Source organism: Triticum aestivum, chromosome 4D (genome assembly GCF_018294505.1).
Source record: "Triticum aestivum cultivar Chinese Spring chromosome 4D, IWGSC CS RefSeq v2.1, whole genome shotgun sequence".
Taxonomy (NCBI): domain Eukaryota; kingdom Viridiplantae; phylum Streptophyta; class Magnoliopsida; order Poales; family Poaceae; genus Triticum; species Triticum aestivum.
In genome coordinates, this window is record NC_057805.1 from 32361219 (window position 1) to 32493577 (window position 132359).

Here is a 132359-nt window from a genome sequence, read left to right on the forward strand (position 1 = left end):
GTCATAGGAACATGTATAAGTCATGAAGAAAGCAATAGCAACATACTAAACGATCGAGTGCTAAGCTAACGGAATGGGTCAAGTCAATCACATCATTCTCCTAATGATGTGATCCCGTTAATCAAATGACAACTCTTTGTCTATGGCTAGGAAACATAACCATCTTTGATCAACGAGCTAGTCAACTAGAGGTACTAGTGATACTCTGTTTGTCTATGTATTCACACATGTATCATGTTTCCGGTTAATACAATTCTAGCATGAATAATAAACATTTATCATGATATAAGGAAATAAATAATAACTTTATTATTGCCTCTAGGGCATATTTCCTTCAGTCTCCCACTTGCACTAGAGTCAATAATCTAGATTACACAGTAATGATTCTTACACCCATGGAGTCTTGGTGCTGATCATGTTTTGCTCGTGGAAGAGGCTTAGTCAACGGGTCTGCAACATTCAGATCCGTATGTATCTTGCAAATTTCTATGTCTCCCACCTGGACTAAATCCCGGATGGAATTGAAGCGTCTTTTGATGTGCTTGGTTCTTTTGTGAAATCTGGATTCCTTTGCTAAGGCAATTGCACCAGTATTGTCACAAAAGATTTTCATTGGACCCGATGCACTAGGTATGACACCTAGATCGGAAATGAACTCCTTCATCCAGACTCCTTCGTTTGCTACTTCCGAAGCAGCTATGTACTCCGCTTCACATGTAGATCCCGCTACGACGCTTTTGTTTAGAACTGCACCAACTGACAGCTCCGTCGTTCAATAAAAATACGTATCCGGTTTGCGATTTAGAATCGTCCGGATCAGTGTCAATGCTTGCATCGACGTAACCATTTACGACGAGCTCTTTGTCACCTCCATAAACGAGAAACATATCCTTAGTCCTTTTCAGGTATTTTAGGATGTTCTTGACCGATGTGCAGTGATCCACTCCTGGATTACTTTGGTACCTCCCTGCTAAACTAATAGCAAGGCACACATCATGTCTGGTACACAGCATTGCATACATGATAGAGCCTATAGCTGAAGCATAGGGAACATCTTTCATTTTCTCTCTATCTTCTGCAGTGGTCGGGCATTGAGTCTTACTCGACTTCACACCTTGTAACACAGGCAAGAACCCTTTCTTTGCTTGATCCATTTTGAACTTCTTCAAAACTTTGTCAAGGTATGTGCTTTGTGAAAGTCCAATTAAGCGTCTTGATCTATCTCTATAGATCTTGATGCCCAATATATAAGCAGCTTCACCGAGGTCCTTCATTGAAAAACTCTTACTCAAATATCCCTTTATGCTATCCAGAAATTCTATATCATTTCCGATCAACAATATGTCATCCACATATAATATCATAAATGCTACAAAGCTCCCACTCACTTTCTTGTAAATACAGGCTTCTCCAAAAGTCTGTATAAAGCCATATGCTTTGATCACACTATGAAAACGTTTATTCCAACTCCGAGAGGCTTGCACAAGTCCATAAATGGACCGCTGGAGCTTGCACACTTTGTTAGCTCCCTTTGGATCAATAAAACCTTCCGGTTGCATCATATACAACTCTTCTTCCAGAAATCCGTTCAGGAATGCAGTTTTGACATCCATTTGCCATATTTCATAATGATAAAATGCGGCAATTGCTAACATGATTCGGACAGACTTAAGCATCGCTACGGGTGAGAAAGTCTCATCGTAGTCAACCCTTAGAACTTGTCGAAAACCTTTTGCAACAAGTCGAGCTTTATAGACAGTAACATTACCATCAGCATGAGTCTTCTTCTTGAAGATCCATTTATTCTCGATGGCCCGCCGATCATCGGGAAAGTCAACCAAAGTCCACACTGAAGGAAATATGCCCTAGAGGCAATAATAAAGTTATTATTTATTTCCTTATATCATGATAACTGTTTATTATTCATGCTAGAATTGTATTAACTGGAAACATGATACATGTGTGAATACATAGACAAACAGAGTGTCACTAGTATGCCTCTACTTGACTAGCTCGTTGATCAAAGATGGTTATGTTTCCTAGCCATAGACATGAGTTGTCATTTGATTAACGGGATCACATCATTAGGAGAATGATGTGATTGACTTGACCCATTCCGTTAGCTTAGCACACGATCGTTTAGTGTTCTGCTATTGCTTTCTTCATGACTTATACATGTTCCTATGACTATGAGATTATGCAACTCCCGTTTACCGGAGGAACACTTTGTGTGCTACCAAACGTCACAACGTAACTGGGTGATTATAAAGGTGCTTTACAGGTGTCTCCGAAAGTACTTGTTGGGTTGGTGTATTTCGAGATTAGGATTTGTCACTCCGATTGTCGGAGAGGTATCTCTGGGCCCACTCGGTAATGCACATCACTATAATCCTTGCAAGCATTGCAACTAATGAGTTAGTTGTGGAATGATGTATTACAGAATGAGTAAAGAGACTTGCCGGTAACGAGATTGAACTAGGTATTGAGATACCGACGATCGAATCTCGGGCAAGTAACATACCGATGACAAAGGGAACAACGTATGTTGTTATGCGGTCTGACCAATAAAGATCTTCGTAGAATATGTGGGAGCCAATATGAGCATCCAGGTTCCGCTATTGGTTATTGACCGGAGACGTGTCTCGGTCATGTCTACATAGTTCTCGAACCCGTAGGGTCCGCACGCTTAACGTTCGATGACAGTTATATTATGAGTTTATATGTTTTGATGTACCGAAGGTTGTTCGGAGTCCCGGATGTGATCACGGACATGACGAGGAGTCTCGAAATGGTCGAGACATGAAGATTGATATATTGGAAGCCTATATTTGGATATCGGAAGTGTTCCGGGTGAAATCGGGATTTTACCGGAGTACCGAGAGGTTACCGGAACCCCCCGGGGGCTTAATGGGCCATAGTGGGCCTTTGTGGAGAAGAGGAGAGGCGGCCAGGGCAGGGCCGCGCGCCCCTCCCCCCCCTAGTCCGAATAGGACAAGGAGAGGGGGGGCGCCCCCCCCCCCCCTTTCCTTCCTCTCTCCCTCCTCTTTCCCCCTCCACTCCTAATCCAACTAGGAAAAGGGAGGGAGTCCTACTCCCGGTGGGAGTAGGACTCCACCTGGCGCGCCCCTCCTGGCCAGCCGCACCTCCTCCCTTGCTCCTTTATATACGGGGGCAAGGGGGCACCCTAGAGACACACAATTGATCGTTTGATCTTTTAGCCGTGTGCGGTGCCCCCCTCCACCATAGTCCACCTCGATAATACTGTAGCGGTGCTTAGGCGAAGCCCTGCGTCGGTAGAACATCATCATCGTCACCACGCCGTCGTGCTGACGAAACTCTCCCTCAACACTCGGCTGGATCGGAGTTCGAGGGACGTCATCGGGCTGAACGTGTGCTGAACTCAGAGGTGCCGTGCGTTCGGTACTTGATCGGTCGGATCGTGAAGACGTACGACTACATCAACCGCGTTGTGCTAACGCTTCCGCTTTCGGTCTACGAGGGTACGTGGACATACTCTCCCCTCTCATTGCTATGCATCACCATGATCTTGCGTGTGCGTAGGAATTTTTTTGAAATTACTACGTTCCCCAATAGTGGCATCCGAGCCAGGTTTTATGCGTTGATGTTATATGCACGAGTAGAACACAAGTGAGTTGTGGGCGATATAAGTCATACTGCTTACCAGCATGTCATACTTTGGTTCGGCGGTATTGTTGGATGAAGCGGCCCGGACCGACATTACGCGGACGCTTACGCGAAACTGGTTTTACCGCCGTGCTTTGCACACAGGTGACTAGCGAGTGTCAGTTTCTCCAACTTTAGTTGAACCGAGTGTGGCTACGCCCGGTCCTTGTGAAGGTTAAAACAGCACTAACTTGACGAACTATCGTTGTGGTTTTGATGCGTAGGTAAGAACGGTTCTTGCTCAGCCCGTAGCAGCCACGTAAAACTTGCAACAACAAAGTAGAGGACGTCTAACTTGTTTTTGCAGGGCATGTTTTGATGTGATATGGTCAAGACGTGATGTGATATAAGTTGTTGTATAAGATGATCATGTTTTGTTGAAGTTATCGGCAACTGGCAGAAGCCTTATGGTTGTCTCTTTATTGCATAAGATGCAAGCGCCAAATAATTGCTTTACTTTATCGCTATGCGATAGCAATAGTTTCAAGAGCAATAGTTGGCGAGACGACCATGTGACAACACATTGATATAGATCAAGATGATGGAGATCATGGTGTCATGCCGGTGACGATGGAAATCATGACGATGCTTTGAAGATGGAGATCAAAGGCACAAGATGATGATGGCCATATCATGTCACATATTTTGATTGCATGTGATGTTTATCTTTTATACATCTTATTTTGCTTAGTTCGACGGTAGCTTTATAAGATGATCTCTCACTAATTATCAAGGTATAAGTGTTCTCCCTGAGTATGCATCGTTGCGAAAGTTCTCCGTGCTGAGACACCACATGATGATCGGGTGTGATAGGCTCTACGTTCAAATACAACGGGTGCAAAACAGTTGCACATGTGGAATACTCAGGTTAAACTTGACGAGCCTAGCATATAACAAATATGGCCTCGGAACACTGAGACCGAAAGGTCGAGCGTGAATCATATAGTAGATATGATCAACATAAATGATGTTCACCATTGAAACTACTCCATCTCACGTGATGATCGGACATGGTTTAGTTGATATGGATCACGTGATCACTTAGAGGATTAGAGGGATGTCTATCTAAGTGGGAGTTCTTAAGTAATATGATTAATTGAACTTAAATTTATCATGAACTTAGTCCTGGTAGTATCAGCATATCTATGTTGTAGATCAATAGCTCACGTTTAGCTCCCCTGTTTTATTTTTGATATGTTCCTAGAGAAAACTAAGTTGAAAGATGTTAGTAGCAATGATGTGGATTGGATCCGTGATCTGAGGTTTATCCTCATTGCTGCACAGAAGAATTGTGTCCTTGATGCACCGCTAGGTGACAAACCTATTGCAGGAGCAGATACAGATGTTATGAACGTTTGGCTAGCTCAATATGATGACTACTTGATAGTTTAGTGCACCATGCTTAAACGGCTTAGAATCGGGACTTCAAAGACGTTTTGAACGTCATGGACCATATGAGATGTTCCAGGAGTTGAAGTTAATATTTCAAGCAAATACCCGAGTTGAGAGATATGAAGTCTCCAACAAGTTCTATAGCTAAAAGATGGAGGAGAATAGCTCAAGCAGTGAGCATGTGCTCAGATTGTCTGGGTACTACAATCGCTTGAATCAAGTGGGAGTTAATCTTCCAGATAAAATAGTGATTGATAGAATTCTCTAGTCACCATCACCAAGTTAGTAGAACTTCATGATGAACTATAATATGCAAGGGATGACGAAAGTAATTCCCGAGCTCTTCGCGATGCTGAGATCGGCGAAGGTAGAAATCAAGAAAAGAGCATCAAGTGTTGATGGTTAACAAGACCACTAGTTTCAAGAAAAGGGCAAAGGGAAGAAGGGGAACTTCAAGAAGAACGGCAAGCAAGTTGCTGCTCAAGTGAAGAAGCCCAAGTCTAGACCTAAGCCTGAGACTGAGTGCTTCTACTGCAAAGGAACTGGTCACTGGAGCGGAACTACCCCAAGTATTTGGCGGATAAGAAGGATGGCAAAGTGAACGAAGGTATATTTGATATACAGATTATTGATGTGTATTTTACTAGTGTTTATAGCAACCCCTCGGTACTTGATACTGGTTCAGTTGCTAAAGAGTAGTAACTCGAAACGGGAGTTGCATAATGAACAGAAACTAGTTAAGGATGAAGTGACGATGTGTATTGGAAGTGGTTCCAAGATTGATATGATCATCATCGCACACTCCCTATACTTTCAGGATTAGTGTTGAAACTAAATAAGTGTTATTTGGTGTTTGCATTGAGTATGAATATGATTTGATCATGTTTATTGCAATACGGTTATTCATTTAAGTTAGAGAATAATTGTTGTTCTGTTTACATGAATAAAACCTTATATGGTTACACACCCAATGAAAATGGTTCGTTGGATCTCGATTGTAGTGATACACATATTCATAATATTGAAGCCAAAAGATGCAAAGTTAATAATGATAGTGCAACTTATTTGTGGCACTGACGTTTAGGTCATATTGGTGTAAAGCGCATGAAGAAACTTCATGCTGATGGGCTTTTGGAATCACTTGATTATGAATCACTTGATGCTTGCGAACCATGCCTTATGGGCAAGATGACTAAGACTCCGTTCTCCGGAACAATGGAGCGAGCAACTGACTTATTGGAAATAATACATACTGATGTATGCGATCCGATGCTGTTGAGGCTCGCGGCGGGTATCGTTATTTTCTGACCTTCACAGATGATTTGAACAGATATGGGTATATCTACTTGATGAAACATAAGTCTGAAACATTTGTAAAGTTCAAAGAATTTCAGATTGAAGTGGAAAATCATCGTGACAAGAAAATAAGGTTTCTACGATCTGATCGCGGAGACGAATATTTGAGTTACGAGTTTGGTCTTCAATTAAAACAATGTGGAACAGTTTCACAAATTCGTACCACCTGGAACACCACAGCATAATGGTGTGTCCGAACATCATAACCGTACTTTATTGGATATAGTGCAATCTATGATGTCTCTTACCGATTTACCACTATCGTTTTGGGGTTATGCATTAGAGACAGTTGCATTCACGTTAAAAAGGGCACCATCTAAATCTGTTGAGAGGACACCGTATGAACTGTGGTTTGGCAAGAAACCAAAGTTGTCGTTTCTTAAAGTTTGGGGTTGCGATGCTTATGTGAAAAAGTTTCATCCTGATAAGCTCAAACACAAATCATAGAAATGTGTCTTCATAGGATACCCAAAGGAAATAGTTGGGTACACCTTCTATCACAGATCCGAAGGCAAGACATTCGTTGCTAAGAATGGATCCTTTCTAGAGAAGGAGTTTCTCTCGAAAGAAGTGAGTGGGAGGAAAGTAGAACTTGATGAGGTAACTGTACCAGCTCCCTTATTGGAAAGTAGTTTATCACAGAAGTCTGTTCTTGTGACTCCTACACCAATTAGTAAGGAAGCTAATGATGATGATCATGAAACTTCAGATCAAGTTACTACCAAATCTCGTAGGTAAACCAGAGTAAGATCCGCACCAGAGTGGTACGGTAATCCCGTTCTGGAGTTCATGTTACTTGACCATGACGAACCTACGAACTATGAGGAAGCGATGATGAGCCCAGATTCCGCAAAATGGTTTAAGGCCATGAAATCTGAGATGGGATCCATGTATAAGAACAAGTATGGACTTTGATTGACTTGCCCGATGATTGGTGAGCCATTGAGATTAAATGGATCTTTAAGAGGAAGAGGGACGTTGATAGTAGTGTTACTATCTACAAAGCTAGAATTGTCGCAAAAGGTTTTCGACAAGTTCAAGGTGTTGACTACGATGAGAGTTTCTCATTCGTATCTATGCTTAAGTCTGTCCGAATCATGTTGGCAATTGCCGCATTTTATGAAATCTGGCAAATGGATAAACAAAACTACATTCCTTAATGGATTTATTAAAGAAGAGTTGTATATGATGCAACCAGAAGATTTTGTCAATCCTAAAGGTGCTAACAAAATATGCAAGCTCCAGCGATCCTTCTATGGACTGGTGCAAGCATCTCAGAGTTGGAATATACGCTTTGATGAGTTGATCAAAGCATATAGTTTTATACAGACTTACGGTGAAGCCTGTATTTACAAGAAAGTGAGTGGGAGCACTACATCATTTCTGATAAGTATATGTGAATGACATATTGTTGATCGGAAATAATGTAGAATTATTCTGCAAAGCATAAAGGAGTATTTGAAAGGAGTTTTTCAAAGAAAGACCTCGGTGAAGCTGCTTACATATTGAGCATAAAGATCTATAGAGATAGATCAAGACGCTTGATAAGTTTTTTCAATGAGTACATACCTTGACAAGATTTTGAAGTAGTTCAAAATAGAACAGTCAAAGAAAGAGTTCTTGCCTGTGTTACAAGGTGTGAAATTGAGTAAGACTCAAAGCCCGACCACGGCAGAAGATAGAAAGAGAATGAAAGTCATTCCCTATGCCTCAGCCATAGGTTCTATAAAGTATGCCATGTTGTGTACCAGATCTATTGTATACCCTACACTGTGTTTTGCAAGGGAGTACAATAGTGATCTACGAGTAGATCACTGGACAGCGGTCAAAATTATCCTTAGTGGAATAAGGATATGTTTCTCAATTATGGAGGTGACAAAAAGGTTCGTCGTAAAGGGTTATGTCGATGCAAGTTTTGACACTGATCCAGATGACTATAAGTCTCAATCTGGATACACATTGAAAGTGGGAGCAATTAGCTAAAGTAGCTCCGTGCAGAGCATTGTAGACATAGAAATTTGCAAAATACATACGGATCTGAATATGGCAGACCCGTTGACTAAAATTCTCTCACAAGCAAAACATGATCACACCTTAGTACTCTTTGGGTGTTAATCACATAGCGATGTGAACTAGATTATTGACTCTAGTAAACCCTTTGGGTGTTGGTCACATGACGATGTGAACTATGGGTGTTAATCACATGGTGATGTGAACTATTGATGTTAAATCACATGGCGATGTGCTCTAGATTATTGACTCTAGTGCAAGTGGGAGACTGAAGGAAATATGCCCTAGAGGCAATAATAAAGTTATTGTTTATTTCCTTATATCATGATAAATGTTTATTATTCATGCTAGAATTGTATTAACTGGAAACATGATACATGTGTGAATACATAGACAAACAGAGTGTCACTAGTATGCCTCTACTTCACTAGCTCGTTGATCAAAGATGGTTATGTTTCCTAGCCATAGACATGGGTTGTCATTTGATTAACGGGATCACATCATTAGGAGAATGATGCGATTGACTTGACCCATTCCGTTAGCTTAGCACACGATCGTTTAGTGTTCTGCTATTGCTTTCTTCATGACTTATACATGTTCCTATGACTATGAGATTATGCAACTCCCGTTTACCGGAGGAACACTTTGTGTGCTACCAAACGTCACAACGTAACTGGGTGATTATAAAGGTGCTCTACAGGTGTCTCCGAAGGTACTTGTTGGGTTGGCGTATTTCGAGATTAGGATTTGTCACTCTGATTGTCAGAGAGGTATCTCTGGGCCCACTCGGTAATGCACATCACTATAAGCCTTGCAAGCATTGCAATACCGACGATCGAATCTCGGGCAAGTAACATACCGATGACAAAGGGAACAACGTATGTTGTTATGCGGTCTGACCAATAAAGATCTTCATAGAATATGTGGGAGCCAATATGAGTATCCAGGTTCCGCTATTGGTTATTGACCGGAGACGTGTCTCGGTCATGTCTACATAGTTCTCGAACCCGTAGGGTCCGCACGCTTAACGTTTCGATGACAGTTATATTATGAGTTTATATGTTTTGATGTACCGAAGGTTGTTCGGAGTCCAGGATGTGATCACGGACATGACGAGGAGTCTCGAAATGGTCGAGACATGAAGATTGATATATTGGAAGCCTATATTTGGATATCGGAAGTGTTCCGGGTGAAATCGGGATTTTACCGGAGTACCGAGGGGTTACCGGAACCCCCCGGGGGCTTAATGGGCCATAGTGGGCCTTTGTGGAGAAGAGGAGATGCGGCCAGGGCAGGGCCGCGCCCCCCTCCCCCCTAGTCCGAATAGGACAAGGAGAAGGGGGCGGCGCCCCCCTTTCCTTCCTCTCTCCCTCCTCTTTCCCTCTCCACTCCTAATCCAACTAGGAAAAGGGAGGGAGTCCTACTCCCGGTGGGAGTAGGACTCCACCTGGCGCGCCCCTCCTGGCCGGCCGCATCTCCCCCCTTGCTCCTTTATATACGGGGGCAAGGGGGCACCCTAGAGACACAACAATTGATCGTTTGATCTTTCAGCCGTGTGCGGTGCCCCCCTCCACCATAGTCCACCTCGATAATACTGTAGCGGTGCTTAGGCGAAGCCCTGCGTCAGTAGAACATCATCATCATCACCACGCCGTCGTGCTGACGAAACTCTCCCTCAACACTCGGCTGGATGGGAGTTCGAGGGACGTCATCGGGCTGAACGTGTGCTGAACTAGGAGGTGCCGTGCGTTCGGTAGTTGATCGGTCGCATCGTGAAGACGTACGACTACATCAACCACGTTGTGCTAACGCTTCCGCTTTCGGTTTACGAGGGACATACTCTCCCCTCTCGTTGCTATGCATCACCATGATCTTGCGTGTGCGTAGGAATTTTTTTGAAATTACTACGTTCCCCAACACACACTTTGTTCTCATACATGGATCCCATCTCAGATTTCATGGCCTCAAGCCATTTTGCGGAATCTGGGCTCACCATCGCTTCTTCATAGTTCGTAGGTTCGTCATGGTCTAGTAACATAATCTCCAGAACAGGATTACCGTACCACTCTGGTGCAGATCTTACTCTAGTTGATCTACGAGGTTCAGTAACAACTTGATCTGAAGTTTCATGATCATCATCATTAACTTCCTCACTAATTGGTGTAGGCATCACAGGAACCGGTTTCTGTGATGAACTACTTTCCAATAAGGGAGCAGATACTGTTACCTCATCAAGTTCTACTTTCCTCCCATCACTTCTTTTGAGAGAAAATCCTTCTCTAGAAAGGATCCATTCTTTGCAACGAATGGCTTGCCTTCGGATCTGTGATAGAAGGTGTACCCAACAGTTTCCTTTGGGTATTCTATGAAGACACATTTCTCCGATTTGGGTTCGAGCTTATCAGGTTGAAGCTTTTCACATAAGCATCGCAGCCCCAAACTTTAAGAAATGACAACTTTGGTTTCTTGCCAAACCACAGTTCATAAGGCGTCGTCTCAACGGATTTTGATGGTGCCCTATTTAACGTGAATGCGGCCGTCTCTAAAGCATAACCCCAAAATGATAGCGGTAAATCAGTAAGAGACATCATAGATTGCACCATATCTAGTAAAGTACGATTATGACGTTCAGACACACCATTACGCTGTGGTGTTCCGGGTGGCGTGAGTTGCGAAACTATTTCGCATTGTTTCAAATGCAGACCAAACTCGTAACTCGAATATTCTCCTCCACGATCAGATCGTAGAAACTTTATTTTCTTGTTACGATGATTTTCAACTTCACACTGAAATTCTTCGAACTTTTCAAATGTTTCAGACTTATGTTTCATTAAGTAGATATACCCATATCTGCTTAAATCATCTGTGAAGGTGAGAAAATAATGATACCCGCCGCGAGTCTCAACATTCATTGGACCACATACATCAGTATGTATGATCTCCAATAAATCAGTTGCTCGCTCCATAGTTTCGGAGAACGGTGTTTTAGTCATCTTGCTCATGAAGCATGGTTCGCAAGTACCAAGTGATTCATAATCAAGTGATTCCAAAAGTCCATCAGTATGGAGTTTCTTCATGCGCTTTACACCAATATGACCCAAACGGCAGTGCCACAAATAAGTTGCACTATCATTATCAACTCTGCATCTTTTGGCTTCAACATTATGAATATATGTATCACTACTATTGAGATTCATCAAAAATAGACCACTCTTCAAGGGTGCATGACCATAAAAGATATTACTCATATAAATAGAACAACCATTATTCTCCGATTTAAATGAATAACCGTCTCGCATCAAACAAGATCCAGATATAATGTTCATGCTCAACGCTGGCACCAAATAACAATTATTTAGGTCTAATACTAATCCCGAAGGTAGATGTAGAGGTAGCGTGCCGACGGCGATCACATCGACTTTGGAACCGTTTCCCACGTGCATCGTCACCTCGTCCTTAGCCAGTGTCCGCTTAATCCGTAGTCCCTGTTTCGAGTTGCAAATATTAGCAACAGAACCAGTATCAAATACCCAGGTGCTACTGCGAGCTCTGGTAAGGTACACATCAATAACATGTATATCACATATACCTTTGTTCACCTTGCCATCCTTCTTATCCGCCAAATACTTGGGGCAGTTCCGCTTCTAGTGACCAGTCTGCTTGCAGTAGAAGCACTCAGTCTCAGGCTTAGGTCCAGACTTGGGTTTCTTCTCTTGAGCAGCAACTTGTTTGCCGTTCTTCTTGAAGTTCCCCTTTTTCTTGAAACTGGTGGTCTTATTGACCATCAACACTTGATGCTCCTTCTTGATTTCTACCTCTGCAGCCTTTAGCATTGCGAAGAGCTCGAGAATCGTCTTATCCATCCCTTGCATGTTATAGTTCATCACGAAGCTCTTGTAGCTTGGTGGCAGTGATTGAAGAATTCTGTCAGTGACGCTATCATCCGGAAGATTAACTCCCAGTTGAATCAAGTGATTGTTATACCCAGACATTCTGAGTATATGCTCACTGACAGAACTATTCTCCTCCATCTTGCAGCTGTAGAACTTATTGGAGACTTCATATCTCTCAATCCGGGCATTTGCTTGAAATATTAACTTCAACTCCTGGAACATCTCATTTGCTCCATGACGTTCAAAACGTCGTTGAAGTCCCGGTTCTAAGTCGTAAAGCATGGCACACTGAACTATCGAGTAGTCATCAGTTTTGCTCTGCCAGACGTTCATAACATCTGGAGTTGCTCCTGCAGCAGGTTTGGCACCTAGCGGTGCTTCCAGGACGTAATTCATCTGTGCAGCAATGAGGATAATCCTCAAGTTACGAACCCAGTCCGTGTAATTGCTACCATCATCTTTCAACTTTGCTTTCTCAAGGAACGCATTAAAATTCAACGGAACAACAGCACAAGCCATCTATCTACAACAAACATAGACATGCAAAATACTATCAGGTACTAAGTTCATGATAAATTTAAGTTCAATTAATCATATTACTTAAGAACTCCCACTTAGATAGACATCCCTCTAATCATCTAATTGATCACGTGATCCAAATCAACTAAACCATAACCGATCATCACGTGAAATGGAGTAGTTTCCAATGGTGAACATCACTATGTTGATCATATCTACTATATGATTCACGCTCGACCTTTCGGTCTCAGTGTTCCGAGGCCATATCTGCATATGCTAGGCTCGTCAAGTTAACCTGAGTATTCTGCATGTGCAAAACTGGCTTGCACCCGTTGTAGATGGACGTAGAGCTTATCACACCCGATCATCACGTGGTGTCTGGGTACGACGAACTTTGGCAACGGTGCATACTCAGGGAGAACACTTTTATCTTGAAATTTAGTGAGAGATCATCTTATAATGCTACCGTCAATCAAAGCAAGATAAAATGCATAAAAAGATAAACATCACATGCAATCAATATAAGTGATATGATATGCCCATCATCATCTTGTGCTTGTGATCTCCATCTCCGAAGCACCATCATGATCACCATCGTCACCGGCACGACACCTTGATCTCCATCGTAGCATCGTTGTCGTCTCGCCAACTATTGCTTCTACGACTATCGCTACCACTTAGTGATAAAGTAAAGCAATTACAGGGCGATTGCATTGCATACAATAAAGCGACAACCATATGGCTCCTGCCAGTTGCCGATAACTCGGTTACAAAACATGATCATCTCATACAATAAAATATAGCATCATGCCTTGAACATATCACATCACAACATGCCCTGCAAAAACAAGTTAGACGTCCTCTACTTTGTTGTTGCAAGTTTTACGTGGCTGCTCCGGGCTGAGCAAGAACCGTTCTTACCTACGCATCAAAACCACAACGATAGTTCGTCAAGTTAGTGTTGTTTTAACCTTCTCAAGGACCGGGCGTAGCTACACTCGGTTCAACTAAAGTTGGAGAAACTGACACCCGCCAGCCACCCGTGTGCAAAGCACGTCGGTAGAACCAGTCTCGCGTAAGCGTACGCGTAATGTCGGTCCGAGCCGCTTCATCCAACAATATCGCCGAACCAAAGTGTGACATGCTGGTAAGCAGTATGACTTGTATGCCCACAACTCACTTGTGTTCTACTCGTGCATATAACATCAACGCGTAAAACCAGACTCGGATGCCACTGTTGGGGAACGTAGTAATTTCAAAAAAAATCCTACGCACACACAGGATCATGGTGATGCATAGCAACGAGAGGGGAGAGTGTGTCCACGTACCCTCGTAAACCGAAAGCGGAAGCGTTAGCACAACGTGGTTGATGTAGTCGTACGTCTTCACGATCCGACCGATCAAGTACCGAACGCACGACACCTCCGAGTTCTGCACACGTTCAACTCGATGACGTCCCTCGAACTCCGATCCAGCCGAGCTTTGAGGGAGAGTTCCGTCAGCACGACGGCGTGGTGACGATGATGATGTTCTACCGACGCAGGGCTTCGCCTAAGCACCGCTACGATATTATCGAGGTGGACTATGGTGGAGAGGGGCACCACACACGGCTAAAAGATCCAAGAGATCAATTGTTGTCTATGGGGTGCCCCTCTCCTCCGTATATAAGGGGGATGAGGAGGAGAGGGCCGGCCAAGGGGAGAGGCGCGCCCAAGGGGGGGTAATCCTACTCCAAGTAGGTTTGGCCCCCCTTTCCTATTCCAAGTAGGAGAAGGGGGAAGGAGGAGGTGGAGAGAAGGAAGGAGAAGGGGGGCCGCCGCCCCCTTCCCTTTCCCAATTCGGATTGGGGCAAGGGGGGCCGCGCGCCACCTCCTGGCCTCCCTCTCTCCTTTCCACTAAGGCCCATAAGGCCCAATAGCTTCCCGGGGGGGTGGTTCCGGTAACCCCCGGTACTCCGATAAATGTCCGAAACCTCCCGGAATCATTCCGGTGTCCAAACATAGTCGTCCAATATATCGATCTTTACGTCTCAACCATTTCGAGACTCCTCGTCATGTCCGTGATCACATCCGGGACTCCGAACTACCTTCGGTACATCAAAACACATAAACTCATAACATAACCGTCATCGAACTTTAAGCGTGTGGACCCTACGGGTTCGAGAACTATGTAGACATGACCGAGACACGTCTCCGGTCAATAACCAATAGCGGAACCTGGATGCTCATATTGGCTCCCACATATTCTATGAAGATCTTTATCGGCCAAACCGCATAACAACATACGTTGTTCCCTTTGTCATCGGTATGTTACTTGCCCGAGATTCGATCGTCGGTATCTCAATACCTAGTTCAATCTCGTTACCGGCAAGTCTCTTTACTCGTTCCGTAATACATCATCCCGCAACTAACTCATTAGTTGCAATGCTTGCAAGGCTTAAGTGATGTGCATTACCGAGTGGGCCCAGAGATACCTCTCCGACAATCAGAGTGACAAATCCTAATCTCGAAATACGCCAACCCAACAAGTACCTTCGGAGACACCTGTAGAGCACCTTTATAATCACCCAGTTACGTTGTGAGGTTTGGTAGAACACAAAGTGTTCCTCCGGTAAATGGGAGTTGCATAATCTCATAGTCATAGGAACATGTATAAGTCATGAAGAAAGCAATAGCAACATACTAAACGATCGAGTGCTAAGCTAATGGAATGGGTCAAGTCAATCACATCATTCTCCTAATGATGTGATCCCGTTAATCAAATGACAACTCTTTGTCTATGGCTAGGAAACATAACCATCTTTGATCAACGAGCTAGTCAACTAGAGGTACTAGTGATACTCTGTTTGTCTATGTATTCACACATGTATCATGTTTCCGGTTAATACAATTCTAGCATGAATAATAAACATTTATCATGATATAAGGAAATAAATAATAACTTTATTATTGCCTCTAGGGCATATTTCCTTCAATATGAGCCTCCGCTTTATGCTTGACATTTTTTTGCGAGGATATGCTTTAGTAAAAAAGTAGTTAGAAGGTAGAAAATCTTCTATCTTTTACCAAATCAATATCATTAATTGAATATGCTTTCACATCATATAGATTTTTTTATTGTAAATGTTCATATTTAAAAAAAAACTTGGTCAAATGTAATGAAGTTTGATTTCAGTTAAAATTAAGGGTCTGTTTAGAACACATCTAAATGTGACATAGTTATGTCACATCTAACTTTCATGTCTACTATTTTTGTGGTCTATGTTTTTTTTGTCTTAGTTTTTTTTTTGTTTCTTGTTGTTGTGTATTTGTGAGAGCTTAGATGTGACATCCTTAGAAAACATCTGGATGTGAATTAGGCAAACTGTAAAATTAATATGCGGACAAATAAAAAGGAAGGGAGCACTGGAGAACGTTCCAGGAAAAGTCTCATGCCGCACTCCACTCCACGTTGCCGCGTACACTGGTCAACCGTCAAAAGCACTAAATAAATTAGTACCGATGATCAACCCTTAATCCCCCTTTGTTATAATTATCAAGTTGTAGTACTTCCAACTCTAATCAGCTCGAGGCTTGGATACTTGGAATCCAAGAAAGCAGCAGGATTATTTAACAGCCTCGGATCAGAGCCTCCGCACGGTTCAGAATCCTCAGCTGAGCTCCGCGAGAGAAGAACCAGACATGGCTTCCAGCTCCAACAACTCCCCATCATTCAAGGTATACATATCTCTTACCAACCTACGGTCTCTCTCTGTATTTGCATAACAGTATCCGTCGATTATTGGCCGCGCTTCATCTCCTCTAAGCCACTTGCTTTTTCATGGGATTTCTTCAAGATCATACTCGGGTCGTCGTCCCCGGCGCGCCGCGCGATCCTGTCAGACATGGGATATGAGTTCGCCACCATGGTCGAGTACCCTCCACTTACCAATCAAGCTTCTAGATTCACCTCGTCCTCTTTACCTGCTTGCTGATGGAGTGGGTATTTGGTGTGTGTGTGTGTGTGTGTGTGTGTGTGTGTGTGTGTGCTGCCAGAGCGCTGACATCGACGAGAGGGCCATCAGGAGGGAGAAGCCGGAGGAGCTGGTCAAGGCCTTGGCCGAAGCCAAGGTAGGAGTACCTACCAACCAGCTGCTACAAAACATAACAGAATGACTTGATGCTTCTTGTAGTTTGCTTTGAACTTTGTGATACTCCAATCCCTGACGTTTCTTGGGATGTATAGGCCGACGCCATTAAACTGAATCTGGTCGACGGCTGTGCTGATCGAGACATCAGAGATCCGCCTACCCTTCTGATCACTTCGGACCAGGTATGGACATCAATTCGGCAATTCAGTTTCAGGCATAAACCATAGTTGCACGAGGTTGTCAGTGTGGACATCCGAATGAGTCTGAACACCATTATTCTCTGCTCGGTGAAGGTTGTGGTGAGTAAAGGGGTGATAAGGGAGAGGCCGAGGAGCATGGAAGAAGCCAGGGAATTCATCAAGGGTAACGAACGAGCTTTCTCATCTTCTCCTTGTGTGTATATGCGTGTGATGAAGTGTGATGTGCATATATATGGCTAACAAATTGCTTCGTGCCACGTGGTTGTGACAGCGTACTCGGGTGATCGAGCATTGGCAGTGAACTACGTTCTCCTGACCAACCTGAGCACCGGCGCTACAAAAGGGGGTTGGGATATACCCGAGGTAGCTGCAGCATTTCCCAACTGAACTAGTAGCAGATAGAGCTGCCTCCTTGTAAGGCAAAAGAGACTGAGACGAGTAATCAAGCTTTGGTCTGCAGATCTGTTTCCACCACATACCTGTCGAGTTCATCGAGGAAGTCGTAAGTAAAGCTCTCGATTTATCACAGCCTCTGAAGTCTGAACTAAAAGAAGCATGGAAAACGGCTGGTGAATAAGATTGAATCCTTTTTTTCTTGGATGGCGCGTGTTGCAGGTGAAGGAAGGAGACATGACCTGCGTGGCCGGGGGGCTCAAGCTGACGCATCCATCGGTGCTGCCCTTCATCAAGGAACTGGTGAGCAGATTCATCTATACGGCCCCAGAGCTCCTGCTTTGAAAACAGAGGACAGACAGACTGCAAATCCACTTGACCCTTCTGATTCCATTGCCATTTTGATTTGTTGCGCAGGTCGGTACGGCGGACGGTGTCCGAGGGCTTCCGAGGGAGCTCACGGAGAAGCTCATTAGAGAATCGCTGGAAGTGAATTCCTAGCTGGATTGTATTTTTCGAACAAGCTGTCTCGAGTTTGCTGTAAAAGGACTACTGTTTTATCGTGCACTAGTTATGACGAGCATGATCGAGGTGTAATGTAACTTAAACCCGTTTCTTTTATGTAGTACTACTACTAGCCAACAATCACTCAGACCGAAACCCCAATCCATGACGATGAAAACAAAAGTAGCACAAGAAAATGAATACATTTTCCCCATGAACGCATTCACGCGCGCCCTATCCATACGAGCACCTCTGAGAGACTGAGCCGACACATTATCTTAGATTGATGAAGTCGTAACAGATGCCTTCGTTGTCGACGGAAAAGTCCCCTCCCGCTAAACATACATAGCCGAAAGACCTGGAATAAATCCAAAAAAATGCGAGCATCAGTGTCAAATTTAGAACTTAAACCCTGATGGACTGGGGTTACCACCGTCCTACTGGGAGAATATCAGGTGCTCCAGTAGCATCTCATCTTAGGTGCTTTGATAGCATCCCTGCCAGATCCAATGGGCAACATTCACAGTATGTGGATCCCAGCGTCATTTCGAGAATGTTCTGCAAAACTCGCATTGACCAAATGTTGTCCATTCGATCCTGGAACCAACGACCGAGGTGCACCAGGAGCACCTCATCATCAGGTGCTCTATTCTCCCCTATCCTTCTAACCATCTAACTGTAAATTGGTTCGCGTCTAAAATATACTCCTTCAACACAGGGAAGTACTCCCTCTATCTCATAACATAAGAGTGTTTATAACACTAGATTATGTGATGGAGGGGGTAGTAAAGTTGGTTATACCTGGCAATGGCGATGTTTTGGCGTCGTGACCTTGTTGGAGGCATTGCTCGGATACGGTCAGACCGATTCTTTAAGGTGAAAACCTAGAATCTAGCCTTTGATGGTTGGATCCGATGACGGCGGCGCTTGATCGTCGCTTCCTTCTTGAAGGCGTTGCCGTTGAAGAAACTTGTCGTCCTTGTGGTTTCATGAGAAAGTTGGTACGGAAAAGGTCATTGCCGTAGTTTGTCCATTGCGCATTTGATGCTTTGTTTTTTTTTTTCATGCATAGGCATGGCTTTGACGAAATTATAGTACTCTACTACTCCCTCCGTCAAAACTACCTCTATAATTTAGGAAAAATGTGACGGAGGGATTAGCAAAACAAATTGAAATTATAGTACTTGCCACTACTGCATTCTCTCTTTTTGAGAGATGCCACGACTGCATCTTCAATAAAAAAATAAAAAAATCCTAAAGAAAAACTTGCCACAACTGCAATGGGCCGAAACCTTAAACGCAAATGGTTCCGGCCTAGACCCACCCACAGCGGCGAGCACCACCCAGGCCGCGCACAAGAGCTTCCTAACCCTAGTTCGGCGACGACTCGGCGCGCGGCGGCGGTTGGTTCGGAGCCGACGAGGGCCACTCGGGGCACGCGAAGGGAGCGCGGGCGCCGGCCTCCGCCGTGGGTGCTCGCGGCATCGGCGAGGACGACCTCCTCGAGGGGTTTCGCAGCCCAGGTGCGCCGATTACCACCCCCCCCCCCCCCCCCCCCCCCCCGCGTCCCCCTCCCTGCTCGATCCGCCGGCTCCTCCTACCATTTGTTTAGCCACGCCCATTTTCGCCGGGGATCACCCGCTCTGTGAATTTGTCTGTGACGTTCCTTGACGCGGCACGCCTAGGGCCTAGTGGACAGTGAATCAAGTGTGGATGCTCCGTGTTTTCCGCGCTAGTATAATTCAACAATTACCCGCCTAGGCGTGAACATCGCGAGCTCATGGTCAACCTACAGATTTTCACATCATTTTTGCAGTTAGTTTTGGGCTGTTTCTGAAGGAGGCACGATAGTTTTTTCAGGTTTAGTGCCCAAGTGGCTTTGAACAGTGGTATGTATGTGTATGTCTTTTGGCTTGTCAAAAGCCAAGATTTTCTTATAATGTATGATCAGTTAATCCCATCGGTAGTCTATTTAGGCAGATGCTATCGATACCGCTGTGTTAGCCCGTGTCCAGTGTAGCAATGCGCGTGAGAATTGGCGATTTCACTGCCCTGACACCCCCATCTCTAAATTCCTAGCTGCAATTGCTTGCTTCTGTTTTGCACATTTCCTTGGAAGTAAAATCCTTTGGCATTTACTGTTTATATGGAAGGCGTTGATCAGCTTTGCATCAAAGCTAAATATAGTTATCATTGGAGGGAGACTGGGTTATCATCACTCAGCATCCATGTTGAGCAGCAAAGAAGCGGAATACAACAGGAAACAAACTATGAACATGATTTGACCCAACACCCGCTACTCCTGAATCAACTTCATTGGGCCTTCCAAGCCTACTTGTTGAGTTGACTAATTAGTCCATTCCTCTCCTTTCAATAGCTCTTCCAATGTTGTAAGAAGCAAGCAATTTTATGCATAGCAACAATTTGACATTGATATCAATTTTTTTCAGTAAAATCTTGTTTTGAGTTGTCCGGAGTCCAACTCACAGATGCAAACCTATTTGGAATTCCTAAATCACGCATATAATTTCACAGAAAATTTGGCATCGAGATAAGACCCAAATAGAACATGTGTAGTACCTTCCACTGTTTGACATAGACACAAACTTTGTTCTGTGGTCAGTTCTTTTCAACCAATTGTTCCCTACAAGGGAGTTCACCCTGTAAGACTTGCTACTTTGTGTCTAACCTGACTCAATATATGGCATCGTGAACCCCCATCTTCAATAGTCGAGGAACCGAGTAGGGCTTCAGAGTTTTGAGTCGGTGTTTCATCCTGCGGTTATTTCAGTATAAGAGTTGTTTAATTGTTACAGTTCATCCTTTGCAATAAGAGATTATGTGATGAACTCATATGTATTCTACTGAATCTCTTGCGGTGTTCTGAAAATAATTTATCTAAATACTGTCTTATATAATATCAAATTGTCAGTACTTGCAGCATGATCATACTCCTGTTTGTTTACATGACTGCTCAGTTTTGTGATGTACCTTTTGTCCTTGTTTTGTGAAGGTAAGCCGGAATCAAACAGTTCATCCTCAGACGAACTTCCCTTGTTGCAATGGAATCCAAGTTCTTTCGGTTCCTGAAGCTTGTCGGAGTTGGTTTCAAAGCAAGGACAGAGCAAGGAGGCCGTGAGTTGTTTCTGAAACTTGGCTACAGCCACGAGGTGCAGTTCACCGCTCCACCCGCCGTCCGTGTCTTCTGCTTCAAACCCAACATAATATGCTGCACTGGCATCGACAAGCACAGGGTGCACCATTTCGCGGGAGCCGTCCGAAGCAGTAAACCTCCGGAAGTGTACAAGGGGAAGGGCATACTGTACATCGATGAGGTCATAAAGCTGAAGCCGGGGAAGAAGCAGCAGAAGAAGTAACACATGGGTGAGCTTCCCCATTTGACTTCTAGCCTGTTGTTAAGACGCCGCGCTGCATTTGTGGTTCCGCAGATTTCATGTGGTTTTCTCTGTGCCGGATTTTGGCAGGCCCCGGTACCAGGCTGGACCTAGTAATAATACTCTGTATGCGACGTATGTGAAACGTCTGATGAATTTGTTGTATATGACTTGCATACCGTGGGGTGGATCGGCGGATTCCAACTTTTTTGTTTTGTTTTGAGCTGGCTAGATGTGACGTATCTTCAATAGTTCAATGTGTTTGTTGCTGCCACAACTCCATCTTTTCTCTACACAATATTAATAGCTAGCTACTAGCACCCCTGTTTCGAATTATGATATTTTAGATATTTCAATATGGACTATATATGGTCTGAAATGAGTGAATAAACACACAAAACGTGTCTATGTACATCTGATTTAGAAAAAAGTTAGAACATCTTATAATTCATAACAGAGGGAGTACCTTGCTATGATCTTTGTTCTTCGTGAATAATCCACGGTATGCTTTGTGATAGGGTTTTCGTTGAAGCTGCTGCTTGAGGTTGAATTTTTCTTTTTCAAGTCGGCCTTGGAGGATCTTTGCTTCATTGGAAAAGAGAAGGAGAGCTGCCGAATTAGAGCATCACCAATAGATGAAACAAATCTGGAGCTTTACATCTCTAAAAAATGCATTTTACATCTCTAAAAAGAAGCAACTCCAAGAGATGATGTATATTGAAGATGTAAAAGAGCAACTCCAATAGATGATGCAAAGTGGAGATATAAAACTATACTTCAACGAGTACTTCATTTGAAACATATAATTCAAATGTAGCAAATTCAACTACTACTTCAATTTAAACATAATAATTAAACATTGTTCTAATTGAAAACATAAACTAAACGACTACTTCAACTAATTCAAGCTGCTACATTCATCAAGTTACTACTACTACTACTAGTTCAAACTACTACTTGAACTACACCGAAGATAAAACTACTCATCATCGGAGTTGTGGAACTTCGCCCACAACTCATCTTTGTCCGGGTCGCCGCACCCCTCGTCCTCCTCCTCCGAGTCACCCCAGTCCTCCGACTCAGACTCGACAGGGATCACCGTCGAGGGGTCGGCCTCGTCCCCCTTCTTCTTCTGCTCGGCGTCACGCTTCCAGAAGTACTACTGCTCGGCCTGAACATACTACGGATGCTCCCACGTGAACCTCGCCATCGTCGCCTCGTCGGGACCAACGACAATGGCCGGCCTCTTCTTCATCGGTATCTCCTTCATCCGAATGCCCTCCGGCACGAGGAACTCCGCATCTGCCCGGGTCTTGATCTCTAGGAAGTTGAGTTTCGTCTTCGGCCTTCCAGCACACCATACCGCCACGTCGTAGGCACCTACGGCCTTCTCGGCAGTGGGGTAGATGCCGAGCCAGAAGCGGCGGCCGAAGGCGGAGAACTCGACGCCGAAGTGGCCGGATGGCTTCGCCCGCACGCCGAAGAACCCCGTCTTGCTTTTTGGGAGCTTCTTTCGCGGCATGGCGGCGGCGGGTGGTGGCGGTGGAGCGACGGAAAATACGACTGATTCGCAGGGTCGCGGGCGGAGTGGATGGGCGGGTGCTTGGCGGTCGGATGGTGGCTGTGGTGACGAATCAGGCGGCGGCAATGGAGCAAGGGAAAATACAGCCGATTCACGGGGCGGCTGTGCGGTGGTGGCTGGGTGGGTGTTTAGCGGTCGGGTGGTGGCTGCAGCAAGGACGGCGACGGCTACGAATCGGGCGGCGACAGCGAGGCAGCGGAAAAACGCCGGATTCATGGCGTGCGACGGGCGAAACATGGCGGAACCAGCGACGAGCGTGGTGGAGCGGCCGGATCTGGTGTGGGGCGACCGCGGCATGGTGCGGTGGGGCGGCGGAAGGAAGAATACACGGGTGTGGAAAGAAAGTGAAACGGCGGTTGGCCCGACCAACCGTTTTAGTGCATTCTCCAATATATGATGTAGATGCAAAAGTAACTTATTTTTGCATCACCAAGGCCCAAAAAAACCCCTCCAACATATGATGTAGAATGAAAAAAAAAATCTCTGGGAGGTACAACACCTCGAGATGCAAATTTGCATCTCCACCTACATGATATGTAAAATTGGCGGCTGGGCGCCAACTGCTCAACCGCCTTCATTTCACTTCCGCCCGCCTCCGCCTCCACTGCAGGCGATTTTTGCCCGGAAATGCCGCCCCGCCAATGACCGTGCGGCCGATTCGGAGGTTCGCCGGAGCTCCAGCAGCCATAATGGCCGTAGCAGCTCACGACTGAAGGAAATATGCCCTAGAGGCAATAATAAAGTTGTTATTTATATTTCTTTATATCATGATAAATGTTTATTATTCATGCTAGAATTGTATTAACCGAATACTTGATACATGTGTGAGTACATAGACAAAACACCGTGTCCCTAGTAAGCTTCTACTAGACTAGCTCGTTAATCAAAGATGGTTAAGTTTCCTAACCATAGACAAGTGTTGTCATTTGATGAACGGGATCACATCATTAGGAGAATGATGTGATAGACATGACCCATCCGTTAGCTGATGCGTCTCCAACGTATCTATAATTTTTGATTGTTCCATGCTATTATATTATCTGTTTTGGATGTTTAATGGGCTTTAATATGCTCTTTTATATTATTTTTGGGACTAACCTATTAACCGAACGCCCGGTGCCAGTTTCTGTTTTTTTGCCTATTTCAGTGTTTTGCAGAAAATGAATACCAAACGGAATCCAAACGAAATGAAACCTTCGCGAGGATCTTTCTTGGAACAAACGAAATCCGGAAGACTTGGAGTTGAAGTCTGGAACTCCGCGAGGCGGCCACGAGGCAGGAGGGCGCGCCCGGGGGGGTAGGCGCGCCCCCCACCCTCGTGGGCCCCACGGAGCTCCACCGACATACTTCTTTCGCCTATATATACTCTTATACCCTAAAAACATCAGGGGGAGCCACGAAACCACTTTTCCACCGCCGCAACCTTCTGTACCCATGAGATCCCATCTTGGGGCCTTTTCCTGCGATCTGCCGGAGGGGGAATCGATCACGGAGGCTTCTACATCAACACCATAGCCTCTCCGATGAAGTGTGAGTAGTTTACCACAGACCTTCGGGTCCACAGTTATTAGCTAGATGGCTTCTTCTCTCTCTTCGATTCTCAATACAAAGTTCTCCTCGATGTTCTTGGAGATCTATTCGATGTAATACTTTTTGCGGTGTGTTTGCCGAGATCCGATGAATTGTGGATTTATGATCAAGATTATCTATGAATAATATTTGGTTCTTCTCTGAATTCTTATATGCATGATTTGATATCTTTGCAAGTCTCTTCGAATTATCGGTTTAGTTTGGCCTACTAGATTGATCTTTCTTGCAATGGGAAGAGTGCTTAGCTTTGGGTTCAATCTTGCGGTGTCCTTTCCCAGTGACAGTAGGGGCAGCAAGGCACGTATTGTATTGTTTCCATCGAGGATAAAAAGATGGGGTTTATATCATATTTCTTGAGTTTATCCCTCCACATCATGTCATCTTGCTTAAGCGTTACTCTGTTCTTATGAACTTAATACTCTAGATGTATGTTGGATAGCGGTCGATGTGTGGAGTAATAGTAGTAGATGCAGAATCGTTTCGGTCTACTTGACACGGACGTGATGCCTATATTCATGATCATTGCCTAGATATTCTCATAACTATGTGCTTTTCTATCAATTGCTCGGCAGTAATTTGTTCACCCACCGTAATACATGCTATCATGAGAGAAGCCACTAGTGAAACCTATGGCCCCCGGGTCTATTTTACATCATATAAGTTTCCGATCTATAATTCTAGTTTCCTATTGAATTTATTTTGCAATCTTTACTTTCCAATCTATACAACAAAAATACCAAAAATATTTACTTTACTATCTTTATTAGATCTCACTTTTGCGAGTGACCGTGAAAGGATTGACAACCCCTTTATCGCGTTGGTTGCAAGGTTCTTGATTGTTTGTGCAGGTACTAGGTGACTTGCGTGTAATCTCCTATTGGATTGATACCTTGGTTCTCAAAAACTGAGGGAAATACTTACACTACTTTGCTGCATCACCCTTTCCTCTTCAAGGGAAAACCAACGCATGCTCAAGAGGTAGCAAGAAGGATTTCTAGCGCCGTTGTCGGGGAGATCTACGCTCAAGTCAAGACATACCAAGTACCCATCATAAACTCTTCTCCCTCGCATTACATTATTTGCCATTCACCTCTCGTTTTCCTCTCCCCCACTTCTAAAACGATTTTCAAAAACCTTTGCCTTTTCTTCGCCCTCCTTCCGTTCGATCTTGTGTTACCATGTGCCTTCTTTTTGCTTGTATCTTTGCTTGCTAAAAGTTTATGGATCCTCATCCCCTTGCTAATCTTTTTAAGAGATCCAATTATGATGAACCAATTTCTAGTGATTTGATTGCACTAGATTATCTTTATGAGGTTTTGCTTGAAATTCGTGAATCTGAAAATTGTGATGAAGAAATTTATGAAGATATTCACGATAGCTCCTTGAATAAAAAGCATGATTGCAATGATTTTACTATAAATTCTCTTGATTTCAATTGTGCTAATAATATGCAAAACCCTAAGCTTGGGGATGCTAATTTTGCTATGTCTACTACTTGTTGCAATGATCATGATTGGGGTGATTCTTCTTATGATCTTGAAAATTTATTTAAGCCCCATGATGAAAATGAGATTGATAATAATGTTTGCAATAATATTGAAAGTGGGTTTTGGAAGAGTGTCAACTTTAGATCCCACATATTTGGAGGATTTTCTATCTTATGAAATTTTTGATAAAAGTGGGTTTGGAGAGGTCATGACTTTAGTTAATGTTAATCCCACTATTTCGGAAGAGTGTCAACTTTGCATGCATGTGGATCATGAAGAGAAAATTTTATGTGATAGATACATTGTTGAATTTGAGTATGATCCTACATGTAATTATTATGAGAGAGGAAAATATGGTTGTAGAAATTTTTATCTTACTAAATTACCTCTCGTCATGTTGAGATTGCTATCGTCTCTTTCTTCTTCCTTGCATATGCTAATTTTTGCTTGCTATGATAATTTGTTTGCTTATAAAATTCCTATGCATAGGAAGTATGTTAGACTTAGATGTGTTTATCACGTGTTCTTTGATGCTCTTTTTGTGCTTTAATTCTTGTCTTTGATGTGAGCATCATTAAAATTATCAATGCCTAGCTAGGGGTGTTAAACAATAGCGCTTGTTGGGAGGCAACCCAATTTTATTTTTGCTTTTGCTTTTTAGGTTCTGTTTAGTAATAAATAATACATCTAGCCTCTGTTTAGATGTGTTTTTATGTTTTAATTAGTGTTTGTGCCAAGTAGAACCTTTGGGAAGACTTGGGTGAAGTCTTTGCGATCTTGCTGTAAAAAACAGAAACTTTTGCGCTCACGACATTAGCTGTCATTTTTTACTGGAGAGTGCTTTTAGGTAGACTCTTTTTTAAGATGATTAATAGAAAAATTCCTCACGTCCACCAATTTATTTCAGAATTTTTGGAGTTCCATAAGTATTCGTTTGATACAGATTGCTACAGACTGTTCTGTTTTGACAGATTCTGTTTTTCGTGTGTTGTTTGCTTATTTTGATGAATCTATGAGTAGTATCGGGGGGTATGAACCATAGAGAAGTTGGAATACAGTAGGTTTAACACCAATATAAATAAAGAATGAGTTCATTACAGTAACTTAAAGTGGTGGTTTATTTTCTTATACAAACGAAGCTCATGAGATTTTCTGTTTAAGTTTTGTGTTGTGAAGTTTTCAAGTTTTGAATAAAGATTTGACGGATTTTGGAATAAGGAGTGGCAAGAGCCTAAGCTTGGGGATGACCAAGGCACCCCAAGGTAAAATTCAAGTACAACCAAAAGCCTAAGCTTGGGTATGCCCCGGAAGGCATCTCCTCTTTCGTCTTCGTCTATCGGTAACTTTACTTGAGGCTATATTTTTATTCACCACATGATATGTGTTTTTCTTGGAGCGTCTTGTATGATTTGAGTCTTTTCTTTTTAGTTTACCACAATCATCCTTGCTTTACACACCTTTTGGAGAGACACGAATTTATTAGAATACTCTATGTGCTTCATTATATCTTTTGAGCTAGATAAATTTGCTCTAGTGCTTCACTTATATCTTTTTAGAGCACGGGGGTGGTTTTATTTTATAGAAATTATTGATCTCTCATGCTTCACTTATATTATTTTGAGAGTCTTTTAGAACATCATGGTAATTTGCTTTGGCTATAAAATTAGTCCTAATATGATGAGCATCCAAGATGGGTATAATAAAAACTATCATATAAAGTGCATTGAATACTATGAGAAGTTTGATTCATTATGATTGTTTTGAGATATGAAGATGGTGATATTAGAGTCATGCTAGTTGAGTAGTTGTGAATTTGAGAGATACTTGTGTTAAAGTTTGTGATTCCCGTAGCATGCACGTATGGTGAACCGTTATGTGATGAAGTCGGAGCATGATTTATTTATTGATTATCTTCCTTATGAGTGGCGGTCGGGGACGAGCGATGGTCTTTTCCTACCAATCTATCCCCCTAGGAGCAAGCGCGTAGTACTTCGTTTTGATAACTAATAGATTTTTGTAATAAGTATGTGAGTTCTTTATGACTAATGTTGAGTCCATGGATTATACGCACTCTCACCCTTCCACCATTGCTAGCCTCTTTAATACCGCGCAACTTTCGCCGGTATCATACACCCACCATATACCTTCCTCAAAACAGGCACCATACCTACCTATTATGGCATTTCCATAGCCATTCCGAGATATATTGCCATGCAACTTTCCACCGTTCCGTTTGTTATGACACGCTCCATCATTGTCATACTGCTTTGCATGATCATGTAGTTGACATTGTATTTGTGGCAAAGCCACCGTTCATAATTTTTCATACATGTCACTCTTGAATCATTGCACATCCCGGTACACCACCGGAGGCATTCACATAGAGTCATATTTTGTTCTAAGGATTGAGTTGTAATTCTTGAGTTGTAAGTAAATAAGAGTGTGATGATCTTTATTAGAGCATTGTTGATACGTCTCCATCGTATCTACTTTTCCAAACACTTTTGCCCTTGTTTTGGACTCTAACTTGCATGATTTGAATGGAACTAACCCAGACTGATGCTGTTTTTAGCAGAATTGCCATGGTGTTATTTTTGTGCAGAAATAAAAGTTCTCGGAATGACCTCAAACTTCACGGAGAATATTTTTGGAATTTATAAAAAATACCGGCGAAAGAATCAAGACCAGGGGGCCCACACTCTGTCCACGAGGGTGGGGGCGCGCCTCGTGGGCCCCCTGGTGCTCCACCGACCTCAACTCCAACTCTATATATTCACGTTCGGGGAGAAAAAAATCAGAGAGAAGGATTCATCGCGTTTTACGATACGGAGCCGCCGCCAAGCCCTAATCTCTCTCGGGATGGCTGATCTAGAGTCCGTTCGGGGCTCCGGAGAGGGGAACCCGTCGCCGTCGTCATCATCAACCTTCCTCCATCACCAATTTCATGATGCTCACTGCCGTGCGTGAGTAATTCCATCGTAGGCTTGCTGGACGGTGATGGGTTGGATTAGATTTATCATGTAATCGAGTTAGTTTTGTTAGGGTTTGATCCCTAGTATCCATTATGTTCTGAGATTGATGTTGCTATGACTTTGCTATGCTTAATGCTTGTCACTAGGGCCCGAGTGCCATGAGTTCAGATCTGAACCTATTATGTTTTCATGAATATATGTGAGTTCTTGATCCTATCTTGCAAGTCAATAGTCACCTACTATGTGTTATGATCTGGTAACCCCGAAGTGACAATAATCGGGACCACTCCCGGTGATGATCGTAATTTTAGGAGTTCATGTATTCACTAAGTGTTAATGCTTTGGTCCAGTACTCTATTAAAAGGAGGCCTTAATATCCCTAGTTTCCAAGACCCCGCTGCCACGGGAGGGTAGGACAAAAGATGTCATGCAAGTTCTTTTCCATAAGCACGTATGACTATATTCGGAATACATGCCTACATTACATTGATGAACTGGAGCTAGTTCTGTGTCACCCTATGTTATAACTGTTGCATGAAGAATCGCATCCGACATAATTATCCATCACTGATCCATTGCCTATGAGCTTTTCACATATTGATCCTTGGTTAGTTACTTTTCCGTTGCCACTGCTACAATTACTATAAAACTGCTACTGTTACCTTTCCCACCGTTACCGTTACTTCCATACTACTTTGCTACTAAATACTTTGCTACAGATATTAAGTTATCCAGGTGTGGTTGAATTGACAACTCAACTGCTAATACTTGAGAATATTCGTTGGCTCCCCTTGTGTCGAATCAATAAATTTGGGTTGAATACTCTACCCTCGAAAACTGTTGCGATCCCCTATACTTGTGGGTTATCAAGACTATTTTCTGGCACCGTTGCCGGGGAGCATAGCTCTATTCTTTGAGTCACTTGGGATTATATCGGCTGGTCACTATGAGGAACTTGAAAGACGAGAAAACCAAAATTTATCCCTCAACTACGAGGGAGGTAAGGAACTGCCATCTAGCTCTGCACTTGATTCTCCTTCTGTTTTGAGTAAACTTGCGACACCTAAACCTGCTTCTGCCATTGATTTTGATATGTCGCATGTTATTGATGATGCCACTTCTGCCATGCACGATACTTATGATGAAACTACTTCTATGCTTGATAATACTGTGGCACTAGGTGAATTTCTGGATGAACAACTTGCTAGGGTTAGAGAGAATGAAATTGATAATATTGATGAAAGTGATGATGAAGATTCTCCCCCTAGATATGAATTGCCTGTTGTGCCTGAGGGTTATGTTATGGATGAAGAAACTGCTAGAGACTTTCTTGCTTGCAATGATAGATACGATCTTAAGAAATTATTAGCTAAGCTGAAAGAAAAATCTTTGAATGCTAGAATGAAATATGACCCTGCTTTTGCTACTTCACCTATCTGTATTACTGATAAGGATTTCGATTTCTCTGTCGATCCTGAGATAATTACATTGGTTGAATCTGATCCTTTTTATGGCCATGAATCTGAAACTGTTGTGGCACATCTTATTAAATTAAATGATATAGCAACACTATTCACTAATGATGAGAAAACTCGCTACTACTATATCCTTAAATTATTTCCGTTCTCATTAAAGGGTGATGCTAAAACATGGTTTAATTCTCTTGATCCTGGTTGTGTGCGTAGTCCCCAGGATATGATTTATTACTTCTCTGCTAAATATTTCCCCGCTCACAAGAAACAAGCTGCCTTAAGGGAAATATATAATGTTGTGCAAATTGAAGAAGAGAGTCTCCCACAAGCTTGGGGAGGCTTCTCCAATTACTTAATGCTTTGCCTGATCATCCTCTCAAGAAAAATGAAATACTTGATATCTTTTATAATGGACTAACCAATGCTTCCAGAGACCACCTGGATAGTTGTGCTGGTTGTGTTTTCAGGGAAAGAACTGTTGATCAAGCTGAATTGCTATTGAATAATATGTTGAGTAATGGAAATGATTGGACACTTCCTGAACCAACTCTTAAACCAACCCCGAAGAAGAGGGGTATTCTATTTCTCAGTCCTAAAGATATGCAAGAGGCAAAGAAATCTATGAAAGAAAAGGGTATTAAAGCTGAAGATGTTAAGAATTTACCACCTATTGAAGAAATACATGGTCTTGATAACCCGACACAGGTAGTAAAGGTAAATTCTCTCTATAGATTTGATGAAGGTGATATTCCTTGTTATAAGTCTGCTGGCCAATGCTTAGATGAGTTTGATAATTTTATTGTCAAACAAGAAAACTTCAATGCTTATGTAGGTAGACAATTGAAGCATAATGCTTATATGATTGAACACTTGAGTGATTATATGTCTAGAGTTAAAGGTGAACTTAAACTCAATAGTAAACATGCTTCTATGGTTACCACTCAAGTAGAACAAGTGCTTAAAACTCAAAATGATTTGTTCAATGAATTAAATAATAAGAAAAATGATAATGCTGTTAGAGTTGTGACTAGAGGGGGTAAAATGACTCAGGAACCTTTGTATCCTGAAGGTCACCCTAAGAGAATTGAGCAAGATTCTCAGTCAAATAATGTTGATGCACCTAGTCCTTCAAAAAGGAATAAAAAGAAAAATGATAGGACTTTGCATGCTTCTAGTGAACCTGTTGTTGACACACCTGAGAATCCTAATAATATTTCTATTTCTGATGCTGAAACACAATCCGGTGATGAACATGAACCTAGTGATAGTATTAATGATGATGTTCATGTTGATGCTCAACCTAGCAATAATAATGATGTAGAGATTGAACCTGCTGTTGATCTTGATAACCCACAATGAAAGAATCAACGTTATGATAAGAGAGACTTCGTTGCTAGGAAGCACGGTAAAGAAAGAGAACCATGGGTTCAGAAACCCATGCCTTATCCTCCTAAACCATCCAAGAAAAAGGATGATGAGGATTTTGAGCGCCTTGCTGAAATGATTAGACCTATCTTTTTGCGCATGCGTTTGACTGATATGCTTAAAATGAATCCTTATGCTAAGTATATGAAGGATATTGTTACTAATAAAAGAAAGATACCAGAAGCTAAAATTACCACCATGCTTGCTAATTATACTTTTAAAGGTGGAATTCCTAAGAAACTTGGAGATCCAGGAGCACAACCTATACCATGCTCCATTAAAAGAAACTATGTTAAAACTGCTTTATGTGATCTTGGAGCCGGTGTTAGTGTTATGCCTCTCTCTTTATATCGTAGAGTTGATTTGAATAAGTTGACACCTACTGAAATATCTTTGCAAATGGCCGATAAATCAACCGCTATACCTGTCGGTATTTGTGAGGATGTGCCTGTTGTGGTTGCAAACGTTACTATCTTAACAGACTTTGTTATTCTTGATATTCCCCAGGACGATAGTATGTCGATTATCCTTGGTATACCCTTTTTGAATACTGCAGGGGCTGTTATTGATTGCAACAAAGGCAATGTCACTTTTCATGCTAATAGTAATGAGCATACGGTACACTTTCCGAGGAAATAACCTCAAGTCCACAGTATCAATTCTATTGGAAAAATTCCAACGATTACTATTGGAGGTTTTGAATTTCCTCTTCCTACTGTCAAAAAGAAATATGATATTCTTACTATTGGGGATGTGCATATCCCCGTTGAGGTAACCTAGTGCTATTCAAAAATTCTCCGGTTTCATGAGATTCGGAATGAGTTTGTTAACAAGACTTGATCAACCTTGTTAGTGGATTCCTTTTGATGATCATGAGACGGATGAAGTTAGAAAGCACAACTCTCTGTACCCTCCTTTTACTTTCTGTTATTTAGATTAAATAAAGCAAAAATAGTATTTTCTACCTGTTTTCTGAATTATCCGTGCAATAAAAAATACCCAGAAAATAAAAGTTCTCCAAATGCCCTGAAATTGGAATATGATTTTTTCTAGAATATTTAAGAATATCTGGCACTGAGAACACATCAGGGGGAGCCAGCACCTGGCCACGAGGGTCCAGGGCACGCCCCCTGCCTCGTGGGCCCCTGGTGGCCCCCCTCCACTTATTCCAGCACCCACACACTTCGTCTTCCTCCAGAAAAAATCCACACACAACTCAAACTCGTGTTCTAGCTCGTTTTACTGTGATTTTCGATCTCCTTGCTCAGAGCTCCACTCACAAAACTACTTTGGGGGATTGTTCTTCGGTATGTGACTCCTCCAATGGTCCAATTAGTTTTTGTTCTAGTGCTTTATTCATTGCAAATGTTTGCTGCTAGGGTGACCCTGTCCTTGAGCTTGCATGTCAAATTTATATGGTCCCAAGTAGTTCTAATGCATGATATAGTCTCTAGGCACTTGTGGGAGTAGTTGCTATCAATTTTGTTGAGTTTGGTTCACTTTTATTTTGAGTTACTAAAAATTTCAGAAATTTTTCAGAGGAAGAAATATGTTTAGGAAAATGTACCAAGGTGATTCTTCAAGGAAGCAAGGACCCAGGCCCGCAATACGTGAGCCGGACCATGAACCACCAAGAGAAGCTCAAGTGCGGCCTTGTGAATGGCCGTCGGAAAATTTCATGGTCCAAGCAGGAACTAAGGATGAATTTGACGTGTATGTGCGTAATGCTGAACTCGAGGGCTTCATGTTAGATAAGTGCCCTCAATACTACCACCTTACTGATGCCTTTGTGAGAAGATTTAAATTTACATCATCACGCAATTCTCACACTGTACTATTTGATCTCTATAATAAATCTTATACCATGGACTTAGAAGATTTTAATACTGCTTGTAAACTCCCGCAATGGGGTAGTGCCAGTGAACCTCGCAAATCTGAGTTTAAAGATTTTCTTGCTAGTATCACCGTGGGGGAATCTAGAGAAATAACGATAGGGAGCATTCATTTTCCTGCTATACATTATTTTGCTCTCTTTATAGGTATATGCATAAACGGTAAGGATGAGGCATGCCACATGTGTGTTCCAGATCTTAGTGTTCTCAAGAGTGCTGTGTTAGGAGATAGACAATATAACTTGGGGGCCATTATAACATTGTTGCACGTAGGTTGCATAATAACAGTATTAGTGAAGATTTGTTTGGTGGAATTTATGCAACCCGTGTGGCTAATTATCTTGAGATACCCATACATGAAAATGATATGGAATTGCCTCCTGCTTATTTAGATTATAATGCTTTGGTTCGCCATCAGTTTTTTGAGAGGAATGAACAGTTCCTCTAGTATCGACTAATCTTTGACAGACGTCGCACTATCTATGTTGCTCTCCCTGCTCCTGGTTTCTTTGACTTTCAGGCAAAAAGGAGATATATTATAACCAGGGAGGAGGCGACCGAGTACGAGAGGAGGACGGAGGCAGCTCGCCTCCAAGCTGCAGCTCACGAGGCAATAGCTGCTGCATCTCAGTACGACCCCAGCTACAATTTTGATCCATGGGCATAGACCAACTTAGGCCAAAAGCCTAAGCTTGGAGGGTACGTATTTCTCACCGATATTACATTCATGTTCACACACTCATTCCAGTTATCGGTGCTCATACTTTTTCATTGTACTATCCATGCTAGTTTATTTTCTTTTCTAAGCTTCTTCTTGTATGTTTGAATAACCTTAAGAAAAACCAAAAAATTAGTTGTAGCTTTTAGCTAGTTTACTTTCCATGCCTGTAGTAGTAGTAATTAAAAGAAAACCCAAAAAAATTTCTCATTCTTCTTTTGCTTGTTGGGAGCTTTCCCGTGTAAATAGTTTTATTTCCTTTCTTTTCTTTGGGGGTCGAGAGGAGAAGACCATAATGAAAATGTTGAAGTGGCTCTTATATGCATTATTGTTGATTTAACAAAGAGCCCATATTACCTTGTCTTCTCCTTTGAATTAAATGCTTGCAGATTCCAGCTTAGTCCAAATGCACGTGCACTATTATTATTATCCACACCGTTCGGTCGTGCGAGTGAAAGGCAATAATGACGATATATGATGGACTAATTGAGATGAGAGAAGCTGGTATGAACTCGACCTCTCTTGTTTTTGTAAATACGATTAGTTCATCGTTCCTGATTCAGCCTATTACGAATGGAACATGTTTGCAATGACAGTTAGAGATTATAGTTGCTTATGCCATGCTTAATTAGCTAGGAGTTTATAATGGTTTACCTTGTGTGCCAACATGCTATTAAAATGGTTATGATGTGGTATGATAGGGTGGTATCCTCCTTTGAATGATTCAAGTGGCTTGACTTGGCACATGTTCAAACATGTAGTTGAAACAAATCAACATAGCCTCCACGATATTTATGTTCATGGTGAATTATATCCTACTCATGCTTGCACTCAATGTTTATTACTTTTAATGCATGTTCATGACTGTTGTCGCTCTCTAGTTGGTCGCTTCCCAGTCTCTTTCTAGCCTTCACTTGTACTAAGCGGGAATACTGCTTGTGCATCCACTTCCATAAACCCCAAAGTTATTCCATATGAGTCCACCATACCTTCATATATGCGGTATCTACCTACCGTTCCAAGTAAATTTGTATGTGCCAAACTCTAAACCTTCAAATGAAATTATGTTTTGCATGCTCGAATAGCTCATGTATCAACTAGGGTTGTCTGTATCTTCCATGCTAGGCGGGTTATTCTCAAGAGGAGTGGACTCCGCTCCTCACTCACGAGAAAATGGCTGGTCACCGGGATGCCCAGTCCCATGCTCAAACCAAATCAAAATAATTGTAAACAAAACTCCCCCAGGATTGTTGTTAGTTGGAGGCACCCGTTGTTTCGGGCAAGCCATGGATTGATGCTTGTTGGTGGTGGGGGAGTACAAACTTTACCATTCTGCTTGGGAACCGCTTATAATGTGTGTAGCATGGAAGATATTGATATCTCTCGGTTGTTATGTTGACAATGAAAGTATGCCACTCAAAATATTATTTACCTCTATTTGAAAAATCGAGCTCTGGCACTTCTACAAATCCCTGCTTCCCTCTACGAAGGGCCTATCTATTTAATTTTATATTGAGTCGTCACCCTCTTATTAAAAAGAACCAGTTGGAGAGCACCGCTGTCATTTGCATCCATTACTATTAATTTATATTGAGTATGACTATGACTGGATCTCTTTTACCATGAATTACAATGTTTAGCCAGTCCTTGATCTTCAAAGGTGCTCTGCATTTATGTTTTGCGGTCTTAGAAAGGGCTAGCGAGATACCGTCTTGTTATATCATATTATGATTGTTTTGAGAAAGTGTTGTCATCCGAGATTTATTATTATTGCTCGCTAGTTGATTATGCCATTGATATGAGTAAACATGAGACCAAAGTGTTATTGTGAATATGGCCAGTTCATAATCTTTGCTGAAAACTTGAATGCTGGCTTTACATATTTACAACAACAAGAGCAAACAGAGTTTGTAAAAGTTTTTCTTTATCACTTTCAGTTTGTCAACTGAATTGCTTGAGGACAAGCAAAGGTTTAAGCTTGGCGGAGTTGATACGTCTCCATTGTATCTACTTTTCCAAACACTTTTGCCCTTGTTTTGGACTCTAACTTGCATGATTTGAATGGAACTAACCCGGACTGACGCTGTATTCAGCAGAATTGCCATGATGTTATTTTTGTGCAGAAATAAAAGTTCTCGGAATGACCTGAAACTTCACGGAGAATATTTTTGGAATTTATAAAAAATACCGGTGAAAGAATCAAGACCGGGGGGCCCACACTCTGTCCACGAGGGTGGGGGGCGCGCCCCCTGCCTCGTGGGCCCCCTGGTGCTCCACCCACCTCAACTCCAACTCTATATATTCACGTTCGGGGAGAAAAAAAATCAGAGAGAAGGATTCATCGCGTTTTACGATACGGAGCCGCCGCCAAGCCCTAGTCTCTCTCGGGAGGGCTGATCTGGAGTCTGTTCGGGGCTCCGGAGAGGGGAATCCGTCGCAGTCATCATCATCAACCTTCCTCCATCATCAATTTCATGATGCTCACCGCCGTGCGTGATTAATTCCATCGTAGGCTTGCTGGACGGTGATGGGTTGGATGAGATTTATCATGTAATCGAGTTAGTTTTGTTAGGGTTTGATCCCTAGTATCCATTATTTTCTGAGATTGATGTTGCTATGACTTTGCTATGCTTAAGGCTTGTCACTAGGGCCCGAGTGCCATGAGTTCAGATCTGAACCTATTATGTTTTCATGAATATATGTGAGTTCTTGATCCTATCTTGCAAGTCAATAGTCACCTACTATGTGTTATGATCTGGTAACCCCGAAGTGACAATAATCGGGACCACTCCCGGTGATGACCGTAGTTTGAGGAGTTCATGTATTCACTAAGTGTTAATGCTTTGTTTCGGTACTCTATTAAAAGGAGGCCTTAATATCCCTTAGTTTCCAATAGGACCCCGCTGCCACGGGAGGGTAGGACAAAAGATGTCATGCAAGTTCTTTTCCATAAGCACGTATGACTATATTCGGAATACATACCTACATTACATTGATGAACTGGAGCTAGTTCGGTGTCACCCTATGTTATAACTGCTGCATGAAGAATCGCATCCGACATAATTATCCATCACTGATCCATTGCCTACGAGCTTTTCACATATTGATCCTTGCTTAGTTACTTTTCCGTTGCCACTGTTACAATTACTACAAAACTGCTACTGTTACCTTTCCCACCGTTACCGTTACTTCCATACTAATTTGCTACTAAATACTTTGCTGCAGATATTAAGTTATCCAGGTGTGGTTGAATTGACAACTCAACTGCTTATACTTGAGAATATTCTTTGGCTCCCCTTGTGTCGAATCAATAAATTTGGGTTGAATACTCTACCCTCGAAAACTATTGTGATCCCCTATACTTGTGGGTTATCAATTGTCCCAGTGAGGAAGGATGATGGAGACTATGATTCCCCCACAAGTCGGGATGAGACTCTAGATGAAAAAAAGAGGCCATAAAAAAGAGAAAGGCCCAAACAAAATAAAAAGAATGAGAGAAAAAGAGAGAAGGGGCAATGCTACTATCCTTTTACCACACTTGTGCTTCAAATTAGCACTATGATCTTCATGATAGAGAGTCTCCTATGTTGTCACTTTCATATACTAGTGGAAATTTTTCATTATAGAACTTGGCTTGTATATTCCAATGATGGGCTTCCTCAAATTGCCCTAGGTCTTCGTGAGCAAGCAAGTTGGATGCACACCCACTTAATTTCTTTTGTTGAGCTTTCATACACTTATAGCTCTAGTGCATCCGTTGCATGGCAATCCCTACTCACTCACATTGATATCTATTGATGGGCATCTTCATAGCCCGTTGATACGCCTAGCTGATGTGAATATCTTTTCCTTTTTGTCTTCTCCACAATCACCATTCTATTCCACCTATAGTTGAAAGTGCGTTATATCGACTAGAGGGGGGGTGAATAGGCGATTTTTATGAATTCTTCACTGAGGAATTTGCGGGTGAGGAAATTCCTTAGCGAAGAACTACTTGCAGCGGAATAAGTACTCAAGAGTAAGCATAGCAGAACATAGGCATGGTCTGGTGGGGAACGTAGTAATTTCAACATTTTCCTACGCACACGCAAGATCATGGTGATGCATAGCAATGAGAGGGGAGAGTGTTGTCCACGTACCCTCGTAGACCGACAGCGGAAGCGTTGTCACAACGCGGTTGATGTAGTCGTACGTCTTCATGATCCGACCGATCAAGTACCGAACGTACGGCACCTCCGAGTTCTACACACGTTCAGCTCGATGACGTCCCTCGAACTCCGTTCCAACCGAGTGTGGAGGCTGAGTTTCGTCAGCACGACGGTGTGGTGACGATGATGATGTTCCACCGACGCAGGGCTTCGCCTAAGCTCCGCAATGGTATTATCGAGGTGTAATATGGTGGAGGGGGGCACCGCACACGGCTAAGAGATCTCAAGGATCAATTGTTGTGTCTATGGGGTGCCCCCCTGCCCCCGTATATAAAGGAGCAAGGAGGAGGCAGCCGGCCAAGGTAAGAGGCGCGCCAAAGGGGGGAGTCCTACTCCCACCGGGAGTAGGACTCCTCCTTTCCTTGTGGGAGTAGGAGAAGGGAAGGGGGAAGGAGAAAGAAGGAAGGGTGCGCTGCGCCCCCTTCCCTAGTCCAATTCGGACCAGACCATGGGGAGGGGTGCGGCCACCTTTTGAGGCCTTTCTCTCCTTTCCCATATGGCCCATTAAGGCCCAATACGAATTCCCGTAACTCTCCGGTACTCCGAAAAATACCCGAATCACTCGGAACCTTTCCGAAGTCCAAATATAGTCGTCCAATATATCGATTTTTACGTCTCGACCATTTCGAGACTCCTCGTCATATCCCCGATCTCATCCGGGACTCCGAACTCCTTCGGTACATCAAAACTCAATAAAACTGTCATCGTAACGTTAAGCGTGCGGACCCTACGGGTTCGAGAACTATGTAGACATGACCGAGACACGTCTCCGGTCAATAACCAATAGCGGGACCTGGATGCCCATATTGGCTCCCACATATTCTACGAAGATCTTTATCGGTCACACCGCATAACAACATACGTTGTTCCCTTTGTCATCGGTATGTTACTTGCCCGAGATTTGATCGTCGGTATCTCGATACCTAGTTCAATCTCGTTACCGGCAAGTCTCTTTACTCGTTCCGTAACACATCATCCCGCAACTAACTCATTAGTCACAATGCTTGCAAGGCTTATAGTGATGTGCATTACCGAGTGGGCCCAGAGATACCTCTCCGACAATTGGAGTGACAAATCCTAATCTCGAAATACGCCAACCCAACAAGTACCTTTGGAGACACCTGTAGAGCACCTTTATAATCACCCATTTACGTTGTGCCGTTTGGTAGCACACAAAGTGTTCCTCCGGTAAACGGGAGTTGCATAATCTCATAGTCATAGGAACATGTATAAGTCATGAAGAAAGCAATAGCAACATACTAAACGATCGAGTGCTAAGCTAACGGAATGGGTCAAGTCAATCACGTCATTCTCCTAATGAGGTGATCTCGTTAATCATATGACAACTTATGTCTATGGCTAGGAAACATAACCATCTTTGATTAACGAGCTAGTCAAGTAGAGGCATACTAGTGACACTCTGTTTGTCTATATATTCACACATGTATTATGTTTCCGGTTAATACAATTCTAGCATGAATAATAAACATTTATCATGATATAAGGAAATAAATAATACTTTATTATTGCCTCTAGGGCATATTTCCTTCAGTCTCCCACTTGCACTAGAGCCAATAATCTAGTTCACATCGCCATGTGATTTAACATCAATAATTCACATCACCATGTGATTAACACCCATAGTTCACATCTCTATGTGACCAAAACTCAAAGGGTTTACTAGAGTCAATAATCTAGTTCACATCGCTATGTGATTATCACCCAAAGAGTACTAAGGTGTGATCATGTTTTGATTGTGAGATAATTTTAGTCAATGGGTCTGTCACATTCAGATCCGTAAGTATATTTGCAAATTTCTATGTCTGCAATGCTCTGCACGGAGCTACTCTAGCTAATTGCTCCCACTTTCAATATGTATCTAGACTGAGACTTAGAGTCATCTAGATTTAGTGTCAAAACTTGCATCGACGTAACCCTTTACGACGAACCTTTTGTCACTTCCATAATCGAGAAACATTTCCTTATTCCACTAAGGATAATTTTGACCGCTGTCCAGTGATCTACTCCTAGATCACTATTGTATTCCCTTGCCAAAATCAGTGTAGGGTATACAATAGATTTGGTACACACCATGGCATACTTTATAGAACCTATGGCCAAGGCATAGGGAATGGCTTTCATTCTCTTTCTATCTTCTGCCGTGGTCGGGCTTTGAGTCTTTACTCAATTTCACACCTTGTAACACAGGCAAGAACTCTTTCTTTGACTGTTCTATTTTGAACTATTTCAAAATCTTGTTAAGGTATGTACTCATTGAAAAAACTTATCAAGCGTCTTCATCTATCTCTATAGATCTTGATGCTCAATATGTAAGCAGCTTCACCGAGGTCTTTCTTTGAAAAAATCCTTTAAAACACTCCTTTATGCTTTGCAGAATAATCCTACATTATTTCCGATCAACAATATGTCATTCACATATACTTATCAGAAATGTTGTAGTGCTCCCACTCACTTTCTTGTAAATACAGGCTTCACCGCAAGTCTGTATAAAACTATATCCTTTGATCAACTTATCAAAGCGTATATTCCAACTCCGAGATGCTTGCACCAGTCCACAGATGGATCGCTGGAGCTTGCATATTTTGTTAGCACCTTTAGGATTGACAAAACCTTCTGGTTGCATCATATACAACTCTTCTTTAATAAATCCATTAAGGAATGCAGTTTTATTTATCCATTTGCCATATTTCATAAAATGCGGCAATTGCTAACATGATTCGGGCAGACTTAAGCATAGATACGAGTGAGAAACTCTCATCGTAGTCAACACTTTGAACTTGTCGAAAACCTTTTTGCGACAATTCTAGCTTCTTGATGATCCATTTATTCTCAATTGGTTGCCGATCATCGGGCAAGTCAACCAAAGTCCATACTTTGTTCTCATACATGGATCTCATCTCAGATTTCATGGTCTCAAGCCATTTTGCGGAATCTGGGCTCACCATCGCTTTTTCATAGTTTGTAGGTTTGTCATGGTCTAGTAACATAACCTCCAGAACAGGATTACTGTACCACTCTGGTGCGGATCTTACTCTGGTTGACCTACAAGGTTTGGTAACAACTTGATCTGAAGTTTCATGATCATCATCATTAACTTCCTCACTCATTGGTATAGACGTCACAGGAACCGTTTCTTGTGATGAACTACTTTCCAATAAGGGAGCAGGTACAGTTACCTTATCAAGTTCTACTTTCCTCCCACTCACTTCTTTCGAGAGAAACTCCTTCTCTAGAAAGGATTCATACTAAGCAACGAATGTCTTGCCTCCGGATCTATGATAGAAGGTGTACCCAACTGTCTCCTTTGGGTATCCGATGAAGACACATTTCTCCCATTTGGGTTTGAGCTTATCAGGATGAAACTTTTTCACATAAGCATCGCAACCCCAAACTTTAAGAAATGACAACTTTGGTTTCTTGCCAAACCACAGTTCATAAGGCGTCATCTCAACGGATTTTGATGGTGCCCTATTTAACGTGAATGTAGCTGTCTCTAATGCATAACCCCAAAACGATAGTGGTAGATCGGTAAGAGACATCATATATTGCACCATATCTAATAAAGTATGGTTACGATGTTCGGACACACCATTACACTGTGGTGTTCCAGGTGGCGTGAGTAGTGAAAACTATTTCACATTGTTTTAACTGAAGGCCAAACTCGTAACCAAAATACTCTTCTCCACGATCAAATCGTAGCAACTTTATTTTCTTGTTACGATGATTTTCGCTTCACTCTGAAATTATATGAACTTTTCAAATGTTTCAGACTTCTGTTTCATTAAGTAGACATACCCATATCTGCTCAAATCATCTGTGAAGGTCAGAAAATAATGATACCTGCTACGAGCCTCAATATTCATTGGACCACATACATCTGTATGTATGATTTCCAACAAATCTGTTGCTCTCTCCATAGTTCCGGAGAACAACGTTTTAGTCATCTTGCCAATGAGGCACGGTTCGCAAGCATCAAGTGATTCATAATCAAGTGATTCCAAAATTCCATCAGTATGGAGTTTCTTCATGCGCTTTACACCAATATGACCTAAACGGCAGTGCCACAAATAAGTTGCACTATCATTATTAACTTTGCATCTTTTGGCTTCATTATTATGATTATGTGTATCACTACGATCGAGATCCAACAAACCATTTTCGTTGGTGTGTATGACCATAGAAGGTTTTTATTCATGTAAACAGAACAACAATTGTTCTCTAACTTAAATGAATAACCGTATTGCAATAAACATGATCAAATCATATTCATGCTCAACGCAAACACCAAATTACACTTATTTAGTTTCAACACTAATCCCGAAAGTATAGGGAGTGTGCGATGATGATCATATCAATCTTGGAACTACTTCCAACACACATCGTCACCTCACCTTTTACTAGTCTCTGTTTATTCTGCAACTCTCGTTTCGAGTTACTACTCTTAGCAACTGAACCAGTATCAAATACCGAGGGGTTGCTATAAACACTAGTAAATTACACATCAATAACATGTATATCCAATATACCTTTGTTCACTTTGCCATCCTTCTTATCCACCAAATAGTTGGGGTAGTTCCGCTTCCAGTTGACTAGTCCCTTTGCAGTAGAAGCACTTAGTCTCAGGCTTAGGTACAGACTTGGGCTTCTTCACTTGAGTAGCAACTTGTTTGCCGCTCTTTTTGAAGTTCCCCTTCTTCCCTTTGCCCTTTTCTTGAAACTAGTGGTCTCGTCAACCATCAACACTTGAAGTGGTCTCGTCAACCATCAACACTTGATGTTTTTCTTGATTTCTACCTTCGTCGATTTTAGCATCACGAAGAGCTCGGGAATTACTTTCGTCATCCCTTGCATACTATAGTTTATCACGAATTTCTACTAACTTGGTGATGGTGACTAGAGAATTCTGTCAATCACTATTTTATCTGGAAGATAAACTCCCACTTGATTCAAGCAATTGTAGTACCCAGACAATCTGAGCACATGCTCACTAGTTGAGCGATTCTCCTCCATCTTTTAGCTATAGAACTTGTTGGAGACTTCATATCTCTCAACTCGAATATTTGCTTGAAATATTAACTTCAACTCCTCGAACATCTCATATGGTCCATGACGTTCAAAACGTCTTTGAAGTCCTGATTCTAAGCCGTTAAGCATGGTGCACTAAACTATCAAGTAGTCATCATATTGAGCTAGCCAAACGTTCATAATGTCTGCATCTGCTCCTGCAATAGGTCTGTCACCTAGCGGTGCATCAAGGACATAATTTTCTGTGCAGCAATGAGGATAATCCTCAGATCACGGATCCAATCCGCATCTTTGCTACTAACATCTTTCAACATAATTTTTCTCTAGGAACATATCAAAAATAAACACAGGGAAGCAACAACGCGAGCTATTGATCTATAACATAACTTGCAAAATACTGTCAGGTACTAAGTTCATGATAAATTTAAGTTCAATTAATCATATTACTTAAGAACTCCCACTTAGATAGACATCCCTCTAATCCTCTAAGTGATCACGTGATCCATATCAACTAAACCATGTCCGATCATCACGTGAGATGGAGTAGTTTCAATGGTGAACATCACTATGTTGATCATATCTACTATATGATTCACGCTCGACCTTTCGGTCTCCGTGTTCCGAGGCCATATCTGTACATATGCTAGGCTCGTCAAGTTTAACCTGAGTATTCCGCGTGTGCAACTGTTTTGCACCCGTTGTATTTGAACGTAGAGCCTATCACACCCGATCATCACGTGGTGTCTCAGCACGAAGAACTTTCGCAACGGTGCATACTCAGGGAGAACACTTATACTTTGATAATTTAGTGAAGGATCATCTTATAATGCTACCGTCAAACAAAGCAAGATAAGATGCATAAAGGATTAACATCACATGCAATCAATATAAGTGATATGATATGGCCATCATCATCTTGTGCTTGTGATCTCCATCTCCGAAGCACCGTCATGATCACCATCGTCACCGGCGCGACACCTTGATCTCCATCGTAGTATCGTTGTCGTCTCGCCAACTACTTGCTTTTACGACTATCGCTACCGCTTAGTGATAAAGTAAAACTATTACATGGCGATTGCATCTCATACAATAAAGCGACAACCATATGGCTCCTGCTAGTTGCCGATAACTCGGTTACAAAACATGATCATCTCATACAACAAATTATATCACATCATGTCTTGACCATATCACATCAGAACATGCCCTGCAAAAACAAGTTAGACGTCCTCTACTTTGTTGTTGCAAGTTTTACGTGGCTGCTACGGGCTTAGCAAGAACCGTTCTTACCTACGCATCAAAACCACAACGATAGTTTGTCAAGTTGGTGCTGTTTTAACCTTCGCAAGGACCGGGCGTAGCCACACTCGGTTCAACTAAAGTGAGAGAGACAGACACCCGCCAGTCACCTTTAAGCAAGGAGTGCTCCGAACGGTGAAACCAGTCTCGCGTAAGCATACGCGTAATGTCGGTCCGGGCCGCTTCATCTCACAATACCGCTGAACCAAAGTATGACATGCTGGTAAGCAGTATGACTTATATCGCCCACAACTCACTTGTGTTCTACTCGTGCATAGCATCAACGGATAAAACCAGGCTCGGATGCCACTGTTGGGGAACGTAGTAATTTCAACATTTTCGTACGCACACGCAAGATCATGGTGATGCATAGCAACGAGAGGGGAGAGTGTTGTCCACGTACCCTCGTAGACCGACAGCGGAAGCGTTATCACAACGCGGTTGATGTAGTCGTACGTCTTCACGATCCGACCGATCAAGTACCGAACGTATGGCACCTCCGAGTTCTACACACGTTCAGCTCGATGACGTCCCTCGAACTCCGATCCAGCCGAGTGTGGAGGGAGAGTTTTGTCAGCACGACGGCGTGGTGACGATGATGATGTTCCACCGACGCAGGGCTTCGCCTAAGCTCCGCAATGGTATTATCGAGGTGTAATATGGTGGAGGGGGGCACCGCACACGGCTAAGAGATCTCAAGAATCAATTGTTGTGTCTATGGGGTGCCCCCCTGCCCCTGTATATAAAGGAGCAAGGAGGAGGCAGCCGGCCAAGGTAAGAGGCGCGCCAAAGGGGGGAGTCCTACTCCCACCGGGAGTAGGACTCCTCCTTTCCTTGTGGGAGAAGGAGAAGGGAAGGGGGAAGGAGAAAGAAGGAAGGCTGCGCCCCCTTCCCTAGTCCAATTCGGACCAGACCATGGGGAGGGGTGCGGCCACCTTTTGAGGCCTTTCTCTCCTTTCCCATATGGCCCATTAAGGCCCAATACGAATTCCCGTAACTCTCCGGTACTCCGAAAAATACCCGAATCACTCGGAACCTTTCCGAAGTCCAAATATAGTCGTCCAATATATCGATTTTTATGTCTCGACCATTTCGAGACTCCTCGTCATATCCCCGATCTCATCCGGGACTCCGAACTCCTTCGGTACATCAAAACTCAATAAAACTGTCATCGTAACGTTAAGCGTGCGGACCCTACGGGTTCGAGAACTATGTAGACATGACCGAGACACGTCTCCGGTCAATAACCAATAGCGGGACCTGGATGCCCATATTGGCTCCCACATATTCTACGAAGATCTTTATCGGTCACACCGCATAACAACATACGTTGTTCCCTTTGTCATCGGTATGTTACTTGCCCGAGATTTGATCGTCGGTATCTCGATACCTAGTTCAATCTCGTTACCGGCAAGTCTCTTTACTCGTTCCGTAACACATCATCCCGCAACTAACTCATTAGTCACAATGCTTGCAAGGCTTATAGTGATGTGCATTACCGAGTGGGCCCAGAGATACCTCTCCGACAATTGGAGTGACAAATCCTAATCTCGAAATACGCCAACCCAACAAGTACCTTTGGAGACACCTGTAGAGCACCTTTATAATCACCCATTTACGTTGTGATGTTTGGTAGCACACAAAGTGTTCCTCCGGTAAACGGGAGTTGCATAATCTCATAGTCATAGGAACATGTATAAGTCATGAAGAAAGCAATAGCAACATACTAAACGATCGAGTGCTAAGCTAACGGAATGGGTCAAGTCAATCACGTCATTCTCCTAATGAGGTGATCTCGTTAATCATATGACAACTTATGTCTATGGCTAGGAAACATAACCATATTTGATTAACGAGCTAGTCAAGTAGAGGCATACTAGTGACATTCTGTTTGTCTATATATTCACACATGTATTATGTTTCCGGTTAATACAATTCTAGCATGAATAATAAACATTTATCATGATATAAGGAAATAAATAATACTTTATTATTGCCTCTAGGGCATATTTCCTTCATGGTCATCATGATGAAATGAAGACAAACACAGAGTACAGAAAGCGTAAACACAGGATAGCACAAGATGAAGACAAACAGACTGAAGAAATTGAACTGAGGAAATTGGGAAAGTCTTCTGTCAAAGTCTTCAAACACAGATATGACAAGCGCACAACACAGTAATGAGGAAATGAAAGAGTTGAGGAAATAGAACCAGTAAGCTTGGTGAAGACAATGATTTGGTAGACCAGTTCCAACTGTTGTCTCAGTTGTACATCTGGTTGGAGCGGCTAGGTATTTAAACCTGAGGACACACAGTCCCGGACACACAGTCCTCACCGTATTCTCCTTGAACTAAGGTCACACAGACCTCGTCCAATCACTCGTGGTAAGTCTTCAGGTGACTTCCGAACCTTCACAAACTCGGTCACTCGGCGATCCACAATTCCTCTTGGATGCTCTAGACCATGACGCCTAACCGTCTGGAAGAAGCACATTCTTCAAAGGTAACAAGCGTCGGATCCACGCAGGATCAATCTCTTCAGTGATGCTCAATCACTTTGGGTTTGGGTTTTCCTCACTTGATGATTTTCGCTCAAAGTCCTCGGAGGATGGGATGCTCTCAAATGACAAATGTCAGTTTCTCTCGGAGCAGCCAACCAGCTAGTGGTTGTAGGGGGCGGCTATTTATAGCCTAGGGAGCAGCCCGACATGATAAGACATAAATGCCCTTCAATGATATGACCGTTAGGTGGGTAGATATTTTGGGACAGCTGGCGCATAGCACAGCAACGGTCAGAAATTTGAGTATCAAATTCCTCAGGGCTATCATGTTCCTCACTGTGTAGGCAATCCGCACTGGTGAATTCCTAACTCCTCAGTCAGAACAAATTCCTCAGAGACCAGAAGAACTTCGTCTCTGTCACTGAAGAATATGACTGAACTGTATGAGATTTCCAATGGCTTCACTCGAAGGGATTGGCAGGTGTAGGATTTTGAGTTGAGCATCAGATGGAAATTTTTCCTTAGTATTTCCTCGACCCCCTTTAATAGTACGGTGTTTCCTATGACTCAAGAAAGAGAAAATGAAACAACGAAAACAAAAGTCTTCACGCTTCATGTTCCTCGAATGAATACCAAGTCTTCAAGGTCACACCAATTTCTTCACTTTCAAAGTCTTCAGAAAGTCTTCAGAAATCCAAAGTCTTCAGTCGAAGAACTTCATTTTTAGGGGTCAACTTTCTCTGTAAATATCAAACTCCTCATAGACTTATAGACCTGTGTACACTCATAAACACATTAGTCTCTTAACCTATAAGTCTTCAATACACCAAAATCACTAAGGGGCACTAGATGCACTTACAACAGTGCTATGTCCATGGCTCACGCTCATGTATTGCGTGAAGATTAAAAAAGTTTGAGAACATCAAAAGTATGAAACAATTGATTGGCTTGTCATCAGGGTTGTGCATGATTTAATACTTTGTGTGATGAAGATAGAGCATAGCCAGACTATATGATTTTGTAGGGATAGCTTTCTTTGGCCATGTTATTTTGAGAAGACATTATTGCTTTATTAGTATGCTTGAAGTATTATTGTTTTTTATGTCAATTTTAAACTTTTATTTTGAATCTTATGGATCTGAACATTCATGCCACAATAAAGAGAATCACATTGAAAATTATGTTACGTAGCATTCCACATCAAAAATTATGTTCTTATCATTTACCTACTCGAGGACGAGCAGGAATTAAGCTTGGGGATGCTTGATACGTCTCCAACGTATCTATAATTTTTTATTGTTCCATGCTATTATATTATCTGTTTTGGATGTTTAATGGGCTTTGATATGCTCTTTTATATTATTATTGGGACTAACCTATTAACCGAAGGCCTAGTGCCAGTTTCTGTTTTTTTACCTATTTCAGTGTTTTGCAGAAAATGAATACCAAACGGAACCCAGACGGAATGAAACCTTCGCGAAGATCTTTCTTGGAACAAACGAAATCCAGAAGACTTGGAGTTGAAGTCTGGAACTCCGCGAGGCGGCCACGAGGCAGGAGGGCGCGCCCAGGGGGGTAGGCGCGCCCCCACCCTCGTGGGCCCCACGGAGCTCCACCGACATACTTCTTTCGCCTATATATACTCTTATACCCTAAAAACATCAGGGGGAGCCACGAAACTGTTGGGGATCGTAGCAGAATTTTTAAAATTTCCTATGCATCACCAAGATCCATCTATGGAGTATACTAGCAACGAGGGGAAAGGAGTGCATCTACATACCCTTGTAGATCGCGAGCGGAAGCGTTCCAATGAACGGGGTTGATGGAGTCGTACTCGCCGTGATCCAAATCACCGATGACCGAGTGCCGAACGGACGACACCTCCGCGTTCAACACACGTACGGAGCAGCGATGTCTCCTCCTTCTTGATCCAGCAAGGGGGAAGGAGAGGTTGATGGAGATCCAGCAGCACGACGGCGTGGTGGTGGATGTAGCGGGATCTCGGCAGGGCTTCGCCAAGCTTCTGCGAGAGGGAGAGGTGTTGCAGGGGAGGAGGGAGGCGCCAAGGGCTGTGGTATTGCTGCCCTCCCTCCCTCCCCCTTTATATAGGCCCCCTGGGAGGGGGGGCGCCGGCCAAGAACCCATCTATGGGGGGGGCGGCGGCCAAGGGGGGGAACTCCCCCCCCCCCAAGTCAAGTGGGGCGCCCCCACCCTAGGGTTTCCAACCCTAGGCGCAGGGGGAGGCCCATGGGGGGCGCCCCAGCCCACTAAGGGCTGGTTCCCTTCCCACTTCAGCCCATGGGGCCCTCCGGGATAGGTGGCCCCACCCGGTGGACCCCCGGGACCCTTCCGGTGGTCCCGGTACAATACCGATAACCCCCGAAACTTTCCCGGTGACCGAAACTGGACTTCCTATATATAATTCTTCACCTCCAGACCATTCCGGAACTCCTCGTGACGTCCGGGATCTCATCCGGGACTCCGAACAACTTTCAGGTTTCCGCATACTCATATCTCTACAACCCTAGCGTCACCGAACCTTAAGTGTGTAGACCCTACGGGTTCGGGAGACATGCAGACATGACCGAGACGCCTCTCCGGTCAATAACCAACAGCGGGATCTGGATACCCATGTTGGCTCCCACATGTTCCATGATGATCTCATCGGATGAACCACGATGTCGAGGATTCAATCAATCCCGTATACAATTCCCTTTGTCAATCGGTATGTTACTTGCCCGAGATTCGATCATCGGTATCCCAATACCTTGTTCAATCTCGTTACCGGCAAGTCTCTTTACTCGTAACGCAATGCATGATCCCGTGACTAACTCCTTACTCACATTGAGCTCATTATGATGATGCATTACCGAGTGGGCCCAGAGATACCTCTCCGTCATACGGAGTGACAAATCCCAGTCTCGATCCGTGCCAACCCAACAGACACTTTCGGAGATACCCGTAGTGTACCTTTATAGTCACCCAGTTACGTTGTGACGTTTGGCACACCCAAAGTACTCCTACGGTATCCGGGAGCTACACGATCTCATGGTCTAAGGAGAAGATACTTGACATTGGAAAAGCTCTAGCAAACGAACTACACGATCTTTGAGCTATGCTTAGGATTGGGTCTTGTCCATCACATCATTCTCCTAATGATGTGATCCGGTTATCAATGACATCCAATGTCCATAGTCAGGAAACCATGACTATCTGTTGATCAACGAGCTAGTCAACTAGAGGCTTACTAGGGACACGTTGTGGTCTATGTATTCACACATGCATTACGATTTCCGGATAACACAATTATAGCATGAACAATAGACAATTACCATGAACAAAGAAATATAATAATAACCATTTATTATTGCCTCTAGGGCATATTTCCAACAGTCTCCCACTTGCACTAGAGTCAATAATCTAGTTACATTGTGATGAATCGAACACCCATTGCGTCCTGGTGTTGATCATGTTTTGCTCTAGGGAGAGGTTTAGTCAACGGATCTGCTACATTCAGGTACATATGTACTTTACAAATATCTAAGTCTCCATTTTGAACACTTTCACGAATGGAGTTGAAGCGACGCTTGATATGCCTGGACTTCCTGTGAAACCTGGGCTCCTTCGCAAGGGCAATAGCTCCAGTGTTGTCACAGAAGAGAGTCATCGGGCCCGACGCATTGGGAATCACCCCTAGGTCGGTAATGAACTCCTTCATCCAGACTGCTTCCTGTGCTGCCTCCGAGGCTGCCATGTACTCCGCTTCACATGTAGATCCCGCCACGACGCTTTGCTTGCAACTGCACCAGCTTACTGCTCCTCCATTCAAAATATACACGTATCCGGTTTGTGACTTCGAGTCATCCAGATCTGTGTCGAAGCTAGCGTCGACGTAACCCTTTACGACGAGCTCTTCGTCACCTCCATAAACGAGAAACATATCCTTAGTCCTCTTCAGGTACTTCAGGATATTCTTGACCGCTGTCCAGTGTTCCATGCCGGGATTACTTTGGTACCTTCCTACCAAACTTACGGCAAGGTTTACATCAGGTCTGGTACACAGCATGGCATACATAATAGACCCTATGGCCGAGGCATAGGGGATGACACTCATCTTTTCTCTATCTTCTGCCGTGGTCGGGCATTGAGCCGTGCTCAATTGCACACCTTGCATTACAGGCAAGAACCCCTTCTTGGACTGATCCATATTGAACTTCTTCAATATCTTGTCAAGGTACGTACTCTGTGAAAGACCAATGAGGCGTCTTGATCTATCTCTATAGATCTTGATGCCTAATATATAAGCAGCTTCTCCAAGGTCCTTCATTGAAAAACACTTATTCAAATAGGCCTTTATACTTTCCAAGAATTCTATATCATTTCCCATCAATAGTATGTCATCCGCATACAATAAGAGAAATCCTACAGAGCTCCCACTCACTTTCTTGTAAACACAGGCTTCTCCATAAGTCTGTGTAAACCCAAACGCTTTGTTCATCTCATCAAAGCGAATGTTCCAACTCCGAGATGCTTGCACCAGCCCATAGATTGAGCACTGGAGCTTGCATACTTTGTCAGCATTCTTAGGATCGACAAAACCTTCCGGCTGCATCATATACAATTCTTCCTTAAGGAAGCCGTTAAGGAATGCCGTTTTGACGTCCATCTGCCATATATCATAATCATAGTATGCGGCAATTGCTAACATGATTCGGACGGACTTCAGCTTCGCTACGGGTGAGAAAGTCTCATCGTAGTCAACCCCTTGAAGTTGTCGATAACCCTCAGCGACAAGTCGAGCCTTATAGATGGTCACATTACCATCCGCGTCGGTCTTCTTCTTAAAGATCCATTTATTTTCTATGGCTCGCCAATCATCGGGCAAGTCAGTCAAAGTCCATACTTCGTTTTCATACATGGATCCTATCTCGGATTTCATGGCTTCTAGCCATTTGTCAGAATCTGGGCCCGCCATCGCTTCTTCATAGTTCGAAGGTTCACCGTTGTCTAACAACATGATTTCCAGGACAGGGTTGCCATACCACTCTGGTGCGGAACGTGTCCTTGTGGACCTACGAAGTTCAGCAGTAACTTGATCCGAAGCTTCATGATCATCATCATTAACTTCCTCCCCAGTCGGTGTAGGCACCACAGGAACATCTTCCCGCGCTGCGCTACTTTCTGGTTCGGAAGGGGTGACTATCACCTCATCAAGTTCTACTTTCCTCCCACTTAATTCTTTCGAGAGAAACTCTTTCTCCAGAAAGGACCCGTTCTTGGCAACAAAGATCTTGCCCTCGGATCTAAGGTAGAAGGTATACCCAATGGTTTCCTTAGGGTATCCTATGAAGACGCATTTTTCCGACTTGGGTTCGAGCTTTTCAGGTTGAAGTTTCTTGACATAAGCATCGCATCCCCAAACTTTTAGAAACGACAGCTTAGGTTTCTTCCCAAACCATAATTCATACGGTGTCGTCTCAACGGATTTTGACGGAGCCCTATTTAAAGTGAATGTGGCAGTCTCTAAAGCATAGCCCCAAAATGAGAGCGGTAGATCGGTAAGAGACATCATAGATCGCACCATATCCAATAGAGTGCGATTACGACGTTCGGACACACCGTTTCGCTGAGGTGTTCCAGGCGGCGTGAGTTGTGAAACGATTCCACATTTCCTTAAGTGCGCACCAAATTCGTGACTTAAATATTCTCCACCACGATCTGATCGTAAGAATTTTATTTTCCTGTCACGTTGATTCTCAACCTCACTCTGAAATTCCTTGAACTTTTCAAAGGTTTCAGATTTGTGTTTCATTAGGTAGACATACCCATATCTACTTAAGTCATCAGTGAGAGTGAGAACATAACGATATCCTCCGCGAGCCTCAACACTCATTGGACCGCACACATTGGTATGTATAATTTCCAATAAGTTGGTTGCTCGCTCCATTGTTCCGGAGAACGGAGTCTTGGTCATCTTACCCATGAGGCATGGTTCGCATGTGTCAAATGATTCGTAATCAAGAGACTCCAAAAGTCCATCTGCATGGAGCTTCTTCATGCGCTTGACACCAATGTGACCAAGGCGGCAGTGCCACAAGTATGTGGGACTATCGTTATCAACTTTACATCTTTTGGTATTCACACTATGAATGTGTGTAACATCACGTTCGAGATTCATCAAGAATAAACCATTGACCAGCGGGGCATGACCATAAAACATATCTCTCATATAAATAGAACAACCATTATTCTCAGATTTAAATGAGTAGCCATCTCGAATTAAACGAGATCCAGATACAATGTTCATGCTTAAAGCTGGCACTAAATAACAATTATTGAGGTTTAAAACTAATCCCGTAGGTAGATGCAGAGGTAGCGTGTCGACGGCGATCACATCGACCTTGGAACCATTCCCAACGCGCATCGTCACCTCGTCCTTTGCCAGTCTCCATTTATTCAGCAGTTCCTATTTTGAGTTACAAATATGAGCAACCGCACCGGTATCAAATACCCAGGAGCTACTACGAGTACTGGTAAGGTACACATCAATTACATGTATATCACATATACCTTTGGTGTTGCCGGCCTTCTTGTCCGCTAAGTATTTGGGGCAGTTCCGCTTCCAGTGACCACCTCCCTTGCAATAAAAGCACTCAGTCTCAGGCTTGGGTCCATTCCTTGGCTTCTTCCCAGTAACTGGCTTACCGGGCGCGGCAACTCCCTTGCCGTCCTTCTTGAAGTTCTTCTTACCCTTGCCCTTCTTGAACTTAGTGGTTTTATTCACCATCAACACTTGATGTTCTTTTCTGATCTCCACCTCCGCTGATTTCAGCATCGAATATACCTCAGGAATGGTCTTTTCCATCCCCTGCATATTGAAGTTCATCACAAAGATCTTGTAGCTTGGTGGAAGCGACTGAAGGATTCTGTCAATGACCGCGTCATCCGGGAGATTAACTCCCAGCTGAGACAAGCGGTTGTGTAACCTAGACATTCTGAGTATGTGCTCACTAACAGAACTATTTTCCTCCATTTTACAGCTGAAGAACTTGTCGGAGACTTCATATCTCTCGACCCGGGCATGAGCTTGGAAAATCATTTTCAGCTCTTCGAACATCTCATATGCTCCATGTTTCTCAAAACGCTTTTGGAGACCCGGTTCTAAGCTGTAAAGCATGCCGCACTGAACGAGGGAGTAATCATCAACACGTGATTGCCAAGCGTTCATAACGTCTTGGTTCTCTGGGATTGGTGCTTCACCTAGCGTTGCTTCTAGGACATAATCTTTCTTGGCAGCTATGAGGATGATCCTCAGGTTCCGGACCCAGTCCGTATAGTTGCTGCCATCATCTTTCAGCTTGGTTTTCTCTAGGAACTCGTTGAAGTTGAGGACAACGTGGGCCATTTGATCTACAAGACATATTGTAAAGATTTTAGACTAAGTTCATGATAATTAAGTTCATCTAATCAAATTACTCAATGAACTCCCACTCAGATAGACATCCCTCTAGTCATCTAAGTGAAACATGATCCGAGTTAACTAGGCCGTGTCCGATCATCACGTGAGACGGACTAGTCAAGATCGGTGAACATCTCCATGTTGATCATATCTTCTATACGACTCATGCTCGACCTTTCGGTCCTCCGTGTTCCGAGGCCATGTCTGTACATGCTAGGCTCGTCAAGTCAACCTAAGTGTATTGCGTGTGTCCTGAGGCCATGTCTGTACATGCTAGGCTCGTCAACACCCGTTGTATGCGAACGTTAGAATCTATCACACCCGATCATCACGTGGTTCTTCGAAACAACGAACCTTCGCAACGGTGCACAGTTAGGGGGAACACTTTCTTGAAATTATCATAAGGGATCATCTTACTTACTACCGTCGTTCTAAGCAAATAAGATGCAAAACATGATAAACATCACATGCTATCAAATAGTGACATGATATGGCCAATATCATTTTGCTCCTTTGATCTCCATCTTCGGGGCGCCATGATCATCTTTGTCACCGGCATGACACCATGATCTCCATCATCGTGTCTTCATGAAGTTGTCACACCAACGATTACTTCTACTTCTATGGCTAACGCGTTTAGCAATAAAGTAAAGTAATTTACATGGCGTTATTCAATGACACGCAGGTCATACAAAATAATAAAGACAACTCCTATGGCTCCTGCCGGTTGTCATACTCATCGACATGCAAGTCGTGATTCCTATTACAAGAATATGATCAATCTCATACATCACATATATCATTCATCACATATATCATTCATCACATCTTCTGGCCATATCACATCACATAGCACATGCTGCAAAAACAAGTTAGACGTCCTCTAATTGTTGTTGCAAGTTTTTACGTGGCTTGTATAGGTTTCTAGCAAGAACATTTCTTACCTACGTAAAACCACAACGTGATATGCCAATTTCTATTTACCCTTCATAAGGACCCTTTTCATCGAATCCATTCCGACTAAAGTGGGAGAGACAGACACCCGCTAGCCACCTTATGCAACTAGTGCATGTCAGTCGGTGGAACCTGTCTCACGTAAGCGTACGTGTAAGGTCGGTCCGGGCCGCTTCATCCCACAATACCGCCGAAACAAGATAAGACTAGTAGCGGCAAGAAGAATTGGCAACATCTACGCCCACAACTGCTTTGTGTTCTACTCGTGCATAGTAACTACGCATAGGCCTGGCTCTGATACCACTGTTGGGGATGGTAGCAGAATTTTTAAAATTTCCTACGCATCACCAAGATCCATCTATGGAGTATACTAGCAACGAGGGGAAAGGAGTGCATCTACATACCCTTGTAGATCACGAGCGGAAGCGTTCCAATGAACGGGGTTGATGGAGTCGTACTCGTCGTGATCCAAATCACCGATGACCGAGTGCCGGACGGACGGCACCTCCGCGTTCAACACACGTATGGAGCAGCGACGTCTCCTCCTTCTTGATCCAGCAAGGGGGAAGGAGAGGTTGATGGAGATCCAGCAGCACGACGGCGTGGTGGTGGATGTAGCGGGATCTCGGCAGGGCTTCGCCAAGCTTCTGCGAGAGGGAGAGGTGTTGCAGGGGAGGAGGGAGGCGCCAAGGGCTGTGGTATTGCTGCCCTCCCTCCCCCCTTTATATAGGCCCCCTGGGAGGGGGGGCGCCGGCCAAGAACCCATCTATGGGGGGGCGGCGGCGGCCAAGGGGGGGAAACTTCCCCCCCAAGTCAAGTGGGGCGCCGCCCCACCCTAGGGTTTCCAACCCTAGGCGCAGGGGGGAGGCCCATGGGGGGCGCCCCAGCCCACTAAGGGCTGGTTCCCTTCCCACTTCAGCCCATGGGGCCCTCCGGGATAGGTGGCCCTACCCGGTGGACCCCCGGGACCCTTCCGGTGGTCCCGGTACAATACCGATAACCCCCGAAACTTTCCCGGTGGCCGAAACTGGACTTCCTATATATAATTCTTCACCTCCGGACCATTCCAGAACTCCTCGTGACGTCCGGGATCTCATCCGGGACTCTGAACAACTTTCGGGTTTCCGCATACTCATATCTCTACAACCCTAGCGTCACCGAACCTTAAGTGTGTAGACCCTACGGGTTCGGGAGACATGCAGACATGACCGAGACGCCTCTCCGGTCAATAACCAACAGCGGGATCTGGATACCCATGTTGGCTCCCACATGTTCCATGATGATCTCATCGGATGAACCACGATGTCGAGGATTCAATCAATCCCGTATACAATTCCCTTTGTCAATCGGTATGTTACTTGCCCGAGATTCGATCGTCGGTATCCCAATACCTTGTTCAATCTCGTTACCGGCAAGTCTCTTTACTCGTACCGCAATGCATGATCCCGTGACTAACTCCTTAGTCACATTGAGCTCATTATGATGATGCATTACCGAGTGGGCCCAGAGATACCTCTCCGTCATACGGAGTGACAAATCCCAGTCTCGATCCGTGCCAACCCAACAGACACTTTCGGAGATACCCGTAGTGTACCTTTATAGTCACCCAGTTACGTTGTGACGTTTGGCACACCCAAAGTACTCCTACGGTATCCGGGAGCTGCACGATCTCATGGTCTAAGGAGAAGATACTTGACATTGGAAAAGCTCTAGCAAACGAACTACACGATCTTTGAGCTATGCTTAGGATTGGGTCTTGTCCATCACATCATTCTCCTAATGATGTGATCCCGTTATCAATGACATCCAATGTCCATAGTCAGGAAACCATGACTATCTGTTGATCAACGAGCTAGTCAACTAGAGGCTTACTAGGGACACGTTGTGGTCTATGTATTCACACATGCATTACGACTTCCGGATAACACAATTATAGCATGAACAATAGACAATTACCATGAACAAAGAAATATAATAATAACCATTTATTATTGCCTCTAGGGCATATTTCCAACAGAAACCACTTTTCCACCGCCGCAACCTTCTGTACCCATGAGATCCCATCTTGGGGCCTTTTCCGGCAATCTGCCGGAGGGGGAATCGATCATGGAGGGCTTCTACATCAACACCATAGCCTCTCCGATGAAGCGTGAGTAGTTTACCACAGACCTTCGGGTCCATAGTTATTAGCTAGATGGCTTCTTCTCTCTCTTTGATTCTCAATACAAAGTTCTCCTTGATGTTCTTGGAGATCTATTAGATGTAATACTTTTTGCGGTGTGTTTGCCGATCCGATGAATTGTGGATTTATGATCAAGATTATCTATGAATAATATTTGGTTCTTCTCTGAATTCTTATAGCATGATTTGATATCTTTGCAAGTCTCTTCGAATTATCGGTTTAGTTTGGCCTACTAGATTGATCTTTCTTGCAATGGGAGAAGTGCTTAGCTTTGGGTTCAATCTTGCGGTGTCCTTTCCCAGTGACAGTAGGGGCAGCAAGGCACGTATTGTATTGTTGCCATCGAGGATAAAAAGATGGGGTTTATATCATATTGCTTGAGTTTATCCCTCTACATCATGTCATCTTGCTTAATGCGTTACTCTGTTCTTATGAACTTAATACTCTAGATGCATGCTGGATAGCGGTCGATGTGTGGAGTAATAGTAGTAGATGCAGAATCGTTTCGGTCTACTTGACACGGACGTGATGCCTATATTCATGATCATTGCCTAGATATTCTCATAACTATGCGCTTTTCTATCAATTGCTCGGCAGTAATTTGTTCACCCACCATAATACATGCTATCATGAGAGAAGCCACTAGTGAAACCTATGGCCCCCGGGTCTATTTTACATCATATAAGTTTCCGATCTATAATTCTAGTTTCCTATTTATTTTATTTTGCAATCTTTACTTTCCAATCTATACAACAAAAATACCAAAAATATTTACTTTACTATCTTTATGAGATCTCACTTTTGTGAGTGACCGTGAAGGGATTGACAACCCCTTTATCACGTTGGTTGCAAGGTTCTTGATTGTTTGTGCAGGTACTAGGTGACTTGCGTGTAATCTCCTACTGGATTGATACCTTGGTTCTCAAAAACTGAGGGAGATACTTACGCTACTTTGCTGCATCACCCTTTCCTCTTCAAGGGAAAACCAACGCATGCTCAAGAGGTAGCATTAGCTTAGCACATTGATCATTCAGTTTTATTGCTATAACTTTTTTCATGTCATATACAGATTCATTTGACTATGAGACTATGCAACTCCCGGATACCGGAGGAATGCCTTGTGTGCTATCAAACGTCACAACGTAACTGGGTGATTATAAAGATGCTCCACAGGTATCTCCGAAGGTGTTTGTTGGGTTGGCATAGATCGAGATTAGAATTTGTCACTCAGAGTATCGGAGAGGTATCTCTGGGCCCTCTCGGTAATACACATCATAAGAAGCCTTGCAGGCAATGTGACTAATGAGTTAGTTGCGGGATGATGTATTACGGAACGAGTAAAGAGACTTGTCGGTAACGTGATTGAATTACGTATGAAGATACCGACGATTGAATCTCGGGCAAGTAACATACCGATGACAAAGGGAATAACGTATGTTGTCATTACGGTACGACCGATAAAGATCTTCGTAGAATATGTAGGAACCAATATGAGCATCCAAGTTCCGCTATTGGCTATTGACCGGAGAGGTGTCTCGGTCATGTCTACATAGTTCTCGAACCCGTAGGGTCCGCACGCTTAACGTTCGATGACTTATATGAGTTATGTGATTTGGTGACCGAATGTTGTTCGGAGTCACGGATGAGATCACGGACATGACGAGGAGTCTCGAAATGGTCGAGATGTAAATATTGATATATAGGACGATAGCATTCGGACACCGGAAGTGTTCCGGGGAGTATCAGGTACATATCGGGTCACCGGAAGGGGTTCCGGGCAACCCCGGCAAAGATATGGGCCTAATGGGCCAAGAGGGGAATCGCAGCAGCCAGCAGGGGTTGTTGCGCCCCCATATGGGCTGCACCAGAGGGAAAGGGAAAGAGGGGAAGAGAGAAGGAAGGGGAGGGATTCGGCCTCCCCCTTCCTTCCGTCCTCCCTCCTCTTTCCTTCCCCCTCCGGTGAATATGGTAGGGGAGGGGGGCGAATTGGACAAGGCCCCAAGTAGGATTCCTCCTACTTGGGGCGCCCCATGGCTGTCCTCCTCCCGCTCCCACCTATATATATATATATATATATATATATATATATATATATATATATATATGTGGGGAGGGGGCGCCTAGAACACACACCAACAATTGTTAGCCGTGTGCGGCGCCCCCTCTACAGATTACACCCTCGGTCATATCTTCGTAGTGCTTAGGCGAAGCCCTGCGCAGATCACTTCACCATCACCGTCACCACGCCGTCGTGCTGACGGAACTCTCCCTCGACACTTTGCTGGATCAAGAGTTTGAGGGACGTCATCGAGCTGAACGTGTGCAGAACTCGAAGGTGCCGTACGTTCGGTGCTTGATCGGTCGGAACGAGAAGAAGTTCGACTACATCAACCACGTTGTCAAATGCTTTCGCTTTCGGTCTACGAGGGTGCGTAGACACACTCTCCCCCTCTCGTTGCTATGCATCTCCTAAATAGATCTTGCATGAGCGTAGGAATTTTTTTGAAATTGCATGCTACGTTTCCCAACAACGACCGCCTTCGCTGGTAGCCGCTGCCTGCCGCCAAAGCAAGTCGGGCAGCCACGACCACTTCAACTCGCTGAGCCGGCGGTTTCTCCGTCGTTGCTGGCTTGCCGGTGCCGTTGCGTCATCCCGAGCAGAATCCTCCGACAACCGTGCGGCCGTCCAGAGGTTGTTGAAGCAGCCGCCGCCCACTCCAGACCCTTTGTGCTGCCCATCAACGCCCCGACCCGCCGCCGGCCGGTTTCTTCCACCTCGCACGCAACGTGTTCGACAAAATTATTTGTTGGAGTAGGAGGTTTTCATCATCAAATATACATCATCTATTGGAGTTGCACTTTTACATCACCAATATGCATTATCTGTTAAAGTTGCCTCTTTTTTGGAGATGTAAAATGCACTTTTTGAAGATGTAACCTGTTTTACATCTTCAAATTTGCATAATCTATTGAAGATGTGGGTGTTAGTTATTTTTACATCTACATCATCTATTGAAGATGCTCTTAATATACTGAAAATCAGACTAAAATCATCGCAACTGTCCACCCAGAGCGACACTGGCGACCTGACCACCCACAAGAAAGACACACACGCCGCGAACCAACCCGTGGTTGAATGGTTAGAGGGACTGTGGCATCCCCAGTCCACCAGGGTTCAAGTCCTGGTGCTCGCTTTTATTACTGAATTTATTTCAGAATTTCCGGCGATGCGCATTCAGTGGAAGGAAACAGTTTACCGTGTTAAAAAAAGAAAGAAAAACACACACCCCGCCGAGAAGTAGACATGAGCTTGCATCCGAGATACTAGCAAAGAGAGAACCAAGTTTTCTGCCAAACCAGCCCACAAAAGCTGACCTTTCTTTTCACCTGGTGAGCGCTGGTGGTTACGGGCCACAGATCGTTTTTCTTTTTTCTTTTTGATGAGGGGACGCGCTACAGATCGTTGGTCCATTTAGATGCATCACTCGATCGGATTTGGCGTTACGTCGTTGACCGAACCAAACCAGATCACGTGGACAATACACCAAATTCAAGCAGTGACTCGAGTTAACTGTCTGGTACGTAACGGTGTCACTCGAGTGGAGCTGCCCGGCATAACGGTGCCAAAATTAAGACTGACGTAAGCTACTCTTTCCGATCCATATTAACATTGATTTAATACAACTTTAGTAACAGAAAATACATCAGTAAAGATAGTGCATGGCACATGCGGGCGAGCTTTCGCCCTACGTCCAAAATTTAGAAATTTACACGTAAAATTTACATATGTACTTAATGACGGGTCAAGTGTGACTAATGAGTAGCATACTTTGAAACTTGCAAATTCATACTCTACCCAACTTCACAAATATCTTTATTTGCCACTCGGTATGTAAGTTGATGTCACGGTGAACTTGAACTCCGACATTGATAGAGAAGAATGCAACCGTGGCATCGAGGATGAGAACATACAATAGTGTAAGGATTGTGACTTGAGTGTTGCAAAAGGAGGTTTGAGTGTGTTTCTATGGTGGATATCATTTGGAGGCGTCTCATAGAAGAAAAAAACCGTATTGTGTTAATTGTACATCTTTTTCTCTATGCTTAACAAGGAGGTGCAAATGTATATTGTTTAGGGTAGCTGGTGACCCTATCTAGTCCAACCAAATGAACTGTTTATTTTTTTATTTTTTAATCCATTTGGTTGAACAAAATAGGGCTAGACGTCAACTCCTACACATACAACTAAGCAAAATCGAGTGTGGTTAGATCAACAACAACAACAAAAAGTTGAAAACCCGTACACAATATGGTGAATTCGTGACCACTGAATGTACATGTTACATATCCTGATCTGAGATATCAGAATATCTCTGAGTTAATTTTACCGCACGGCAGGCGTGGTGAGCAATCTTCAAATCATTCGGAAAAAATAAATCTCACAGTTAAAATTTTCCAGTAAAAAGTAAGCAAGGAACCCCTAAAACCGAGAGCCCTTCTCCTAATAGGCAGAGCTCCAAAACGAACTTGGCGACTCTCCCCCCGACCCTCACCCCCATCGCCCGCCGCCTCCGGCCTCCCCCGACCGATCTCGCCGTCGCCATGGAGGACGACGACGAGTTCGGCGACCTCTACACGGACATCGTCCTCCCGACGTCCGAGCCCCCGAGGCCGCCGCCGCCCGCCGAAACCCCGCCGCGCGCCGCCCCGGCCCCAAACCCTAATTCCGCGCCAGCCCCCGCGTCGGCCGCGGCAGCGGCGGGCGACGAGGAAGAAGACGACGATGACTGGCTGCTCGGAGGGGGCGACCCCCTCGCCGGGGTCGACCCCACCACCGACTGGGTCGACGAGGACGACGATGGCGGCGCGCCCCCCGCCGTGAAGCGCGAGGTTGATGCGAAGCCGCCGGCCCCCGCCGCGGAGGATCCCGATCCGCTCATGGGGGTCGGCGCGGACGACCCCGGGGCGGCCATCCCGGGGCTCTCGTCCTCGGCGGCGGCCGGTGGTGCTGCCGGGAGCGACGACTGGGATAGCGACAGCGAGGACGACCTCCAGATCGTGCTCAACGAGACGGACGGACGCCGGCGGCTCGGGGAGGACGAAGGCGACGACGAGGACGGGGAAGACCTCCTCATCGTCGCCGATGGACCTCACATCCCCGGCATGGAGGAGCAGGAGTGGGTGGAGGACGGGACAGCGGCTGGGCCCGAGGGAGAGAGAAAAGAGGGCGGTGAGCCTGGGAAGACGGGCCCCATGCCTGGCGGGAGGATCGGGTACAGTGGCGGCGGCCCGGGGTTCCACCCGCAGCACCATTCCATGTTCAAGGTCAGTTATTCGGGCCAAGAAGCCGTTTGATGTTCGATGCGCTCGGCCCACCCCCAAAGAGGGAGACGGCGTAAACCCCGGTTGCAACTCGCTATGCTTTACGTTGTAGTACTGTGTAAATTCCTGATAAAGTTTAGTTTCTTCCTTAGATTCTTTTGCATTCCTGCTTACTGTCCGACAATGTATACTGTAAATGCAATTTATATAACATATAAAGGGAACAAAGGAAAATACAATGATTTTGCATTTACTTTTTCATGCTTCCGTATAGCAACTTCAAGAGCCTTCTGAATGTTTAATCCCCGTGGGGTTATAATTCTTTGTTTAGTTAGTGAAGTAGTTAACAAGATGGCGGCATCGATACAGACTGGTCACTGAATTTCAAGTCAGTAACTTCATTTCAGATGCTGGTGTGATGCGGATGAAGTCAGCCATTTTGAGGAACATGCCGGTTATTTCATGATAGGAGATAGTGACAAGGTCGGCAGGTGCTCGAAGCTGGCAATATCACTTTTGTCCAGTAAGAGATAAGGCACACATTAGTTGACCCAGCTCCAAGAGCAGGCACTATGGTGTACATAAGCTTGCTTGTCAAGCCCAATCTTCAGGCTGTGTCCTAAATATCTCATTGTTCTGGCTATACACACTCAAGTTACAGTATTCGTTGGCTGTATGCGCTCAAGTCACATTCTCCCTAACTGTAGGTCTGATAGTTCTAGCTATTTCTCTGTGCTAAACTCAACAGAACTATGGGGAAATTGGCAAACAGCTGCTGACAGGCGTTTTCCTGTTCCTTGCCGCGAACACAAATATTGACTCTACCTCTAGCAGGAGAGTGTTTAACAATCCCGCACTGGGACTCTTAGGACTAATGGACATCTGACTGTGGTTGGACCCTGTATGATCAAAGAAGACTTGAATGATTTAGGTGCAGTTGTAACTGTTCGATCCTAAATGTATCGGCACAGTTTGTCAGTGTGGAATTAATATCTGCCTGGATATAACTAAGTGGTCAGCTCTAGCATAGTCAAATTACGTACTCACACCCTGGGGATGTGAGATCAGATCTCTTGCAAGTTAATGATAAATTCTATGCATCAGTACATATGCTATTATCTTTAATATAATAATTGCTTATCAAGCAATACCTGTAGTGGGATCAAATATGTTCTTCTGCTACATGACATTTTCCTAAACCATTTTCAAAGAATGGCAACACTGGACAGCATGGAAATCCCAATTGAATATTAAATCAAGCACAGTTCAAGTTCATTTCACGAACTACATGATGCTTTGCATATATATTCATCATCTGTTCTCATGGCTTAACTGCTGGCAAAGCGATGATGTTAAGTACTTGGAAAGTTGTTGGTTGGGAAATGAGTGTTCTCATTCACCTTTTTTACTTTTTAAACTTTCTCTTTGATTATTTTTATAATCTTTGTTCTCCCTCTTGCAGTATGTACGACCTGGCGCTCCAACCGGTGGGGCTCCTAGTGCTCCTGGCCAATTCCGTCCACCTGGACCCCCGGGACCTTTTTCTGGTCGAGGAAGAGGAGACTGGCGGCCTGGTGCTGGCAGGGGCATGAATAAAGGTTTTCATTCAGGCTATGGAATGACTCCATGGGGTGGTTCTGGTCGTGGTTTTGGTGGCGGACTAGATTTCACACTTCCTCCTCACAAGTAAGTTAACTGGTAGACATGATAAAACATTAAGACCTGTAGGTCATTTTATGCTTCGCTTGCTGCAAACTCTGTTTATCTGTTGCAGTTGTGAGTGTGCATTAGGGTTATTATTGTTGCATGCTCTGGCAAATGCCAATTTTGCATGAATTTAACTCAACGCATAGAATACATCTAGCATTCTCAACTCAAGCGCGCAGAGTCAAGAACCATATACCACTATTTGTTACCTTTTTTTTGGATGAGGGGGTGGGGATTGAATTCTAGGTTGGAATCAAGGAATTATTTGTGTGCTTCCCATTGTTATTTCAGTTACATCTGGACAACTATTCTATTTATGCTCATTATATGCCCTCTCCTAAACATAATTTATTGTCCCAGGATAATTTTTGATATTGACATTGACACCACATTTGAGGAGAAGCCATGGAAATACCCTGGTGCTGAAATTTCAGACTTCTTCAACTTTGGGCTTGATGAGGAGAAATGGAAAGACTACTGCAAGCAACTGGTCAGTCCTTGTTTAACATTTGGTGGCAATATAGTCCCCCCCCCCCCCCCCCCTCTATTTTTCCTTCTGTAAAGTACTGATATATTTTTCACCAGGATCAATCACGATTGGAGTCCACAATGCAATCTAGAATACGGGTGTACGAGAGTGGGCGCTCAGAACAGGTTCCTTGTAACCTCATTTGCTGAAACATTGATCCAATGCAAGCTATGTACTTTTGTGCCTGTTAACAGTATTTAATTGGTCTCATTCAGGACTACGATCCAGATTTGCCACCGGAGCTAGCTGCTGCGGCTGGCCATCATGACGTTTCTGCTGATAATCGGAATAAAGTAGATAATGGACATACAGATTTCAGTGCCCAAGGGAGAGTTCCTACAAGCAACCGACCTGCAGTGGTAACCCCCACGACGTCTCGTGTACATGTATTTGGTTCACTTTTTTCATAATCTTTCATACACACTCCTTTTTTATATACAAAGGCCACTATCAAAAATACAATTTGCTTCTATACAAGGCCATTATCTCTTCCTGAGAAGAATCAATTAGATTTTTGCCTAGTATGATGGTGCTTATTTATGCAAATGTTGCATGCAGCCATAGAGAAAGTGGCACCACATGCAACATGTTTAATTAGCCCGGAACACGAGAGGTTTTCCACACAATTAATCTACCATTATTAGTTGGCTTTGTTTTCTTGGTATCTTAAAAATGTGATAAAGGCCTTGTATACAAAAACGGAGGGAGTGCCATGTTTAGCTGTCCTTGTTTACTTATGTACTCTCACATTCTGTTGTAAACTTGTACATGTGCTACAAAACAGTTTTCGACACACAACCACGTGCATCTTTTCAGTTATCATGTGACATTTGGTTACCATTCTGTAGTTTTAAGTTATCTTTATTTTATTAAACTACTACTAAGAAATTAGTTCCTCATTGTAAGTCAAGAAAACTGTGTTCGTCATCATGCAAAACTATCAAAAAATTGTAGGTGTTTTTTTGTTCTTTTATTTGTTTGGTGTTACCGTTCACTGTTCAGTCAAACTACTAAGAGCATCTTTTTTCCCTCTCCAGATGACGGGCAGACCTATACAAGTTGAAACTGGTTATGGAGAACGTTTTCCGTCTGCTGATACACGTACAGCTCGAAACCGTGAATCAGATTCTGTTGTTATAGAGGTAAGCTGTGATCCTGCTTTGGCATATATTTAAGTTGTCTCACTAGTAGCTCTTCAATTCTAAGCATTGTCTTGGGTTTCAGATTGTATGTGAGCCTCCGGCAGATGATCCAGTAGTTGCTGATAGTTCAGTGGATCAGTCTGAGAAGGATTCTCAAGGAGGTAAAAAAAGCAACGGTGTTGAGGAGAGCGAGGTCTATACACCAGAGAAGACGAACAATTCTTCTTATAATTCCTCTCTGGGAAAGGCAGAACATACCAGAAGGTTGCCTGTCTCATCTGAAGGTGATATGCTCACATCAGATGTTCAGGTCCGTTCCCCGCCGAACTACAAAATAAGGGGCTCTCCTTCTCGTGGAGTAAGGTATGCAGTATCTACAAAACCAAACTTGTTAATCCTGGCTAAATTATGCGTGCTGCAGTTTGCATTACGGTTGATTTTGATAATCTCGTTTTCTCAGAACTAATTATCTGCATCACATATAGATAATTCAGCACATAGCAGTTCAACAACCGCAAACTGAGTTCTAGTCTTTATTGGTGTGATCACATGAATGTTACTTCCGGATTAGAGTGAGCCAGTTGCGGTGGTCTTTTTAGCCTTTAAGTAGTAGTCCTGTTCGAAAGATCATAGTGAAGTGAGTTATTACAGTGAGTCTAGTTTCTTGAAGGCCAGGCCATTGCACATTCCACCTTCACTAGACCAGATCATAGCCAAGATGTTCTCAGTGAAGGAGCCAAGTTTAGTTTATATGAGTCTAGTTTCTTGAAGGCAAAGGCCATTGCACATTCCATCTTAAATAGACCATATCATGGCCAAGGTGCTCTCACTTAAGGAGCCAAGTGGCCAGCAATTCATGCCACAGTGATACCCCTTCTACCACTATTCACATGCACTGTTACACGTAACTGATGGATTGTCATTCACATGCACGGTTACACGTAACTGATGGATTGTCATTCCATGATGTGGTAGTATGTATTGTGTTTCAATATCCAAGCCGTCCAGTATTTCATTAGTCTCTTGCCCGATTGCAAGGTTAATGCCAGGATGTGGATTCTGGAGATCTTTGGATGATGTCATTGTTCCATTTTCTCTAGCATATGCTTCCCATATTTCTTGTATTTTTTGGTTTTACGTCCTTCAGCTCTTTGTTTTTGTCGAAGTTGTATCTCTGATGCTTGCCCTCAAATTGTTCTTTAAAAGGTTGAAAGGACGCTCTCAGGGTGTAAACCCTAGCCGAGAAGCTGAAAGCTCCAATGAAGTACCTCGCAAAACAACATCCTCAAAGAGACGCCGTGATACCCCGAGAGATAGCAAACCTGTTGATGACTCAGAAACTAAGGATGGCTTAAAACGGTCACCTACTGTTGCTGATGAAACGACAGACAAGCTGAGCACAGAAGATCAATTTGCTGATAATGATGATAGGCTTGCTTTGGTTGATAGTGCTGAAGTGGATGCTGATGATGCTATCTCAGAACCTCACATGGCTAGCGATACGAATGAGGATGATAACGAGGATCATTCTAGTAAAAGGCAGAAGATCATTTCTAAGGTTGAGCAGCCCCCTGGACTCATTAATAGTAGTGATCAAGTCGATTTGAAGACACTGAATAGTGAAAACAGTAGAGGAGTGAGGTCTGGTAGCAGCAAAGATCATCAGAAACGCCTTGAATCTGGTGAAGAAGTTCTGCAAGATAGGCGGTCCAGGCGTGTAAATGATGTGAGAAGGCATCATGATGGAGAAGAACGCGATCCCCGTCGAAAGGACGTGTCTGCTCGAGACGTCAAACCTGAAATAGAAAGGACACATTTGGCTTCTAGAGGTAGGGATGATATCCACCATCCTTACGGGAACAGAGATCGGGACATACGCGGTAAAAGTTTTGATAGGGTAAGAGAGACTGAAATTTTGCAGAGGAGAGAAGACAGCATGCACAACAGAAGAGGCAAGGAGGAAGATTTGAGACTCAACTACAATGCTGAAGTTGGTGCAAGACATAGAAATAAGTTGAGACCTATTGATAGGAATGACAGGGATGAAGATCCTCATCCAAGGAAATTGCTGGATGATGGTGACTGGAGGGGCTCTAGACAAAGAGAGCGTGGTGATATGGTTTTGAATAGTCGTGAAAGTTTAGATGATTCTCATATCAAGAGAAAGAAAGATGAAGAGAACACCAGGAGAATGAAACCTGAGAATGAAGATGCAGTCCACGGTTATAGAGGAAGGGATGATCCAAACAGAAGGAAGAGAGAACGGGATGATGGAATTGATCAGAAAAGAAGAGACGATGGTGTTAGGATGCGGGAGAAGGCTGATGATCGTAGTATTGTGAAGAATAAAGAGGACAGCTTGCGACAGAGAGAAAAGGACGACAGGCAGAGGCCTAAGCATGAAAGCACACTGCTCCTTCAGAGAGAAGAAGGCAGAGGAACTGGTCGGGGTGGACGGGTTATGGATGACAAAATTGTCGGTGGTGGTAGGAAGAAGGATGAATCAAGATCTGCATTGTTGAGCAAAGAAACCCTAGAGCGCAACAAACAAAATGAGCCTGGGAGGAGAGGTCAAGGTGCAGAAGAAAACAGCACACAGAATAAAGGGCGAGCTGATGTGCGTCCACGTGATGACAATCCAAATAACAATGAAAGGAACTCCAGACAAGATAAAATAAACAAGATTCATGACAATAATCGTGTATCTAGCAGTTCTGATGCTCGCCAGGCTAGTAGGGATAAGCCGAGGGAGAGCACAAGAAAGGGCAGAGGCTCTGTGCCAAATGAGCAAGATCTTCACAGATCTAGCAAGAGAAGACGGGAAGACCATGAAAGCCATCGTAGTGGGAAGGTATGAAATTCTTGTTGAAAGTAACTTTCGAAAGACATAGGCATTAGAAATTCAGGCGATTGACTAATCACGAGGTGGTGATGTGTGTTTGAGACATCTGACTTGAAACAGATTAGTGTTGTGTTTTTAAAGTTTTGCAGATCTTATACCTTATTGTGTTACAAAAGATATTGCAATATAGATGAATCATGAATTTATGATAGGATGTATACTTAATATGCACATAGGTTTGTACTTTGTTTTTAAAAGAAGGGCTTTTACTTAAATACTACATGGTTCTTATTCCAAGCAAAGTTGTGTTGCATAATTGGTGACAACCATTTACCTTAATGTTTTCTGGGCCAGTCAGTGAATTTGTTTTCATAATTCTTTGCTGATTGTTTTATTTTTCTGCCAAAGCCTAATCGTAATATGATATCCAAGTGCCGTTTTTCTTATTTGTAAATTTGACAAGTTGAGTATGGTCAGATTTGTTGCTGTGTTTTTATGTTACTGTTTGAGTGCCCACACAGTTCGCCGCAATGGTTCCAAATAAACCACACTATTATTTAAACCAAATTAAGTCACAATTAAGTATGGTGCATATTCTTTCCTATACATAATCAGCCTTACTGTGATGTAATATGCTCAACAACGATGTGGCATCGAGGAACACGATTGAATTCCCTGTTGCAGTGTTAAAAAATATACGTAATCAGCCTGTTAACAGAGGCATCCAAAATGATCAATTAGCATGGTTAGTTAGTTACACACCCAAAGGAAGTGATGAATTGGTCTGAGGAAAATTGGAACATATGCTGTTTGTCATTGCCAAGAAGAATATCAGAAGTTGAGGTTGAGCAAGTGACCTCACAGCAGAATTGTGTGGCTCTGCAGTTGAAGAGTAGATCGACACAAGGGTTTACTAGTGTTTGCTACTACAATTAGATTAGCAAAACAACTAGTATATAGTTAGATACATGATAGAATTTTCTCTTGGGGACGTCAAGGCAGATTGCCACATGGCGAAGTTACAAGCCAAAACACAATACAGCAAAACAGTTGACTGACGCGTGTTTTTGCATTTTCTGCACCTTGCATGCATTTTTCCTAAGAAATTCTCATTAAGCATTCAACTATGTTACCCTGCAAACAAAAATCCTTTTTTATATTATACATAAACACCAGTTTGATTCAATTGTACACTGCGGCGATATTCACCATTTGTGGTGGTGACCATCAAGTATGACAGTGGTTGGTCACTGGACAAGACAGACGATCATCACCTAGTCTGTAGTGGCCGGTCATAGAATGTTGTTGAGTGGCTACTAGGGGGGCACATGGTCTATTGCTTGGCCTACGGCTGTTGTAGGGCAAGGTGGGGGATACTAACTACCAAGAGCTATCACTCGAGTGTTACGTTACCTTGATAAACCAAAATTGTGGGGATGTCAGATATCAACGAAGGGGGCCAGTTGCTGCATAGAAATAGGGTAGTTATCTAGTGCACAAGTGTGACCGGGCGAGTGTATGGAATATCTTTAGCTTGGGAGTAAGACCAGAACCATGTAGATTTGGAAGGGTATTTCTAGACGGCCTTACCCTTGCACGATGCTGTCTAGAAATGAACAATACTACTGAATAATCAGTTGCCGATCCACAGTCTCTACCCTCTCCCGGTACGCATGGAGCATTGAAGACATCTACTGTACTTTTGGTAAAATGTAGCCTTTTCTCTTCTGCATACTAGGCCAATTATAAAACATGTGTGCTGGTTCCTTTCCTCATCCTCCGCCACTGTAAAGGATGTACCTGTTTATTGCTTGTGAGTTGTGAGGCATTTAGATCTTTCTTGTCTGGGCAGAAAATTTGCATGCGCATTGAGTGTTACAATCAGGCACTAGAAACTTAACATAAAATTCAACTGGTGTCGGCCTTCTTAATGATTTTGGATCACTTCATGATTTGCATGGATAATTATCAGACGTATTTATGCACACTGGAATTCTTTATAGAACATTCTTCTGGTCGGCTGGTGGCACACTAGTGGCTCTGGTTTCTGAGTGCACCTCTGGTTTTTAATGCATGCTGTCCATGTTTAAGAATTAGCTAGATTTCATTCATGGGGTGAACTGATTTATGTGTTTACTCATCTGCAACATTTTGGTCTCTGTTGAATAACAAAGAGTATAGTTCTCTTGCAAAGAAAACTTTCTGCTAGTTGAAAAATGAAGAGCACGGCACCGGTATATGAATAAGCATATGCTTTTTTCGTGGAAATTTACTGCTTGGTGGGCTTATGTTTTTAGATTTTGTTTTAACTCTTTGGAATATTCACCCTCCTCAACCCAAATGCAAACAAAACTTTGTATAGGTTGAGGCGAAAGGAGGGAGGGAGCAACAAAATGGTAGGGATCATGCTACATCATCCAAAACGAGCAAGAATCCTCAACAACATGATTCATTTGTGAAACAAGGGGAAGAAGAAGCCATGTCAGATGATGAGAACACCGATGATTCAAGAAGGGGTCGGTCTAAGCTGGAGCGATGGACAAGCCACAAAGAGATTGACTATAGTACTATTGATAATGAGACCACACATGCATTTCCTTCCATCAAAGCTGATGTTCAACTCCCCACTGCTGATGCGTCAGGTAAATCTGATGTTCCTGCTATAGTTGTCAGTTCGGACATGAAGAACAGTGGTGATAATGGGCAAGCCTCTGAGATGACGGCTGAAGAGCGTGACCGACATCTAGACACGGTTGAGAGGCTCAAGAGAAGAAGCGAACGATTCAAACTTCCCATGCCTGGCGAGAAGGAGGTACCCCAGAACAAAAAGGTTGATGCTGAAGTGCAGACTCCCCAGAATGAATTGCCTGCTGCTGATGTTGAAGTGAAGCCTGAGCGGCCAGCTCGCAAGAGGAGATGGGCTGGGAGTTGATTGGAAGTCAGAAACATATATCCTCATCTGAAGAAGTGGCGGCACAGCTCATGGAAGCTGGAAACATATCGTCATCTGAAGAAGTCGCGGCACAGCTGAGCTCGCGCAATGCTTTTCTCTGTTACAACTGAAAGTTGAACTGATGTATGATTTGTACTGTATAACTTAGATCTGTAACTGTAACCATACATACATGTTCATTTGTGGCCGGGGACCTGGATACTTCATTTGTCTTTTCCGATTCCTCCCCTCATTTGCGGGGATCGGAAATGTGTGGCACTGGTGCCACCAGACTCCGGGTAGCTATGTGTTCTTTGTGGGAAACCTTGGAGGTTTCCAGCTTCATCTGCCACCCAAAGGAGCCAGAAGGCACTTTTGAAGCTGGCGTGGGGATGCTGCAAGGCGCCTTCTTATGAGCCACCATTGGACACTGGATTTTGCATCACTCTTCTACTGGTGTTACTTGAAAGCTTTTGTTTGTGGACCAAGAAGAGCTGGGGATCTCAGGAGTGCTCCGAGTTATGACATCTGCTGTGTATGTTTGATATTATTATGTGTATGTACATTATGATAATCTCTTGGACTGGTGTGCATAGGATGCAACAAGATAGATTCTATAGTAGAAGTGCATGTTGCGGTGAATGTCGTGGACAATGCATGCGATAATATTCTATACCTGTAGACAGTGGTAGGTAAAAAAAGGTTATATGCTTGTTTAGCTTCTTTTTTTAGCGATGTACATGTAACTATGTCGTCAGGAGTTTTGCCTATGAAAAAACTGACTTTAAGATGCCAGTTTTGTCGCCTGATTGAATTTTAGTTAGCACTTTGAAGTTGCATATCTGTTGGAAGGTGCTAGTAAAATAGTGAAATTGCTCCCCTGTAGCGAGCTGATCTCAACAAACATGGCCAGCCATTGACCATTGTAGCACAGAAATCAAGAGTTGCGTCAGGCTCGCGCCGAACCACCTGAGCCGTCAGGCTGGACCAGGGGCCGCGAGCGAGCGGCACATCCTCGTGGACCAACTTGTCGTCGCCGGTACGTACCGTACGTAGCGGCAGGGGGGCGGGCGTGTGCTCGGCGCACGGCGATGCTGACCCCCCACGGGGCGGCGTGCCCCTGCCCGTGCCAGCGCGCTCCCACGTCTCGCCCACCACAAATAATTTTGCTCCCTTCATTTTTCTACTTCCCCCGTTTCAACACTGCCCTCACCTCAGTTCCATAAAAAAAAACTCTGCCCTCACCAACCGGACTATGGTGTGGTGAGATTCCTCCACCACGGGCACGGGGGCGCGTGCCAACTCGTGACGCCCTACGAACGGCACCCTCTCCCGTTCGCTGGCCGTTGAACCCGAGCTCGTCACAAAACGGGGTGCGGCCGTCCTGCGTGCGCGCCTCGTGTCCCGCCCGCTCCTCCCACGGGTTCGCGCCGCGAGCCCACCAGATCCCGCCCATACCACGAGCCACCCAGCCGGACCTCCAAACATAGCCCACTGGTTTCCCCCGAGAAACCCCGGGCGGCAGCCGACGTGGCGGGCCCGCCCTATCCGTATTCAACAGCCACGTCACGCCCATCCTCTCTCCAACGAACGAACTCCCAAAGCCCGCATTCGCCCCATAAATACCCCGAGGAAGCCCAGAATCCAGCAGAGCTACATCCCAATCCAATCTGATCCAATCCAAGATCGTCGTGCTCCTTCTGAAAAGTGTCGATCGAAGCGGATACTTAGCTAGCTAGGCGATGGCCCCGAGCGCGTCGATGCTGTTCCTGAGCTACCACCAGCTGCACCACGGCCCCGCCGACGCGCCGCACGTCGACAAGGATGGCGCCGGCGCGGGCACCGGCGGCTTCAGGTTCGGCTTCGGTAATGTCTTCTTCTCCCTCGGCGTCCTGGCGCCGAAGCGGCGGGATGCGGCGGTGCACGACGGGAAGCAGAGGGCGCGTCAGGCCGGCGGCGAGGAGGAGGAGGAGGAGCCCGCGACGCTGGCGAGCAAGTTCGATGAGGCCGTGCGGCTCAGCTGCTGGTCGTCCTGAAGCTTATCTTAATTTCCGCGTGCTCCTGTAGCTTCTGCCTCTTTGACTGTGCAAGCATGTGCTGTGCCGATCGTTGACAATGGCAGGATATGTGTAGATAAAATGTGACTGTGCATATGAATTTCCTTTCTTTCTTTCTGTGTGAAATCCTGGGTGGTACTGTTTTCTGAATTATCCCGATCATAAGATTTGCTACATGAGCTCTCGATGTCGTCGTGTCCTCGCGGTCATAGCTTCTGAACTTGGAGCGTCCTTCCAGAGGATAATTTTCAAATCCTATCCTGAATCGCCTAAACACCATTCTGAACTGCTAAGTGGGTCTATGAACTTGCAAAGTTTGTCCCTCGAACGGTGAATTTGCGTAGTTTTCTTCACGCTCCTCGTCTCCTCGACATGATCTCGCCATGGATCGGCATTGCCAAGAGATCCGTAACACATTTGAAAGTACCCCCTCCGTTTAGAAATACTTGTCATCAAAATAGATAAAAGGAGATGTATCCAGATGTATTTTAGTTCTAAATACATCTTTTTTGTCCATTTTGATGACAAGTATTTTCGGACGGAGGGAGTACAAGAAAATCAGTAGCAGTACGTTACGATCTTATCCCTCGACATCTTTTTTTTTTTTGCTTAAGATCCCTTGACATGATTCACATTTTTTTCTTTTGAGGGGGACATGGTTTACAGCTGTGGGCTGGCTACCAGTGCTGAATCCGGCGGACAGGCGGAGGATCCGGCCCACAGCTCTAACTGGGCCTCCACCAGAATTCTGCCCCAAACTTTACTTAACCCCCCTGCCCCAACCGCCATGAAGGGGAAAAAGAACTCGACACCCCCAACCTCTGACCAATGGAGAAGTAAAGTGGGGCAAAAGATCCAATTTCTCCCGTGCTGCTTCCCCCGGCGTTCGCTGCCCCTTCCGACCAGCCGGCGCATCACGCACGGCACGCCATGAAGGTGAGTGATCAGCCGAAGCTCTCCTGCCCTCCGTTTCTCTATATGCAGCCGTATGTGCTCCGCGCACTGGTCAATAGGTTCACGGTTCGGGGAGTTTCTGTGGCGTGCCGGCCACGTGCTCGACGTAATGCCTCGCCGGGTTTCCCGTGCAGATCGCGGTGGAGGGATGCATGCACGGTGAGCTGGACAAGGTCTACGACACGATGCAGCGGCTCGAGGCGGCCGAGGGCATCAAGATCGACCTCCTCATCTGCTGCGGCGACTTCCAGGTGCGTTCAGGCTGCAGTCCCCTCTGCCCACGCTCCTTCACTGGAGCTGGAGTTATTTTTCCCCCTTGAATACATTGCGAGGTTACATTTTGGCTCGACGTTGGTGTATGCTGTTTTGCATCATGTCGTGCACGCACCTGCTTGGGACATGGGATCTGTCTGGTTCACGATGGCCTAGCTGCTGGCTGGTTGTTTGTTTGAACCTAATATCTGTTACTCGTTGGAATAGATAGTTGATCTGGCTAGGGTATCACAGCATTTTCTAAGTCTACCACACGCTTCCCTTGAATTGAATGCTGCAATATTTGTCTTACTGGGTCTGGTCGTGCCGGGTACTTTCTTACGGAAATAGGTTTATCTTATTGTCCTTAAGAAGGTCATATCTGGCTCCGTTCTATGTAGCATGGACAAGTTGATTATTCACATGGTTATAGTTTATTGTTCGGTAGTAAAAAAAATTTGAGAACCGTTCGGTATTAATTCTATGTACGTGTTGATATATTTCACATTCTGACATTGCACCTTTACATGCAGGCTGTAAGGAATGAGAGTGATTTACAGTGTGTAAACGTCCCACCAAAGTTTCGTACCATGAACTCGTTTTGGAAGTACTACTCTGGGCAAGCAGTTGCCCCATACCCAACTATCTTCATCGGCGGGAATCATGAAGCAGCCAATTATTTGTGGGAACTGTGAGTCTTTGTCACTTATGCCCGACACAACTTTCAAAAGACCAATCAGTGGTTTAATTTAGCTCTGGGATCTTATTCTATAGTTTCACTTTGGAGGAAAATAACTAGAATTTGCATATAAAAAATTGGGAAAGATTGAAGCACAGTAATCTGAAAATTCCCATGATATTTACTCAAATTTTCAATTAAAAAAAATCCTAACCGGGACAAGGATGATCTATGTATGGAAGTGTGTTGTCCAATAGCCACATATATACTCCTGGCATGGTGGTCCCTGTAATTATTCATAGAAACTTCGGGATGTAAATAAATAGAATTAAAGGGAGATAGGCATTGTTTTGAATCTAAGGCTCTCTCTGGTTTTGAACTAATATCTGCTTAAGAGTTATTAACAAGACGATCAACAGCTTTCAGCCATTGGATACGTTAATTTACTCAATATAGTTGAGTATTGTTGTTAAATGATGAGGTGTTGTTTTGCTAATTGAAAAATGCAATGCCTGCTTTTCTAATCGTGGTGTAATCACTATCAGGTACTATGGAGGATGGGCAGCACCTAACATCTACTTCTTGGGGTTTGCTGGTGTTGTTAAGTTTGGAAATATTCGAATTGGTGGAATGTCAGGAATACATAAGCAACATGATTATCACCGAGGCAAGTTTATTAATATCTTGCTTGGATTACTTTGTAGTTCGGAGATTTGTATTTTTTTAAATTGCATCTAGAAGTTACTGTCTAGGGAGTTGAAGCCTATTGAAGAAGGGTCCTAAACTAGGACGGTAAATGTCATTACACCCTGAACAGAGCATTCAGAATTATTATTGCCAATCTATGCAGGACATCATGAGAGGCCTCCATACGATAATGCTACTATACGATCAGTGTACCATGTAAGGCATTACGATGTTCTCAAGCTAATGCATGTGAAGGAGCCTCTAGATATATTCATGTCACATGACTGGCCTCTGGGCATTACTGAATATGGAAACTGGGAGAGGCTCCTTCGAGAAAAACCGTTCTTCACAGAAGAGGTAATACCAAGTTGCAAACTGACATAAGGGATTATTTTGTGTTCCACATTTGTTATGTCCGCGTAGTACACAGCCCACCCAGCGCCAAGTTAGGGGGAAGATTGCCATGATTTATTAATTAGGTAGCTTATCCTTTAAATTAAGATCTATTTTAGCTTGGGCCTTAAGCCAACTAGACATAAGATCTACGATTTGTTCTTAGATTGGATTCTTAGTCCTCTATAAGGGGAACCCTCTGAGGAATAAAGCCAAGCCAGAATTAGAAGAGTGGTTCTTCTATCTTGCCCCTGGAGTGAGAGCCTTCCCTCCTATCTACCTAGACCTTATATACTATGCAACATATTCAAGCCATGGCAACACTCTTCTCTCTATAACATATATGCCTTCCGCAACTCATCTAACCTTGTGGAAATACCTCAAGGGAGTGTGTTAACTTTATTGTGCCACAGTGTCACATTTTGAGTCAAAAAACCAATGAATAATACAATAAATAAGCGAGGCCACATTTTTCATGATGATTACTGCAGCGAAACAGTTTCCAATGCTGTACCAGCATCTGTGATCAGCTAAGGATTTTTTTCTTTTATTTTGCTAATTAATCTTGTCAAGTTACACTAGATAAACCCTTGTATAGCTAAAAATGCTAGGGTTATTCTTACATTGTTAGTCGGTGGCACCTATGGGCAACAAAAGTATGCCTATTTGGAAAACTAATCCCTATGGCATCAAATTTTGTATGGTGAGTTGATGACTACTGTGGTCTGACATGCAGAGTGTTTGATTCAGACTACTTTCTCAGAAACGGAATGCTTCATGCTTCCCTAACACACTCCCTCCGTCTCAAAATATAAAACGCTATTACATCCAATATACTCACATATTGGATGTAATAACGTCTTATATTTGGGACAGAGGGAGTATCATACTATTGTTGATGTTCTTTTCTCTTGCCATTTCAGGTCCACCAGAGAAAACTAGGCAGCGAATCTGCAGCAAAATTGTTGAACAAATTAAAACCACCGTACTGGTTTTCAGCTCATCTTCATTGTAGGTTTCCAGCTATCATTCAACATGGTGAGGATGGACCTACGACTAAGTTCCTTGCACTCGATAAGTGCCTCCCCGGGCGGAATTTTTTGCAGGTACTCTTATCTCCTCTTTCACGCTCATTTTGACCACCACAAATAAATTTCTTGTACACATTTGTTCTAAGATGTCAATCCATTTTAGGTAATAGACATTCCATCCAATCCAGGACCATATGAAATCCAGTATGATGAAGAATGGCTTGCAATAACACGGAGATTCAATAGTGCTTTCCCCTTAACTCGGATGCCATGTACAATTCGGTTGGTGCATAAAATGTCTTTATTTGTTTGTTATCGTGTAATGAATATTCTGAAAATATTCAATAAATGACAAAGCTGGAGTAATTCAATTGGCTTGTCTACAGGAACGAAGAACTTGACATTCAAGATGACCGGCAGTGGGTTAGGAGCAAGTTGAATGCTAGAGGGGCTAAGACATTTGATTTTGTCCAGACTGCTCCACCTTATGATCCGTCCAGGCCAGTTTATAATCCCCCCATAGCAGGTAAACCTTAATAGTCATGTCTTCACTGTGAGCCATAAATATTATGGATTCTACCGTCGAAATGTTTCTTGATCTTGAGCTACCGTACAGTTTTCCTTTAGTACCACAATTTCATCTTATGTCACAGTTCATTGCTTTCATTCTAGTTGTTTTTTGTATTTAAAGTATCACAAACTAGTATCTGATTCTAAGCATTTGAATGTATGCTCTTTCTTTGTCAAACTTCTGACGTGTGCTTTAAATGGTTCTTGTGCTACACAGTTCCTTGCAGAAACCCACAAACTGAATCATTTCTCCAGTTTTTAGAGCTCCCATATCTGCTGGACTCGTCTAATCCTGGCGGTATGTTTCTCGCTCTCTGATAAAAGCTTATGGCTGTAGCTCAGTCTCTCGTGTGTTAATATTTAAACTCTGAGTTTCATGCATGCCAAGCCAGACCTAGTCAGTTTGCACTTCATGAATACTCCCTCCGTCCCAAAATAAGTGTCTCAAGCTTAGTACAATTTTACACTAAAGTTAATACAAAGTTGAGACACTTATTTTGAGACGGAGGGAGTAGTACTTTGGTTTACGCTCACTCAAACTATTTTTGTTACCAAAAGAAGAACAGTTGTTCTGCGTGGTTATACTTTGTGATGACTTGTGGTTACTCATCTTTTGGTCAACAGGTGTTGATATAAATGTATCGAGCTCTCAGGCAGCACCTGCACTAGACAACGACGACATAGAGCTCCCCGATGAAGTTGAAGACGACGAAGTTGATGAGGAGTGAAGCACTTAAAGTAGTTCTGTTGTATTATCCCTGGGTCCAGGGTTTTGTTGCCATATCTTGATGGATGTCATTACCTCTGTAGAGCTTAACTGCAGAAGGAAAACTAACTTGTAGACCGTAGTACCGTACAGTAACCTTGCTTGATTACGAGGTGTAACAGGAGTTATATGCTAGCACAAGAATTTTTTAGAGATAACAACAACAACAAAGCCTTTAGTCCCAAACAAGTTGGGTAGGCTAGAGGTAAAACCCATAAGATCTTGCGACCAACTCATGGCTCTGGCACATGGATAGCAAGCTTCCACGTATCCCTGTCTATAGCTAGTTCTTTGGTGATACTCCAATCCTTCAGGTCTCTCTTAACGGACTCCTCCCATGTCAAATTCGGTCTACCTCGATCTCTCTTGACATTCTCCGCACGTTGTAGCTGTATGCTATGCATTGCAGCTTCTGGAGGTCTGCACTGAATATGCCCAAACTATCTCAGACGATGTTGGACAAACTTTTCTTTGATTGGTGCTACCCCAAGTCTATCTCGTATATCATCATTCCAGACTCTATCCTTCCTCGTGTGGCCACACATCCATCTCAACATACGCATCTCCGCCACACCTAACTGTTGAACATGCCACCTTTTAGTTGGCAACACTCAGCGCCATACAACATCGCGGGTCGAACAACAGTCCTGTAGAACTTGCCTTTTAGCTTTTGTGTCACTCTCTTGTCACAGAGAATGCCAGAAGCTTGGCGCCACTTCATCCATCTGGCTTTGATTCGATGGTTCACATCTTTATCAATACCACCATTCTCCTGCAGCATTGACCCCAAATATCGAAAGGTGTCCTTCTGAGGTACCACCTGCCCATCAAGGCTAACCTCCTCCTCCTCCTCCTCCTCCTCACACCTAGTAGTACTGAAACCACACATCATGTACTCGGTTTTAGTTCTACTAAGCCTAAACCCTTTCGATTCCAAGGTTTGTCTCCATAACTCTAACTTCCTATTTACCCCCGTCCGACTATCGTCAACTAGCACCACATCATCCGGAAAGAGCATACACCATGGGATTCTCCTTGTATATCCCTTGTGACCTCATCCATCACCAAGGCAAAAAGATAAGGGCTCAAAGCTGACCCCTGATGCAGTCCTATCTTAATCGGGAAGTCATCAGTGTCGACATCACTTGTTCGAACACTTGTCACAACATTATCATACATGTCCTTCATGAGGGTAATGTACTTTGCTGGGACTTTGTGTTTCTCCAAGGCCCACCACATGACATTCCGCGGTATCTTATCACAGGCCTTCTCCAAGTCAATGAACACCATATGCAAGTCCTTCTTTTGCTCCCTGTATCTCTCCATAAGTTGTCGTACCAAGAAAATGGCTTCCATGGTCGACCTCCCAGACATGAAACCAAACTGATTTTTGGTCACGCTTGTCATTCTTCTTAAGCGGTGCTCAATGACTCTCTCCCATAGCTTCATTGTATGGCTCATCAGCTTAATTCCACGGTAATTAGTACAACTCTGAACATCCCCTTTGTTCTTGAAGATTGGTACTAATATACTCTGTCTCCATTCTTCTGGCATCTTGTTTGCCTGAAAAATGAGGTTGAAAAGCTTGGTTAGCCATACTATTGCTATGTCCCCGAGGCCTTTCCACACCTCAATAGGGATACAATCAGGGCCCATCACCTTGCCTCCTTACATCCTTTTTAAAGCCTCCTTGACCTCAGACTCCTGGATTCGCCGCACAAAACGCATGCTGGTCTCATCAAAGGAGTCGTCCAGTTTAATGGTAGAACTCATTCTCCCCATTGAACAACTTGTCGAAGTATTCCCGCCATCTATGCTTAATCTCATCGTCCTTCACCAAGACTCGGTCTGCTCTGTCCTTGATGCATTTGACTTGGCCAATATCCTCGTCTTCCTCTCTCAGATCTTGGCCATCTTATAGATGTCCCTTTCGCCTTCCTTCGTGCCTAATCATTGGTAGAGGTCCTCATATGCCCGACCCCTTGCTTCACTGACAGCTCGCTTTGCATTCTTCTTCGCCATCTTGTACTATCTATGTTGTCTGCACTCCTATGTTGTCTCAACATAGCCGGTCCCAAGCCCGGGTAAAGGAGGAGGGTTGTGATAGGCTTGGCGAGCCAACGTCAAAACTCAGCCACTCTTATGGAGATGAAACCCAAAAGATTTTTAGAGATATTATGCACACGGGGTAAAAACTCAGCCACTCTTGTTTCTCACTTGTTCTGATATATATATATATATATATATATATATAACAATGATTAATTTTATTAATCAAGTGAGGAGATTGCTATAGATTGAATAAACCCAAACAAAACGAAGAACATCCACAAACTCAAGAGTTACATAAAAGCATTTGAAATCACCAAAGTTCTGCTAAACACATGTTGATAGCCTATGCACACGGTAAAAACCTATAGGAAAGCATATACTTGGCTAAACTCAAAAGTTTCGAATAGCAGCATGAGCCCAACACAAGGAGTAAAATCTTAGAGCATCTACAGCCGGGAGTCTCAAACCAGCCTCATACGCCCAACTCAAAAGTTTTGAATAGCAGCATGAGCCCAACACAAGGGGTAAAATCTTAGAGCATCTACAATCAGACGCCTCAAACCCGCCTCATACGCCCGGGCGGGCCGTCCGGTCACTGACAGGTCACGATTTTTCGAACGAGACGGGCTCCTTAAATGGGCCTCAAACGCCTGGGCTGACCGGCACCCCTCATATCCAACCCAAATATGGGGCGGATATAGGGGCGCCCGGGCACGCTGAAAGTGCAACTAATCCCCGGGTGGTTTTGGTAATTCATAACAACATATAGCTCATTGGACTAATATCCATTCAAGTTGAATATTTCAGAAAGTTCAATGATTGGCATGGCATGGACTAGTAGAAATGTGGACCCCTTAAAATGCTAAGGACAAAGATTGGCAAAAGCTCAAGACTCTTCATTTCTATTTTAGCGATCCAAGATCACATTGAGTCCATAGGAAAGCCAATACTATTAAAAGGGGATGAGGTGTTTCTTAATGGTCTACTTGCTCAAACTGCTTAGTGATATTGCTCCGAAACCCTCAGCCACTTTCTCATTTCCACATATGTCCAAAACTCAAAGTCAACTCGGCCCCACCGATTTGATCTATCCGGCGCCACCGAGTTCAGTTGACATAGCCACTGCCAGAAACCCTAGACAATTCGGTCACACCGATACGGATCTCGGTCTCACCGAGATGGCCTTGCAAACTCTCTGTTGCCTGTTGCAATTATTTTGGTCTTACCAAAATGTGCAATCGGTCCCACCTAGTTTGCTTGACCAACTCTCTGTTTGCTCGTTGTTGAAATCGGTCTCACCGAGATGAGGTTTTGCCCTAGCCCTAGCACATCGGTCCCACCGAGTTGTTCCAGTCGGTCCCACCGAGATTCCTAACGTTCACATTTTGAACTAAATCGGTCTCACCGAGTTCTTCTATTCGGTCTGACCGAGTTGGGTCAAATGTGTGTAATGGTTAGATTTTGTGCGGAGGCTATATATACCCCTCCACCCCTTCTCCATTTGTGAGAGAGCCATCAGAACATGCCTACACTTCCACTACTCATTTTCTGAGAGAGAACCACCTACTCATGTGTTGAGACAAAGACATTCCAATCCAACCATAAGAATCTTGATCTCTAGCCTTCCCCAAGTTGCTTTCCACTCAAATCATCTTTCCACCATAGCCAAATCTGTGTGAGAGAGTTGAGTGTTGGGCAGACTATCATTTGAAGCACAAGAGCAAGGAGTTCATCATCAACACACCATCTATTACCTTTTGGAGAGTGGTGTCCCCAAGATTGGTTAGGTGCGCTTGGGAGCCTCCGACATGTTGTGGAGTTGAACCAAGAAGTTTGTGAGGGCAAGGAGATCGCCTACTTCATGAAGATCTACCCGAGTGAGGCAAGTCCTTCATGGGCGATGGCCATGGTGGGATAGACAAGGTTGCTTCTTCATGGACCCTTCGTGGGTGGCGCCCTCTGTGGACTCGCGCAACCGTTACCCTTCGTGGGTTGAAGTCTCCATCAACGTGGACGCACAATAGCACCACCTATCGGAACCACGCAAAAAATCTCCGTGTCTACATTGCGTTTGCCTTCTCCAAACCCTTCCTTTACCTTCATATGCAATATTTTACCTTCTGCTGCTGCTCAGGGAGTCCTAGATTAGGGGGTCCTCGGGTGTCCATGCTATTTGATATGGGCCGGACTGATGGGCCGTGAAGATATAAGCAGAAGACTTTCCCCCTGTGTCCGGGTAGGACTCCCCTATGCGTGGATGGCAAGATTGGTGTTCGAATATGTTATTTCTTTCCCTTACAAAACGACTATGTACAACCCTAGGTCCCTCCGGTGTGTATATAAACCGGAGGGTTTAGTCCATAGAGGCTATCAGAATTCTCATAGGCTAGACAGCTAGGGTTTATCCATTACGATCTCGAGGTAGATCAACTCTTGTAACCCCTATACTCATCGAATATATTCAAGCAGGAAGTAGGGCTTTACCTCCTTTAAGAAGGCCTGAACCTGGGTAAACATTGTGTCCCCTTTGTCTCCTATTACCATTGATCCCCAGACGCACAGTTCGGGACCCCTACCCGAGATCTGCCGGTTTTGGCACCGACAGCTGCACTCTTAGAATTGCATGTGTAGGTTGATTGCTTGACATGTATTTGTTGCTAAAATCTGCCAACACTTAAAATTGGGAAAATGTTAGATTTTTATTTGGTCAAGTAGTGTAATCACCCCCCTCTAGACCTACTTTCGATCCTACAAGTGGTATCAGAGCTTTGGTCTCCATTTGCCTTGATTCCATGCATTAGTGATCATAGCCTTGGTTTCACAACCTAGGAGAGTATGTCGTCTAGTGAGGGAAATTACCACCATAGAGGTCCTTACTTTGATGGTACTAATTTTGCTAGTTGGAAGCATATGATGAAAATGCATATTCTTGGTCATAACCCCGCCGTTTGGGCTATTGTGCGTATTGGCTTGCAAGGTGAATACTTCGAGGATGTAAGAGAACCGGATCGTGAAGCGACCGCGGAAGAATTGAAGATGTTGCAATACAATGCTCAAGCCTGCGATATTCTTTTCAACGATTGTGCCCCAAAGAATTGAACAAAATCAGCCGTCTTGAGAATGCAAAGGAAATTTGGGATACTTTGGTTGATATGCACGAAGCTACCGAATCCGTCAAGCAATCCAAATTGGATGTGCTTCAAAGTCAACTTGACAAGTTCAAAATGAAGGATGGTGAAGGAGTCGCTGAAATGTACTCTAGGCTTGCTCTCATCACAAATGAGATTGTCGGCCTAGGAAGCGAGGAGATGACCGACAAGTTCATCATCAAGCAGACCCTAAGAGCCTTGGATGGAAAATATGATACCGTGTGCACTTTTATCCAAATGATGCCCAACTACAAAGATCTCAAGCCAACAGAAGTCATTGGTAGAATTGTTGCTCATGAGATGTCAGTCAAGGATAAGGAAGAGCTCCACAACTAGTCAAGTGGTGCTTATAAAGCTTCATGTGACGCTCCTACAACATCAAGTGAGAAACAAGTCTTCAATGAATAATTGAGCTTAATGGTGAAGAACTTCAACAAATTCTACAACAATAGAAGCAAAGAGAGAAGTTCCAAGTCAAGGTCCTACAATGACAAAATATCTTCTAGTCGTGATCGCAATTGCTACAATTGTGGAAGACCTGGACACTACTCCAATGAGTGTACGGCTCCCTACAAAAAGAGAAGAAGTAAAAGAGAAGAGTCACCACCAAGAGAGAGAAGGAGTAGAGATGATCGTTATGAACGAAGACACTCTCGAAGAAGCAAGGATTTGGAAAGGAAGGACGAGTCATCAAAGAACTACACAAGACGAAGACATCAAGCTCATGTTGGTGAATGGGTATCCGATTCCGACTGCGACAACTACTCCGAGAGAAGCTATCACTCTGACTCCGAATATGCTTCATGGCTAAAGGCCCTAAGGTATCACACCCCGAGTATGTTGATTTCAATAGTGATGAAGATGATTTTCTAGGTGATGATGATTTGCTTGTTGACAACACTAGTGATGAAAACTATGATGAAATTGCTATTAATCATGCTAATGAAGATGAAATGAATGACAATGATAAGAAGGAGATTGAGCGTCTAACTAAAGAACTAAACACTCTTAAGTTAGCTCATGAAACTACTTTAGAGGATCATCGAGAGCTTTTAAAGACTCATGAGAAGCTACGCTTCGAGAAGCTCAACTTAGAGCAAGAACATGGGTTCTGAAAAGCAATCAATGATGATCTTCGAAAGAAAAGTTCTTCTTACATTGCCAAGCATTTACTCTTGTCTACTTATATTCCACAAGTAAAATCTAGCAACAAGAGCAAGAAAGATTCTTCTCCTAGTAGTAACAATAATCATGTTAGATCCAATATTGTTGCTTCTAGTAGTTCTCTTGATTCCACTAATGTTTCTCTTAGCCAAGTTAAACTTGAGCAAGAAAATAGCTTCTTGAAGGGAATTATAGAGAAAGGTGTTTACAAGAGCCTTTCCGAAAGTAAGCAATTTGAGGAAATTGTACAGAAGCAAGGAAGGCACCGGAAGAATCAAGGTGCTATTTTTTAACGAAAGTTCAATGCCAATGGAGTTGAGTGGGAAGAAGATCAATACCCCAAGATGAAGTTTGTTCCTTAACAAGAGAAGTATGACCTGATACGTCTCCAACGTATCTATAATTTTTTGATTGTTCCATGCTATTATATTATCTATTTTGGATGATTTATATGCATTAATATGCTATTTTGTATTATTTTCGGGACTAAACTATTAACCTAGAGCCCAGTGCCAGTTTCTGTTTTTTTCTTGTTTTTGAGTTTCGCAGAAAAGGAATACCAAATGGAGTCCAAACGGAATAAAACCTTCGCGATGTTTTTTCTTGGACCAGAAGACATCGAGGAGACTTGGAGATCAAATTGGAAGAGCCACGAGGCGGCCATAAGGGGGTAGGGCGCGCCCCCTGCCTTGTGGGCCCCCAGTGACTCCACGACCTACTTCTTCGTCCTATATATTCACATATATTCCCAAACCCTCAGAGGCATCCACGAAAACACTTTTCCGCTGCCGCAACCTTTTGTACCCGTGAGATCCCATCTTGGGGCCTTTTCCGCCGTCTTGCCGGAGGGGGATTCGATCACGGAGGGTTTCTACATCAACTCTATTGCCCTTCCGATGAAGCGTGAGTAGTTTACCTCAGACCTACGGGTCCATATCTAGTAGCTAGATGGCTTCTTCTCTCTCTTTGATTCTCAATACCATGTTCTCCTCGATGTTCTTGGAGATCTATCCGATGTAATCTTCTTTTGTGATGTGTTTGTCGAGATCCGATGAATTGTGGATTTATGATGAGCTTATCTATGACTATTATTTGAATCTCCTCTGAATTCTTATATGCATGATTTGATATCTTTGTAATTCTCTTCGAACTATCGGTTTGGTTTGGCCAACTAGATTGGTTTTTCTTGCAATGGGAGAAGTGCTTAGCTTTGGGTTCAATCTTGCGGTGTCCTTTCCCAGTGAGAGTAGGGGCAGCAAGGCAAGTATTGTATTGTTGCCATCGAGGATAAAAAGATGGGGTTTACATCATATTGCTTGAGTTTATTCCTCTACATCATGTCATCTTACTTAATGTGTTACTCTGTTCTTCATGAACTTAATACTCTAGATGGAGGCAGGAGTCGGTCGATGTGTGGAGTAATAGTAGTAGATGCATAATCATTTCGGTCTACTTGACACGGACGTGATGCCTATATTTCATAATCATTGCCTTAGATATTGTCATAACTATGCGCTTTTATATCAATTGCTCGATAGTAATTTGTTCACCCACTGTATTATTTGGTATCTTGAGAGAAGCCTCTAGTGAAACCTATGGCCCCTGGGTCTATTTTCCATCATATAAGTTTCCGATCTACTATTCTGCAATCTTTTACTTTCTGTTCCATAAACCAAAAAAACCTAAAAATATTTACTTTATCGTTTGATTAGTTTCATCTATCTTTATGAGTCTCACTTTTGCAAGTAACCGTGAAGGGATTGACAACCCCTTTATCGCGTTGGGTGCAAGTTTCTTGATTGTTTGTGCAGGTATTGGTGATTTGTGCGTTGTCTCCTACTAGATTGATACCTTGGTTCTCTAACTGAGGGAAATACTTATCTCTACTTTGCTGCATCACCCTTTCCTCTTCAAGGGAAAAACCAACACAAGCTCAAGAAGTAGCAACAAGAATTTCTGGCGCCATTGCCGAGGAGATCTATGCCAAGTCAAGACATACCAAGTACCCATCATAAACTCTCATCTCTTGCATTACATTATTCGCCATTTGCCTCTCGTTTTCCTCTCCCCCACCTCTAAAATGATTTTCGAAAAGATTTGCCTTTTTATCCGCCCTTCTTTCCGTTCGATCTTTTGTTTGCTTGTGTTACCATGTGCCTTCTTTTTGCTTGCATCTTTGCTTGCTAAAAGTTTATGGATCCTCATCCACTTGCTAATCTTTTTTAGAGATCCAACTATGATGAACCAATTGCTAGTGAGTTGAGTGCACTAGATTATCTTTATGATGTTTTGCTTGAAATCCGTGAATCTGAAAATTGTGATGAAGTGCTTTATGAAGTGATTCACGATAGATCTTTGAATAAAAAGCATGACTACAATGATGTTATTATAAATTCTATTAATTTCATTTGTGCTAATGATATGCAAAACCCTAAGCTTGGGGATGCTAATTTTGCTATGTCCACTACTTGTTGCAATGATCATGATTGGGGTGATTTTTCCTATGATCTTGAAAATTTATTTGACCCTCATGATGAATATGTTTGCAATAATATTGAAAGTGGGTTTGGAAGAGTGTCAACTCTAGGTAATAACGATCCCACTACCTTGGAGTATGGTCAATCTTATGAGATTTTTGATAAAGGTGGGTTTGGAGAGGTCATGACTTTAGTTAATGTTAATCCCACTATTTTGCAAGAGTGTCAACTTCGCATGCATGTGGATCATGTTGAGAATATGTTATGTGATAGCTATATTGTTGAATTTGCTTATGATCCTACATGTAATTATTATGAGAGAGGAAAATATGGTTGTAGAAACTTTCATGTTACTAAATTACCTCTCTCTATGTTGAGATTGCTATTGTTTCTTTCTTCTTCCTTGCATATGCTAGTTTTTGCTTGCCTTGAAGATTTGTTTTCTTATAAAATGCCTATGCATAGGAAGTATGTTAGACTTAAATATGTTTTTCACATGTTTTATGATGCTCTCTTTGTGTTTCAATTATTATCTTTTATGTGAGCATCATTGAAATCTTAATGCCTAGCTAAAAAGGCTTTAAAGAATAGTGCTTGTTGGGAGGCAACCCAATTTTATTTCTATATTTTTTGTTTTGCTACTGTTCTTGAATAAATTACACATTATTACCTCTGTAGTAATTGTGTTTTGGTGTTTCAATTAGTGTTTGTGCCAAGTAAGACCTTTGGAATAGCTTACGGTGATAGTTGATTTGATCTTGCTGAAAAACAATAACTTTTGTGCTTAGTCCTAGAATTGTTAAAAATCACAGAGGCCCGATAAAATACTGATTCTTTTTGAAGAAGATTGATATACAAATTGCCCCTGTTGTTCTAATTTTTCAGAATTTTTGGAGTTACAGAAGTATTCGAAGTTTACAGATTGCTACAGACTATTCTGTTTTTGACAGATTCTGTTTTCTTTGTGTTGTTTGCTTATTTTGATGAATCTATGAGTAGTATCGGGGGGTATGAACCATGGAGAAGTTAGAATACAATAGATATTACACCAATATAAATAAAGAATGAGTTCACAATAGTACCAACAGTGGCGATTTATTTTCTTATACTAACGGAGCTTATGAGATTTTCTGTTGAGTTTTGTGTTGTGAAGTTTTCAAGTTTTGGGTAAGGATTTGACGGACTATGGAATAAGGACTGACAAGAGCCTAAGCTTGGGGACGCCCAAGGCACCCCAAGGTAATATTCAAGGACAACCAAGACCCTAATTAAGCTTGGGGATGGCCCGAAAGGCATCCCCTCTTTCGTCTTCGTCTATCGGTAACTTTACTTGAGGCTATATTTTTATTCACCACATGATATGTGTTTTGCTTGGAGCGTCGTGTATGATTTGAGTCTTCGCTTTTTAGTTTGCCACAATCATCCTTGCTGTACAGACCTTTTGAGAGGGACACGCATGAATCATGATTTATTAGAATACTATATGTGTTTCATTTATATCTTTTGAGCTAGGCAATTTCGCTCTAGTGCTTCACTTATATCTTTTTAGAGCACGGTGATGGCTTTATTTTGTAGAAATTATTGAACTCTCATGCTTCACTTATATTATTTTGAGAGTCTTTAAACAACATGGTAATTTGCTTTGGTTATGAATTTAGTCCTAATATGATAGACATCCAAGAGGGATATAATAAAAACTTTCATATAAAGTGCATTGAATACTATGAGAAGTTTGATTCCTTATGATTGTTTTGAGATATAAAGATGGTGATATTAGAGTCATGCTAGTGAGTAATTGTGAATTGGAGAAATACTTGTGTTAAGGTTTGTGAGTCCCGTAGCATGCACGTATGGTGAACCGTTATGTAACGAAGTCGGAGCATGAGGTATTTTTTATTGCCATCCTTTGTGTGGAGGTCGGGATCACGTGATGGTTAACTCCTACTAACCCTTCCCCTAGGAGCATGCGCGTAGTACTTTGTTTCGATGACTAATAGATTTTTTCAATAAGTATGTGAGTTCTTTATGACTAATGTTGAGTCCATGGATTATACACACTCTCACCCTTCCACCTTTGCTAGCCTCTCTAGTGCCGCGCAACTTTCGCCGGTACCATACACCCACCACATACCTTCCTCAAAACAGCCACCATACCAACCTATTATGGCATTTCCATAGCCATTCCGAGATATATTGCCATGCAACTTTCCACCGTTCCGTTTTATTATGACACGTTCCATCATTGTCATATTGCTTTGCATGATCATGTAGTTGACATCGTATTTGTGGCAAAGCCACCTTTCAAAAAAAAATCATACATGTCACTCTTGAGTCATTGCACATCCCGGTACACCGCCGGAGGCATTCATATAGAGTCATATTTTGTTCTAAGTATCGAGTTGTAATTTTTTGAGTTGTAAGTAAATAAAAGTGTGATAATCTTCATTATTAGAGCATTGTCCCATGCGAGGAAATAAAAGAAAGAAAAAAAGAAAAAGAGAGAAAAAAAGAAAGAAAAAAATGAGACAAAAAGAGAGAAGGGGCAATGTTACTATCCTTTTTCCACACTTGTGCTTCAAAGTAGCACCATGATCTTCATGATAGAGAGTCTCCTATGTTGTCACTTTCATATACTCGTGGGAATTTTTCATTATAGAACTTGGCTTGTATATTCCAACGATGGGCTTCCTCAAATTGCCCTAGGTCTTCATGAGCAAGCAAGTTGGATGCACCCCCACTTAGTTTTCTTCTGAGCTTTCATACACTTATAGCTCTAGTGCATCCGTTGCATGGCAATCCCTACTCACTCACATTGATATCCATTGATGGGCATCTCCATAGCCCGTTGATATGCCTAGTTGATGTGAGACTATCTCCTTCTTTTTGTCTTCTCCACAACCACCATATTCTATTCCACCTATAGTGCTATGTCCATGGCTCACGCTCATGTATTGTGTGAAAGTTGAAAAGGTTTGAGAATACTAAAGTATGAAACAATTGCTTGGCGAATATCGGGGTTGTGCATGATTGAATATTTTGTGTGGTCAAGATGGAGCATAGCCAACCTATATGATTTTGTAGGGATAAGCTTTCTTTGGCCATGTTATTTTGAGAAGATATAATTGCCTTGTTAGTATGCTTGAAGTATTATTGTTTTTATGTCAATATTAAACTTTTGTTTTGAATCTTATGGATCTGAACATTCATGCCACAATAAACAAAATTACATGGATAAATATGTTAGGTAGCATTCCACATCAAAAATTCTGTTTTTATCATTTACCTACTCGAGGACGAGCAGGAATTAAGCTTGGGGACGCTTGATACGTCTCCAACGTATCTATAAGTTTGGATTGTTCTATGCTATTATATTATCTGTTTTGGATGTTTTATATGCATTAATATACTATTTTATATTATTTTTGGGACTAACCTATTAACCTAGAGCCCAGTGCCAGTTTCTGTTTTTTTTTCTTGTTTTTGAGTTTCGCAGAAAAGGAATACCAAATGGAGTCCAAACGGAATAAAACCTTCGCAGTGATTTTTCTTGGACCAAAAGACACCGAGGAGACTTGGAGATCAAGTCGGAAAAGCCACGAGGCGGCCACAAGGGGGTAGGGCACGCCCTCTGCCTTGTGGCTCCCCCGTGACTCCACCGACCTACTTCTTCGTCCTATATATTCACATATATTCCCAAACCCTCAGAGGCATCCACGAAAACACTTTCTCGTCGCCGCAACCTTCTGTACCCGTGAGATCCCATCTTGGGGCCTTTTCCGATGTCCTGCCGGAGGGGGATTCGATCACGGAGGGCTTCTACATCAACTCTATTGCCCTTCCGATGAAGCGTGAGTAGTTTACCTTAGACCTACGGGTCCATAGCTAGTAGCTAGATGGCTTCTTCTCTCTCTTTGATTCTCAATACCATGTTCTCCTCGATGTTCTTGGAGATCTATCCGATGTAATCTTGTTTTGCGGTGTGTTTGTCGAGATCCGACGAATTGTGGATTTATGATCAGCTTATGTATGAATATTATTTGAATCTCCTCTGACAAGTTCAAAATGAAGGATAGTGAAGGAGTCGCTGAAATGTACTCTAGGCTTGCTCTCATCACAAATGAGATTGCCGGCCTAGGAAGCAAAGAGATGTCCGACAAGTTCATCATCAAGAAGATCCTAAGAGCCTTGGATGGAAAATATGATACCGTGTGCACTTTGATCCAAATGATGCCCAACTACAAAGATCTCAAGCCAACGGAAGTTATTGGTAGAAATGTTGCTTATGAGATGTCACTCAAGGATAAGGAAGAGCTCCACAACAAGTCAAGTGGTGCTTATAAAGCTTCATGTGATGCTCCTACAACATCAAGTGAGAAACAAGTCTTTAATGAAGAATTGAGCTTAATGGTGAAGAACTTCAACAAATTCTACAAGAATAGAAGCAAAGAGAGAAGTTCCAAGTCAAGGTCCTACAATGACAAAAGATCCTCTAGTCGTGATCGCAATTGCTACAATTGTGGATGACCTGGACACTACTCCAATGAGTGTACGACTCCCTACAAGAAAAGAGAAGAAGTAAAAGAGAAGAATCACAACCAAGAGAGAGAAGGAGTAGAGATGATCATTATGAACGAAGATCCTCTCGAAGAAGCAAGGATTCAAAAAGGAAGGACAAGTAATTAAAGAGCTACACAAGACGAAGACATCAAGCTCACGTTGGTGAATGGGTATCCGGTTCCGACTCCGACAACTACTCCGAGAGAAGCTATCACTCTGACTCCGAACATACTCAAGATGAAGGTGTTGCCAGTATTGCACTTGTGTCATCCAACTCCTACGACATATTTGACTCACCAAATGAAGGAATTGGAAGATGCTTCATGGCTAAAGGCCCTAAGGTATCACACCCCGAGTATGTTGATTTCAATAGTGATGAAGATGATTTGCTAGGTGATGATGATTTACTTGTTGACAACACTAGTGATGAAAACTATGATGAAATTGCTATTAATCATGCTAATCAAGATGAAACGAATGACAATGATAAGAAGGAGATTGAGCGTCTAACTAAAGAACTAAACACTCTTAAGTTAGCTCATGAAACTACTTTAGAGGATCATCGAGAGCTTTTATAGACTCGCGAGAATCTACGCTTCGAGAAGCTCAACTTAGAGCAAGAACATGGGTTCTAAAAAGCAATCAATGATTATCTTCAAAAGAAAAGTTCTTCTTACATTGCCAAGCGTTTACTCTTGTCTACTTATATGCCACAAGTAAAATCTAGCAACAAGAGCAAGAAAGATTCTTCTCCTAGTAGTAACAATAATCATGTTAGATCCAATATTGTTGCTTCTAGTAGTTCTCTTGATTCCACTAATGTTTCTCTTAGCCAAGTTACACTTGAGCAAGAAAATAGCTTATTGAAGGGAATTATAGAGAAAGGTGTTTACAAGAGCCTTTCCGAAAGTAAGCAATTTGAGGAAATTGTACGGAAGCAAGGAAGGCACCGAAAGAATCAAGGTGCTGTTTTTTAATGAAAGTTCAATGCCAATGGAGTTGAGTGGGAAGAAGATCAATACCCCAAGATGAAGTTTGTTCCTTAACAAGAGAAGTATGACCTAATACGTCTCCAACGTATCTATAATTTTTGATTGTTCCATGCTATTATATTATCTGTTTTGGATGATTTATATGCATTAATATGCTATTTTGTATTATTTTCGGGACTAAACTATTAACCTAGAGCCCAGTGCCAATTTCTGTTTTTTTTCTTGTTTTTGAGTTTTGCAGAAAAGGAATACCAAATGGAGTACAAACGGAATAAAACCTTCGCGATGATTTTTCTTGGACCAGAAGACACCGAGGAGACTTGGAGATCAAGTCGGAAGAGCCACGAGGCGACCACAAGGGGGTAGGGCGCGCCCCCTGCCTTGTGGACCCCCCATGACTCCACCGACCTACTTCTTCATCCTATATATTCACATATATTACCAAACCCTCAGAGGCATCCATGAAAACACTGTTCCGCCGCCGCAACCTTCTGTACCCGTGTGATCCCATCTTGGGGCCTTTTCTGGCATCCTGCCGGACGGGGATTCGATCACGGTGGGCTTCTACATCAACTCTCCATTCCGATGCAGCCTGAGTAGTTTACCTCAGACCTACGGGTCCATAGCTAATAGCTAGATGGCTTCTTCTCTCTCTTTGATTCTCAGTACCATGTTCTCCCCGATGTTCTTGGAGGTCTATTCGATGTAATCTTCTTTTGCGGTGTGTTTGTCGAGATCCGATGAATTATGGATTTATGATTAGCTTATCTATGAATATTATTTGAATCTCCTCTGAATTATTATATGCATGATTTGATATCTTTGTAATTCTCTTCGAACTATTGGTTTGGTTTGGCCAACTAGATTGGTTTTTCTTGCAATGGGAGAAGTGCTTAGCTTTGGTTCAATCTTGCGGTGTCCTTTCCCAGTGACAGTAGGGGAAGCAACGCACGTATAGTATTGTTTCCATCGAGGATAAAAATATGGGGTTTTCATCATATTGCTTGAGTTTATTCCTCTACATCATGTCATCTTACTTAATGCATTACTCTGTTCTTCATGAACTTAATACTCTAGATGGAGGCATGAGTCGGTCGATGTGTGGAGTAATAGTAGTAGATGCAGAATCATTTCGGTCTACTTGATACGGACGTGATGCCTATATTTCATAATAATTGCCTTAGATATCGTCATAACTATGCGCTTTTCTATCAATTGCTCGACAGTAATTTGTTCACCCGCCGTATTATTTGCTATCTTGGGAGAAGCCTCTAGTGAAACCTATGGCCCCCGGGTCTATTTTCCATCATATAAGTTTTCGATCTACTATTTTGCAATCTTTTACTTTCCGTTCGATAAACCAAAAAAACCCAAAAATATTTACTTTACCATTTGTTTAGTTTCATCTATCTCTATCAGATCTCACTTTTGCAAGTAACCGTGAAGGGATTGACAACCCCTTTATCGCGTTGGCTGCAAGTTGTTTGATTGTTTGTGCAGGTGATATCCCACAAGTATAGGGGATCGCAATAGTTTTCGAGGGTAGAGTATTCAACCCAAATTTATAGATTCGACAGAAGGGGAGCCAAATAATATTTGAAGGTATTAGCAGCTTAGTTGTCAATTCAACCAGACCTGGAGATTAATTATCTATAGCAAAGTGATCAGTAGCAAAGTAGTTTGATAGTTTTGATAGTAGTGACAGCAGCAACGGTAACAGTAACAGTGATAGCAGTAGTTTTGTAGCAAGTGTAACAGTGATGATAGCAGTAGTAACTTAGCAGAAACAATATAAGATAAATTCGTAGGCATTGGATCAGTGACTTGTTGGATGATATTCATCATGTGACAGTTATAACCTAGGGCGATACGGCACTAGCTCCAGTTCATCGATGTAATGTAGGCATGTATTCCGTAAATAGTCATACTTGCTTTATTAAAAGAACTTGCATGACATCTTTTGTCCTACCCTCCCGTGGCAGCGGGGTCCAAATTGGAAACTAAGGGATATTAAGGCCTCCTTTTAATAGAGAACCGGAACAAAGCATTAACACATAGTGAATACATGAACTCCTCAAACTATGGTCATCACCGAGAGTGGGCCCGGTTGTTGTCACTCCGGGGTTATCGGATCATAACACGTAGTATGTGACTATAACTTGCAAGATCGGATCTAAAACATGGATATAATGATGAATTCATAAACGGTTCAGATCTGAGTTCATGGCACCCGGGCCCAAAGTGACAAGCATTAAGCATAGCAAAGTCATAGCAACATCAATCTAAGAACATAGTGGATACCAGGGATTAGGCCCTAACAAAACTAACTCGATTACATGATGAATCTCATCCAACTCCTCACCGACCAGCGAGCCTACGAAGGAATTACTCACTCCCGGTGGGGAGCATCATGGAATTGGCGATGGAGATGGGTTGGTGATGAAGAAGAGCGAAGATCCCCCTCTCCGGAGCCCCAAACGGACTCCAGATCTGCCCTCCCGAGGAAGAACAGGGCTTGGCGGTGGCTCCGTCTCGTGGATCGTGATAATTCTTTCTCCCTGATCTTTTTCTCCAAAAATAGGAATTTATAGTGTCAGGGTTGAGGTCTGCGGGGCCACCAGGTGGGTACAACCCACCTGGGCGCGCGAGGAGAGGGGGGGGGGCGCCCTGGTGGGTTGTGCCCACCCAGGGGCCCCTCTCCGGTAGGTCTTGGCTCCAGAAATTCTCATTTATTCCATAAAAAATCCTCGCGAAGTTTCGTTCCATTCTGAGAACTTTTATTTCTGCACAAAAACTACACCATGGTAGTTCTGCTGAAAACAACGTCAGTCCGGGGTTAGTTTCATTCAAATCATGCAAATTAGAGTCCAAAACAAGAGGAAAAGCATGAGAAAAAGTAGATACGTTGGAGACGTATCAACTCCCCCAAGCTTAAACCTTTGCTTGTCCTCAAGCAATTAAGTTGATAAACCAAAAGTGAGAAAGAAAAACTTTTACGAACTCTTTTGCTCTTGTTTGCTTAAATAAGCTTAAACAGCACCCAGGTTTTCAGCCAAGATTATAACTAACCATGTCAACAATAACTCTTAAAGATTATAATGACTCATACCAATGACATAATCAGCTAGCGAGCAATAATAAGATATCTCAAACAGCAACACGTTGTCAAAACAACCATGATATAATATGACAATAATGGTATCTCGCTAGCCCTTTCTGAGACTGCAAAACATAAATGTAGAGCACCTCCAATGTTCAAGCAGCGACTAAACATTGTAATTCATGGTAGAAAAGATCCAGTCATGATGCACCCAACATTAGCTATACATAATGCATAAATCATGACTGTTGTGCTCTACTTAGTTTCTGGCGCTTGTTTTAGAAGGTGATGACACACAATAAAAGTAAATAGAAAGTCCCTTCGTAGAGGGAAGCAGTGATTTGCAGAGGTGCCAGAGCTCAGTTTTTAAAACAGAGATAAATGATTATTTTGAGACATGCACCCTTCTCATTCACTTCACGACTGAGGGAGTCCTGGACTAAGGGGTCCTCGGGCGTCCGGCCTGTTAGCCATGGGCCGGACTTATGGGCTATGAAGATACAAAGACCGAAGACTGCACCCGTGTCCGGATGGGACTCTCCTTGGCGTGGAAGGCAAGCTTGACGATCAAATATGTAGATTCCTTTCTTTGTAACCGACCTGATGTAACCCTAGATCCCTCCGGTGCCTATATAAACCGGAGGGCTTAGTCCGAATCGAGAAAGACTCATAACCATAGTCATACAGGCTAGGCCCCTAAGGTTTAGCCATTGCGATCTCGTGGTAGATCAACTCTTGTAATACTCATATTCATCAAGATCAATCAAGCAGGAAGTAGGGTATTACCTCCATAGAGAGGGCCCGAACCTGGGTAAACATTGTGTCCCCTGTCTCCTGTTACTATCGATCCTAGACGCACAGTTCCGGACCCCCTACCCGAGATCCGCCGGTTTTGACACCGACATTGGTGCTTTCATTGAGAGTTCCACTGTGCCGTCGTCAAAAGGTTTGATGGCCCCTTCGATCATCTACAACGATGCTGTCCAAGGGGAAGTTTTCCTCCCCAGACAGATCTTCGTATTCGGCGGCTTCGCACTATGGGCCAACTCGCTTGGCCATCTGGAGCAGATCGAAGGCTACGCCCCTGGCCATCAGGTCAGATTCGGGAGCTTGAATTATGTCGCGAACATCCGCGGAGACTTGATCTTCGACGGATTCGAGACCGTGGCTGCCGCTCCCTGTCACCTCGATGAACATGACTTAAATCTGTCATCGGACCACATCCAGGAGATAGCTCCTGTAACTACTCTGGCCTTAGATCCGGAGCGTATCCCGCCATCCGAGGATGGGAAGCTCAACCCCGCCACGGAGGCCACAGATTCCGCGGCGTTGGAGCCGCACACAGACTTAGCCTCATGGGATATCTGTGTCACCGGAACTCCGGACTCGTTTCCAGCTATAAGTTCCAAACCATGTACGCCCGCGGACGCCGAGCTTGACCGGTTATCGATCTTCGAATTCAGCGCCACAGACATCTCTCGACACTCGCCTTTCGGCGATGTGCTAAACTCATTAAAGAATTTGTCCTTTGCGGGAGACTCACAGCCGAATTATGTCCGGTTCGAACGGGAGGCTGATGATGGAGAATTTTGCTTCCCACCCGCCACCCACTTCATAGCCACTGTTGATGACTTAACAGACACACCCGATTATGACACCGAAGACATCGACGGTATGGATGACGATGCCGGAGAAGAGAAGGCTCAAGCCACGCCGTTCACCGTACGATGGACGGCCACTTCCTCATACGACGTATACATGGTGGATACGCCAAAAGATAATAGCGGCGATGACAAGGAAAACCCAGTGGAGGATGACCCCCCTAAGACACAACCAAAGCACCGGCGTCAGCGGCGCCGCTCTAAACCACGCCGCAGCAAGGACAACAACACCGACACAGGAGACGACAACACTCCGGACGTTGCCGAAGACGTAGAAGACCACGATGAACAAACTGCCGAACAGGACAATCAGGAGGATGGGCAAGTCAGCCCTGACGAACAGGCCATAAATGAAGACTCGAAGGACAGTAGTTATCATCCGCTCTCCAAAGAGGAGGCGAGCCTCGGCAACGAAGACTTCATCATGCCTGAGGAACCCCTTGAGCAGGAGCGCTTTAAGCGCCGGCTAATAGCCACTGCAAGGAGTCTGAAAAAGAAGCAGCAGCAGCTTCAAGCTGACCAAGACCTGCTGAACGATAAATGGACTGATGTCCTGGCAGCCGAGGAATACGACCTCAAGCGCCCAGCCAAAAGTTACCCACAACATAAATTTCTACCTCAATTCGATGATGAGGCGTTGGAGCCCATACCATCATCACGCAATGCGGCTGATCGACCACCACGGGGTCAGGACAAGGCGGCAACTCAAGCCAAACACCAGCCTGCTTCACCTCACCGTAAAGGTAGAGATCAAACAGCTCGAGGACATACCTATGACCTACGGCAAAAACTGGACAATAATGCAGGACATACTAGATCGATCTACGGATCGCGAGGGCGTGCCCCGACACGTGACGACAGCCACCTATTTGGACGTAATAAGCCCAGTTACGCCCGGGCCGAACTCCGCAGACGGACTCCATCGGAGCTACGTCGTGGTGTGGCCCGATATAGAGGCGCCGCACACCCTCTTTGCTTCACTGATGAAGTAATGGACCATGAATTCCCAAAAGGGTTTAAAACCGTAAACATCGAATCATACGATGGGACAACAGACCCTGCGGTCTGGATAGAGGATTTCCTTCTCCATATCCATATGGCTCGTGGCGATGATCTCCACGCCATCAAATATCTCCCACTGAAACTCAAAGGACCAGCTCGGTACTGGTTGAACAGTCTGCCAGAAAACTCCATCGGCAGCTGGGAAGACTTGGAAGAAGCCTTCTTGGACAACTTCCAAGGAACATACGTCCGGCCTCCGGATGCAGATGATTTAAGTCATATAGTCCAATAGCCCAGAGAATCAGCCCGGAAATTCTGGACTAGGTTCTTAACTAAAAAGAACCAGATCGTCGACTATCTGGACGCCGAAGCCCTAGCGGCCTTTAAGCATAGCATCCGCGACAAATGGCTCGCCCAACATCTCGGGCAGGAAAAGCCGAAGTCCATGGCAGCCCTTACGGCACTTATGACCCGCTTTTGCGCGGGCGAAGATAGTTGGCTAGCCCGTTGCAATAATAATGCAAGCGAACCTGGCACCTCTGAAGCCAAGGATAACAACGGCAAGCCCCGACGCAACAGACACAAGCGTCGAATCAATGGCAACCATACCGATGGCACGGCGGTCAACGCCGGATTCAGTGGCTCCAAGTCCGGTCAGCGGAAGAAGCCATACAACAAGAACAATTTGGGCTCATCTAGTCTGGACCGCATACTCGATCATCCGTGCCAGATACATGGCACCCCAGAAAAACCAGCCAACCACACGAACAGAGATTGTTGGGTCTTTAAATAGGCTGGCAAGTTAAATGCCGATAACAAGGAGAAGGGGTCACAGAGCAAGGACGATGATGAGGATACTCGGCCACCGAACATAGGGGGACAGAAGAAATTCCCCCCTCAGGTCAAAACAGTGAATATGATATATGCTATCCACATCCCCAAGAGGGAACGCAAGCGTGCACTCAGGGACTTATACGCGATGGAGCCAGTCGCCCCAAAATTCAATCCATGGTCCTCCTGCCCGATCACATTAGATCGCCGAGACCATCCAACCAGTATCCGTCACGGTGGGTCGGCCGCACTGGTCCTCGATCCAATCATCGACGGATTCCACCTCACGCGGGTCCTGATGGACAGTGGTAGCAGCCTCAACCTGCTTTATCAGGATACAGTGCGCAAAATGGGCATTAACCCATCACGGATTAATCCCACAAAGACTACCTTTAAAGGAGTTATACCAGGCGTAGAGGCCCGCTGCACGGGCTCTATCATACTAGAGGTTGTCTTCGGATCTCCGGACAATTCCAAAGCGAGGAGTTAATCTTCGATATCGTCCCCTTTCGCAGTGGCTATCACGCACTGCTAGGATGAACCGCATTTGCTCGATTCAACGCGGTGCCACACTATGCTTATCTTAAAACTCAAGAAGCCTGGACCACGAGGCGTCACAACAGTCAATGGGAACACGGAGCGCTCCCTCCGTACCGAGGAGCAAACCGCTGCCCTAGTAGCAGAGGTACAGAGCGGCCTCTTCAAGCAGAACCTCAATTCGGCGGCCGAGCTCCCGGACACCACTAAAAGGGTCTGGACTATTCTGCAGCAGCACAACTTAGCTCGTCAAGGGCTCGACTAGCAATTAGGCCTCCGTCCCAGCCCAAATCATGTGGCGGCATTCGTACCGCGCGTACATAACTACACACTCAAAATACCATGGGCATAGACGGAGGCATACCTACCTTGGGATCCATAGTACGACTCGACCTCTCCCGGACACATATACTTTCACTATATACTTTTCATGCTTTTCAGGTTTCTTTTCCACAGGCCTTCCCTGACGGCTTGATCACTGGTCCCTTCAAAGGATAAATACACCAAGATGGCAAGAAGCACAGACGTACCGGGGAATTTCTAGGTGGTTTCTCTAATGATCACTCTACCTATTTTCAGGACCCACACACTGCTCTCTCTTGGTTTTGGGCATGTTAAATAGCCTGTTGTTTATCGCACTATTTGTATCAACGCGCCTTGACGCATTAATCAAATTACAATGGAAACAGTTTGCGGCCCAAATTTTAGGGCCCCAGCTAATTACTTTTGGCTCCTTTTTGTTTTCCTTTTTCTATTGATAACCTTATCAGATAGTGCACATACACTCTGGTACGTTTTACATTTGTAAGGGGATTTATAGCGCCCTGCAGTACGACAACAAATTCCGAACACTTTTTACAGTATAGTTCGGCACCCCGAATTTAGCACTATATGCATTGGCTCTGAATCATGTCTTTGGTCAATAGTTAGGTTGCCCGGCTCCTGTGCTTACTACCTTACATTCCGCTATATCAGCTAGGGTAGTAAAGGGAGAACTACTGCGATTGTGCCCTGGTTCATCCAGATGAGCACCTCAGTAGAGAAAGCCGAAAACTGACTGTCATGATGTGGCGAGAGCCGGTCAACTCTTCGGAGGTTTCAAATCGTTAGAGATTTTTTCTGCATTACACGATGAATTGGTTTTTTTATCTGATCAGGTGTTTACAGTACCCCCCCAGTTCGGACTTCCGAACACCAGGGGCTGCGCCTAAAATTTTATTGTCGAACTCCTATGGCTAAGTGAGGGTGATAAAGCATTATAGTCTGATTGCCTTGTTCGTTGCGCTAAACACCTCCTTCAAGGACCAAATAATTGGATCACGAGTGTTTAGATTCCATCCCGAACACCCCCGTACTACCTACGTGGGGGCTGAAGCTGACGACTAGCCAACTCTCAGATTTAATAAAAACGGCCTCACAGGAGGTAAAAATTTAACACAAAGAATTATATTACACAAATTGTCTTTGTTTCATCATACAGGGCGAGACAAATATGAATGTATTCATTCAAAGATCACGTTTTTCGCACACTGCTCCGCTACAAAGAGAGATCCCTCTAGGACACCGTCAAAATACAGCTCGGGCTTGCAGTGCTCCTTGCCCTCCGGCGGCCCCTCGGTCACAAGCTTGACGGCGTCCATTTTCGCCCACCAGACCTTGACACGGGCGAAGGCCATGCGCGCGCCCTCGATGTAGACCAAACGCTTGACGACGTCTAGCCGAGGACATGCATCCACCAGCCGCTTCACGAGGCCGAAGTAGCTGCTGGGTATAGCTTCGGCAGGCCACAGCTGGATTATCAAATCCTTCATGGCCAGTTCAGCCACCCTGTGCAGCTCGACCAACTGTTTTAGCTGATCATTGAAGGGCACCGGATGCTCTGGCGTCAGATATTGCGACCAGAACAGCTTCTGCCTTGAGCTCCCTTCTTCGGCTCGGAAGAACTCTGCAGCGTCTGACACACTGTGCGGCAGGTCCGCAAACGCCCCTGGGGAACTCCGAATACGGGTTAGTAAGAAATACTTCTTCTTCACATACTTGCTTTGCATACTAAACGCCTTACCCGCCGCAATCTTCTTGGCCTCCTGGATCTTCTGGAGGGTGCCCTAGGCTTCAACCCGGGCCTCTTCTGTGATTTGGCGAGCCTTGGCGAGTTTGGTGCCTCGAGCTGAAACGTCGCCCTCCAAGGTCTCGCACTTTTTAACAGCATCTTGGAGCTCCCGCTGAACCTCGTTAAGCCTAGCCTTGAGCTTCTTACGGGCAGCTTACTCCTTAACAGCTTTCCCTTCGGCTTCGGCCAGGGCCTTCTTAAGGGCTTCGACCTCGGTCGCCGCTCCTACACATATGATGACACTATGGTCAAATAAGAATCGTTCATTCTTTCCGAATATATAGTGAGTCATTACATAACTTGCTGGTCCTCCAGCTGCTTCCTCGCTTGGCCGAGCTCCTCCTCGGCCCGCTCTAGTTTCTGCTCTAGTCCGGAGACTTCGGCAGTGTGTGAGGTCGCGGCCAACAACGACGTCTGCTCATGTCACATAAGACATATTTAGTGAGTTTCCTGCGAGGTTTAATTAATCCCCTGTTCGGCTTTTTCTTTCCGAACACCAGACAATGTCTCAGGGACTATTTCTTTTGCGTTGCTTACCTCAAAGCCGGTCAGCAGATTGCTGCAGGCTTCGGTCAGTCCGCTCTTGACGGACTGAACCTTCTCAATCACCGTACCCATAAGGATACGGTGTTCATCCACAATGGAAGCGCCTCGCAGCGCTTCCAGCAGATTATCCGGTGCCTCTGGTTGGACAGAGGTCACCGGCGGAACAGGCACACCTCGTCCTTTCGGGGAAGGCTGCTCGCTTGATTCCGGAGCCGTGTAGGTCTCCGGAAAGGTATTCAGCTGGGGCCGAATTGGACATGGCCCCCATCGCCTGTCTCCATGGGGCTTTCTCCCCCATGTCTCCGGCGGCCGAGGAGTCATCCTCGGGTGCCGCCCTGACGGTCTCCTGGACCCCTCCTTGGTCTGGAAAGGTCCTCTGGGACACCACCTCATCGTCGCCCTTGGGTGGGGGACAGTGAGCGGCCGGCGATGACTCGCTAGCCATCGCCTTTGAATCTAGCGAACCTCCTGATGAGGATCGCAGGGAGCTGTCGTGGGCCGGACTGTAATAGCATAACTTAGCATATTAATACCATGAAACCAATATGTGGACGCATACGGGCTTTAGTACTCATGATGCGGCCAAGGGCTTGTTTCGGGGGCGCCCCTCTGGGCTGCTTTCAACATCCCACGCGGAGTTATCCGCGAGGGGGCCTTTCCCCCTCTTGGACGCTTCCGCCTCCAAAGTCGTGGAGGCCGCCCTCTTCTTCCTTCCCCCCTCAGGGGGGGTTGCTTTCTTCCTCCTCCTCGTCATCGTCTTCGGCGGCCGAGGAGTGAGTTTTCTCTTCGGACGACATGTCCGAGGTTCCCTTGCGACGGGGGCCACTTCAGACCCCCTTGGCCTTTTTCTTGGCCTTCTTCTCCGGCGCCTTGTAGGGCGCTAGAACCAGCATCTTCTCCAGTAGTGGGATGACGGGTTCCTCGGGCAGCGGAGCCGGACATCGAATCCGCTCCGCTGTCTCTGTCCATGCCTGAAAAGCGAACAGTAAAGTTTTTAGATATCTTCCTTGAATAACTAAGGGGAGGATGCACCTTGAGACATGAATGACTTACCGCATTGGCGGACGGGCGAGTTTGTGCCCGCGGTCCGAATTCGTGGCCGGTGGCTCTTCGTTGCCCTTGAAGAGCAACTTCCAAGCATCTTCGTGAGTGGTTCCAAAGAGCCTCTCCAGGGTTTGGTGCTTCTCCGGATCAAATTCCCATAAAGGGGATCTTCGGCTTTGGCAGGGGAGGATTCCACGAACCAGCATCACCTGGATTACGTCGACGAGCTTGACGTTTTTATCCACCATGATCTGAATACGCGTTTGCAGCGCAGTCAGTTCATCTGACGAAGACCGGTTGGGGCCCTTCTTTATCCAGGAAGTGAGCCGCATTGGAGCTCCAGACTTGAATTCCGGAGCCGCCACCCAACTGGCGTCGCGTGGTTCAGTGATGTAGAACCGCCGCTTCTGCCACTCCTTGACAGTCTCCACAAAAGTACCTTTGGGCCATGTGACATTGGGCATCCTGCTCACCATGGCTCCTCCGCACTCTGCGTGTTGGCCGTCCACCACCTTCGGCTTCACGTTGAAAATATTGAGCGACAGCCCAAAGTGGGGCTGGATGCGGAGGAAAGCCTCACACGCGATAATTAATGCCAAGATGTTGAGGAAAGAGTTCGGGGATAGATCGTGGAAATCTAGCCCATAATAGAACATCCGTCCGCGGACGAAAGGGTGGAGTGGAAACCCTAACCCATGGACGAAATGGGGGATGAACACGACCCTTTCGTTGGGCTTCGGGGTGGGGACGATTTGCCCCTTGGCTGGAAGACGGTGGGTGATTTCTTTCGCCAGGTACCCGGTCGCCCGAAGCCCGGTGATGTCCTTCTCCTTGATGGAGGAGGCCATCCATTTACCTTGCCCTCCGGATCCGGACATGGCTGAATGCTTGCTTGAGGCGGAAAAGTTGAGAGCTTGGGCGCTGGAGCTCAAGGATGGGAGGGCAGAGGGAGAGAGAAGGCATGGGTGAAGAAAGGGAATCCTTATCCCCTTATGAAGGCAGTGAATATCAAGCGCCTCCCCACTCGCCTTAAAACTCGCCTATTCCCAAGGGCTGCGCAAACGGCACGGTTGGGTTACCCACACCCGTATTGATGAGAATCCTGCAATAAGGGGACATGATCTCTGCTTTGACAAGACGTGCCAATGGAAATCGCATCTCGAAACACGGAACGGCATACGAAAATGGTTTATAATAATGACCGGGTGGATGTGATGTCACATTACAAAAAAGTTGTCAGCGAATTAGACTCGTGGAATATTATACTCTCTGCGGCTGTGTGTATTGCAGGTCCGGACACGATAAGTGCGTCCGAATACTATCTTGGAGTTCTGAAGGAGGAACCCGCCTTGCAATGCCGAAGACAAATCTGCGCGCCGGATACCTCGACATTGAAGCCAGGTTTAGGGGCTAATGAGGGAGTACTGGACTAAGGGGTCCTCGTGTTGGAAATATGCCCTAGAGGCAATAATAAATGGTTATTATTATATTTCTTTGTTCATGATAATTGTCTATCGTTCATGCTATAATTGTGTTATCCAGAAATCGTAATACATGTGTGAATACATAGACCACAACGTGTCCCTAGTAAGCCTCTAGTTGACTAGCTCGTTGATCAACAGATAGTCATGGTTTCCTGACTATGGACATTGGATGTCATTGATAACGGGATCACATCATTAGGAGAATGATGTGATGGACAAGACCCAATCCTAAGCATAGCATAAAAGATCGTGTAGTTCGTTTGCTAGAGCTTTTCCAATGTCAAGTATCATTTCCTTAGACCATGAGATCGTGCAACTCCCGGATACCGTAGGAGTACTTTGGGTGTGCTAAACGTCACAACGTAACTGGGTGACTATAAAGGTACACTACGGGTATCTAAAGTGTCTGTTGAGTTGGCACGGATCAAGACTGGGATTTGTCACTTCGTATGACGGAGAGGTATCTCTGGGCCCACTCGGTAATGCATCATCATAATGAGCTCAAGGTGACTAAGGAGTTAGCCACGGGATCATGCATTACGGTACGAGTAAAGAGACTTGCCGGTAACGGGATTGAACAAGGTATTGGGATACCGATGATCGAATCTCGGGCAAGTAACATACCGATTGACAAAGGGAATTGTATACGGGATTGATTGAATCCTCGACAGCGTGGTTCATCCGATGAGATCATCGTGGAACATGTGGAAGCCAACATGGGTATCCAGATCCCGCTGTTGGTTATTGACCGGAGAGGCGTCTCGGTCATGTCTGCATGTCTCCCGAACCCGTAGGGTCTACACACTTAAGGTTCGGTGACGCTAGGGTTGTAGGGATATTAGTATGCAGAAACCCGAAAGTTTTTCGGAGTCCCGGATGAGATCCCGGATGTCACGAGGAGTTCCGGAATGGTCCGGAGGTGAAGAATTATATATAGGAAGTCCAGTTTCGGCCACCGGGAAAGTTTCGGGGGTTATCGGTATTGTACCGGGACCACCGGAAGGGTCCCGGGGGACCACTGGGTGGGGCCACCTATCACGGAGGGCCCCATGGGCTGAAGTGGGAAGGGAACCAGCCCTTAGTGGGCTGGGGCGCCCCCCTTGGGCCTCCCCCTGCGCCTAGGGTTGGAAACCCTAGGGGTGGGGGGCGCACCACTTGCCTTGGGGGGCAAGTTTCCCCCCTGGCCGCCGCCCCCCCCCTTGTAGATGGGATCCAGGGCCGGCGCCCCCAGGGGGCCTATATATAGTGGGGGGGGGGAGGGAGGGCAGCAACACCACAGCCCCTGGCGCCTCCCTCTCCCCTTGCAACACCTCTCCCTCTCGCAGAAGCTTGGCGAAGCCCTGCCGAGATCCCCGCTACTTCCACCACCACGCCGTCGTGTTGCTGGATCTCCATCAACCTCTCCTCCCCCCTTGCTGGATCAAGAAGGAGGAGACGTCGCTGCTCCGTACGTGTGTTGAACGCGGAGGTGCCATCCGTTCGGCACTCGGTCATCGGTGATTTGGATCACGGCGAGTACGACTCCATCAACCCCGTTCACTTGAACGCTTCCGCTCGTGATCTACAAGGGTATGTAGATGCACTCCTTTCCCCTCATTGCTAGTATACTCCATAGATGGATCTTGGTGATGCGTAGGAAATTCTAAAATTCTGCTACGATCCCCAACAGTGGCATCATGAGCCAGGCCTATGCGTAGTTACTATGCACGAGTAGAACACAAAGCAGTTGTGGGTATGATGTTGCCAATTCTTCTTGCCGCTACTAGTCTTATCTTGTTTCGGCGGTATTGTGGGATGAAGCGGCCCGGACCGACCTTACACGTACGCTTACGTGAGACAGGTTCCATCGACTGACATGCACTAGTTGCATAAGGTGGCTAGCGGGTGTCTGTCTCTCCCACTTTATTCGGAACGGATTCGATGAAAAGGGTCCTTATGAAGGGTAAATAGAAATTGGCATATCACGTTGTGGTTTTACGTAGGTAAGAAACGTTCTTGCTAGAAACCTATACAAGCCACGTAAAAACTTGCAACAACAATTAGAGGACGTCTAACTTGTTTTTGCAGCATGTGCTATGTGATGTGATATGGCCAGAAGATGCGATGAATGATATATGTGATGTATGAGATTGATCATATTCTTGTAATAGGAATCACGACTTGCATGTCGATGAGTATGACAACCGGCAGGAGCCATAGGAGTTGTCTTTATTTTTTGTATGACCTGCGTGTCATTGAATAACGCCATGTAAATTACTTTACTTTATTGCTAAACACGTTAGCCATAGAAGTAGAAGTAATCGTTGGCGTGACAACTTCATGAAGACACAATGATGGAGATCATGATGATGGAGATCATGGTGTCATGCCGGTGACGAAGATGATCATGGTGCCCCGAAGATGGAGATCAAAGGAGCAAAATGATATTGGCCATATCATGTCACTATTTGATTGCATGTGATGTTTATCATGTTTTGCATCTTATTTGCTTAGAACGATGGTAGTAAGTAAGATGATCCCTTATAATAATTTCAAGAAAGTGTTCCCCCTAACTGTGCACCGTTGCGAAGGTTCGTTGTTTCGAAGCACCACGTGATGATCGGGTGTGATAGATTCTAACGTTCGCATACAGCGGGTGTTGACGAGCCTAGCATGTACAGACATGGCCTCGGAACACATGCAATACACTTAGGTTGACTTGACGAGCCTAGCATGTACAGACATGGCCTCGGAACACGGAGGACCGAAAGGTCGAGCATGAGTCGTATAGAAGATACGATCAACATGGAGATGTTCACCGATCTTGACTAGTCCATCTCACGTGATGATCGGACACGGCCTAGTTAACTCGGATCATGTTTCACTTAGATGACTAGAGGGATGTCTATCTGAGTGGGAGTTCATTGAATAATTTGATTAGATGAACTTAATTATCATGAACTTAGTCTAAAATCTTTACAATATGTCTTGTAGATCAAATGGACCATGTTGTCCTCAACTTCAACGCGTTCCTAGAGAAAACCAAGCTGAAAGATGATGGCAGCAACTATACGGACTGGGTCCGGAACCTGAGGATCATCCTCATAGCTGCCAAGAAAGATTATGTCTTAGAAGCACCGCTAGGTGAAGCACCCATCCCAGAGAACCAAGACGTTATGAACGCTTGGCAATCACGTGCTGATGATTACGCCCTCATTCAGTGCGGCATGCTTTACAGCTTAGAACCGGGGCTCCAAAAGCGTTTTGAGAAGCATGGAGCATATGAGATGTTCAAAGAGCTGAAAATGGTTTTCCAAGCACATGCCCGGGTCGAGAGATATGAAGTCTCCGACAAGTTCTTCAGCTGTAAAATGGAGGAAAATAGTTCTGTTAGTGAGCACATACTCAGAATGTTTGGGTTACATAACCGCTTGTCTCAGCTGGGAGTCAATCTCCCGGATGACGCGGTCATTGACAGAATCCTCCAGTCGCTTCCACCAAGCTACAAGAGCTTTGTGATGAACTTCAATATGCAGGGGATGGAAAAGACCATTCCTGAGGTATATTCAATGCTGAAATCAGCAGAGGTGGAGATCAAAAAGGAACATCAAGTGTTGATGGTGAATAAAACCACTAAGTTCAAGAAAGCCAAGGGTAAGAAGAACTTCAAGAAGGACGGCAAGGGAGTTGCCGCGGCCGGTAAGCCAGTTGCCGGGAAGAAGTCGAAGAATGGACCCAAGCCTGAGACTGAGTTCTTTTATTGCAAGGGAAGTGGTCACTGGAAGCGGAACTGCCCCAAATACTTAGCGGACAAGAAGGCCGGCAACACCAAAGGTATATGTGATATACATGTAATTGTTGTGTACCTTACCAGTACTCGTAGTAGCTCCTGGGTATTTGATACCGGTGCGGTTGCTCATATTTGTAACTCAAAACAGGAACTGCGGAATAAGCGGAGACTGGCAAAGGACGAGGTGACGATGCGCGTCGGGAATGGTTCCAAGGTCGATGTGATCGCCGTCGGCACGCTACCTCTGCATTTACCTACGGGATTAGTTTTAAACCTCAATAAATGTTATTTAGTGCCAGCTTTGAGCATGAACATTGTATCTGGATCTCGTTTAATTCGAGATGGCTACTCATTTAAATCCGAGAATAATGGTTGTTCTATTTATATGAGAGATATGTTTTATGGTCATGCCCCGCTGGTTAATGGTTTATTCTTGATGAATCTCGAACGTGACGTTACACATATTCATAGTGTGAATACCAAAAGATGTAAAGTTGATAACGATAGTCCCACATACTTGTGGCACTGCCGCCTTGGTCACATTGGTGTCAAGCGCATGAAGAAGCTCCATGCAGATGGACTTTTGGAGTCTCTTGATTATGAATCCTTTGACACGTGCGAACCATGCCTCATGGGTAAGATGACCAAGACTCCGTTCTCCGGAACAATGGAGCGAGCAACCAATTTATTGGAAATCATACATATCGATGTGTGCGGTCCAATGAGTGTTGAGGCTCGCGGAGGATATCGTTATGTTCTCACTCTCATTGATGACTTAAGTAGATATGGGTATGTCTACCTAATGAAACACAAGTCTGAAACCTTTGAAAAGTTGAAGGAATTTCAGAGTGAGGTTGAGAATCAACGTGATAGGAAAATAAAGTTCTTACGATCAGATCGTGGTGGAGAATATTTAAGTCACGAATTTGGTACGCACTTAAGGAAATGTGGAATCGTTTCACAACTCACGCCGCCTGGAACACCTCAGCGAAAGGTGTGTCCGAACATCGTAATCGCACTCTATTGGATATGGTGCGATCTATGATGTCTCTTACCGATCTACCGCTCTCATTTTGGGGCTATGCTTTAGAGACTGCCGCATTCACTTTAAATAGGGCTCCGTCGAAATCCGTTGAGACGACACCGTATGAATTATGGTTTGGGAAGAAACCTAAGCTGTCGTTTCTAAAAGTTTGGGGATGCGATGCTTATGTCAAGAAACTTCAACCTGAAAAGCTCGAACCCAAGTCGGAAAAATGCGTCTTCATAGGATACCCTAAGGAAACCATTGGGTATACCTTCTACCTCAGATCCGAAGGCAAGATCTTTGTTGCCAAGAATGGGTCCTTTCTGGAGAAAGAGTTTCTCTCGAAAGAGTTAAGTGGGAGGAAAGTGGAACTTGATGAGGTGATAGTCACCCCTTCCAAACCGGAAAGTAGCGCAGCGCGGGAAGATGTTCCTGTGGTGCCTACACCAACTGGGGAGGAAGTTAATGATGATGATCATGAAGCTTCAGATCAAATTACTGCTGAACTTCGTAGGTCCACAAGGACACGTTCCGCACCAGAGTGGTACGGCAACCCTGTCCTGGAAATCATGTTGTTAGACAACGGTGAACCTTCGAACTATGAAGAAGCGATGGCGGGCCCGGATTCCGACAAATGGCTAGAAGCCATGAAATCCGAGATAGGATCCATGTATGAAAACGAAGTATGGACTTTGACTGACTTGCCCGATGATCGGCGAGCCATAGAAAATAAATGGATCTTTAAGAAGAAGACAGACGCGGATGGTAACGTGACCATCTATAAGGCTCGACTTGTCGCTAAGGGTTATCGACAAGTTCAAGGGGTTGACTATGATGAGACTTTCTCACCCGTAGCGAAGCTGAAGTCCGTCCGAATCATGTTAGCAATTGCCGCATTCTATGATTATGAGATATGGCAAATGGACGTCAAAACGGCATTCCTTAACGGTTTTCTTAAGGAAGAATTGTATATGATGCAGCCGGAAGGTTTTGTCGATCCTAAGAGTGCTAACAAGGTATGCAAGCTCCAGCGCTCCATCTATGGGCTGGTGCAAGCATCTCGGAGTTGGAACATTCGTTTTGATGAGATGATCAAAGCGTTTGGGTTTACACAGACTAATGGAGAAGCCTGTGTTTACAAGAAAGTGAGTGGGAGCTCTATAGCATTTCTCTTATTATATGTGGATGACATACTATTGATGGGAAATGATATAGAATTCTTGGAAAGTATAAAGGCCTATTTGAATAAGTGTTTTTCAATGAAGGACCTTGGAGAAGCTGCTTATATATTAGGCATCAAGATCTATAGAGATAGATCAAGACGCCTCATTGGTCTTTCACAGAGTACGTACCTTGACAAGATATTGAAGAAGTTCAATATGGATCAGTCCAAGAAGGGGTTCTTGCCTGTATTACAAGGTGTGCAATTGAGCACGGCTCAATGCCCGACCACGGCAGAAGATAGAGAAAAGATGAGTGTCATCCCCTATGCCTCGGCCATAGGGTCTATTATGTATGCCATGTTGTGTACCAGACCTGATGTAAACCTTGCCGTAAGTTTGGTAGGAAGGTACCAAAGTAATCCCGGCATGGAACACTGGACAGCGGTCAAGAATATCCTGAAGTACCTGAAGAGGACTAAGGATATGTTTCTCATTTATGGAGGTGACGAAGAGCTCGTCGTAAAGGGTTACGTCGACGCTAGCTTCGACACAGATCTGGATGACTCGAAGTCACAAACCGGATACGTGTATATTTTGAATGGAGGGGCAGTAAGCTGGTGCAGTTGCAAGCAAAGCGTCGTGGCAGGATCTACATGTGAAGCGGAGTACATGGCAGCCTCAGAGGCAGCGCAAGAAGCAATCTGGATGAAGGAGTTCATTACCGACCTAGGGGTGATTCCCAATGCGTCGGGCCCGATGACTCTCTTCTGTGACAACACTGGATCTATTGCCCTTGCGAAGGAGCCCAGATTTCACAGGAAGACCAGGCATATCAAGCGTCGCTTCAACTCCATTCGTGAAAGTGTTCAAAATGGAGACATAGATATTTGTAAAGTACATACGGACCTGAATGTAGCAGATCCGTTGACTAAACCTCTCCCTAGAGCAAAACATGATCAACACCAGAACGCTATGGGTGTTCGATTCATCACAATGTAACTAGATTATTGACTCTAGTGCAAGTGGGAGACTGTTGGAAATATGCCCTAGAGGCAATAATAAATGGTTATTATTATATTTCTTTGTTCATGATAATTGTCTATTGTTCATGCTATAATTGTGTTATCCGGAAATCGTAATACATGTGTGAATACATAGACCACAACGTGACCCTAGTAAGCCTCTAGTTGACTAGCTCGTTGATCAACAGATAGTCATGGTTTCCTGACTATGGACATTGGATGTCATTGATAACGGGATCACATCATTGGGAGAATGATGTGATGGACAAGACCCAATCCTAAGCATAGCATAAAAGATCATGTAGTTCGTTTGCTAGAGCTTTTCCAATGTCAAGTATCATTTCCTTAGACCATGAGATCGTGCAACTCCCGGATACCGTAGGAGTACTTTGGGTGTGCTAAACGTCACAACGTAACTGGGTGACTATAAAGGTACACTACGGGTATCTCCAAAAGTGTCTGTTGAGTTGGCACGGATCGAGACTGGGATTTGTCACTCCGTATGACGGAGAGGTATCTCTGGGCCCACTCGGTAATGCATCATCATAATGAGCTCAGGTGACTAAGGAGTTAGCCACGGGATCATGCATTACGGTACGAGTAAAGAGACTTGCCGGTAACGAGATTGAACAAGGTATTGGGATACCGACGATCGAATCTCGGGCAAGTAACATACCGATTGACAAAGGGAATTGTATACGGGATTGATTGAATCCTCGACATCGTGGTTCATCCGATGAGATCATCGTGGAACATGTGGGAGCCAACATGGGTATCCAGATCCCGCTGTTGGTTATTTACCGGAGAGGCGTCTCGGTCATGTCTGCATGTCTCCCGAACCCGTAGGGTCTACACACTTAAGGTTCGGTGACACTAGGGTTGTAGGGATATTAGTATGCGGAAACCCGAAAGTTGTTCGGAGTCCCGGATGAGATCCCGGACATCACGAGGAGTTCCGGAATGGTCCGGAGGTGAAGAATTATATATAGGAAGTCCAGTTTCGGCCACCGGGAAAGTTTCGGGGGTTATCGGTATTGTACCGGGACCACCGGAAGGGTCCCGGGGGTCCACCAGGTGGGGCCACCTATCCCGGAGGGCCCCATGGGCTGAAGTGGGAAGGGAACCAGCCCTTAGTGGGTTGCGGCGCCCCCCTTGGGCCTCCCCCTGCGCCTAGGGTTGGAAACCCTAGGGGTGGGGGGCCCCCCACTTGCCTTGGGGGGCAAGTTTCCCCCCTGGCGGCCGCCCCCCCTTGTAGATGGGATCCAGGGCCGGCGCCCCCCAGGGGGCCTATATATAGTGGGGGGGAGGGAGGGCAGCAGCACCACGGCCCCTGGCACCTCCCTCTCCCCTTGCAACACCTCTCCCTCTCGCAGAAGCTTGGCGAAGCCCTGCCGAGATCCCCGCTACTTCCACCACCATGCCGTCGTGCTGCTGGATCTCCATCAACCTCTCCTTCCCCCTTGCTAGATCAAGAAGGAGGAGACGTCGCTGCTCCATACGTGTGTTGAACGCGGAGGTGCCGTCCGTTCGGCACTCGGTCATCGGTGATTTGGATCACGGCGAGTACGACTCCATCAACCCCGTTCGCTTGAACGCTTCCGCTCATGATCTACAAGGGTATGTAGATGCACTCCTTTCCCCTCTTTGCTAGTATACTCCATAGATGGATCTTGGTGATGCGTAGGAAATTTTAAAATTCTGCTACGATCCCCAACACCTCGGGCGTCCGGCCTGTTAGCCATGGGCCGGACTGATGGGCTATGAAGATACAAAGATCGAAGACTGCACCCGTGTCCGGATGGGACTCTCCTTGGCGTGGAAGGCAAGCTTGACGATCAAATATGTAGATTCCTTTCTCTGTAACTGACCTGATGTAACCCTAGATCCCTCCGGTGCCTATATAAACCGGAGGGCTTAGTCCGGATCGAGAGAGACTCATAACCATAGTCATACAGGCTAGGCCTCTAGGGTTTAGCCATTACGATCTCGTGGTAGATCAACTCTTGTAATAATCATATTCATCAAGATCAATCAAGCAGGAAGTAGGGTATTACCTCCATAGAGAGGGCCCGAACCTGGGTAAACATTGTGTCCACTGTCTCCTGTTACCATCGATCCTAGACGCACAGTTCGGGACCCCCTACCCGAGATCCGCCAGTTTTGACACCGACAACGACCATCAGTTATCAACATCTTCCATGCTAAGCACGCTAGTGGCGGTTCCCAATCGACAAAAGTAAAGGTTTACTCCCCCTCCACCATCAATCACACTCCACGGCTTGTCCGAAACAATGGGTGCCGTCCATACCAACATCATTCCCGGGGGAGTTTTGTTTAATTATTTGCATTTTTTAGTTCGGGACTGGGAATCCCTATTACCGCCCATTTTCTCGTGCGATGGCGAGTGAATAAACACGCAAACTAAGAATAACCCGCTTATCATGGAAGATATCGACCACCTCCTGTCGTTCCATGAACGATCCAAGCACACAAAAGGATAATTTTTAGAAGTTTTTAGAGGTGGCACATGCAAATTTACTTAGTACGGCAGGTTGATACCGTATATAGGTACATATGGTGGGCTCTTCTGGAATAACTTTGGGTTCAAGGTTTTTGATGTACAAGCAGAGTTCCCACTTAGTACAGGCGAAGGCTAGCAATTAGATTGAGAAGCGGCCAGCTAGAGAGCAACAACGATCATAACCAGGCATTATGCATAAGTAACATTGGACACTAGCATGAGTAGGATATGAACACCATGAACATAAATATCATAGAGGCTATGTTTGTTTTGAATCAACTACATGGATGAACATGTGCCAAGTCAAGCCACTCGAACATTCAGAGGAGGATACCATATCATCATACTACATCACAATCATTTTAACGCTATGTTGATATCTAAGATAAATCATTATCCACTCCTAGCTACTTATGCATGGCATGAGAAACTATAATCTCTAATTGTCATTGCAAACATTTTTAATCATAGCGGGCTGAAGCATGGATACTAGGTTAAACATATTTACAAAAATAGAACAAGTTGAGTTCATACCAATTTCTCTTTGCCACGACCAGTTCATCGAATGTCGTCATTATTTCCTTTCACTTGCACGACCGAATGATATGAAAATAATAATAGTGCAAGAGTGCCGTGGACTAAGCTAGAATATGCAAAACATTTTATTCAACAGTAGAAGACAAGGTAAAATGGGCTCTTTATTAGTTCAACAATTATTCATATGAGAGCCACTCAACATTTTCATCGTGGTCTTCTCCTCGGTAAGACTCGAATAAAAAGAAAAGAAATTCAGAGAAACACACTGAAATATTTTTGGAGTTTTTGGTTTTCTTGAACAAGCAAATAAAAAGGAAAAAACAAAAATGAGAAAAACTATTTACACGGGAAAGCTCCCAACTAGCAAAAGAAGAACAAGGAAATCTTTTCGGGTTTTCTTTTTAGTACTACTGCTAAGCATGCATGGAAAGTAAATTACTACAACTGATTTTTTGGGTTTTCTAAAGTTTTTTCAGACACACAAGAAGAAAGCAAGAAAATAAATTTAAGCATGGATGATACAATGAAAAAGTGTGAACACCGACAAATAGAATGATATGTAGACATAAATGTAACGTCGGTGAGAAACACGTACTCCCCCAAGCTTAGGATTTTGGCCTAAGTTGGTAATCAATCAGTAGCCTGGAAGGTAGTAGTCAGCGTGGTAGCTCACAGAGGCTCTCGGTGCAGATGCCTCGGCACGCCGTGCCGCCACCACTGCTGCGTGATGAGCTCGGGCCTCGCTCTCAAGAAGAAAATATCTTCCCTTGCTATTATAGTCAAAAAGAGCTGGCGCAGGCAAATATGTCTCCACAACAGATGATTGGTTAAACATCAGATTATAAGTGAAGTCATGAATCTTTCCTTTAAGGATTTTATGCTCTTTCGAAGTATCAAAATCTAAATACCGAGGGGGTAAGATAGGATCAAAAGTGTCGGTGTGGAACGACACCTATGGGATCACAAGAATCCCTACTACGGTTGCCGGGGCGCAGGGTTGCGAGAAGAGCAGGATTAGTAACCAGCACGAGGATCGTTTACCCAGGTTCGGGCCGCGAGGATGCGTAAAACCCTAGTCCTGCTTTGGTGGGTGTATTTCAGAGAGTTCTTGAGCTCTTGAACTAGCTGTGGTGAGTGTGTGGTTCGAAAGAGCCAAATCCTTCTCCAGTATGCCATGGGCCTCCTTTTATAGGCGAAAGGGGCTGCCAAAGTGGCATACAGGAGGTGGAAAGGTGCACAGTGCTATGAGCTTATCGCTTGTATTACATGACAAGATGCATTTAATGCGCCGCTGAGGTGTCCCCTAGCTTTATCGGGGACGGGGGCGAGGCCCGTCCCGTCCGTCGCCGCTCCTCCTCGCTTTGACACGTGCCCTCGCCAGCGATGCGTGCGGCGCCATGTAGGCAGACAGGCAGCTGAGGTGCCGCGGTGGTAGGGTCTTCACGAAGATCTGCATGCCGCCACGCAGGCGCTTGATGAGTTGGCCTGGGAGCTGCATGTTGCTACGCAGGTGCCTGCCCAGCTGGCTGGGTTGGCAGCTGCATGCAAACGGCGGTGGAAACTTGGTTGGTGCGGGCCTGACGGTGGCCCCGCTGGCGTCCTCGGTGAGGGCCTTACCGGGTGGCCCGGCAAGGGTCTCGTCGTGGCGCGCTGTCGTCCCCGGCAAGAATCTTGCCGGGGGTCTCGTGGCTCTCCTCGACAAGGATCTTGCCGAGGATCGTTGTCTTCTAATCCTCATCTGATCTTGAATATGTCTTCACAAAGATCTGCATGCCACCACAAAGGTGCCTCCCGAACCCCGGCCCCACGTGGCTGATGGTGTTTGAGGACGTGGGCTCAAGGGTGGCTTGCTCTGTTGGTGTTTTTTGCATGCTGCGCCGCTGAGGCCGCCCCTGGCAAGGGTCTTTCCGGGGAAAATTGCTCCGCCCCTCTGCTTCTTTGCGTCCTTGGTCTTGGCGTTCCTCTGGCTGTCTCGGGCTTCGGCTTTACATTGGTTCACCTCCCCTGTTCTGCTTGGTGTGACCGTGGGCGCGGCTCCGACTGCCCGTGCACGGGTAAAGGGGTACAAAGGTGCGCCCCTTCTTTTGTACACCGACAGGAGCCCCCGGGCCTGGGCCACACATAAGCGTGACACGTTGTTGGGCCAGGCCCAAAACAGTGCGCGGGCAGGCGGGGCGGTTTTTACCGCGGTAAAACTTTTCGCGCGCTTTGCTTCCCACGACCCGCGCGCGGCGTGGCGCGGCATGGAGGGGTGCGCGTGACGTGGGAGGCATGCGTGGGGCAGTTTCCGCATGCATGCGTCACATCGTAGTAAAGAGGCGGCTCGCGCCTTCCCCATAAAAAGAGGGAGGCGTGGAGGCGTGGCTCATTTACCGCGCGGGGCCGGGTCGCGGTCTTCAAGGCATCCACACCCCATGATCACGGGGTGGGGAGAGGTCGCCTCACCCGTCCCCTCGATTCTGCACGTTCGCCACACGTCCTACATGCGCTTGGGGTGGCAAGCGGTGGAGGCGGGAAACCGGGCCGTTGCTGGTTGGGGCAGCGGGTCGGTCCCGATTCCTTGCGCCTCTGGTGGCTGGATTGGCCAAGCGGGGCGGCCGAGCCCCGACCCCGCCCCTTTATAAGGAGGGGGAAGGGGGGATGGCGTCCCGCACTCTTCTGTCATCTATCTCCTCTCGCTTCTGCTTCTTCCTCTCACTCGCCATGGAGAAAGGGAATCCTGGTCCCTCGACGGTGGCGGCGAGGGTAGCCGCTCGACAGCGCGTCCCTTCTCCTCCTGAGCCCGCGGTGGTGGAGCCGACCGCGAGGGGAAGGGGGAGGGGGCGAGGCCGTGGGCGAGGCCGGGGCAGAAGTCGTGGTGCTCGGGGAAGAGGAGGACGGGGCGGCGCGCCGGCTTCGCCCGCGCCAATGATGCCCTTCCCGATGGAAGGCCATGTTGGAGACCAGCCCCGCGAGTTCTTCATCAGGCTGCGCCGGCCTCCGCGTCGCCGTCTTCGTCTTCCCGCCCCATTTGCTCGGGAGATGGAGCGTGACCCGCCCCAATCCCTCAGATTGCACATGAGGGGCTGTGGGAATGGGGGCACGCGGGTCGACGTCGACTTCCCGGCTCCTCGGGTCATGTACCTCCGTCGCGGATGGAAGACATTCGCTCGCATCCACAGCCTGACGGCGGGGCTCGTCCTCTACTTCAAATTAATGGTGGACGGCCTGCTCTCCATCAAGGTCTTCGGAGACTTCGGGACTCACTTGAAGTGCTGCGTGGAGAGCTCCTCCGACGGAGATTCCGACGATGGAAGCTCTTCCTCGAGCGAAAGTGATGAGGAGGACAGCGGGGCAGATGACGGGGACGATTCCGACTAGGCGACGGACGCCCCGTGCCTGGGCGGGTGCGGCAGCAGCAGCATCTGCACCTGGCTGCTCCTCCGGCAGAGTTTTGCCGGGGGCGGGGCCAGCTCCTTGAACTTCTCGGGGCCGTCTCCTTGGGCGGCTGGCGCCGGGAGGCTGCGTAAGAGGAAGAGGGCGGGTGGCAAGGCCGTCAACTCGGAGTACGCGGGCACCGACGCCTTCATCGCGTATTGCTGGTCCTGCCGCCTCGTCTTCCAGCTCCTTTCCCGGCACCGTCATCACTGGCCTACCCGTGGGCAGCCACCGAGGTGTTCTCTTGGTGCTTTCTGCTGCTCGTAGCTCGCCTAGGCACCCCTTTTGCCCTTTCGCCTCCTTGACCTGCCTCCTGAGGAGAGGGACAAGAAAGGGATCACAGGCATCTTATCTCTTTTTTAATCTGTAAGCCTTTGGGCCTTGTTAAATTTAAATCTTGTAATCCCCCTTGCTCATGTTTTTCATTCCGTGCGGACTGTACCTGTGTGGGATGCTTTTAATGAAAAAGGGGTGTTTGCCGGGTTTTTCATTCGTGGGTAGACCCCGCGACAAGGAGCGAATCCTTGTTACAATTTAAGATAAACGTTTTCAGCCGGCAATAGGCCTTGCCATCCCCCCACTTCGCTCGACCATTCTCGCGCCCTTGGCAGAGGCAGGGATGAAGCGTGCTTAGGCTCCTCATTCTACTTCCTTGCCACCGCGACTACAACCAAATCCGGGCCCAGGAGATAATCCTTGGGTATAGAAAAGGGGAGCACGGTGGCCTAGAAATAAAGCGAGGTTTCACATATCCCAGTTCCGTTCCAAAATGCATGATAGAGGATGAAAGACTTATCTGGATCTGCAACCCCCGGCAACCTTGTCTTGCCGCGGTTGGATCCTTGTGCTTGCAGCCCCCAGCAACTCCGGTTTGCCGGGTTCGGGACGCCGGTCCGTTTCCTTTCTTCCAAGTAGCTCAGCAGAAGTGCTCATGTGCCCTGTGAACCAAAGGAGGACAGAAAAGAAACAGATAGACGCGCACTCGACCTCTAGGCTAGGGGTTAGTCGCCGCTAAGCACTATCAACCCTAACCAAGGAAGAGACTCGACCTAGCATGCATGCTATAACTTAGGGCGCCAACGCTTCATTTATTTATGCTCAGGGTCTGCGCCTGGCTTTGTACGAAGGGTCACATGCCTTGCCGGCAAAGCTTGTACAAAAGGTGGCTTGCCGAGAGGCCCGACAAGCCGCGCCTTACGGGTAAAACTTGCGAAGATACTCGATGTTCAAGGAGTTGCTCACTAGGACAGCATCTTCGATCTCCAGGCGGTCTGCGCCGGGAATGGTGACTCGCATTACCCGATAAGGGCCTTCCCACTTTGGCATCAACTTGTTGGAATTCTTGGCCGACTGAACGTGCCGAAGAACAAGGTCGCCTTCCTCAAAGCTTCGGGCATGAACCTTGCGGCTATGGTAGCGGCGCAAGGCTTGCTGGTAGCGTGCTGCTCTCACAGCCGCCCGAAGACGATCTTCCTCAAGGAGCGTCGCGTCATCTTGGCGCAACTTCTCTTGCTCAAGCTCATCATAAGTGAGCACTCGAGGTGACCCGTATATGAGTTCCGTGGGGAGAACTGCTTCTGCCCCGTATACCAGGGCAAAAGGTGTCTGGTTGGTCGCTCGATTTGGCGTCGTCCTGATCGACCAAAGAATCGCTGGCAACTCATCAATCCAGCGCCTTCCACTCTTGTGCAGCTTGTCAAAGGTCTTCGTTCTCAGGCCTCGCAACACTTCAGCATTTGCCCTCTCCGCCTGGCCGTTGCTCCGTGGGTGTGCCACGGAAGCAAAATAGACCTTGCTACCGCGGTCTTGAATGTATTGCATGAAGGTGTGGCTTGTGAACTGCGTGCCGTTGTCGGTGATGACTCTGTTTGGCACACCAAAACGGCAGACCAGTCCCTTAAAAAACTTGACAGCTGACTGAGCAGTCACCTTTCTCACTGCTTCCACCTCCGGCCACTTTGTGAACTTGTCGATTGCAACGTACAAGTACTCAAAGCCCCCGACAGCGTGGGGGAAAGGGCCCAGTATATTGAGCCCCCAGACCGAGAATGGCCAGGAGAGAGGGATTGTTTGAAGGGCTTGAGCTGGTTGATGAAGCTTCTTTGAATGGAACTGACACGCTTCACACTTGGTTACTAGTGCCGTTGCATCCTGGAGGGCGGTGGGCCAGAAGAAACCTTGCCGGAACGCCTTTCCGACAAGGGCCCTCGACCCTATGTGGGAGCCACATATGCCTCCATGTATCTCCGCCAACAGCTCTAGTCCTTCCTGCCGGGGGATGCACTTCAGTTTAACACCGTTCGGCCTTCTCCTGTACAGGACGTCATCGACGAACTGGTACAGGGCGGACCGATGGGCTACTTTCTCCGCTTCTCCCTGCTCCTCAGGAAGCTCCCCTGTTTGGACGAATTGGACGGTATGCTGCGCCCATGCCGGAGCCTGGGGCTCGACGGCAAGGACCAAAGGCATCTCTTCCGCCATGGGAGCGGCTGCCTCTACGGCCAGGGCTTAACGCCCTGCCGGAGCCAGTTGCTCTTGGGCAGGCCAAGCGTCCGCGGCAGCACCCTTGCTGGCAGCCTAGGGGGCTCGGTAGGAAAGTACTTGCCGGGACCTGACTTCCTCTGCTTGTTCTGCCCCGTTGACGGCTCAACGGATGGTTGAGTTAACCGGAGCAAAAAGGTACCTGGTTCCACAGGTAGCTTGAATGGAGCACGCTTTGACAGGTAATCGGCGATGTCGTTCTCCATTCGGGGGACGTGCTCCGCTTGGATACCGTCAAAGCTTCCTCCAGCTTCCTCACCTCATCTACGTAGGCCTCCATCAATGGGCTCTGGTAATCCTTGTTGACCTGCCTAACAACAAGCTGCGAGTCACCCCTGACGATGAGCTTCTTAACCGCGAGGTCTGCCGTGATCCTGAGACCGGCGAGCAATCCCTCGTACAAAGCAATGTTGTTGGTGGACATCTCCCTGGGGAAGTGCATCTGGATCACGTACTTGAGGTGCTCTCTGGTGGGCGCGACGAGCAGCACACCGGCACTGGCGCCTTGCAGCGAGAAAGCCCCATCAAAGTACATGATCCAGTCGCGGTCTGCTTCCTTGCCGGGGAGAGTGGTCTCCTGGATTTCTTCGTCAGGCGTTGAGGTCCATTCTGCAATGAACTCCGCCAAGACTCTGCTCTGGATTGTCGAGGTACTTTCAAACTTCAAACCGAAACTTGATAACTCCAAGGCCCATTCCACAATCCTTCCGGTTGCATCTGGGTTATGCAGTATCCGTTGCAACGGGAGGTGGGTGACGATAGTGATCTCGTGGGCTTGGAAGTAATGACCCAGCTTCTTCGAGGCCATAAGGAGGCCGAAGAGCAATTTTTGCACACCGGAATACCTCGACCTAGCCCCCTGCAAGAGGGAGCTGACAAAGTAAACCGGGTGCTGCATCATCTTCTTCTTCTGCACCACCTCATTTGACTGCGCGGGCACTGCCTTGGTGGCATCAGACTCTGCCGGGGGCCGCGCCTTGCCGGCACCAGGCCCTGCCGGGGGAATCTTTGGCTTGCCATCCGCTGGTTCTGCCGCCGTCACTGCCTCCTCGTCGACCTCCCTCTGTGCCACCAGTGCGGCGCTGACCACTTGATTCATCACCGCCAGATATAGCAGCAACGACTCTTGTGGTTTAGGCGCAACCAGTATTGGCGTGGAGGAAAGGTATTTCTTCAGATCCTGCAATGCTGCCTCGGCTTCTGGGGTCCACTCCATTGGGCCTGCCTTCTTCAAGATTTTGAAGAAAGGAAGGGCGCGCTCGGCGGACTTGGAGATGGATCGGCTCATGGCGGCGGCGCAGCCGATGAGCCGACGCACATCAATCTGCTCAATAGCCTTGATTTTGTCTGGGTTCGCCTCGATCCCGCGCTGTGACACAAAGAACCCGAGAAGCTTGCCGGACGGAACGCCGAAGACACACTTCTCAGGGTTCAGCTTAAGGTTGATCTTGCGCAGGTTGGCAAATGTCTCTTCCAGATCTTGCACGAGAGTTGGCCCGTCCTTGGTTTTGACCACTATGTCGTCCATGTATGCCTCCATATTTCTATGGAGCTGAGGTTCAAAACCAATTTGGACTGCTCTTACAAACGTCGAGCCAGCACTCTTCAACCCGAAGGGCATCCGTAGAAAGCAATACGTACCACATGGGGTGATGAATGCTATCTTTTCTTCATCCTCTCTTGTCATGAAGATTTGGTGGTAGTCCGAGTAGGCGTCGAGGAATGATAACAGATCACACCCGGCCGTGGAGTCAACAATCTGGTCGATGCGCCACAACGGGAAGGGGTCCTTAGGACAAGCGTTATTGATATCTGTGTAATCAATACACAACCTCCACTTCCCATTCACCTTGCGCACCACTACCGGATTGGCCAACCACGTCGGGTGGACCACTCCCCTCACCAAACTGGCCGCTTCCAACTTCCTGATCTCCTCTGTGATGAACTCCTGCCTCTCCAGAGCCTGCTTTCTGACCTTCTGCTTGACGGGCCGCGCATGAGGGCAGACAGCTAGGTGGTGCTCAATCACCTCCCTGGGAACACCGGGGATGTCGGATGCTTGCCACGCAAACACGTCGACATTCGCCCGCAGGAAGGTGACGAGCGTGCCTTCCTATTTGTTGTCGAGGGTGGAGCCTATGGTGAAGGCCCCTCCCGTGCCATCCTCCCTGGCGGACACCTTCTTGGTCTGCGGTGGCTCGGCTCTGGATTTCTTGCTCTTGCCAGTAGAGCTCTCTCGCACGTCCTCGACGGTAGCGTAGCACTCCGAAGAGGCGTGCATGCCGGAGTGGGTGCGAGAGGTCTTGCCAGGCTTCCCCTTCCCTTTCGGGCCTCCAGCGGCAGGAGCAGGTGCCTTGACGACAGCTGCTGCAACTGCTTCCCGGTAGAGTTGGTCGGCGCAGATCAGCGCGTCCTTCTTGTCGGAGGGGACAGAGATGATGGTCAACGGCCCGGGCATCTTTAGCATGTTGTAGGCGTAGTGTGATGCTGCCATGAACTTGGCTAGTGCCGGACGGCCGAGGATCCCGTTGTAGGGCAAGGGGATCTCGGCCACGTCGAAGATGATCCTCTCCGTTCTGTAGCTCAACTCCCCTCCAAACGTCACGGGCAGTGTGACCTTCCCCTTCGGCTGGCTCCTCCCCGGATTGACCCCTTGAAACGTACCCGTTTCCTCGAGGTCTCCATCAGGAATTTGCAGTCTTTTGATCACGACAGGCGAGATCAAGTTCAGGCCGGCCCCACCGTCAACCAACATCTTGTTCACCTTGAGGTTGCGTATCGTTGGTGATACCAACAATGGCAAACACCTGACCGCGGTTGTGTGGTCAGGGTGGTCCTCGGCGTCAAAGATGAGGGGCGTGCTGGACCACTTCAGCGGCTTCTGAGCATCAAACGATGGTTCCGCTGCTGTAATCTCACGCGCCCACTGCTCGAGCTGGCGGTGAGAAGTATGCAGCGAGGCGCCACCATCGACACACATGCCCTCCGTAGCCTTCTGGAAGTCTTTCTCACCGGACTCGTCGTCCTCGTCGTGATCATCGTCTTCTTGTTTCTTGTCACGACCCCGGGCGGGCCTCTCTTGCTGGTTGTCCTTGCCGCGGCGGCCTCCTTGGCCGCCACGCTTCTTGCCGGATCCCTCGGCACCATCCTGGTCCTTCTCCTTGTCCCGCCTCTCATACTCAGCTTTTTTCTTCTCAGCAAGCATCTCGACTTGTCGGCAGTTCTGGAGGTCGTGGCCCTTGGTGTGGTGGATCTTGTAGTATTGCTTGCCGGAGCTTCCTGGCTTGTCGGTAGTCGCCAAGGCCCGGCAAGCGGCGCACCCGGCAATCTCCTTGCCGGGGGCATCTGCCTTGACCTTCTTGGCAGCGCCGGTGTCGTCAGATCCTTCAACGGCAAGCATGGCCTTGCCTTTGCATTTCCTGTTGCAACGCCGGCCCTTCTTCATCGGGGTGGCGGCGTCTTCGTCAGTAGAGTCGGTTTCCGCACCGGCGTCTTCGCCGGGGTACTTCCTTCCCTCTTCATCCCGGGCGCACCTATCGGCCAGAACGTAGAGCTCGGCCACATCCTTAACCTTGGTCATCGCCAGCTCTTCGCGCATCTTGCGGTTGCGCACGTTCTGATGGAATGCGCTGATCACAGCGGCGGGATGAACGTCGGGGATGTTGTACTGCACCCGGCTGAATCTCTGGATGTACTTGCGCAGGGTTTCCCCTTCCTTCTGGGGAATGATATGCAGATCACTGGCCTGGCCATGAGCTTGGTGGCCTCCTGTGAAGGCGCCAACGAACTCATGGCACAGATCCGACCAAGAAGAAATGGAATCCGCTGACAAGTGCATCAACCAAGACATAACATTGGGCTTCAGTGCCAGCGGGAAATAGTTGGCAAGCACCTTATTGTCGCGAGCTCCAGCAGCCTACATCGCGATGGTGTAGATGCTGAGGAACTCGGACGGATGGGTCTTGCCAGTGTACTTCTCGCCGATGTCGGGCTTGAACGTGCGGTGGGACGGCCACTGGAACTGCCGCAGCTCACGGGTGGAAGCCGGGCAGCCCACCTCGTAAGGTAGGCCGCCGGAGCCCCCGGTGCTGGGTGGTCCATGGCGGGTCCCGCCCGCTTGTCCGACTGGTGGCGTGTATCACGCCGGCGCGCGATGGTGGTCCGAGCATCTTCGTGAGCTCGTTCTCGAAGAACTTGGCGCTGGTCGCGGTGGGTCCGCGCGCGGGTCGGACGACGCTATGGAGATGTTATCACAAGCGTCATCACGACGGGCAGACGCCTGCGGCGGCTAGCGAGGAGGAGGAGAGTGCACCGTGGCCGCAGCTCCCCCGTTTCCCCCAGCGCCAGCACGTGGTGGCTCGGTGGAGCGCCGACCCGAGGGCCCCGCCGGCCGCGGATTGTCTTTGTTGGCGACGGCGACGAGGCTCCGGATGGTGGCCCTCCACTCGTCGAGCTTCTCCGCAGCAGGAGGGAAGTTGAGGAGCAGCTGCGCGCGCGCCAAAGCTTCTGCTGGCGTGGGCGGCGGCGACAGCTGCGTGGATTGCGGTGCGCTTCGACTTCTAACTACGTTAGAAGGAGCTCCGTTACGACCCAGCGGCTGCGTGCCATTTTCGCCAGCACTTCGGCGGGCATGCTGAACTCCTTCATCCCGCGGATGACGCACAGGGCTCTTCCCACGGCGGTGCCCAGGGTCACCAGCGTGCTGACGCTGCTCGGCGCGCACACCATGGGAAGAGCGCGCAGTGGTCACCGGTGTGGGCGTCTTGGAGGTCACTGCGCCACCCGGAGGTGGCACAATGACACCCCTGGAGGGCCCCGCGCCGCCTGCGGGGGGCCCAGCTCCGTCTTTGGATCTGGCGACGTGCGGCCGGTCATCTGGCGCGCGAACGACGCCGCTCGCCAGGCTCTGACTGCCAGGGCGATGCTGGTGCTCGCGGACCGCGGCCCGCGTCCTGTCCGCGACCGGTCCACTGCTCGTCTGCACAGGCACGGGCCGTTCGGCTCCCAACAAGCCGATCGCCGTGGCCGTCTTCTTCTTAGGAGCCATGGCGACGAAGAACTGCTAGGCTAACTACTAGACCAGATTCTCACAATTGCGCCCCCTACCAGGCGCGCCAAAGATGTCAATGTGGAACGACACCTATGGGATCACAAGAATCCCTACTACGGTTGCCGGGGCGCAGGGTTGCGAGAAGAGCAGGATTAGTAACCAGCACGAGGATCGTTTACCCACGTTCGGGCCGCGAGGATGCGTAAAACCCTAGTCCTGCTTTGGTGGGTGTATTTCAGAGAGTTCTTGAGCTCTCGAACTAGCTGTGGTGAGTGTGTGGTTCGAAAGAGCCGAATCCTTCTCCAGTATGCCATGGGCCTCCTTTTATAGGCGAAAGGGGCTGCCAAAGTGGCATACAGGAGGTGGAAAGGCGCACAGTGCTATGAGCTTATCGCACGTATTACAGGACAAGACGCATTTAATGCGCCGCTGAGGTGTCCCCTAGCTTTATCGGGGACGGGGGCAAGGCCCGTCCCGTCCGTCGCCGCTCCTCCTCGCTTTGACATGCGCCCTGGCCAGTGATGCGTGCGGCGCCATGTAGGCAGGCAGGCAGCTGAGGTGGCGCGGTGGTAGGGTCTTCACGAAGATCTACATGCCGCCACGCAGGCGCTTGATGAGTTGGCCTGGGAGCTGCATGTTGCTACGCAGGTGCCTGCCCAGCTGGTTGGGCTGGCAGCTGCATGCGAACGGCGATGGAAACTTGGTTGGTGCGGGCCTGACGGTGGCCCTGCTGGCATCCTCGGTGAGGGCCTTGCTAGGTGGCCCGGCAAGGGTTTCGTCATGGCGCGCTGTCGTCCCCGGCAAGAATTTTGCCGGGGGTCTCGTGGCTCTCCTCGGCAAGGATCTTGCCGAGGATCGTTGTCTTCTAATCCTCATCTGATCTTGAATATGTCTTCACAAAGATCTGCATGCCACCACAAAGGTGCCTCCCGAGCCCCGACCCCACGTGGCTGATGGTGTTTGGGGATGTGGGCTCAAGGGTGGCTCGCTCTGTTGGTGTTTTGGGCGTGCTGCCCCGGCAAGGGTCTTGCCGGGGCCGCTGAGGCCGCCCCCGGCAAGGGTCTTGCCGGGGGAAACTGCTCCGCCCCTCTGCTTCCCTGCGTCCTTGGTCTTGGCGTTGCTCTGGCTGTCTTGGGCTTCGGTTTTACCTTGGTTCACCTCCCCTGTTCTGCTTGGTGTGACTGTGGGCACAGCTCTGACTGCCCGTGCACGGGTAAATGGGTACAAAGGTGCGCCCCTTCTTTTGTACACCGACAAAAAGGCAAAGGTGAAACACCCAGCCCTCGTGCTAGACGTGTGGCATAAATTCCACCATAGAACCAGCCACTTTTGGCATTATGCTGAAGTCTACGTGCAACAATTGCTCCAAGGTTATAATTCCTTTCACAAGTGAAAGCGGTGTGAATGAGGCTCAAGTCTGGCGCACAAAGTATGCTACAGTCTTGCTTACCTACTATGCATTTCCCGTTAAATAAAGCAAAATACTGAATTGCGGGAAAGTGAATGCTCTTTATTGTTCCTTGTCTCACTCCCCTATTTTCACCGTAACAAAGGCTAGTCAAGAAAGATTCATACTCAGCCGTTGGTGGCTCATCAAGCGAACCCCAAAATGGAAGTTTGCAATGATAAGCAAAATTCTCTAATGGAATAGTATATGGATTATCATAAAGCATAAACGACACCCTAGACTCACGTGGAAAATATTTAAATCCTTTAACAAATGATTCAGTGAGAAGTTGGTGTTGTTCACACTTATCCGAAAGGTAGGGACCAAGACCGGCATTGTGAACATATTGCTCAAATTCCTCCTTAATGCCCACTCGCATCATATACTCATCGCAGGGCCATAAGCATGTTTTGGGAGCGGCACTTCGTGTGAAACTTTCACTTGGTTCAACATAAGACCGACGGACAGAACTATCACTAGAAGATGCTCCCGAGGATCGCCTCCTCGAAGGACTCCTTCCAAATAAGTTCGTCATGTCCGCGTACAATTTTCTGAAAATAAATTTTTTGAGGTGAAATTTTTTTGTCAACAACACTTTATGAAATTGATAGCAACTACTCATAGGGATACATAGAGGCCATAGCAAGCATTCAAACTACTTAGAACACTAAGAATTCAACATGCAAGCACATCTACAGCAGCACCAAGAGTAGCTAATTATTCAAAGTATAAACCACTAAAACAAAAACTAATTGGACAAATGGTGGAGTCACGTACCAAGCAATAATCCCCCGAAACAGTTTCGGAAATGGAGCTTCGAGCAAAGAGATCGAAATCCGCGGGTTTGAGCTCAAGTACACGGGAGAGAGGGCAATGGGGATTTTTTCCTGGAGGTAAGTGATGATGTGGAATGAAGAGGTAAGTGAGGGGGCCCACGTGGGGACCACAACCCACCAGGGCGCGCCTGGGGGTGCTAGCGCCCACATGTTTGGTTGTGCCCACCTGGTGCACCTCCCTCTGGTATTATTTGCAGCAAAAATTCATAAATATTCAGAAAAAATCATGTTCAATTTTCAGGGCATTCTGAGAACTTTTATTTCTGGGTAATTTTTTATTGCACAGAAAATTCAGAAAACAGATAAAGCATGGCATTTTATTTTATTTAACTAATAAAAACAGAGAATAAAAATTAGGGACAGAAGGTAGTGCTTACTAAATTCATCAACTTCATACTGCTCAAAAATGATTCATTAATAAGGTTGATCAGGTCTTATTAACAACCACTTTCGATTAGCATGAAACTGAAGAACTTTCATAAATCACTAAGTTACCTCAATGGGGATATGAATGTCCCCAACAATAAGCATTTCATATTTCTTTTTGACAGTAGGTAGAGGTATTTGAAAACTTCCAATAGTGATTGTCGGAGATTTTTCAATAACATTAATACCATTCACTTGGAATTGTTTCTTCGGAAAGTGCACCGTATGCGCATTACCATTAATATGAAAAGTGACCTTGCTTTTATTGCAATCAATAACAGCCCCTACAGTATTCAAGAAGGGTCTACCAAGGATAATCGACATGTTGTCGTCCTCGGCCATCTCAAGTATAACAAAGTCAGTCAAAATAGTAACATTTGCAACAACAACGGGCACATCCTCACAGATACTGACAGGTATGGCAGTTGACTTATCAGCCATTTGCAAAGATATTTCAGTAGGTGTGAGTTTATTCAAATCAAGTCTTTTATATAAAGAGAAAGGCATAACACTGACACCAGCTCCTAAATCACACAAAGCAGTTTTCACATAGTTCTTTTTGATAGAGCAAGGTATAGTTGGTATTCCCGGATCTCCAAGTTTTTTAGGTACTCCATCTTTAAAGGTATAATTTGCAAGCATAGTGGAGATTTCAACTTCCGGTATTTTTCTCTTATTAGTGATGATGTCTTTCATATACTTTGCATAAGGAGGCATCTTAAGGATATCAGTCAAGCGGGTACGCAAAAAGACTGGCCTCGACATTTCAGCAAAGCATTCAAATTCTTCATCATCTTTCTTTTTAGTTGGCTTGGGTGGAAAAGGCATAGGTTTTTGAACCCATGGTTCTCTTTCTTTATCGTGTTTCCTAGCCACAAAGTCTCTTTTATCATATCTCTTATTCTTAGGTTGTGGGTTGTCAAGATCAACAGGTGGTTCTATCTCAGCATCATTATCTGGTTCTTTTTCAGTATTTGGTTGAGTGTCTTCATGAACCTCATCATTATCTTTTTTATTATCACTAGGTGAGTGTTCATTAACAGATTGAGTTTCAGCATTAGAGATAGAACTTTCATTTTCATTATCAGGAGGTTTTTCTATTTCAGGTTCACCAGAGGTGTGCAAAGCCCTATCATTTTTCTTCTTCTTTTTCTTTTTAGAAGGACTAGTGTAACATCCCAAATTTTCAATTTGGAATGTTATACTTAGGTCATTCATACATATCATATTTTATTGCATTTCATTTTGCGATCCTCGAAATCCTAAGCAACCCAAGGACCCACGGAGAGAGTTGGGGATTTCACGTTCTTCATATTTGAATTCTATCAAATATTGAAACAATGATCATTTTGATTTTAATTAATTTTTCTCTCCAAAAATATTTTGAATTAAAATATATGAGAGGAGATAATATGACTTCTCCAAAAAAATAAATGAAATATTGGAGGAAAAATATTAAAATCAAATAAATAATTTTTATTTTGATTTTATTGCTATTATATTTGAATTAGGAAAAAATTACGCGTTTTTCAAAATTGCATTAGAGGCCCAAATAAATGTTCACTTTGTCCGAAATACTTTTAGAGGACCGCAAAAATTTATTTCAGGATTTTTGGAGTCCATTTAGTATTTCCTTTATTCGTTTTTCCCAGTCAGGATTTATTTTAAAAAAAAAGAGCACCGACCTAACGGGCCGTGCCCGACTAGGACACCGCCCAACCCGCTTTATAAGGCGAGGCCCGAGGCCCGCGAAGCCACCAGCCCCACCCGA

At 45.4% G+C, this 132359-nt stretch overlaps 3 protein-coding genes and 1 pseudogene across 4 annotated transcripts; all 4 read left to right on the forward strand.

Annotated features, from left to right (window-relative positions):
* The first annotated feature begins 16390 nt into the window (after positions 1-16390).
* LOC123095960 (7-methyl-GTP pyrophosphatase) lies at positions 16391-18224 on the forward strand. Its single transcript, XM_044517527.1, has 9 exons — positions 16391-16570; positions 16690-16761; positions 16889-16963; positions 17079-17165; positions 17277-17346; positions 17455-17546; positions 17644-17685; positions 17799-17879; positions 17994-18224. The coding sequence occupies exons 1-9, from the start codon at positions 16535-16537 to the stop codon at positions 18075-18077; spliced, it is 639 nt and encodes a 212-aa protein (XP_044373462.1). The 5' UTR covers positions 16391-16534; the 3' UTR covers positions 18078-18224.
* Positions 18225-19392: 1168 nt separating this feature from the next.
* On the forward strand, positions 19393-21749 carry LOC123095961 (60S ribosomal protein L6, mitochondrial). The gene is made up of 2 exons (XM_044517528.1): positions 19393-19603; positions 21094-21749. Exon 2 carries the CDS (start codon positions 21143-21145, stop codon positions 21455-21457), a length of 315 nt encoding a protein of 104 aa, XP_044373463.1. The 5' UTR covers positions 19393-19603; positions 21094-21142; the 3' UTR covers positions 21458-21749.
* A 41013-nt stretch (positions 21750-62762) lies between these two features.
* Positions 62763-73532, forward strand: LOC123095962 (FIP1[V]-like protein). The gene is made up of 9 exons (XM_044517529.1): positions 62763-63588; positions 65048-65271; positions 65653-65782; positions 65878-65946; positions 66037-66180; positions 66859-66963; positions 67046-67326; positions 68170-69814; positions 72168-73532. The coding sequence occupies exons 1-9, from the start codon at positions 62866-62868 to the stop codon at positions 72735-72737; spliced, it is 3891 nt and encodes a 1296-aa protein (XP_044373464.1). The 5' UTR covers positions 62763-62865; the 3' UTR covers positions 72738-73532.
* A 763-nt stretch (positions 73533-74295) lies between these two features.
* On the forward strand, positions 74296-80284 carry LOC123095963 (lariat debranching enzyme-like; annotated as a pseudogene). The gene is made up of 11 exons (XR_006446392.1): positions 74296-74746; positions 75444-75730; positions 75883-75999; positions 76534-76691; positions 77225-77346; positions 77530-77723; positions 78683-78865; positions 78954-79072; positions 79177-79316; positions 79578-79658; positions 79985-80284. The product of XR_006446392.1 is annotated as a lariat debranching enzyme-like (transcript).
* The last annotated feature ends 52075 nt before the right edge of the window (positions 80285-132359 follow it).

Bases quoted from the DNA above. Each gene is read 5' to 3' on its own strand.
- LOC123095960 (XM_044517527.1), top strand. From the start codon at position 16,535: ATGGCTTCCAGCTCCAACAACTCCCCATCATTCAAG. The intron at 16,762-16,888 runs GTCGAGTACCCT...GTGTGCTGCCAG, and splicing joins GATATGAGTTCGCCACCATG to AGCGCTGACATCGACGAGAG. The intron at 17,547-17,643 runs GTAGCTGCAGCA...TTTGGTCTGCAG, and splicing joins GGGGTTGGGATATACCCGAG to ATCTGTTTCCACCACATACC.
- LOC123095961 (XM_044517528.1), top strand. From the start codon at position 21,143: ATGGAATCCAAGTTCTTTCGGTTCCTGAAGCTTGTCGGAGTTGGTTTC.
- LOC123095962 (XM_044517529.1), top strand. From the start codon at position 62,866: ATGGAGGACGACGACGAGTTCGGCGACCTCTACACGGACATCGTCCTC. The intron at 66,181-66,858 runs GTAACCCCCACG...TTCCCTCTCCAG, and splicing joins CAAGCAACCGACCTGCAGTG to ATGACGGGCAGACCTATACA. The intron at 67,327-68,169 runs GTATGCAGTATC...GTTCTTTAAAAG, and splicing joins TCTCCTTCTCGTGGAGTAAG to GTTGAAAGGACGCTCTCAGG.